The sequence below is a fragment of the Ceratotherium simum genome, chromosome 13 (genome assembly GCF_057802395.1).
Source record: "Ceratotherium simum simum isolate JZ-2026a chromosome 13, ASM5780239v1, whole genome shotgun sequence".
In the NCBI taxonomy this organism is placed as follows: Eukaryota; Metazoa; Chordata; class Mammalia; order Perissodactyla; family Rhinocerotidae; genus Ceratotherium; species Ceratotherium simum.
In genome coordinates, this window is record NC_141912.1 from 28,710,694 (window position 1) to 28,854,872 (window position 144,179).

The 144,179-nt window shown below is 35.9% G+C and overlaps 6 protein-coding genes, 1 long non-coding RNA gene and 1 pseudogene across 7 annotated transcripts in view; 4 read left to right on the forward strand and 4 right to left on the reverse strand.

The window, feature by feature from the left end:
• The first annotated feature begins 15,751 nt into the window (after positions 1 to 15,751).
• Positions 15,752 to 80,475, forward strand: LOC147915624 (uncharacterized). Its single transcript, XR_015554048.1, has 3 exons — positions 15,752 to 15,938; positions 19,054 to 19,167; positions 79,032 to 80,475. It is a non-coding gene; the product is annotated as an uncharacterized LOC147915624 (long non-coding RNA).
• On the forward strand, positions 21,042 to 24,682 carry LOC101408350 (olfactory receptor 2J3-like). The gene is made up of 2 exons (XM_087438210.1): positions 21,042 to 21,102; positions 23,437 to 24,682. The coding sequence occupies exons 1-2, from the start codon at positions 21,042 to 21,044 to the stop codon at positions 24,309 to 24,311; spliced, it is 936 nt and encodes a 311-aa protein (XP_087294336.1). The 3' UTR covers positions 24,312 to 24,682.
• Positions 36,349 to 37,301, reverse strand: LOC101387598 (olfactory receptor 2B11-like). Its single transcript, XM_014796310.2, is given in 2 exon segments — positions 36,349 to 36,878; positions 36,881 to 37,301. Coding segments are annotated over 2 exon segments (936 nt in total). The 5' UTR covers positions 37,287 to 37,301.
• LOC101387343 (olfactory receptor 2B11-like) lies at positions 59,012 to 59,950 on the reverse strand. The gene has a single exon (XM_087438208.1). It carries the CDS (start codon positions 59,948 to 59,950, stop codon positions 59,012 to 59,014), a length of 939 nt encoding a protein of 312 aa, XP_087294334.1.
• Positions 77,199 to 78,133, forward strand: LOC101387097 (olfactory receptor 2J3-like; annotated as a pseudogene).
• Positions 80,476 to 85,451: 4,976 nt separating the features above from the next.
• LOC101408953 (olfactory receptor 2J3) lies at positions 85,452 to 94,162 on the forward strand. Its single transcript, XM_004441797.3, has 2 exons — positions 85,452 to 86,516; positions 94,069 to 94,162. The coding sequence occupies exons 1-2, from the start codon at positions 85,602 to 85,604 to the stop codon at positions 94,099 to 94,101; spliced, it is 948 nt and encodes a 315-aa protein (XP_004441854.2). The 5' UTR covers positions 85,452 to 85,601; the 3' UTR covers positions 94,102 to 94,162.
• A 33,984-nt stretch (positions 94,163 to 128,146) lies between these two features.
• Positions 128,147 to 129,182, reverse strand: LOC101408088 (olfactory receptor 2B11-like). The gene has a single exon (XM_004441735.2). The coding sequence runs from the start codon at positions 129,083 to 129,085 to the stop codon at positions 128,147 to 128,149; it is 939 nt and encodes a 312-aa protein (XP_004441792.2). The 5' UTR covers positions 129,086 to 129,182.
• Positions 129,183 to 139,116: 9,934 nt separating this feature from the next.
• The window catches only part of LOC101407830 (olfactory receptor 2B11-like), a 9,516-nt gene continuing 4,453 nt past the window's right edge, over positions 139,117 to 144,179 (reverse strand). The window contains exon 2 of the mRNA XM_087438209.1: positions 139,117 to 139,357. Within this exon, the coding sequence (XP_087294335.1) occupies positions 139,316 to 139,357 (42 nt within the window). The 3' untranslated portion in view covers positions 139,117 to 139,315. The remainder of the gene's footprint in view (positions 139,358 to 144,179) is intronic.

The following is a 144,179-nucleotide window of genomic DNA, read 5'->3' on the forward strand; positions in this document are numbered from 1 at the left end:
TTTCCTATTTGGATGCTGTTTATTTCTTTTTCTTGCCTGATTGCAAGAAGCAATTGTTTGAGTTCCCATTTGATTTTTTGGACCCATAATTGTTCAAGAGTGTGTTGTTTAGTTTCCACATGCTTGTAAGTTTTCCAGTTTTCTTTGTGTTTTAAATATCTAGTTTCATACTATTGTGGTCATAAAAAATACTTGGTATGAATTCATTCTTCTTACTTATGCTAAGGCTTGCGCTGTGAATTATCATAAGTCAGTCCTGGAGAATATTATGTGTACACTTGAGAAGAATGAGCATTCTGCTGCTATTGGATGGAATGTTCTGTATGTTTGTTAGATCCATTTAGTTTAAGGTATAGTTCATTGTTTCCTTATTGATTTTCTGTTTGGATGATTGATTCATTGTTGAAAGTGGATTATTAAAGTCCCCTGCTCTTATTGTGAGCCAACCCTTGGAGTCTAGAGGTTAAGATTTTTTCCTCTCACCACTGCAGCCTAGGTTCATTTCCTGGTCAGGGAACCACACCACCCATCTCTCTGTTGTCATATTGTGGTGGCTGTGTGTTGCTGTGATGCTGAACACTATGCCACTGCTATTTCAAATACCAGCATGGTCACCCATAGTGGACAGGTTTCAGCAGAGCTTCCAGACTAAGACACATTAGGAAGAAAGACAAGGCCATCCACTTCCAAAAATATTGGCCATGAAAATTATATGAATAGCAGCAGAGTATTGTCTAACATAGTGTCAGAACGTGAAAGGATGGTGCAAAAAGACCAGGCAACATTTTGCTCTACTGTATAGAGGGTGACTAGGAGTCAGAATTGACTCTATGGCACTCACAACAAACTCATTATATTGTTGTCTTTTTCTTCCTTTTTATCTGTTAGTAATTGCCTAATATATTTAAATCCTCCAATATTGAGTGCGTATATATATTTAGAATTGTTAAATCAGCTTTCTACTCCTTTCTCCCTCTTATCTCCTTCTGGGACTTCAATAATGTGTAGATAGTTTCTTTAAATGGTCTTTCATAACACACATAGGATTTCTTCTCTCTTTTTCATTCTTTTTTCTTTTTGCTCTTCTGACTGTATGACTTTAAATGACATGTCTTCTAATTCATTAATTTTTTAACCTGCTTGGTTGAGCCTGCTGTTGCAGCTCTCTACTGAAATCTTCAGGGCAGTCGTTGTTCTTCTCTAGGATTTCTGCTTATTTTTCCATGGTTTCTATTTCTTTTTAAAAATTTAGTTTTTTTCATTCAATGTTTTCTTAATTTTATTTAGTTGTGTACCTGTGTTTTCTTGTAGTTCACTGAATTTCTTTACAAGGATATTTGAATTCTCGTCAAACAATTCATAGATCTACATTTCTTTAGTGTATGTATTGGAATTTTATTAGTTCCCTCTGGTGGCGTCATGTTTCCTTTATTATTCATGATATTTGTGGTATTGCATTGTGGTCTGCTCATTTATGGATGTAGGCAGCTCTTCCAGTCTTTCAAACTCGCTTTGGCAGGCAAAGCCCTTCACCAGTTGTCTTGTCCAGAGATTCTGGATGGGGAATTTGGTGGTGTCTGTGAACAGGTTTGCTGCTGGAGTGTTTGAGTGGCCTGGTGATGGGGTGGATCAAAAGCCTGGGAGACCAGTCAACCTGGCACTGGGCTCCTCTAGTACACTGGGTTAACAGGTGCCACCTGGTCCCTGGGTTTCTGGGCTTTTACTGGAAGCCTGAGACCACAGGAACTGCCCAGGGCCACTGAGCTAGGCAGTGCTGGCATGTGCCAAGAGCATGGGTTTACTTGAGACTACTGGGAGCTTGGAGACTCAGGAGCTGCCTAGAGCCATGGGTTCTGGCCAGTACTGGGGTGAACCAGGAGCCTGGATTCATAGGATCTGCCTGGGAGCCTGATACCATGGGAGTAGGTCAGTGCTGAGTTGGGCTGGAGCCTGGGTTCCGGGAGCTCCTTGGGAACCTGAGGCCACTGGAGCTGCCTGGAGTTGCAGAAGCCCAGAGGACTGGAGTGAATTGGAGGCCTATGTTCATAGGAGACATTTAGGACCCCAGAGCTGAGGAAACTGCCTGGAGCTGTGAGAGCCTCCTGCGTCCACTTAGCTGCCTGGGGCTGCTGGAGCTGACAGGAACTTAAGTGGGCCAGAGTTTGCAAGGGCTCTCTGAGAACCTGGAGCTGTCACCAACTAGTTTTATTATCAAGTATCCCTGAATAATTCTTCCCAGAAAAAATTATTGCTATTGTGGTTCACCAGATGGTGATCTTTAAAGTTCAAACATTTCTTGTACAGGCATACCTCAGAGATATTGTGGATTCAGTTCTAGACCACTGCAATAAAACAGATATCACAATAAAGTGAGTCATATGAGTTTTTTGGTTTCTCAGTGCTTACAAAAGTTATGTTTATACTATAACATGGTCTATTCAGTGTGCAATAGCATTATATCTAAAAAAACAATTACATACCTTAATTAAAAAACTTTATTGCTAAGTAATGCTAATCATCATCTGAACTGTCAGAAAGTCATCATCTTTTTGCTGGTGGAGGGTCTTGCCTAGCTGTTGATGGCTGCTGACTGGTCAGGGTGGTGGATGTTGAATGTTGGAGTGGCTGTGGGAATTTCTTAGACTAAGACAGCAATAAAGTTTGCCTCATTGATTGACTGTTCCTTTCACAAAGAATTTCTCTGTAGCATACAATGCTGTTTGATAGCATTTTGCCCACAGTAGAGCATCTTTCAAAATTGGGGTCAATCCTCTCAAACTTGGCCGCTGCTTTATCAACTAAGTTTATGTAATATTTTAAATTCTTTTGTGTCATTTCAACAAACTTCACAGCCTCTCACCAGGAGTAGATTCTATCTCAAGAAACTACTTTCATTGCTCATCCATAGTTAGTAGCTCCTCATCCCTCAGTTTTTTCAAGATATGTTAGCAATTCAGTCACATCTTTGGGCAACACTTTTAATTCTAGTTCTCTTGCTATTTCCACCATATCTGTAGTTACTTCCTCCATTGAAGCCTTGAATCCCTCAGAATCACTCATGAAGGTTGGAATCAACTTCTTCCAAGTGTCTGTTAATGTTGTTATTTTGACCTCTTCCCATGAATCATAAATGTTCTTCATGGTGCCTAGAATGGTGAATACTTTCCAGAAGGTTTTCCATTTACTTTGCCCAGATCCATCAGAGGAATCACTGTTTATGGCAGCTATAGTTTTACCAAAATATATCTTAAATAATAAGACTTAAAAGTGGAACTTACTCCTTGATCCGTCAGCTACAGAATGAAAGTTGTGTTAGCAGGCATGAAAACAATATTGATCTCTTTGTACATCTCCACCAGACCTTTGGGGTGACTAGGTGCATTATCAAAAAACGGTAATACTTTGAAAGGAATCTTTTTATCTGAGCAGTAGGTCTCAACAGTGGGCTTAAAATATTCAGTAAACCATGTTGTAGACAGATGTGCTGTCATCTAGGTTTTGTTGTTCCATTTCTAGGGCACAGGCAGAGTAGATTTAGCATGATTCTTAAGGGCCCTAGTGTTTTTGGAATGGGAAATGAACATTGTTTTCAACTTAAACTCACCAGCTGCCCTAGCCCCAAAAGACAGTCAGCCTGTCCTTTGAAACTTTGAAGCCAGAAAGCCAGGCATTGACTCATCTCTAGATATGAAAAGTCCTAGATGACATCTTCTTCCACTAGAAGGTTGTTTTGTCTAAATTGAAAATCTGTTCTTCAGTGTAGCCATATTCATTAATTATCTTAGCTAGATCTTCTGATAACTTGCTGCAGCTTCTTCATTAACCCTTGCTGTTTCACCTTGCACTTATTTTTAGGTTGTTAATTTTTTAAATTATTTACTGAGGTCATAGTAATTTATAACACTGTGAAATTTCAGTTGTACATCATTATTTGTCAGTCACCTTATATATGTGCCCCTTTATGACCACCCCTCAATCCCCTTCCCCTCTGGTAACCACTAATCTGCTCTTTTTGTCCATATGTTTGTTTAGCTTCCACATATATGTGAAATCATATGGTGTTTGTCTGGCTTATTTCGCTTAACATAATACCCTCAAGGTCCACCTATGTTTTTGCAAATGGGATGATTTAGTCTTTTTTATGACTGAGTAGTATTCCATTGTATGTATATACCACATCTTCTTTATCTATTCATCAGTTGCTGGGCACTTGGGTTGCTTCCACATCTTGGCTATGGTGAATAACGCTGCAATGAACATAAGTGTGCATCGGTCTCTTTGAATTGTTGATTTTAAGTCCTTTGGGTACATGCCCAGTAGTGGGTTAGGTGAGTCATATGGTATTTCTATTTTTAATTTTTTAAGAAATCTCCATACTCTTTTCCAAAGTGGTTGCACTAGTTTGCATTCCCACCAGAAAATGCAAATGTTGTCCTTTTCTGGCTTTGGGATCAGGATGATGTTGGCTTTATAGAATGAGGTAGGAAGTGTTCTGTCTTCTTCAATCTTTTGGAAGAGTATGAGAAGGATAGGTATTAAATCTTCTTTGAATGTTTGGTAGAATTCTCCAGAGGAACCATGTGGTCATGGGCTTTTATTTTTTGGGAGATTTTTGATTACTGTTTCAACCTCTATTTGTGATTAGTCTCTTCAGGTTTTCTAATTCTTGATTCAGTTTTGAGAGGTTGTATGAGTCTAAGAATTTATCCATTTCTTTTAGATTGTCCAATTTGTTGGTGTATCGTTTTTCATAATATTCTCTTATAATCCTTTGTATTTCTGTGGTATCCATTGTAATTTCTCCTCTTTCATTGCTAGTTTTATTTATTTGAACCTTCTCTCTTTTATTTTAGTGAGTCTGGCTAAGGGTTTGTCAATTTTGTTTATCTTGTCAAAGAACCAGAGCTTAGTTTCATTGATCCTTTCTATTGCTTTTTTTGTTTGTTTGTTTCTATTTCATTTATTTCTGCTCTAATTTTTATTATTTCCCTCCTTTTGCTGACTTTGGGCTTTGTTTGTTCTTCTTTTTCTAGTTCTGTTAGGTGTAGTTAAGATTACTTGTTTGAGATTTTTCTTGTTTGTTAAGGTGGGCCTGTATTGCAATGAATTTCCCTCTTACGCCCACTTTTGTTGCATCCCATATGAGTGGGTATGGTGTATTTTAATTTTCATTTGTCTCAAAATATTTTTTGATTTCTCCTTTAAATTCCTTTATTGATCTATTGGTTATTCAGTAGCATGTTGTTTAGTCTCCACATATTTGTCACTTTCCCAGCTTTTTTCTTGTAGTTGATTTCTAGTTTCATAGCATTATGATCAGAAAAGATGCTTGATATGACTTCAGTCTTAAATTTATTGAGGCTTACCTTGTGTCCCAACATATGGTATATCCATTTGCATTTGAGAAGAATGTGTATTCTTCTTTTTTGGGGTGGAGTATTCTATATTTGTCTATTAAGTCAATCTGGTCTAGGTTTTCTAGTAATTCCACTATTTCCTTGTTGACTTTCTGTCCGGATGATCTATTCATTGATGTAAGTCGGGTGTTGAGGTCCCCCTTCTACTATTGTGTCGCTGTTAATTTCTCCTTTCATGTCTATTAATAGTTGTTTTACGTACTTTGGTGCTCCTGTGTTAGGTACATATATACTTATAAGCATAATGTCCTCTTGGCAGAGTGTTCCTTTTATCATTATATACTGCCCCACTTTGTCTCTCATTGCCTTTTTTATCTTGAAGTCTACTTTGTCTGATATAAATATGGCTACATATGCTTTCTTTTTTTTTGCCATTAGGTTGGAGTATCATCTTCCATCCCTTCAATCTGAGTATGTATTTGTCTTTAGAGCTGAGATGTGTTTCCTGGAGGCAGCATACTGTTGGGTCTTGTTTTTTAATCTGCCCAGCCACTCTGCGTCTTTTGATTAGAGAATTCAATCCATTTACATTTAGAGTGAGTATTAATATATGAAGGCTTAATACTGCCATTTTATCACTTGTTTTCAGGATATTCTATATTTCTCTTGTTTCTCATCCAGTGTATTTCTGACTGCCAATTCACTTTGTTGATTCTCTATGATGGTTTTCTCGTTATTTATCATTTGTATCTCAGTTTGTATTTTTTGTTTAGTAGTTACTGTGAGGTTTTTATAAAAGATCTCATAGATGAGATAGTCCATTTTCTGATAGCCTATTATCTCCTTAGTCTAAGCAGGTTCCATCCCTTTCCTCTTTCTTGTCTAAGTTATTGCTGTCACAACTTATTCTATTTTGTGTTGTGAGTTTGTGATTAAAATAAACTGTTTATAGTTATTTTTGATGCTTTCCTTCCTTTTTTCTTTAATGTTATATTTAAGTGTTTGCTAATTTGTTCTGATAGAGAGCTGCAATTTTCTGATTTTGTCTATTTATCTCCTTGTTTAAGACTTTGTAAACCCTTTCTTTTTTTTCCAGTATGAGGGCCTTCTTGATCATTTCTTGCAGCTGGGGTCTTGTGGTGATGAACTTCCTCAGCTTTTGTTTATCTGGGAAAGCTTTTATTTCTCCATCGTGTGTGGAGGATAGTTTTGCTGGATAGAGTATTCTTGGCTGAAAGTTTTTGTCTTTCAGAATTTTGAATATATCAATGCACTCTCTCCTAGCCTGTAAGCTTTTTGCTGAGAAATCTTCTGACAGCCTTATAGGGGTTTCTTTGTAGTTTATTCTCTTCTGCCGTGCTGCCCTTAACATTTTTTCTTTGTCATTGGCTTTTGCCAATTTTACTAATATATGCCCTGGAGAAGGTCTTTTTACATTGTTGTAATTAGGAGTTCTATTAGCTTCATTTACACATAATTTCTTCTCCTTCCCCAAGTTTGAGAAGTTCTCAGCTATTATTTCTTTGACCAAGCTCTCTGCTCCTTTCTCCCATTTGCCTTGATAGCAGGGTCAAGGCAGGAAAATCTAGTGTTTTCAGTAAACGCAAATTTTTTACAAGTGCAGGTCATGCAATCTCCAGAACTAGAGTCCCTTATTGAGCAATGGGTAATTTAGAGTTCCTGAAAGTAGGCTTGGGAGACAACCAACTCAGGAATACCATACTTCTTGTAATGGATAAGGATCTCATTACATTCCCCATTAAGGCCTTGTTGATCTGACAGTCCTAGAACTATCCTTATCATACTAAATCTGGCAGTATATATAGTGTGTAGATTAAAAAATGGTTCTCAAAATAGACACCTACTCCTTCTCAAGCTTTGTCTTAATAGACACCCTCACTTCCTTGTTTCTCAATGTATTGATGAAGATATAGACACAGAGTAACAGTTATATAGAATAAAGTAAGGTATTAGCCTTGCTTTTGGCAATAAAAGTTTGTTTGCTGGATATATACCTAATCTGCTATATTGCTGTCTATATATCTATCTTTCTGTCTATCTACATTATCTATCTATCTTGTGGTAGCATAGGAGATACACATGATGGGTAAATATAAATGTGGAAGGGTTTCTTTCCTTCTGCAGTTGACTTAGTGAAAGATCAAATCACCACATGTAATGTACCTATAGGAAATAATGGCTAGAATGAGGAGCACAAGGATAATAAGGGTTGTGAAGACAAAAGCCTTAGGGGCCATAGTATCTGCACAGTAGTGCAGTGTGTGGATCTAAGGTACCAATATGAGAGCATTGCCAAATATATGGATATAGGATACTAGTTAGTGCAGAATTTTGCAGACTGTGGCATATATGTCATATGTCTTAACAGCCAGAAGGATACATTTCACTGTTCTCACTGTCTGGAAAAAATTGCTGGATGGCAAACTTAGATGGTTATGGTCTTATCTGTGCCCCAGATATGATTATGTAACACTGGCAGGATGGAGCCTTTGGTGAAATGCACATGTAGTAATGAAAAGGTGACTGCCTGACACAACATTGGCATGAGGAGCTGAAAATCTAGAGGTGAAAGCAAGAAAATATTCATGTTTCCTAGGATAGTGAACAGGTAAAATATGAGGAAAATGGTAAGGAGAATTAGCTCTAGACTGTGGATGGTAAGAGAAATCTACCAGGATATAGCTTTCTACAGATCTGGTATTGTTCCTTTTCATTTCTTGTAGCCTTGCTTTACCTCATGAGAGGAAGATGAGTGTCTGTGAATAAGATGCAATTGACAACTCCAAAATGGAATGACCCTAGGAGGGAGTGGACATTTGACTAGAAGTTTCGGTAAAGAGACATTAAACAATTATGAGATCTGAGATGCACAATATTTTTGGGAGTTGATTTTTTTGTGTTGACTATGAGTAATTACTAACATTTTCGGTCTTCTTTTCATTTGGTCAGGTTTACAAAATGCATTTTCCAAATGTGAATATGTACAAGAGGAAGAAAACTCAATATTCTTCTTTTCTTTTTGTGATTGAGGAGATTCAAATTTTTCATTTTTCCACTCCTATGTAACCCAAAAGATGTCTCCCTACAGGCCATTGGCATTATGATTTTTATCTCTGGATCAGAGAAAGCCAAGATCACCTTACTGATCATTTTTAAATAAGTAATTATTTTAAACTTGGCCTTACTGGATCTAGACCATATGTGAACTCAATGAGTTTACAAAGGACCAGGCAACACTTTAGAAGGCAGATGATGGGATTATTTTGATATACCCCTCTAATTCCATCGATTCTTTTTAACATTATATGTAACATTTATCCTGATAAGATGAGAAAAAACAGCTTCTCTTGGCATCTTAGTAACCCTAAATCCTATTCTGCCCCAACCTCACTGGTTTCATCATATGTGTTTTGTCACTGGTGTGTGTTCTCACTCTTGGAGTGTGTAGTTTTTCTGACAAATTATGAAGGTATAAGGAATGGGAACAGAAGGAAATCACATCCATCAATAAATAAATATCAATGCCTAGAACTCAACTCCAACTGAAGCTCCATCCATGACGTTTTAATAGTTTATAATCTATTCTCATTCACATTCTTCTCAAGTAAAACACTCAATTTACCAGAAGTATACGGAGATGAATTAATGTCATTTGTCCCTTGTGATCCCTCATACATGACTTGTGCCTTAAGGTCTATGGTAATCTTACAATTAAAAATGGCTTGCGTTGGTTTCATATCTTTGAGAGTATGGACTGTGAAAATTACCAAAAGTTAGACTCCATATTTATTCCATAAAGCACTTTGAAAGTCAGATACTTTCAGTGTTTTTCACCTCTCATGTGTGTTGGGGAAAAAGAAAAAAAAGCTGAGAGCTGTTGCTTTAGAAATATTTTGCTGTAATTAAACCATTTTATGCCATCCATGTTTTCCCAACAACAAGTTCCTAATATTGCGCATAAAAAGTTTAACATTTGCTAGCACCCAATAGATTGGCAGAGGCTAAAAATTCCCTTACAAATCGAGTGACCACAACATGAAGAATATTAGAGCCTGGCTATAGCCCAGATTGTCAGATATTTCCCAGATTTTGATAACAAGGTGACTTCTGCTAGAACCGTGCCATTGGTTTAAGTTCTTCTCCAACAAAATAAACTACAATTATATAACTCTTTAATAATATTAATATATAAATATTTATTATTTAATAATATTTATTATATATTAAGGTGAACTGGAAAGATACATGCCATGCTCATGATAAGTGGCTGTCTCTGGGTGTAGTGTCAGGTCAGAGAGTTGTGGATAAAGGGCCATGAACTTTTTTTTTTTTTTATAATTCTTTCCTTGTTTATTGCAGAAACATTGGTTTATAACGTTGCAAAAATTTCAGGTGTACATCATTGTACTTCTATTTCTGCATGGACTACATCATGTTCACCACCAAAATACTAATTACAACCCATCACCACACACATGTACCGAATTATCCCTTTCACCCTCCTCCCTCCCCCCTTCCCCTCTGGTAACCACCAATCCAATCTCTGTCCCTATGTGTTTGTTTATTGTTGTTATTATCTACTACTTAATGAAGGAAATCATACGGTATTTGGCCTTCTCCCTCTGACTTATTTCACTTTGCATTATACCCTCAATGTCCATCCATGTTGTCACAAATGGCTGGATTTCGTCGTTTCTTATGGCTGAGTAGTATTCCATTGTGTATATATACCACAGCTTCTTTATCCATTCGTCCCTTGATGGGCACTTAGGTTGCTTCCAAGTCTTAGCTATCGTGAATAAGGCTGCAATGAACACAGGGGTGCATGTACCTTTGCAAATTGGTGTTTTCAAGTTCTTTGGATAAATACCCAACAGTGGAATAGCTGGATCATATGGTAGTTCTATCGTTGATTTTTTGAGGAATCTCCATACTGTTTTCCATAGTGGCTGGACCAGTTTGCACTCCCACCAGCAGTGTATGAGAGTTCCCTTCTCTCCACATCCTCTCCAACACATGTTGTTTCCTGTCTTGTTAATTATAGCCATTCTGACGGGCGTCAGGTGATATCTCATTGTAGTTTTGATTTGCATTTCCCTGATAGTTAGTGATTTTGAACATCTTTTCATGTGTCTGTTGGCCATCTGTATATCTTCTTTGGAGAAATGTCTGTTCAGGTCTTTTGCCCATTTTTTAATTGGGTTGGTAGTTTTTTTGTTGTTGAGATGCATGAGTTCTTTATATATTTTGGAGATTAATCCCTTATCAGATGTATGGTTTGCGAATATCTTCTCCCAATTGTTAGGTTGTCTTTTCGTTTTGTTGATGGTTTCCTTTGCTGTGCAGAAGCTTTTTAGTTTGATGTAGTCCCATTTGTTTATTTTTTCTATTGTTTCTCTTGCCCGGTCAGATGTGGTGTTTGAAAAGATGTTGCTAAGACCGATGTGGAAGAGTGTACTGCCTATGTTTTCTTCTAGAACTTTCACAGTTTCAGGTCTTACATTCAAGTCTTTAATCCATTTGGAGTTAATTTTTGTGTATGGTGTAAGGTAAGGATCTACTTTCATTTTTTTGCATATGGCTATCCAGTTTTCCCAACACCATTTGTTGAAGAGACTTTCTTTTCCCCATTGTATGTTCTTGGCTCCTTTGTCAAAGATTAGCTGTCCATAGATGTGTGGGTTTATTTCTGGGCTTTCGATTCTATTCCATTGATCTGTGTGTCTGTTTTTGTGCCAGTACCATGCTGTTTTGGTTACTATAGCTTTGTAGTATATTTTGAAATCAGGGAGTGTGATACCTCCAGCTTTGTTCTTTTTTCTCAGGATTCCTTTAGCTATTCGGGGTCTTTTGTTGTTCCATATGAATTTTAGGATTCTTTGTTCTATTTCTGTGAAAAATGTTGTTGGAACTTTGATAGGGATTGCATTGAATCTATAGATGGCTTTAGGAAGTATGGACATCTTAACTATGTTAATTCTTCCAATCCAAGAGCATGGAATATCTTTCCATTTCTTTGTGTCTTCTTCAATTTCTTTCAGCAATGTTTTATAGTTTTCGGTGTACAGATCTTTCACCTCTTTGGTTAAGTTTATTCCTAGGTATTTTATTCTTTTTGTTGCAATTGTAAATGGGATGGTATTCTTAATTTCTCTTTCTGCTACTTCGTTGTTAGTGTACAGAAATGCAACTGATTTTTGTATGTTGATTTTGTATCCTGCAACTTTACCATATTCGTTTATTACTTCTAAAAGTTTTCTGGTGGATTCTTTAGGGTTTTCTATATATAAAATCATGTCATCTGCAAATAGTGACAGTTTCACTTCTTCCTTTCCAATTTGGATCCCTTTTATTTCTTTCTCTTGCCTGATTGCTCTGGCTAGGACTTCCAGTACTATGTTAAATAGGAGTGGTGACAGTGGGCATCCTTGTCTGGTTCCTGTTCTTAGAGGGATAGCTTTCAGTTTTTCACCATTGAGGATGATATTAGCTGTGGGTTTGTCATATATGGTCTTTATTATGTTGAGGTACTTTCCTTCTATACCCATTTTATTCAGAGTTTTTATCATAAATGGATGCTGTATCTTGTCAAATGCTTTCTCTGCATCTATTGAGATGATCATGTGATTTTTGCTCTTCATTTTATTAATGTGGTGTATTACGTTGATTGATTTGCGAATGTTAAACCATCCCTGCATCCCTGGAATAAATCCCACTTGATCATGGTGTATAATCTTTTTAACGTATTGTTGTATGCGATTTGCTAGTATTTTGTTGAGGATTTTCGCATCAATGTTCATCAGTGATATTGGCCTGTAATTTTCTTTTTTTGTGTTGTCCTTGTCTGGTTTTGGTATCAGGGTAATGTCAGCTTCGTAGAATGAGTTAGGGAGCTTCCCCCCCTCCTCAATGTTTTGGAAGAGTTTGAGAAGGATAGGTATTAAGTCTTCTTTGAATGTTTGGTAGAATTCACCAGGGAAGCCGTCTGGTCCTGGACTTTTATTTTTGGGGAGGTTTGTGATTACTGTTTCGATCTCCTTACTGGTGATTGGTCTATTCAAATTCTCTACTTCTTCTTGATCCAGTTTTGGAAGGTTGTATGATTCTAAGAATTTATCCATTTCTTCCAGATTGTCGAATTGGTTGGCATATAGTTTTTCATAGTATTCTCTTATAATCTTTTGTATTTCTAAGGTGTCTGTTGTAACCTCTCCTCTTTCATTTCTAATTTTACTTATTTGTGCCTTCTCTCTTTTTTTCTTGGTGAGTCTAGCTAAAGGTTTGTCAATTTTGTTGATCTTTTCAAAGAACCAGCTCTTGGTTTTATTAATTTTTTCTATTGTTTTTTTGGTCTCTATTTCATTTATTTCTGCTCTGATTTTTATTATTTCTCTTCTTCTACTGATTTTGGGCTTTGTTTGTTCTTCTTTTTCCAGTTCCTTTAGGTGCATTTTTAGATTGTTTATTTGAGATTTTTCTTGTTTGTTGAGATAGGCCTGTATCGCTATAAACTTCCCTCTTAGAACCGCTTTTGCTGTATCCCATAAATTCTGGCATGTCGTATTTTCATTTTCATTTGTCTCCAGGTATTTTTTGATTTCTTCTTTGATTTCTTCGTTAACCCAGTCGTTGTTCAGTAGCATTTTGTTTAATCTCCATGTATTTGTGGCTTTTCTGATTTTCTTCCTATAGTTGATTTCTAGTTTCATACCTTTGTGGTCAGAAAAGATGCTTGGTATTATTTCAATCTTCTTAAATTTATGGAGACTTGTTTTGTGGCCTAATATGTGATCAATCCTGGAGAATGTTCCATGTGCATTTGAAAAGAACGTGTATTCTTCGGTTTTTGGATGGAATGCTCTGTATATATCTACTAGGTCCATCTGTTCTAAGGTGTTGTTTAAGGCCAATGTTTCCTTATTGATCTTCTGTTTGGATGATCTATCCGTTGGTGTAAGTGGAGTGTTAAAGTCCCCTACTATTATTGTGTTACTGTCTATTTCAGTTTTTATGTCTGTTAATAATTGCTTTATATATTTAGGTGCACCTACATTGGAGTGCGTAGATATTTACAAGTGTTATCTCCTCTTGTTGGATTGTTCCCTTGATCATTATGTAATGCCCTTCTTTGTCTCTTTTTACAGTTTTTGTTTTAAAGTCTATTTTGTCTGATATGAGTACTGCTACCCCAGCTTTCTTTTCATTGCCATTTGCGTGGAGTATCTTTTTCCATCCCTTCACTTTCAGTTTGTGAGTGTCTTTAGGTCTGAAGTGTGTCTCTTGTATGCAGCATATATATGGGTCTTGTTTTTATCCAGTCAGCCACCCTATGCCTTTTAATTGGAGCATTTAGTCCATTGACGTTTAAAGTAGCTATTGATAGGTATGTACTTACTGCCATTTTTAACTTTTTTTTTTCCTCAGTGTTTTAGTAGTCCTTCTCTGTTCCTTACTTCTTCTATACAGAATTGATGGTCACTTTACTTTGACCTCTGTCTGAAAGCTGTACTCTTTAACTACCCTCCTCCCTCCTTTTATGTTTTTGATATCATATCTAACCTCTTTTTTGTGCATTTGTATCCATTACGTTCTAATCGTGGAAATAGATAATTTTTCCTATTTGTGGTCTTCTCTTTTCCCCTTAATTCAGTCCCTTTAACATTTCTTGTAACACTGGTTTCTTGGTGACAAACTCCTTTAATTTTTGCTTATCTGGGAAATTTTTGATCTCTCCTTCCATTTTGAATGATAACCTTGTTGTGTAGAGTATTCTTGGCTGTAAGTTTTTTCCTTTTAGCACTTTAAATACATTGTGCCACTCTCTTCTAGCCTGTAAGGTTTCTGCTGAGAAGTCAGCTGATAGCCTTATGGGGTTTCCTTTGTATGTAACTTGACTTTCTCTTGCGGCTTTTAGGATTCTCTCTTTATCTTTAATTCTGGACATTTTGATTATGATGTGTCTTGGTGTGGGCCTCTTTGGGTTTATCTTGTTTGGGGCTCTCTGTGCCTCCTGTACCTGGATGTCTGTTTCCTTCCTTAGGTTAGGGAAGTTTTCATCTATTATTTCTTGAAATAGATTCTCTGCCCCCTTGTCTCGCTCTTCTCCTTCCGGGACACCTATAACACGGATGTTAGTGCGCTTGATGTTGTCCCAGAGGTCCCTTAGACTGTCCTCACTCTTTTTAATTCTTTTCTCTTTTACCTGTTCAGCTTGGGTAATTTCTTCTAGTCTTTCTTCCAGCTCACTGATCCGTTCTTCTGTATCCTCTACTCTGCTTTTGAGTCCCTCTAATGAGTTTTTCATTTCCAGTATTGTATTCTTCATTTCTGATTGGTTCTTTTTTATATCTTCCATTTCTTTGTTGACATTCTCACTGAGTTCATCTATTCTTCTCCCCAGATCAGTGAGCATCCTTAACACTCTTAGTTTGAACTCTCTGTCAGGTAGGTTGCTCATTTCTGTTTCACTTAGTTCCTTTTCTGGGGTTTTGTCCTGTTCCCTTACTTGGAATGTATTCTTTTGCCTCCTCATTTTGCCTCTTTCCCTGTGCTTGTGTCTATGTATTAGGTAGGTCAGCTACGTCTCCTGCTCTTGGATAGGTGACCTTATGTAAGTGATGGCTTAGGAGGCTTCCAGTGTGCTTCCCTCAGTTCTCAATGTTCCAGGGGTGGCCCCTATGTGGGCTACGTGTGTCCTTCTATTGTGGCCTGTTAGCTCTCCCTATAGGTGCCCAGAGAGGCTGAGTTATGCTCCTGGCCAGCTGTTGTAATGCTCAGCTGCTTGTAGTTGTTGTGGGCCCTTCAGTCTCTTTATGAGGTGTGGGGAGACCCAGCACAGTTGGCTGCAAGTTCTAATACCACATTTGTGTTGCAGTATTTCTTTTAAGTGAGTAGGCCCCCAGTGTGGCAGGTTGTTAGGCTCAGGGCCTTAGAATTGCTGTAAACCTCTAGCCTATTAGGTCTCTTGTCAGCTCTCAGAGGATTGCAGCTGGGTGGGGCTGCCCTCAGGCACAGGAGCACCCAATTGTTTCAGGCTTTGGAAGGTGGGGCAAACCTCCTATGTGGGTCTTTGAGAAGCACAAGTCTTCTGCAGCTGACAAGCCCTGCTGCCCACAGGTCCACACACACAGTCAACACAGTCCTGCCCGTGTGGCGCCCGACCTCCCCAAGCGGAGCCAGTCTCTCCACGGCGGGAGCCCCACACACTCCGCCACCACCCCACACTCTCCACCCGCTCCTTATGCACACCCTGCTCCGCTCAAGTCAGCTCAGTTGCCAGGCTGCAGAGAATCCAGTCATCAATCTATGCAGGCCCACACGTTGCCTGAGGGCTTGTTGTTGGGTGGGGCCAGTCTCTAGGGTGGGCTGCCTGCCCTGGCTGAGCTGGATTAAATTGGTGCTCTAGCGGGTGGAGCAGACCCTGGGCTAGCAGGTCTCAGGGAAAACTCCAATGGCGTCTGTGTCAGCATGCTCACACCAGGCCACAACAATGGCCGCCGCCAATGTTCCAGTCCCTGGAGAGGTCTCACCCCTCACCGAGATGCACTCAGGGCCTATTAGGTGAGTCTCTTGTCACCGAAGCACTGTGCACCTTTCTTTCTGGTGATTTTAGGATGCTTTCTGGAACGGGTGAGTTTGTGCGCGGGCCCTTTAAGAGCCAGTTTTAGTTTCTTTGTGAACCGGGTTTTCTGGGGGTGCTACCCAATGCTTTAGTAGCAGGCAAAGTCAGATATTATGCCGCTGGTCTCGATTGTGCTGGGTCCACAAAATGCCCACAGCAAGGGCGCTCCCGGCTCAGGGCCCCGCTCCTCCAGGGAGGCTGCGTACCTGTGAGCTGCTCCCTGCGGCCGTGCCGCTGGCGGCTTGTGAAGGCGGCGTTTTTCCTCTCTGGAAGGGAGTCTCTGCCTCTTCCACCTCAGTTAGGATTGTCCGTTGTTGCAGGAGTTCCTCTCATCCAGTTTTCAGTTCTGTCTCAGGGGTAATTTTCCACGAGTAGTTGTAAATTGGCTGTGTCCACGGGAGGAGGTGAGTTCAGAGTCTGCCTACGCCGCCATCTTGACTGCGCCCTCAGGGCCATGAACTTTATCTGTGATTGTTTATGTGCTAAAAATTGCTGGAAATAAATATGAAAAAAGTAATAGTTGATGATTCTTGAGTTGTGGGAACATTGGTGTTTTATTTTTAATATTTTTAATATCTAAAATAAGGAATAATGAAGAACTAAAGTAGAATTGTTTGTTAAAATATCAGTTCAAATTAAAATTCACTCTGATGGTAATAGCAGCTAAAATGTACTTAATAATTATATGCTAAGCACTGTGGAAAATGTTTATATACTTTTCCTATTGAGTCCTCACAACAATCAAGACCACTGAAATATAAAGACTATTTTTTGGTATTTTCTTAAACAGAAAGGAGAATACCTGATTACTCTCTAAAAATTATAATTTTTAATGTAATCTTATTATAATATAATATGATTTCCATACTAAGATTTTATTTGCTGCAGATGGAATATATTAGCTAGAAACAATGTAACAATTTAAAAGTGTACATTCATTTATAAACTCTTGACATAAATTTTTCTTTTTAAACAAGTCTGCTATTGGATATAGACTTGCAATCACAGCTAATGTCAATTGTTTATATAGTATGGCAAAGCTATTGACAAGATTCCAAGAAAATTTATTTATGAAAATATTTTGGAAATATTAAGGAGTTTTGTTCAGTTTTCTGAGTTTTGGTAATTACCCTCTAACTAACAGTTTGAATTGTCTTCAAAGATAATTTCAATCCTTTTGAAGAGCTAAACTTGACCTTGAATTTTAGAGATGTCAGGCAGATGCAACTCAAATTAATAAGGCAAAGATAGTTTAATCTTTATGTATTCCATTTTAAAAAATGTTTCTTGCTTCCTTTCCTCCCCAAATTCGACTACCTCTGACAAGTTACCCCTCAGATTTGGCCTTTAGCATGATGAGGAATTGGGGAAGAAATTTCAGGTAATTCAGGACAACTCATTCCCTATAAGCATAGCTTAATGCATTTTTATCAGACATGGTTGGTCTATAGATTCATTGTTATCCTAGCACAACAGTGTGGTATCATGTTAAAAATATTCTTCAGAAACTGTTCTAATTAGGACAACTCCTTGAAGGGCAATGATTGCCACTTTGGGATTTACTCTCCCAGTGGCCCCAGTTAAGGGAAGCAAGTCACATGATTCTTTTGTTTCCATAAAGTTTCCATTTGCTCTAGGAAAAGGAGTCCATCCCATACACTGAATGTGCTAATGAGTTCCTCCTTCCAGTTAAAACCAAATCTTTTCAGTAGACGCAGGATTCTCTCTTCTGTAGCAATGATAATCATAGTAATTTTCAGATTCTGCTCCTAATTTGATGCAGTAGATTAGAATATGTGGTAGGCAGCCATTTATGTTGGTGATTTCAAGGAGATGAAAACCGAGATCAGATCGATCCACACATAATGAGAGTATAGATTGAGAAGACAAATACTACAGGAAATGTGGACAGACACAAGAAGGACAAAAATGAAAGGAGTTGTCTGATTTCTACTTAAGCACTAGGTAAGAGTTTAAAAGAACTAATGTAGGAAAAAATACATGGATATGAGGAGAAGGAAAAGAGACTCATGTTCACCACTTTTTCATCCATAACGCTTTATTTCAAAAAAAGAGAGGGGCTATTTCATTCCATAGCCCATAAAAGCAACTTTTGATAAGGCCTTTATTTTTCTCTCTTCCAATAAATAGAAAATGAAACGATCAAGTTCTTACCTTTTCTCTAATTATGTGTTTTATTTTTTATTTTTGTATCTTATCTCATTCCCTTTATAACTTTTATAAGAATGCTGAAGGACGAGTCATGCAACAGAGGAAGATATCTCACAGCTGCAACTTTAATTTTGTTAATGTACTAAGTTATTCAGGCAGGCATCTAAGGAAGAATAAAATTATATCTGCATCAGAAGAAGCAACAACAACATTTGGATTCATATTTCTTAGGAGGTATTATCTCCCATTCTAGGGAAATAAAAAAAAATATCTTAGGTTTTCTTCATCATCCCTCAAATGGCTATGACCTCTAAGTGAAACAATCTTTATAATTTACTATTTGACCATCGCCAATTTTTGATTCAGCCACATTGAACTTTTTCACCATCCAGTGGGCTGAAACCACACCTTCTTTGACCAGCTCTGTACCTCAGCCATGGGGAGAAAACCTTCCTTCAAGTTTGTCCTTTCTTGGGTACTGTCCCTCAATCCAAGATATGCTGTAGAGTTCTTTTTACATCTTTATAGTCACTGTCCTTCCATAGTTTACTAATTCTTTATATTAAACTTCTGTTTAAATACAAACATTTTTCTTTTTAAGTAACATACTGTTTGATTACCCTGGATGGTTTCTTAGCTGTAGAAAGTAGTCTAGATTAGTGTAACAACTAGTCAATTATTAAGAGTTAAAAGGCCTGAGTCAGTCTTTCAGTCTTGTGGTCAAACTAACTGTTTCTAACTTTCATGCTGAAATTCAATCAAATAGCTACTTCTAACATCTTTTTTGAGAGTTGCACTTATAGAATGTGAGTGTTTAGGAGACCCGAATAGAAGTAACCACAGGGGGCTGTGCTGTGATTTCTTTCTCTTTTTTTGCCATAGCTTACCAGGAAGTATGAAAGAAAGAATTGGCTGTGGAAGGAGGGAAGCAGAAGTCATGTGGCAAAGTTGAACTGAAGCAAAGCATTCACACAGAGAAGGAGGGATATTTAAATGGTGGGTTACTATGCCGTGTCACAGTATCTATATCACAAAAGATAGTATTAATCGTTCCTTTGAAAGATTGGAAACCTACAAGAGAAAAAGAATCATCTAGGAGTTATAACTGTTTGTGAAATATACTTAAATTTTTTTAACAAAAAAGAAACATAAGTTTCACTAGGCACAATATATTAAATGATACCTGTTTAATGGTTTCAATAAATATTCAGAATTCTTCTAAGTTGGATATTAAAAAGATGTATAGAAATTATAAATTATGGTCAGGATTTAAATACTGTCTCAGTTATTGTGCTAGAGAAAAAGAAATAATGTGGAACTATTCTTCAGGCTCTGTTGTTCAAATGAAATCGTACCATTTACGACAGCATGGAAGAAGCTTGAGGGCATTATGCTAAGTGAAATAAGTCAGACAGAGAAAGACAAAAACCATGTAATTTCACACATATTTGGAATATACAAACAAACATATAGAGAAGGAGAATAGATTGACGGTTATCAGAGGGAAGGGGTGGGGGAAAGCAAAAGGGGTAAACGGTCATATATGTATGCTTACGGGTGGAAACTAGGCTTTTGGTGATGAACATGATACAGCCTAAACAGAAGCCAAAATATAATGATGCATGCCTGAAATTACACAGTTATAAACTAGTGTCACCTCAATAACACAATTATAAAAAATTAAAAAACCCAAAATTTATTTTACATTTACATTTTGTAACTTTTTATTCTGGCAAAATTTAAAATTGACATTAAAATTGCAAAAGTGGTACAAAGAACTACCATCAATTCTTTAAGCAGATTCAGCTATAGTTTACATTATGGATGCAAAGATTTAATCTATCATCCCTCTCTCTTTCTCTCTCTCTCTCTATTTATGTATGTATGTATCTGTCTATCAATCTACCTGTCATCTATATATCATCGCTTTTTCTGGACCATTTGAAAGTATGTTGTAGATATGTCCCTTTACTCCTAATTATTTCAGTGTTTCTTTCCTAAGACTTTATTTTACATAACCACTGCATGGTTAACAAAATCAGAAAATCCAATATGGATACAATATTATTATCTAATCAATATTCCATTCATATTCCTCCACTTGTCTCCATAGTGTTATTGGTTGTTTTTTTCCCCAGTCCACGATTTCATGTCTCCTTGTTCTCCTTCAATCATGTCTCTTTGTTCTCTTTATTTGTATTCATTGAATTTGATGTTTTTGAGAGTACAGGCCAGGTATTTTGTCCAATTTGTCTCAATTTGAGTTTGTCTCATGTGTCTTCATTATTAGAATCAAGCTGTGCATTTTTGGCAGGAATATCACTAATGTGACAGTGTCCTGTTCAGAGCTTTATATCAGTAGGTACGTGATGTTGGTTTGTCTCAACATTGGTGATGTTAACATTGATTACTTGCCTAAGGTGATGTCCACCAGGTTTTTCTACTGTAAAGTTTACTATTTTTCATTTTGTCTTTAACAAGTAATTTGTGGGGAGCTATTTCAGACTATGTAAATATCCTGTTTCTCATCATATTTTCATTCAATAGTTTTTAGCATCCATTTATGTTTTTCTAACTCCACCATTGCTTCTATTTTTATTAATTAGGATCCTACCAATAGAAATAATTTTCTCTTCTCCACTATTTATTTACTTATTCTTTTTTATATGTCTGTATGAGCTTGTGGATTCTTATTTCTTACTATCATTAGTATCATAGTTTCTCTTAAAGCCCAAATTGTCCTAGACTTGAATAGTGGTAGGCCCTTCAAATAGGCTTCTGTTTCTTTTTCGTGTGTTCCTATGATTCTTGAAGAATTTTCTCACTTTTTTTGAGTGTATGCTATTCTTTCCTCAGGTAACAGGAAATGAATGACTATGGAAAAAATCAGTGCAAGTTCTGAGCCATACTTTGTTCTACTGGGTTTTTCTTTTTTTTTTTTATATAAATTTTTTGTTTATTGCAGTAACATTGGTTTATAACATTGTAAAAATTTCAGGTGTACATCATTGTACTTCAATTTCTGCATGGACTACATCATGTTCACCACCAAAATACCAATTACAACCCATCACCACACATGTACTGAATTATCCCTTTCACCCTCCTCCCTCCCCCCTTCCCCTCTGGTAACCACCAATCCAATCTCTGTCCCTATGTGTTTCTTAATTGTTGTTATTATCTACTACTTAATGAAGGAAATCATACGGTATTTGACCTTCTCCCTCTGACTTATTTCACTTTGCATTATACCCTCAATGTCCATCCATGTTGTCACAAATGCCTGGATTTCATCGTTTCTTATGGCTGAGTAGTATTCCATTGTGTATATATACCACAGCTTCTTTATCCATTCGTCCCTTGATGGGCACTTAGGTTGCTTCCAAGTCTTGGCTATTGTGAATAACGCTGCAATGAACACAGGGGTGCATGTACCTTTGCAAATTGGTGTTTTCAAGTTCTTTGGATAAATACCCAACAGTGGAATAGCTGGATCATATGGTAGTTCTATCGTTGATTTTGTGAGGAATCTCCATACTGTTTTCCATAGTGGCTGGACCAGTTTGCACTCCCACCAGCAGTGTATGAGAGTTCCCTTCTCTCCACATCCTCTCCAACACATATTGTTTCCTGTCTTGTTAATTATAGCCATTCTGACGGGCGTGAAGTGATATCTCATTGTAGTTTTGATTTGCATTTCCCTGATAGTTAGTGATTTTGAACATCTTTTCATGTGTCTGTTGGCCATCTGTATATCTTCTTTGGAGAAATGTCTGTTCAGGTCTTTTGCCCATTTTTTAATTGGGTTGGTAGTTTTGTTGTTGTTGAGATGCATGAGTTCTTTATATATTTTGGAGATTAAACCCTTATCAGATGTATGGTTTGCAAATATCTTCTCCCAATTGTTAGGTTGTTTTTTCGTTTTGTTGATGGTTTCCTTTGCTGTGCAGAAGCTTTTTAGTTTGATGTAGTCCCATTTGTTTATTTTTTCTATTGTTTCTCTTGCCCGGTCAGACGTGGTGTTTGAAAAGATGTTGCTAAGACCGATGTCGAAGAGCGTACTGCCTATGTTTTCTTCTAGAAGTTTCATAGTTTCAGGTCCTACATTCAAGTCTTTAATCCATTTGGAGTTAATTTTTGTGCATGGTGTAAGGTAAGGGTCTACTTTCATTTTTTTGCATGTGGCTGTCCAGTTTTCCCAACACCATTTGTTGAAGAGACTTTCTTTTCCCCATTGTATGTTCTTGGCTCCTTTGTCAAAGATTAGCTGTCCATAGATGTGTGGGTTTATTTCTGGGCTTTCGATTCTATTCCATTGATCTGTGTGTCTGTTTTTGTGCCAGTACCATGCTGTTTTGGTTACTATAGCTTTGTAGTATATTTTGAAATCAGGGAGTGTGATACCTCCAGCTTTGTTCTTTTTTCTCAGGATTCCTTTAGCTATTCGGGGTCTTCTGTTGTTCCATATAAATTTTAGGATTCTTTGTTCTATTTCTGTGAAAAATGTTGTTGGAACTTTGATAGGGATTGCATTGAATCTATAGATGGCTTTAGGAAGTATGGACATCTTAACTATGTTAATTCTTCCAATCCAAGAGCACGGAATATCTTTCCATTTCTTTGTGTCTTCTTCAATTTCTTTCAGCAATGTTTTATAGTTTTCGGTGTACAGATCTTTCACCTCTTTGGTTAAGTTTATTCCTAGGTATTTTATTCTTTTTGTTGCAATTGTAAATGGGATGGTATTCTTAATTTCTCTTTCTGCTACTTCGTTGTTAGTGTACAGAAATGCAACTGATTTTTGTATGTTGATTTTGTATCCTGCAACTTTACCATATTCGTTTATTACTTCTAAAAGTTTTCTGGTGGATTCTTTAGGGTTTTCTATATATAAAATCATGTCATCTGCATATAGTGACAGTTTCACTTCTTCCTTTCCAATTTGGATCCCTTTTATTTCTTTCTCTTGCCTGATTGCTCTGGCTAGGACTTCCAAAACTATGTTAAATAGGAGTGGTGAGAGTGGGCATCCTTGTCTGGTTCCTGTTCTTAGAGGGATAGCTTTCAGTTTTTCACCATTGAGGATGATATTAGCTGTGGGTTTCTGATATATGGTCTTTATTATGTTGAGGTACTTTCCTTCTATACCCATTTTATTCAGAGTTTTTATCATAAATGGATGCTGTATCTTGTCAAATGCTTTCTCTGCATCTATTGAGATGATCATGTGATTTTTGTTCTTCATTTTATTACTGGGTTTTTCTACTTGGCCCCGTTTGGAAGTAGTTCTTTTTGTGATTATCTTGATGTTCTACTTGATGACATTGATAGGCAACCTGTTCATCATTATCTTGTCATACCTGGACTCTCATCTCCACACTCCCATGTACTTCTTTCTCTCCAACCTCTCTCTTCTGGATCTCTGCTACACCAACAGCTCCATCCCTCAGTTGCTGGTAAAACCTCTAAACCTCTGGGGTCCAGAGAAAACCATCTCTTATGCCGGCTGCATGATTCAACTTTACTTTGTCCTCGCACTAGGAACTACAGAGTGTGTGCTACTAGTGGTAATGTCCTATGACCGTTATGCAGCTGTATGCAGACCCTTGCATTACACTGTACTCATACACCCTCGTTTTTGCCATCTGCTGGCTGTGGCATCTTGGGTAAGTGGCTTTACCAACTCAGCCCTTCATTTTTCTTTTACCTTCTGGGTACCCCTGTGTGGACATCACCAAGTGGACCACTTCTTATGTGAAGTTCCAGCATTACTACGACTGTCATGTATTGATACCCATGCTAATGAGCTGACTCTCATGGTCACGAGCTCTATTTTTGTTCTCATACCTCTCATCCTCATTCTCAGCTCCTATGGTGCCATTGCCCGGGCTGTGATGAGGATGCAGTCAACAGCTGGTCTTCAGATAGTCTTTGGGACGTATGGAGCCCATCTTATGGTTGTATCCCTCTTTTTCATTCCAGTGATGTGCATATATCTCCAGCCATCATCGGGAAATTCTCAAGATCAAGGCAAGTTCATTGCCCTCTTTTACACTGTTGTCACCCCTAGCCTCAACCCTCTAATATACACCCTCAGAAACAAAGATGTAAGAGGGGCAGTAAAAAGACTGATGGCATGAAAGTAAGCCCATATACTTGTAACATTAACAGTAGAATGGAGCATCTCTTCACCAATTGCTCATCCATCCCTCCATTCATCAACCAGTCTTCATTCACTCTATCAGCACTTTTTAAGCATGTAGTCTCACAAGGTCACAGAGTTCTTGGCAACAGATATGAAGTAAACACAGTTTGTCTAAATATCAATCCCTCTCTAATGGAGAAAACAGCCATGTAAAATTTAGATCAAACATCAATATTAATTTTTTTTCAGTGGCATAAAGCTAATAAGACAAAGGTATCCTTTTCTTCATTGAAAAATCATGGAATTTGTTGTAAATATTGATAAAGGCGCAAGTCTAATTCCTATGGATAGGTATTCTTAATTTAAAAAAACCTAGAATAGATCATATAATTCATGGCTTTTAAGGCAGAATTCATCATAAAGTTTGATGAATTTTTTGTTTAGTTATAGACATAGTGAAGTACCTTAAATCTCTTCTGTAACAGTTATTTTTTTTTGAATTGTAGTTAATAGTGAGAGAAGTTTTTGTCTGTATTCTTTAATATGACATTATCAATAGTAAAAAAAATAAGTTTTATGAGTTGTATCGAGAAAGACTCTGAAGTATTGCAGCAGAAGTCAGCATCTCATATTTGTCTTTTCTTCAAGGCAGTTAGAAGCGTATGGGAGGTGGAAATAACTTGCAAACTGTGATATAGATCTTGTAATCTAATCGACATCATAAGCTAGGTGCAGTTAGGTAAAGTAAGTGCTTGAAGCACCTGCATAACCTGAGGACTAATAAAGATCATCTGAGGCAGACAGAGTACTGGGCTCTGAAAATGACTTGATAAATCCAATGAGTGTTTAAAAGAATTACTTGAAAATATATTGGAAAAATTTTATGATAAAGGCTGTATGGAAATATTAGGATTTTTTTCTTATTAAGCTTGATTTAATTTGAATATTTGAAGTTAGTAAGTACATTGTGAAAATCAACTTATATATTTTCCAAATCAAGAAATGTATTTTTTATACAAGCAATAGTTTTGTTACCCATATATTAGCATCCACCTCCATTGGAAATAAGTGTACTATGTATATAAGCCTTTAAACTGGCAGACATATTCAGCTCAAGTGGAATAATGAATAAAGGACAATTCAATATAAAGTACACCTTGGCAACACTTGAGTTTTGTGTGGTAACCCAAATGTCAGTTGTGGATTTTGAGGCCTTTAATGTTTAGATATGACTGATTCACAGCCTATTTCCTGAATTATTAAAATGAAAAACACATCTCAAAACTTCCCCTCAATTTCCAGTGTGGCTTACAATTACATTGATTTTGCGGACTTTGTCTTCTCCTTTGTGTGTCTGTGATTCTTCCTTTATCTACAACTAGATATAAACAATAATATGAGGTATAGTCACTTGTCCTTAACCTACTGTCCAAGAAATGAAGAATCAAAAATCACGTATATAAAAGAAATTTTAGTATACAATTGGGAGTACATATAGTGACCCATCAGAGAGAAAAAAAGAATATAAAACCTTAAAACACATAGCTTAGTTCTTTGAACCATCTTGCACTATGGAAATCATATTGTTTCGGACACCTCATGTAGTATCCTGGTCTCTCACTATGTAACTTTTTAAAAAAGTTTTTGAATGTCCCATTCTTTTCTTCTTGCAAAACATATAAATTCCCTTTTATATGTGTAGACTATTTTTTTTGGAATGATATAATTATGGCATATATGATATCAATTCCTAGCCACATTATCTTGATTTTCTATTTATTTTGTAATCTAAAAAAAAGATCAGTTAACAAAATTCCTCTGATGATTAACACTAGTATTTTGTTTTTATTGTTTCGTACTTTTCAAACCGCTTGTATGAACCTTATGCAATTTGATCACAGGCAGGATGATAGGTATAAGTTTTTTCTCACTTTGTAAATATGGGTATTGCAGTGAATATGTGTGACTTGCCTAAGCTTAAATAACTTGTAAGGAGTGATGTCAACATCATGGCTGAGTGAGTTACTCCCTTTGTCTATCACCTCTAAGTTACAACCAGTAGGACATCTTAGACCAGAAAAGGATCCTCTGCATAGCACACCAGAATGCCTGAGAGATCCATGCATCTACACATGTGAAGGTGGGAGGACTGGACGTTGTGGGGGCTTTGGAATCAGGGGAAAAGAAGTGGCAGCTCGCAAGCCTGGAGGATCCAGGAGCTGTGACTTCACCTGCAATCAGAGGCTTCAGAAATGGCAATAACTTCTATGAACAGAGGCCCAGGAACCAAGACAGCCCATGCTAGGGGAGAAGAAGTGGCAGCTCGCAAGCCTGGAGGATCCAGGAGCTGTGACTTCACCTGCAATCAGAGGCTTCAGAAATGGCAATAACTTCTATGAACAGAGGCCCAGGAACCAAGTCAGCCCATGCTCCTGGTGGCTACAGGAACTGCTGTGGTATGTATTACCCAGCTGCCCTAGTGGCAGCACCTCTGACCTCAGCCTTCCTAGAACCAAGGCAGCCTATGCTCCTGGAGGCTACAGGGACTGCTGTGGTGCGTTACCCAGCTGCCTCCCTGCCCTGGTGGCAACACCTCTGACATGAACCTTCCTAGCAGTGAGGGTGCATTCAAGATGCTAGTACCTCTGGCAGCAGCAGTGTTGCCTCTGACTTGTGGTTCAAAGAATTATGCCAGCTTCTGAGAGCAGAGGCTCCAGGAACTGCAGTAGTGCTTGTGACTCAGCCCCTCCACCTCTCCTAGAAGTGGTGGGTCACTCCATGTCCTGAGGCTCCAGGAACTGCTGTGGCACTCAAAATCAGAGGCTCTAGGAACTGTGGCAGTGCTCGCACCCCAGGTACCCCTCCTCCTGTGGCAGTGGTGGTGGCACCTGTGAACTCATCCCCTCTGGCAGTGGTGATGACACCTACAAACCCAGCACCCAGGCAATGGTGGTGCCGGCACCCCCAAAAACGTGGGAGCAGCAGCATCGTGGTTTTGATTTCCATTTTCCCAATGATTAGTGATGCTGAGTATCTTTTCATGTACCTGTTGGCCATTTGCATGTCTTCTGTGGAAAAATGTCTATTCCAGTCCTTGGCCCATTTTTAAATTGGATTATTTGTTTTTTTGCTATTGAGTTGTATGAGTTCCTTATATATTTTGGATATTAACTCCTCATTGGACATATGGTTTGCAAATATTTTCTCCCATTCCATATGCTTATTTTGTTGATTGTTTCTTTTGCTGTGCAGAAGCATTTTAGTTTGATGGAGTCCCATTGTTTATTTGTGCTTTTTTTGACTGTGCTTTTGGTGTTATATCCAAAAAATTATCACAAAAGCCAGCGTCAAGGGGCTTACCCTTTATGTTTTCTCCTATGAGTTTTGTCGTTTTGGGTCTTAAACTTAAGTCTTGAATCTATTTTGCATTGGTTTTTGTGTATGGTATAAGGTAGAGATCCAATTTCATTTTTCTGCATGTGGTTATCTTGTTTTCCCAACAACATTTATTAAAGAGACTATCCTTTCCTTGTTGAGTATTCTTGGCTCCCTTGGCAAATATTAGTTGGTCATGTATGTGAGGGGTTATTTCTGGGCTCTCTATTCTGTTTCACTGGTCTATGCATCTATTTTTATGTCAGTACAATACTGTTTTAATTACTATAGCATTGTAATATAGTTAGATATCAGAGAGTGTTATTCCTCTAGCTTTGTTGTTCTTTACCCAGATTGCTTTGGCTATTTGGGGTCTTTCATTGTTCCATATAAAATTTAGGATTGGCTTTTTTCTTTCTGTGAAAGATGCCATTGTAATTTTTATAGGCATTGCATTAAAACCATAGATGTCTTTGGATGGTAGAGCATTTTAACAATATTCTTCCAATCCATAAACATGGATATCTTTCCATTTGTTTGTGTTGTCATTAATTTCTTTCATCAAAGTCTTGCAGTTTTCATTGTACAGATTTTTCACTTCCTTGATTGATAGTATCCCTGAGTAGTTTATTGCTTTTGATGCTGTTCTAAATGAGGCAGTTTTCTTAATTTTTTTCAATTGTTTTATTGTTAGTATATGGAAACACAACCAATTTCTGTATATTGACTTTGTATCCTGCAACATCACTGAATTTGTTGATTAGTTTAAACAGGTTTTTTGTTGAGTCAAGAATTTTTTTATATATAAGGTTACATGATCTACCAACAATGACAACTGTACTTCTTTCTTTTTGATTTGATGCCTTTATTTCTTTGTCTTGCCTAATTGTTCTAGATAAGATTTTCAGTACTATGTCAAATAAGTGTAGTGAGAGTGAGCATCTTTGTTTTGTTCCTGATCTTAGAGAAAAAGCTTTTAATCTTTCATAGTTGAGTATGATGTTGGCTGTGGGTTTGTCTTATGGCCTTTCTTATGTTGAGGTATGTTCTTTCTATACCAACTTGTTGAGAGTTTATCATGAAAGGATGTTGTATTTTATCAAATGCATTTTATGCACCTATTGAGATGATATCATATATTTTTTATGTTTCATCCAATTGTGTGATGCATCCCATTTGTTGACTTACATATGTTAAACAATCCTGGCATCCCAGGAATAAATCCCCCTTGGTCATGGTGTAGAATCTTTTAAATGTATTTGAATTTGGTTTGCTAATATTTTGTTGAGAATATTTGCATCTATAATTTTCTTTTCTTGTAGTGTCCCTCCCTGATACTTGTAGTATCAGGATAATGCTGGATTCATAAAATGAGTTTGGAAGTGTACCCTCCTCTTCAAATTTTGAAGAGTTTGAATAGGATTGGCATTAATTCTTCTTGCTACATTTTGTAGAATTCACCAGTGAAACAATCTAGTCCTGAGTTTTTCTGTGTTGGGAGATTTTTGACTGCAGATTCCTTCTCCTTACTCATTATTGGTAAGTCTGTTTAGATTTTCTATTTTTTCCTGATTCAGTCTTGGTAGGTTGTATATTATAGGAATTTATCCCTTTCTTTGAGGTTATCCAATTTGCTGGTGTATAATTTTTCATAGTAGTCCCTTATGATTCTGTGTAATTTGTAGTATCAGTTGTAATGTCTCCTCTTATATTTCTGATTTTATTTATTTAAGTCTTCTTTCTCTTATTCTTAGTGTAGTTAAAGAATTGTCAATTATGTTTATCTTTTCAAACACCAACATTTAGTTTCACTGATCTTTTCTATTATTTTCCTGTTCTCCATTTCATTTATTTCCACTCTGATCTTTGTTATTTCTTTTATTCTGCTAACTTTGGGCTCAGTTTTTTCTTCTTTTTCTAGTTCCATGACATGTAAAGTTAGATTTTTTATTTGAGGGTGCTCTATTTTCTTAACATGTGCACTGATCACTCTAAACTTTTCTCTCAAATCTGCTTCTACAGCATCCTATAAGTCTTGGTACATTGTGTCCATTTTCGTTTGTTTGGAGATATTACAGATTTAGAGTTTTCTACATCTGAATGTGTGTTTAATTTTATCAGTGTTTTGTACACTTTCGATTTCATGTCACTCTTTAGCATCTTTTCTTTTTAGCTTGAAGAACTCTTTTCAGTATTTCTTGCAAGGGAGGTCTAGTGGTAAATAATTCCCTAAGCTCTTGTTATCTGGGAAAGTCTTTATTTCTTCATATCTGAAGGGTAGCTTTACCAGTTACAGTATTCATTTTTGACAGTTTTTTCTTTTAACACCCTAACTATGTCATTCTACTCTTTCCTTGCCTTTAGGATTTCTGCTAAGAACTCTGCTGCTAGCCTAATGGGAATGCCTTTATAGGTTACAACCCTTTTGCTCTGGCTGCTTTTAAGAGTCTCTCTCTATCTTTGACTTTTTAAAGTTTCATTATAATATGTCCTGGAGAAAGTATTTTTGCATTGAGATAATAGAGTGATCTATTAGTTTTGTGAACTTGGATGTCCAAGGCTCATCCCAGGTTTGAAAAGTTTTCAGCTATTATTTCTTTAAATAAACTTTCTGCCTCTACCTCTCTCTCCTCTTTCTGGAATACTGATTATTCTAATGTTTGTTGTTTTGAATAAATCCCATAGATCATGTAGTCTTTCTTTACTCATTTCATTCTTTTTCCTTTGTTCTCCTCTTACTCAGTTATTTCTAAGTTCCTGTCTTCTACCTTGCTTAGTTTGTCTTCCATTTCATCTACTCTGATGTAGCTGCTCTCTATTGCAATTTTTTTTCATTCATTCAATTCTTTACGTCCAGAATTTTTGTTTGATTCTTTTTTATGCTTTCTATCTCTTTATTAAATTTCTTATTTTTGTTCCTGTATTTTTCTCCTGATTTTGTTGAATTGTCTTTCTGCGCTTTCTTGTAGCTTGTTGTGTTTCCTCAAGATGATAATTTTGAATTCTTTATCAGATAGACCACTAAGTTTCATGTCATTGAGCTTGGTTATTAGATGATTATTATTGTCTTTTGGTGATGACATGATTTCTTCATTCTTTATGTTCCTAGTAGTTTTACAGTGCTACTTTTGCATTTGAAGCAGCAGACATCGTCTCAAATCTTTACTAGTTTCCTTCAGAAGGGGTGTACTGTTTGTTAGTCTTGTTACATTTGGGATTTATCTCCACCTTTGTATGTATACACTGGCTTCACACTTCTTGCTACATTTTGTAGCAAAATTCTTAAGCTTTATTTTTATTGTGCTAACATTGGTTTATAACATTATATAAATTTCAGGTACACATCATTATACTTCTATTTCTGCATAGATTACATCATGTTCACCACCCAAATACTACTTACAACCCATCACCACACACGTGCCGAATTATCCCTTTCGCCCTCCTCCCTCCCCCTTTAACACAATGTTATAAACCAATGTTACTGCAATAAACAAAAAATTAAAAAAAAAATAAACAAAATAAAATGTTTGCCCAATGTAAGGATATTGGGATAATAGTAAGAAATTTCAGAAACATCTTTTAAAGTAATTTCCTTGCCAAAGTGTTTTAATATCCCTCCCTTCACCGTCCACTTGGCCCTTCCTTCCTCCTCATTACCCATTACAGAACACACACTACGTATACATAGAGAACCTTAAATCTGAGACTAGGTAAAAACACCATTAAGTACTATTATTTCACTGTGGAGACTTCATTGTAAACTCTAAGAGTTAGAAGTGTCTGTGGAAAGTACAGTTCTCCAACCTTCAACTTCCCAGAATTAATTCTTGTTAAAATATTTACCATATAATATACTAATATATTTTATGCTTAAATCTTTTATTCTAAGATATAACATCATGTTAAGTTGTTGGATTTATGTAATGTCCCCCAAAACAGGAATATTACAAAATTTTAAAGAATTTTTGTCCTTTTAGTCAAATCCTTTTTGATAAAAACTTATTTATTCAGTGTTTTTGGCAAATAAAATATTTCTTCTTGTAGAAAATTAATAAAACCTTATTTACGTCTTCCTGGAATTTAATTCAAGTTTTTCTAGAGTCCTTTTACACCTCTCTTCCAAAAGCTACTTTTCTTGATATTAATATCCTGGGTAAAATCAATGCCTCCTGCCTAGTCCTCTAGACTTAAAAACATCACCATTATCTTTGGCTCATCTTTTTCCCAGGCAAACCACATTCAATAAATTTCCAAGCCAACTTTCTACTTCAATCTCTCACACTCTTTTCTTTTTTTATGTTTTTATTACTCCTACACTTGTCAAGGACCTTGTTATCTATCGTACAGAAGTTGAGTAACATTAATTAGTCAAGTTTTTAGTGTTTTCCTATTACAAATCATTTTTCACTTTGCTAAATGTATTCGTATGAAATAAAGGTCTTTTATCATTCATGAGCTTAAAATCCCATCATGTCTCTTCACCAATGGAAATATACATTCTTTAATCCTTCGTTCTGGTCCTTGGTTCTGGATTAATGTATATCCCCCTTTCAATATTACATACTGTCCAATGAAATCTTCAGCTTGAAATGTATTAAATTATTCATCATTTAGATACATAATCTTAAATGTTCACCATTTTTGCAAATGGCTTGTTGTAAGGTGGGAAAAAGCATGCATTTTGGTAATTGAAAGGCTTTCAAATTCCAGTTCTGACAAAAACTGTTTTCATTCAAGAATTAATGAATACAAGTTTATTATCATCTATGGAGAATACCTACCTTGACGAGTTATTGAAGATTAAATAAGATTTAAAATACAAAGTGACTAACACATTCACTAACTCATGGCAGCTTTTGAATAGTTGTGAGTTCGCCTTAAACATATCCTTAATTATGGTGTTCCCTCAGCCAGTGGTTTATTCTATAAACTACTAAATAAACTCATTTTTGCCACTTCCTACTAGGAAATATCTTTAGTTCTTCCTTTTTTTTTTTTTTTGGTATTTAGTTAATCTTCCTCTTCTGTTCCAGAAGCTGATTTCCTTTTTTTCACCTTTAGAGGTATACTTAATCTAAAAAAGTTGGACTTATTTAATGCATACATTTTGATCAGTTTGGATACATGCATATACCCATGATATCATCACCACAAAGAGGATAATAAACATACTCATCACCTCCAAAAGACTTCTTGTAGTCCTTGGTTTTTTTTTTTATTTTTTGTCTTTTTTTTTGGTAATAAGAACACTTAGCATGAGTTTGTGCATTTAAAAATTTGTTAAAAGGGCAGAAGCACATTCTTGAAGGTGCATTTTAGCATTTATTGCATTCTACATTATAATTTATGTTAAGGAAAACCTTAGAGACATAAAAAATTGGAGGTAGCATTATTGAATGCAAAAATAAATACGCAGAAGAGTGAAAATGCAAAAGAGTTTAGGAAATGGAAGTATTATAGTACATATTGTGATTGGCCGGGAAGGTGATGGTGGTTTTAGGGGAGGTGTGCAATGTGGTGGTTAAAAGGGAAGAGTAATGTGACATAGACTTACAGACTATTTAATGCAATGGATTTAATTCCCTTCTACATGGAATAAAGTGAAACCTTAGTAGTTATTTAGATCAGCTCCCTATCTCTTCATGTTAAATAATTAAACTCTATATACACAAGACACTGAGACCTCAAGATCAGTAGTAAAAATTGATGCAACAGAGAGGGTTAAAAAATGTTTTTTGTGTTATGCCAATCTTAACAAACACAGAGATATTGAGACTTTAGTTTTATGTGGAATAAATTCTTAAGTGATTAATTGAATTCTCACTATACATTTAAGTTTCATTTTGTGTTTATATGTATTATATACATATTTTTACTCAGGTAAAAATTTGAGCAGATAGTCAATATATACTGTTGTTTTGATAACAACTTGAAAATAAAGTACAATGATTACTTCTTTTACCACATTTGGACAGTAGTATTGTTTTTCTATTTAGTGTCCTTTCTTTAAAAAAGATCTGACATATTCTCCCCACTCCACTCTATCTAACCCTTCTCCACCCCACCTTCACACCCCAGTGACCTCTGGGACTCCCCGAAGTCATTGGAATTCTGAGCATCATAGTTTCAATGGACATTGGATTTATAGTAATAATAAGGCATTTGTTGAACCAGACTCTTGGTTTGCATTTATTTTAATCATCTTCCTTAGAGCAAGGTGTACTTCTTGTCTTGAAGGTATTATGCTATGCAGATCCTAGGACATCTCTAGTGTGGAGAAAATCATTGTTAAACCTTCTTGATTTCTCCCTGAAAGACTTTCCCAAACGCATGCTTGTATTTCTAGTATTTTTGGAACTGGATGTTAAAATGTCTTGCTGTCTTCCATTTGTTCTTCAGAGAAATCCTACTTGCTTGGGAAAATAAGAAAACTTTTTGATCACCTTCCTTGTAAAGGCAATTTTTTTTTTATTGAGGTAACATTGGTTTATAACATTACAGATATTTCAAGTGTACATCATTGTATTTCGACTTTTGTGTAGATTATATCGTGTTCACCATCAAAAGTCTAGTTGCCATTCATCAACATACAAATGCACCCATTTACTCCTTTCGCCCTCCCCCATGTCCCTTCCCCTTTGGTAACCACTACTCTGTTCTCTGTATCTCTGTGTTTGTTTATTTGTTTATCTTCTACATATGTTTGAAATCATATGGTATTTGTCTTTTATTCTGTCTGACTGAAAAGTCAATGTTAAGACTGCTCGTGCTTTACATGAAGGGTAGAGCACACTCTAATTTTCAAATATATGTGCTTCCCTTCAACAGAGCTTCTCAATGGTTACCTAAAGTATCCTTCATGCTTGAAAGTACTGAACATATATGACCTGGAAATATGAAACAGTCTAGAACAAACAAAATAATTCATTGGCTTTTCCCCACCACTACTCTCAATATTCTTTATCCTGAAATTTTTATGTATTTCCTTTAAGAAGTCCTGATATTTCACATAGTCTGGGAGACACTCACAATTCTGAAATGAGCCATCTTTACAGGTCTAGAGGTAGAAGATAATTAAAGAAAGGAGTCTGAACAGCCCTAAACCGTCCCAATAGCTAAGCTTTTGACAAAATCTTGCTGAGTTTTGCACGTACAGCTAAAATTATTTTATTCCTCAGTATGTAAGTCTGAGTTAGAAAAAGGATATCTTAACTAATAAAAATGATCAGAGATATTATTTAACAATGACAGAATTTTTATTTGCATGGCTGTGTGTGTGTATGCTAAAATTTAAAAACATCTTTTGCCATCAGCCAGCAATCAGCCAATTTTTAAAGTTACTTAGAAGTTTTCTAAACTTAATATACCAAAGTCAATTTGTCTCAAGAACTGGATCAAGCACCAGATGATCTATTCCTTTTCAAAAAGTGGATTAGGGTTGCAGTTGATTCTTGTTCGGGATAACATTTGATTTTATATCCAATAATTTGCTTAGATCTTGATCATACCAGAAGACATGCCAGAAAAGCCCAAGTGACCTTTAGTTTTTCTCACAAGTGTTCTTTTAATCACTACACATCATCATGTTGAATTCGCACCATATTAGTTTACACCAAATAACTAAGATCCATTAATTTGATCTCAAAAATTGTAACTAAGTTTATGACAGTGTTTTAAGTTGGAAGTAAGTCCTAGAACTTAGCTTAGCACTTACAACTTTTATTGATACAGATTCTGAGCATCATTTGCATCCAAAATTTACATCAACAAAAGGATACTTATATATTGTTTTTGAATAATCAAGTCGCTTTCCATTCCAGAAATACAAAGTTATTTTTTTCTGATATTGACCCTTGTACAGTTTCAAAAGGTATTCCTGGCTATTTCACTTAACGCATGAAAAAGTTTCCAGGTTGTGGTTCATTATCAATATCACTACCTGTTCTCTCACTGATTCAGAGGACTCATGCTTATGGTATTTAAAAGGAACACTAAGAAACATATTGATATGTTTTTGTCCCTATATTTTATTCATTTTAATATTTAATGATAAATTCTTTAATTAAAAATACAGGACACCGCACGCTTGTTTGTTAAATAAGAGTAACAGTGTGATTTTTAAGAAGCAATAGTCTCTGTATAAATTGAGATTGATAGACTTATGAGACTTATGGTTGTTCTAAAGCATAGAGTGCCTCCCACTGGATATTCAGTATAGCCATGCTGCCCACTTAGAGATGGACCAATCTTGCAGGAGTGATGCAGTGTTTCTAAGGTGACAGTGTGATAGGAATGGTGACAAGAACACTGATGGATGGTTGCCATGTTATATTATGATGATTAGCTTGAACTCATGAGTTTATTTTATAATTAATATTATTACTTTTTTATTCGACTTAATGCTGTTACTATTTCAGTATGTACCAACCAGTATAGAATTATTTTAAATATATTTTTCACAAACAGAGTGCCCTTCCTGGCGCATATTAGCCAAGTACCATTCTTGCCTAACACCATTATAAAGAATATGAGAAACACGACATATTTTGCAAGAAGAACATCTAACATGAGATTTGGGAAATAGGAAACAAGAATGAGTTATTAGAGACACCTACTCTCATTGTTAAAAAATTTCATTTGATGTCGACCAACTATCACTTGGAAGTGAAAATGCTTCTCGTCAGGTTGCCTAATGCCCCCTTTACATCCTTATTCCTCAGGGTGTAGATGAAAGGGTTGAGTGTAGGAGTCACCACTCCATAGAAGAGAGCCATGAAATTTGGCTGGTCCCTTGAGATGGAGGAGGGGGGCTGAAGGTACATGCTAATGCCTGGACCATAAAATAAGAAAATGACAATGAGATGGGAGGAACATGTCCCAAAGGCTTTTTTCCTTCTCTCAAAAGATTTAATTTTAAACACAGCATGCCCAATACAAGCATAGGAAGCAAGAATTAAGCACAGAGGAACAGCTAACATAAAAGTACATACCACAGAGAGTATGAGCTCGTTAGCACCATTTTCACCACAGGCAGTCTTTATTAGAACAGGAATCTCACACACAAAATGATCCAGTTTATTGAGACCACACAGTGGTAACTGTAATGTAACAGTGGCCTCTGAGACAGCATAGGTCATTCGGCTCAGCCACACAGTGGACACCAATATGGTACAGATGTGCTGATCATGATGAAGGTGTAGTGTAGAGGCTTGCAGATGGCCACGTAACAATCAAAAGACATAATAGCCAAAAGCAGACATTCTGTGCCCCCCATTATGTGGAAGAAATAAAGTTGAACTGCATACCCCGTATAGCTGATTGTCTTCTTAGCACTTCCCAGGTTAAACAGAATCTGAGGGACAATGCTTGTGGTATAGCACATGTCCAAAAAGGAGAGGTTGGTGAGGAAGAAATACATGGAGCTGTGGAGACGGGGGTCTAACTTGGACACCAGAATGATGGCTATGTTTCCCACCATGGCCATGGGGTATGTTATAAGAAGAATCACGAAGAGAGGAAGCTCTAGCCAAGGACGGTCAGCAAAGCCCAGTAGAATAAACTCGTTAGGATGGCTTTTGTTATTTAGTGCCATTATCTTCAATTTGTTTCACCTATAGTAGGAAGTGACAGGAAAGGTATAAAGGCTTATGAGAAATGATAAAACATAATTTATGCATCGTCCATCCATTCAGAGAAGATAAATTCCAGTATTTGTGGGAGAAATGATAAAAAGGATCTGACACCAGGTGACTTAATTTCCCTTTATGACACTACAAAATAAAGGAAATTACCTTAAATAAGTAACCTAACCATTCCTAAAGTGAATTTTCTCCTCTGTATAGTCAGGATGGCAACAAGTATTTCCTGGGGTTATGGTGAGGATTAAATGACAAGTAGAAATGACTTTGTTTTGGAAACTCCAAAGCAATGGTTTACAAGGTGTGACTTGCATAAAAATCATCTGAGGAGGCTGTTAAAGTGCAGTTTATTGGTGCCTGTCTCCAGGTGTCTGATAGAGTAGATGTGTCCTGGGGTCCAGGAATCAGATGGCTGGTGTTCAGAAACACTGCTGCAAGGCATTACTGAAATATTAAGATGAGTAAAACTATTGAGTAGCCATAGCAGAAGAAGGAGGAGAAACCCTGGAGCTATAAGAATCATCAAGACAGCCTTGTACAGATCCAATTATATTTAGCTGAATTATTATATCATCTCCATGGGGAGTAAGATGGCTGGTTTTAGACAAATCCATCTTGGTAATTTGGAATGATCAAGAAATTTAAACATTTTTGCGTCAGTTTCCTAAACTATAAACAAGAGATTTGATGTGTTCTCATACTTAAGGATTTGGTTTTGGATGTGTTTTTTCTTGCATAACTATTTCTTTCAAACTGGGCACTTAATCTTTTATGTTAAATTTTAATTTATCTATATTGCAGGGCTATTCCTTTATAGAATGGGTGAATCACGCTGTTTTTATATAAAAGGTTGGACAGTTATCATCAATTCACTTTACTGTGTGTAGCTACAAATACATCTTTTAACTCCAGAGAACTGGTATCAGGAGAAAAGTTGATATTCCAATTTCGGATCAGTGATTTCTTCATACCCACAAGTTATTTTGCATATGCAGAACGCACACACACACACCCCTATGGATATATAGGCTATGAGACACGTTGTAACAACAAATCAACTAGCTGTGTAAAGCAAAGCATATTTTGGGAAACTTTAATTAGGTAATGAGGTTTTTTTTTGTTTATATTTTTCTTTTACTTTAGTGGTGAAGCGTATTTCATGAAATCTATAATCATCCATAAGATGCAGGATATTCATATGGGAAGTTAAGATAGCGCATCCCAGTGACAAAATTCTGTCTTACCTCGTCAGTCAATTAGCAGTTAAAAGGTCACAGACTAATTTTGTTGGGTTGCAAAGCATAGTTTCCACATTCTATTTTTCATTAAATCCTCAAAGCCATCCTGTAAGTGTCACATACAACTACTTGGGGGTAAGATGTGAATGTTGCCCTTTGATTACACATTATCCTTAGGTCATTAGCATACAATACAATAATAAAATAGTAATAATTCGAACTAATCCTTGATGAGTACTGTGTGCCAAACACTACACTAAGAATTCATATTCATTAATCATTTTGTATGCATCCCCAGACCATATGAGAAAGGAAACTTTAGTTTCCGTATTTCAAGATATTGTCAATCATTCATTCCTGTTGTCTCCTAATAACTAGGGCAATTCTAAAGATCAAAAATCAATCAATTCCTTAAACAAGGTAGTGAGATGATGAAACTATAGTCAGAGTTTAGAGATTTCTATACTGTGGGGATGTTTCCCTACAGTTTCCTGAATGAGTGCGTCCCCTACATGTTGTTTGACCTTGATAATATTGAAAATGTTATATGAACACATTGAATTTACGAAGATATCTTGGCATAAGTTTTTATCACGCGAAAACTCTCCATTTTAGATGAGACATGAAATAAAAACAGATGAATTACTCTAATTGTTAAAATAAATATCCCCCAAATTGCAATCTTCCCACATTATTAAATTATTGACTCATAAGATATGTGTTGTCTATACATGTAACGTCAGTATACTCATTTTTAGATTTTTCTACTATGCACTATTTTTCAGTGTTTTTAAAGAGTAATTTTAAATTCGATTTTCCATGATTTTTTCCAAAATTAATTCTGTCTTAACTCTAATGACAGTGTCAGTCAAGCATTTTTTTCTGCAAATTTATTAAACTGTGTAAATGTATTATTCATGATTTTTTGCATACTATTCCCTTTACTAAGGGTAATTTTGTTTATGAATGGTTATCACCCCAGAGATTCCTTCATTTCTCTGTTCAGTTCCCTAGACACACCACTGCAAGTGTGCATAATCAATGTGGTTTACAGTGAAAGTATATTTAAGTTCTATAATTCTATCCTTAGATCTCTCAGTGTTTTCCATGTCATTCTCATGATATTTCATTATATCTATCTCTTTGATCCCACAACTTTTTGATCTTTTATTTCCAGTCATTTTTCATCACTCTTTCTATTTATCCATGTGTCTATTTATCCGCAAATGTTTAAAGTCACTTTAATAAAATGGCAGACTCTATTGCTTTTCTTTTCTTTTCTCCTTTGTGAGGAAGATTAGCCCTGAGCTAACATCCATTGCCAATCCTCCTCTTTTTGCTGAGGAAGATCGGTTCTGGGCTAACATCCATGCCCATCTTCCTCTACTTTATATGTGGGATGCCTGCTACAGCACGGCTTGATTAGCCATGTGTGGGTCTGTGCCTGAGATCCGAAATTGGGAACCTGGGGCCGCTGAAGCAGAGCCCATGAACATAACCACTAGGCCACAGGGCCAGCCCCCAGACTCTGTTTCTTTTGACATCTCTTTTGTATCTCCACTCATATTTTCATTCTAGTGTATCTTATTTATATATCAATTTCATCACACAAAGTATGTTATTTAAGTTTACAGTGTTCTTTAGCTTTATACATAGGAATAGATTATACAAAAATAAAGGTTATTTTTATCTGACATCAAAATATCTGGATGAGACATGTGGACAAATTGTCTATCAAATTTTGACCCTGTATTAAAAACTTTACGTGATTGAAGGAAGGCTCCATACTTCATTCAGATATTTTAGGGTCTTTTTACTTACCTTATGTTGATAAATATCATTCAATAAAAGGAATTATGAAGGAATACACTTGAAGTTTTCAAACAGTCCGTGAAAGATGGAGAAACTTTAGTACACAGATGAGTATATAAGAATTGTCTTCAGAAATGTGAGTTTTTCATTTGATACAACACTGCCGAAAAAGAGAAAACATGAGTTAGGAATACAATAGTAGATAATATCAAGAATGCTTTGTGGGTGTGCTATTTGTATTATATTTCTGAGACTCTTGGGCATTGTTTCAAACAAGCCATTTATGCTTATCCCAGATGAGTTAGCAGAGCAAGTTCCTTGGGACAGAGTTCTCTATGGACGTATTTCTTACTGCAATTAGTTACCTACTGACATGAGGTTGGTAGCCAGTCTCTTCTGCTGTTAGATTTGTTTTAAAATAAACTCATTTGAGTTTCCAACACACTGGACACTAATCTTAAATAGGATACAATTAGAGTAAAGCTAGTTTGAACAAATGATTCTGAGGAATTTAAACATGAGTTCTTTGAATATCTTATTTTGTTCATTTGTGGACTATCTCACATAAGATTTAATTATTTCTGGTAATGCAATAAAAGAGCACAAAATGGATTGGAAAGAGAAGAAAAAACAATAAGTGATCTTTCCAATGAGAAGGAGTCAAGTGATATTTGAAACAAAATTTCCAAAATATTTAATGATTTTATACCAAAAGGTCTAAATGGTAGCCTCTCTCTCTTTCTCCCCTCCTCTCTCTCTAACACACACACATAGGCTACATAATATTAGTCATATGTGTAGACATTAATATTTGAAAAATTACACACATAATCCATGAATACGTTATTTTGAAAAATGAATTGAAATATACCAAATAGTAGGTAGAAATGTACAGGTTTCACTTTGACAACCTCCTCTCATGATTCATAATCCCTCTCCTTTCCCTACAGTAACCATTACATCATACAGGCATGTATCTTTCCACATTATATATGTGCTAGATATTTTCCACTCCCTTTCCTCTGCCCCAGATCCAATCTCTATCCCACTATGTATCTTTCTACTCTGTGCTGAATTTCGAGAGACTGAACCAAGAGGATTCCTTGATCTGGCTTCTGGTTGGGTTCAGCCAGTTGGGAATCATCAGTTGAAAAATAATATTAAGTATATTCCTTTGTCCTTAACCTACTATCCAAGAAATGAAAAACCAAGAATCATGTATAAAAAAGAACTTTCTGTAAATAATTGGGACCACATATAGTAAACCATCACAGAGCCAAAACACTTTAGAGAACTTAGAAAAAATAGCTCAGTTCTTTGAACTATCTTGCGTTATGGAAATCTTATTGTTTGGGACACCTTATGTAGCATCCTGTTCTTTCAACCATCTAGATTTTTTTGAAACTTTTTAATTTCCTTTTCTTTTTCTCCCTTTCATGTTTTCAAAACTTGTAAGTTCTATTTTATATGTATAGACATTTTTTCCTTTGGAACGCTATAATTATAGCACAGATGATGCTCAATCCTGGGTATATCAGCATGGTATTCTATTTAATTTGTAATCTGAAAAGAGATAATTTACCAAAAATGCCCCAAAAGATTAACACAGATGTTATTGTTTTTATTGTTTTGTACTTCTTAAACCACTTACATGAACACTGTGCAATTTTATTACAGGCAGGATTATGGGTATTAATTTTTCTCACTTTGTGGATGAGGAAACTACAGGGAAGAAGATACGTGACTTGCCTAACTTAACTTTATTAGACAAAATCAGGCTAATGGCAATAAATTTTTAGCTCTGAGGTCCCTTCTTATGGTCAACGACTCTCAAGGTAAGCTAGAAGCTCTGAGATTCTCCCATTGCCAACCCTAAACCTCAAACCACCATTTGGTGAACTGGCACAACACACTCTCCTGAACAACTAACAATGAAGCCAGGCTTTTCCCAGCTAAGAATGGATACTAAATGCCCTGAAGCACTAGCTTCTTCTTTACTCCAGTAAATTTCACCTCCTTGTTCAGACAGATGTCTCCCAAACTCTGTCCTCATCATCTTAGACTTAGTCCCGTGCAGCATATTTCCTATACACACACTCAATTATCTCTTTTTCTTGTGTCTCAGCAGTTCAGGATTATCAGCACAAATATGTCATCCAGGTAATCACAGAGACTAGCTCTGGCTTGCAGCCCATGTGCACTCATTCTCTGTTCTTCTATTAGCCTCAGATTCACATCTTCTATGTCTATTTTACAAATGTGGGGCTAGAAGGTCACCGGTTACCATATGTTCTGACAACATCAAGTGATTTCAAACATCATAAATTTTCAAATTCAAATCCACCATATTTCAAGTATAATTCAACAACAAGAAAAAACTTAGAGAAAAGAAAAATAGTACAAAGACTTACCATAGACCTTGACAAGATTTCACAAATGTTAACATTTTACCATAGTTGCTTTATCATTCTGTCTGTAATAATATAATATTAACATGCATTTTAAATGTTTATGAATTATAACAGAGTATAATGCACATGTACCCCTAAAGCACTCCCAGGAGTATATCCTAAAGAAAAAGATCTAATCCAGGATCACAAACTAGTTTTTTATGTCATGTCTCTTAGTCTCCATTAATCTGGAACCATTCCTCAGTCTTTCTTTGTCTTTCACTAGCTTAGTCATTTATTTTGTTTAATATCATTCAATTTAAGTTGGCCTGGTGTTTATGCATGACTAGATTCAATTTATTCGTTTTTGGCATGAATACCACAGAAGTGATATTGCGTCCTTCTCAGTGCATCATATTAGAAAGTATATGGTATTTATTTATTCAATTTCTGGTGATATCTTGATCACTTGGTTAAGGTGGTGTTCACCAGGCTTCTCTACTATAAGGTTATTTTGTTTCCTTTGGTAATTTATAAGTATTTTGTGGAGAGATATGTTAAGATTAGGTAGAATTCTGTTTTCATTTAATCTTCACTTACTAGTTTTGGTATCAATCATCCTTTATTAATTCTTCCTAGGAACAGTTATTACTATGACGGTTGCCAAATGGTGATTTTCAAAGTTCCATCGTTCTTTGTACATTTATCATGTAGTGTGATAGGCTGAATTATGCCTATGTCAAGGAGTCCACATCCTAATCCCTGGGACCTGTGATTGTGTATTACCTTGCATGGCAGAAGGACCTTAATAGATGTCAATAAGAGATGGGGGGAGATTATCCTGCATTATCTAGGTGGGCCAATGTAATCCCAAAGGTCTTTACAAGAGGGAAGCAGGAGGCCAGAGAAGGGAGGAGATACTATGCAGCTGACTTTAAAAATGGAGGAAAAGTCCATGAGCCAAGGAATGTTGGTGGCCTCTAGAAGCTGGAAAAGGTGAAGAAACAAATTCTCTTCTAAAGCCTGCAGAAGGAACTCATTCCTATTGATCCCCTATAGTCTTCTGATATAGAACTATAAGATTATAAATTTGTGTTGTTTAAAGCCAATAAGTTTGCAGTAATTTGTTATGGCAGCAATGGGAAACTAACAGAATTAGCATTCTAATGGAAAGAATTCCTTTACTTTTTGCCCTGTATATGTACGTATGTATACATATGTATGTAAGTATGTATGTACCATCTATCATCTATCTATCATCTACCTATCTATTTTAATTTGAATTTATGGATTCCCATTTTATCTATTATTTTGATGCAGAAACTGTCACTATTTGGCCTGTAACGACCAACTCCAGTTGGCTTATACATCCTTTTGCTAGGTCCCCATACTCCTTAGAACATTTCCTTAATTTCTGGCAGATCAAGATGATTTTGACTAATCTTATATCTTCCCATGGGACAGAGGGACAAATTCGCTTATTGTAGGTCATATGAGCGCACTCATGAACAGAGAAATGGGGTTCCCACAACTCACCATTAATGCATGGGGTAGACAAAACCAAGAGACGGCAATATTATTTTCAAATACTTGATCAGTTAGAACATTGCATTCCTTTACTCTTCCAAGAAATAGAGATTTTTGTATTGTGCTTGAGAATGGGACAACATTGAAGAGCTGTTACTAAGTATGGGTTTGGGGAGCTATTTATGGCAGTATTGTATATTCTTGAAATTTGGAGACTTTTCAAATTAACTTGATTCTTTATGAGCTTTTAGATTTGAAATTCAGGTTAGCACGTTAGTGACTAAAAGAATTCGACTTTTTCATGCCTGCACTGGGGATCTAACAAGAGTCAAAACAGGGATGTGTTGCTGAGGGGAGGAATCTTGGATTTTTTTTGAAGATTAGGCCTAGTGGGCCTCAGAAAGATATGTTTACGTTAAGAGTGCATTGACTATTGATGTGGGCATCTAAGTTTTAAACTGCCAAGCATCTGCAACGGTGATCCTTGAATTGTACATGAGTGAAAAGACATTCATCCTCTCAGACTTTGGGGTTGCTGGATAGGACCTAGGAGGGACAGAGTCCCTGTAGTCTATCTCCTGTATCAAGAGCAGCCTTATACATTTGTATCTTATGTGTTCTAAGATGTGACAATTTTTGAGAAGCACTGTCTATCCTCCCCCACTGCTACCCTACTGATGGTCTTTCCTTGTTGCCAGGGGCTGATTTAGGTTCCAAGTAGAACACTCCTAGAGTTCTTTGCAGTTTGTTGTGAAATAGGAGGATCCTGGCAATCTGAGACAGATCTGGTGCTATGGAGAACCCTCTTACTGCTTAGAAGTTCTACTTTATACAAATACTAGAGAAGCTGAGTGAGTCCATGTCAGTGTTGCCCAGAGACATGAGACTCATACCAGATCAACAGGCTTAACCTAAGAGGTGGTGGTAAGTGAAGCTATATTTGGAGTTTTTAATCATTAAAAGCTGCATTTGTGTGTGTGTGTTTGAGGAAGACTGGCCCTGGGCTAACATCTGTTGCCAATATTACTCTTTTTGCTTGAGGAAGACTGGTTCTGAGCTAACATCTGTGTTGGTCTTTCCTCTACTTTGCTTATGAGTTGCCACCACAGCACGGCTTGATGAGTAAAGTAGGTCTGCACCCAGGATCCGAACCTGCTAACCCATTACACGTTCAGGCTGGCCCCCAAAGCCATGTTTTTTGGTTCATTCATCTGTTGATGGACACTTAGGTTGTTTCCATATCTTGGCTAATGTGTATAATGCTGCAATGAGCATGGGAGTGCATATATCTCCTTGATATCCTATTTTCATTTCTTTTGAATATATACCCAGAAGTGGGATTGCTGAGTCATATGGTAGTTCAATTTTTCCTTCTTTAAGGAAGTTCCATACTGTTTTCCATACTGGCTGCACCAATTTACATTCCCCCCAACAGTACGAAGGGTTTCCATTTCTCCTCATCCTCGCCAACACTTGTTATCTCTTGTCTTTTTGATAATAGCTATTCTCAAGGGAGTGAGGTGATATGTCATTGTGGTTTTGATTTCTATTTTCCCAATGATAAGTGATGTTGAGTATCTTTTCCTGTACCTGTTGGTCATTTGCATGTCTTCTGTGGAAAATGTCATTCTGGTTCTTTGCTCATTTTTTCTTTTTTTTTTTTTGTGAGGAGGATCAGCCTTGAGCTAACATCCATGCCAATCCTCCTCTTTTTGGTGAGGAAGACGCCCTGAGCTAACATCCATGCCAATGTCCCTCCACTTTATGTGGGACTCCGCCACAGCATGGCCTGACAAGCAATGCATCGGTGCTCGCCCGGATCCGAACCCTGGGCCGCCAGCAGTGGAGCGTGCGCACTTAACCGCTACGCCACGGGGCGGGCCCTCTTTGCCCATTTTTAAATTGGATTATTTGTTTTTTTGCTATTGAGTGGTATGAGTTCTTTACATATTTTGGATATTAACTCCTTATCAGATATTTAGTTTGTAAATATTTTCTCCCATTCCATGTTTATTTTGTTGATTGTTTCTTTAGCTGTGCAGAATAGTTTTAGTTTGATGGAGTCTCACTTTTTATTTGTGCTTTTTTTGACCATGCTTTTGGTGTTATATCCAAAAAATTATCATGAAAACCTATGTCAAGGGTCTTATCCTTTATGTTTTCTTCTAGGATTTTTGTGGTTTCAAGTCTTTAAAACTTAAGTCTTTAATGGGAATGTTAATCCACTTGATGTGGTCTCATAGGTTCCTTAAGCTATATCACTTTTTAAAATTCTCTTTTCTTTTTAGTGCTCTATTTGGATTAGTTACATTGTTCAAAACTAGCTGAACAGCTCCTCCACAACAAAGGATAAAAGGGCCACATGAAGATACTCTCAATTGTGGGTAGCCATACTGGGTGGGGGCTTTGGTGAGACTGCATCTCTCCCTCTCTTACCCGTCTTGATGTGGCCCAGTAGTTTTCAGGCCCTTTTCAGAGGTAGTTATTCTATATATAGCTGTAGATTTGGTGTGTCCATGGGTGAAGGTGAGTTCAGGGTCATCCTATGCCACCATCTTTAACCACTCCAAAGTCACGCATTTTGCCTGTCAGAAAATACAGTTTGAAAGTGATGTTCAAAACTTTCCATGGTATAGATAAAGTAACTATTAACATAATGAGAAGGCAACCTATGGAATGGAAGAAAATATTTACAAAGCATATATCTGATAAGGAGTTAATCTCCAAAACATATGAGGAACTCATTTAACACAATAGTAAAAAGCCAAAGAACCCAATTAATAAATGGGCAAAGGACCTGAACAGATATTTTTCCAAAGAAGACATACATATAGTTAACAGATATATAAAAAGGTGCTTAACATCTCTAACCCTCAGTGAAATGCAAATCAAAACCACAAAGAGACATCACCTCACACCTTTTAGAATGGCTAATACCAGGATCTAGGGGATTGAAGGATGGGAAATGCTGGTCATAGGGTACAAGCCTTCAGTTATAAGATGAAGAAGTTCTTGGGATCTAGTGTACAGCATGGTGACTATAGTTAATAATAATATGCTGCGTTCTTGAAATTTGCTAAGAGAGTAGACCTTAAGCATCATCACCAAACACGCACACAAGGGTGAGGTGATAGATATGTTAATTAATTATTTGGTAAACATTTCACAAAGTATGCCATGTCATATCATCACATTGTACACTTCAAATATATACAATTTATTTGTTAATTACATTTCAATGAAGCTGAAAAATATGTAAAAAACAATGAATCCTCTATTTTAACTTTCTGTTTAATAGTAGCAAAGTATAATTTGATTATTTAAGAAGTTATATAAAATGTTAGCCAGAAGGAGAGTAGAAAAGAAAGTACAATCTTTAAAATTTGATATTCATAGTCAGTGCAAAACTAAAGGTGTAGGATGAATCCTGAGTTCTCATCACAAGGAGAATTTTTTTTCTTTTTTCTTATATTCTTTCTTTTCTTTTTATTGTTCTATATGAGATGATGGATATTAGCTGAACCTATGTAGTAATCATTTCACAATATATAGAAATAAACAATCATGCTGTATACCTTAAGCTTATACAGTGATGCATGCCAATTATTTCTTAATAAAACTAGAAAAAAATCTATGTATTTTATACCATTATGGCCATTTTGGTGTAGGATCATATAAAAAAATCAGTCTAGAAACTATTATCCTTAATAACCAAACTATTGACTTCATCTATTCCTGGAATCAAAAATGCAAGTTTGGGCAAAAAATTTACTAAAAAGAATCACTAGCACATTTGATTTTCACATCCTTTTGCCAAATATTACTTTAACAACAATGACAATTTAGTAGCAACAGCATGTTAAAAGCATAGCTAAATATATCTAATATATTCAAAGGAGTTTCTTAGACAATAGGACAACTCTTATCAATTTTTTTTGAATATTTTTTGAATGCATCACATTTTTCTCCCGTGGTTATAAAGTTTTTGTTTCAAATGAAATATTTGGAAACTACTTTGTATACTGTCAATTATTTAAAAATTTAATGACTTCTTCTGATACATCTCTCAAATAGTTGGGACACTACCTGGCCACTCTACAGAAATCATTATTTTTTCAATTTATTTTTTATTGACATGTAATATTGTGTAATTGTAAGGTATAAAACATGTTGACTTGATACATTTATAAATTGCAATATGATTACCACCATAGTGATAGCTAACACCTCTATCACCCAGCATAATTCTCTCTCTTTTTTTTTTTTTTTGTAGTGGGAACAAGTAAGATCTAGTACTTTAGCAACTTTGAAGTTTATAGTATTGTATTTATAATCTCTATGCTGTGCATTAGATCTCCAGGAGTTATTTCCTACTAGTTGTTTGTAACCTTAAACAGCATCTCCCCAGTTCCTTCACTGCCTAGCCCCTGGTAACCACCTTTCTACTCTCTGTTTTCATGAGTTCAGCTTTTTTAGATTACACATATAAGGGAGATCATACAGTATTTATCCCTCTTTGTCTGACTTAGCGTCAGACAAAGTGCAAAGTGCATTCATGTTGTTGCAAATGGCAAGATTTTCTTCTTTATCATGACTGAATATTCCATTGTATGTATATATACTATGTCTTCTTTGTCCACTTATCCATTGGTGGATCTTAGATTGTTACCATACCTTGGCTATTGTGAATAACACAGCAATAAGCATGGGAGTGCAGATGTCACTTCGATATCCTACTTTCATTTATTTTGGATGTATATGCAGAAGTGGAATTGCTGGATCATATGGTAGTTCTATTTTTAATTTTTTGAGGAGACTTCATACTGTTTTCCATAATATCTGAACTAATTTGCATTCTCACCAACAGGGTACAAGGGTTCTCTTTTCTCCACTTCTCAGAAACACAGGTTATCTCCTGTGTTCTTGATGATACCCATTCTAACAGGTGTAAGGTGATATCTCATTGTGGTTCTATTTGCATTTCCCTGATGATTAATGATGTCAAGCAACTTTTCATATCATGTTGGCTATTTGGATGTGTTCTTTGGAAAAATGTCTATTCAGTTCCTCTGCTCATTTTTAAGTTGGATTGTTTTTGTGGTGATTTTTGCTATTGAGCTGTACAAGTTATTTATATTTTGGATATTAACCCTTTATTAGGTATGTTATTTTCAAGTATTTTCTCCCATTCCATAGGTTACCTTTACAGTTTGTTGATTGTTTCTTTTCGGTGCAGAAGCTTTTTAGTTTGATGTAGTCCTGCTTGTTGATTTAGATTTCTTTTGTTTTTTTTTTGGTGTAATTTCCAAAAAACCTTTGACAAGACCAATGTCAAGGAGCTTCTCCCTATGCTTTCTTCTAGGAGTTTTATGGTACAGATTTATGTTTAAATATTTTATCCATTTTGAGTTAATTTTGGTGAATGTGTAACATAGGAGTCCAATTTCATTTCTCTGCATGTGGTTATCCAGTTTTCTCAACAACATTTATTAAAGAGACTATCCTTTCATTGTTAAGTATTCTTGGCTCCCTTGGCAAATATTAGTTGGTCATTATATGTGGGGGGTTATTTCTGGGGTCTGTGTTCTGTTTCATTGGTCTATGTGTCTATTTTTATGCCAGTACCACATTGTTTTAATTACTATAACATTGTAGTATAGTTATAAATCAGAAAGTGTTATGCCTCTAGCTTTGTTCTTCTTTATCAGCATTTCTTTGGCTATTTGGGGTCTTTCATAGTTCCATATAATACTTAGGATTTTTTTCTTATTTCTGTGAAAAATGCCATTGCAATTTTTACAGGCATTGCATTCAAACTGTATATGTCTTTGGATAGTTGAGCATTTTAACAATATTCTTCCAATCCATAAACATGGATATCTTTCCATTTATTTGTGTTGTCTTTAATTTTTTTCATCAAAGTCTTGCAGTTTTCATTGTACAGATTTTTCACTTCCTCGGTTAATAGTATTCCTGAGTATTTTATTGCTTTTGATGCTATTCTGAATGGGACAGTTTTCTTGATTTTTTTCAATTGTTTTATTCTTAGTATATGGAAACACAACCAATTTCTGTATATTGACTTTATACCCTGCAACATCACTAAATTTGTTGATTAGTTCAAACAGATTTTTTGTTGAGTCCTTAGAATTTTTTTATATATAAGATTATATCGTCTATGAATAATGACAATTGTACTTCTTCCTTTTTGATTTGTATGCATTTATTTCTTTCTCTTGCCTAATTGTTCCAGATAAGACTTTCAGTACTATGTCAAATAAGGATGGTGAGGGTGAGCATCTTTGTTTTGTTCCTGATCTTAGAGGAAAAGCTTTCAATCTTTCATAGGTGAGTATGATGTTGGCTGTGGGTTTGTCTTATATGGTCTTTATTATGTTGAGGTATGTTCTTTCTATACCAACTTGTTGAGGATTTACCATGAAAGGAAATTGTATTTTACAAATGCATTTTAAGCATCTGTTGAGATGGTGTCATGTGATTTATGTTTCATCCAATTGTATGGTGCATCACATTTATTGACTTGCAATGTTCAACCGTCCTAGCATCCCAGGCATGAATCCCCTTGGTCACGGTGTATAATCATTCTAATGTATTTTTGAATTTGGTTTGCTGATATTTTGTTGAGACGATTTGCATCTATATTCATCAAGGATATTGGCCTGCAATTTTCTTTTCTTGTAGTGTCTGCCTGGCTTTGGTATCAGGGTAAAGCTGGACTTGTAGAATGAGTTTTGAAGTATACCCTCATCTTCAATTGTTTGAAAGAGTTTGTATAGGATTGGCATTAATTTTTCTTGCTATGTTTTGTAGAATTCACCAATGAAACCATCTAGTCCTGACATTTTCTGTGTTGGGAGGTTTTTGATTATAAATTCATTATCCTTACTCATTATTGGTAAGTCTGTTTAGATTTTCTATTTCTTCCTGATTCAGTCTTGGTAGGTTGTATATTTATAGGAATGTATCCATTTCTTTCAGGTTATCCAATGTGCTGGTGTATATTGTTCATAGTAGTCTCTTATGATCCTATGTAGTTTGTAGTATTAGTTGTAATGTCTCCGCTTATATTTCTGGTTTTATTTATTTGAGTCTTCTCTCTTTTTCTCTTAGTGTAGTTAAAGAATTGTCAATTTTGTTTTTCTTTTCAAAAAACCAACATTTAATTTCACTGATCTTTTCTGTTATTTTCCTGGTCCCCATTTCATTTATTTCCACTCTGATCTTTGTTATTTCTTTACTTCTGCTAACTTTGGGCTCAGTTTTTTCTGCTTTTTCTAGTTCCTTGACATGTAAAGTTAGGTTTTTTATTCGAGGGTGCTCTATTTTCTTAATATATGCACTGATCACTCTAAACTTTTCTCTCAAATCTGCTTCTACAGCATCCTATAAGTTTTGGCATATTGTATCCATTTTCATTTGTCTGGAGATTTTACAGATTTAGAGTTTTCTACATCTGAGTGTGTGTTTACTTTTATCAGTGTTTTGTACACTTTCATATGATTTCATGTCACTGTTTAGCATCTTTTCATTTTAGCTTGAAGAACTCTTTTCAGCATTTCTTGCAAGGGAGGTCTAGTGGTGAACAACTCCCTAAGCTTTTGCTATCTGGGAAAGTCTTTATTTCTTCATATCTGAAGGGTAACTTTACCAGTTACAGTATTCATTTTTGACAATTTTTTTCTTTCAACATCTTGACTATGTCATTCTACTCTTTCCTGGCCTGTAGGATTTCTGCTAAGAAATCTGCTGCTAGCCTAATGGGAATTCCTTTACAGGACACAATCTTTTTTCTCTGGCTGCTTTTAAGAGTCTCTCTTTATCTTTGACTTTTTACAGTTTCATTATAATATGTCTTGGAGAAAGTATTTTTGCATTGAGATAATAGAGTGATCTATTAGTTTTGTGAACTTGGATGTCCAAGTCTCATCCCAGGTGTGAAAAGTTTTCAGCTATTATTTCTTTAAATAAACTTTCTGCCTCTGCCTCTCTCTCCTCTTTCTGGAATACTAATTATTCTAATTTTTGTTGTTTTGAATAAATCCCATAGATCATGTAGCCTTTCTTTACTCATTTCATTCCTTTTCCTTTCTTCTCCTCTTATTCAGTTAGTTCTAAGTTCTTGTCTTGTAGCTTTCTTAGTTTGTCTTCTGTTTCCTCTACTCTGATGTAGATGTTCTTTATTGCATTTTTCATTCCATTCATTGTATTCTTTAGCTCCAGAATTTTTGTTTGATTCTTTTTTATGCTTTCTATCTCTTTGTTAAATTTCTTATTTTGTTCTTGTATTTTTCTCCTGATTTTTTTTGAATTGTCTTTCTGTCTTTTCTTATAGCTTGTTGATTTTCCTCAAAATGGTAATTTGAATTCTTTATCAGCTAGATCACTAAATTTCATGCCATTGATCTGTTATTGGATGATTATTATTGTCTTTTAGTGATGACATGATTTCTTCATTCTTTATGTTCCTGGTAGTTTTGCATTGCTACTTTTGCATTTGAAGCAGCAGATATCTTTTCAAATCTTTGCTAGTTTCCTTCAGATTGGGTATACTTTTTGTTAGTCTCTCTACATTTGGGATTTCTCTCCACCTTTCTATGTATACACCTGTTTAGTGCTTCTTGCTACATTTTGTAGCAGAATTCTTAACCTTTTATGTCTTCTCTGGTTCTTCCAATTCACCAGGCTGGCTGCTGGGAACCTCTCTTTTGATTTCCAGAAGGTCACACTATAGCTCAAGTTTGAGGCTTCTCCTTTGTCCACAGATCCTTGTCTGGTGTTCTGATAGCACTCTGTTTACCATACCTGCTCTCACTGTTGTAGTTGGGAGCATACAAGGGATCAGCTTCAGAGGTGTGGGAGGTGCAAGTTTAGCACTTGGGGCATTGGGTGAGCCTGCAGATCTGGTGGAGAGTTCCTAAGGTGAAGGTCTCCCAGAAGCTCATGGATGGATTTCTAGCCAAAGACCTGAACGCAGACAAGAGTAACTACACTCTTTTAATTCCCTTTGTTATTCTTATCTGTCTCTTCCCAGATATCCTCTTTCCTCCCAGTCATGGAGGTCCTAACTCCTATTCTGGGTAATGTGGTAGAGAAACAGGCTTCTCCAGCAGCATCCCACACAACTGGGGTAACTTGGCGCTTAATCACTGCTCCTCTCCTTTTCTCCGAAGGGAGACGTCACTGCTGGGTAGATCAGGCCTGAGCTCTGTCAACTTAGGAGATGTATAGTGTCTTACCCTTTGCATTGCGTTCAAACTCATATATATATATTGCTCCACTGGCATGCTGCATTTTCCCCTCAGGAAGGCTGGGCTTCAACAAAGTCTCTCTCATCCATGGATATCTGCCCAGTTCTTTACTCTCCAAGTTTTCCTGCCCTCTGCTGAAGGTATTGAGACAGGTTCCCTGGCTCCACTGATTCCACAGCCCATATTGAGGTCTATCTGCCTATCTCTGGATTCACAGGTGGGTGAGATGACTCCTGAATGCACTGGCATATACTGTTGGATCCTACAACTCCAACTTTTGAGCCACTTTTGTTCTTAGATGGATGCCTAATTAGTTTTTGAAGAAGGGAGAAAAAGAGAAGAGACGTCGTACATTGCCATGATGCTGAAATCACTCCAAATCACTAATTTTTAAATATAATCCAGGGCTGGCTCCGTGGCTTGGCGGTTAAGTGTGCGCGCTCTGATGCTGGCGGCCCGGGTTCGGATCCCGGGAGCGCCCCGAGGCACCACTTCTCCGTCCAGCGTGAGGCCGAGTCCCGCGTACAGCAACTAGAAGGATGTGAACCTATGACATACAACTGTCTACTGGGGCTTTGGGGGGAAAAAACTGAATAAATAAAAATCTTTAAATATAATCCTTACTATAGTATATAATGTTCATACCAATAATTCTTATTGTGCAAATAGAATGTATTAGATAGAAAATATTAAGAATGTTAATACATTCATTAATTTATAAACAAACAGCACAAGAACTGTATACTAACAGAGGTAGTGATGTATGTAGGTGAGCAGTCAAGATTAATTATTACTAGCCCTATTAATGGGACATTTCAGATGTGCCCTTTCTCCTAAGACTCACTTAGTAAACAGATTCAGTCATTAGTTGGCACTATCTCATTCAAAAGACTTTTCTATAGAATCTAGAGAAAGATGCCTAGATGATTTGCTGCACTTAAGAATTTCCAATCTGAAATAATGAATCCCCTTGCAGTAGAAGCCAAGCTCTCATGATGTGGTTAACTAAACTGTTTGCTCGATTGGAGGATACTGGGATAATAGCAAGAAATTTCAGAAGCATATTTCAAGGTAGATTCCCTGCCAAAGCATTTTAATATACCTTCCTTCACTGCCCACTTGGACCTTCATTCCTCCTCATAATCCCATTACAGACCACATATTACATATACATAGAGAACCTTAAATCTGAGACTATAGGTGTTTTTCATAAGTACTGTTATTTCACTGTGGAGACCCCTGCTTAGGGAAGAGAATTATAAACCCTAAGAGTTAGAAGTGTATGCAGAAACTACAGTTCTCCAACCTTCAATTTCCCAGCATTAATTCTTGTTAAAATATTTATCATATAATATACTAATATATTTTATGCTTAAAATTTTTCTTCTGAGGTATCACAATATTATAAGTTGTTGGATTTAATGTGTCCCAAAAAAGTAAATATTAGAAAAATTTTAAGATCTTTTGTCCTCTTAGTCAAATCCTTTTTGATAGAAACCTATTAAATCAGACTTTTCTACAAATAAAGTTTTTCTTCTTATAACTAATAAAACTTTATTTATGTCTTCCTGGAATTTGACTCAAGTTTTTCTAGAGTCCTTTTACACTTCTCTTCCAAAAGCTACTTTTCTTGATATTAATATCCTTGACAAAATCAATGCCTCCTGCCTAGTTCTCTAGACTTAAAACATCACTATTATCCTTGGCTCATCTCTTTCCCAGACAAACCACATTCAATAAATTTCCAAGCCAACTTTCTAGTTCAATCTCTCACATTCTTTCCTTTTTTTATGTTTTTATTACTCCTATACTTGTCAAGGACCTTATTATCTATTGCATAGAAGTTGAGTAACCTTAACTAGTCAAGTTTCCAGTGTTTTCCTATTACAAATCATTTTTCACTTTGCTAAATGCAGTCTTATTAAATAAAGGTCTTTCATCATTCAAGGACATAAAATCCCGTGTAATCTCTTCACCTATAGAAATACACATTGTTTAATATTATCCTTCATTTCCGGTCCCTAGTTCTGGCTCAATGCATATCCTCCTTTCAATACCCACTACCCAATGAAATCTTCAGCTTGAAACATATTAAATTATTCATCAATTAGAAACGTAATCTGAAATGTTCATCATTTTTGCAAACAGCTTCTTATAAGGTGGGAAAAAAGCATGCATTTTGGTAATTGAAAGTCTTTCAAATTCCAATTCTGACAAAAACTATTTTCATTCAAGAATTAATGAACACAAGTTTGTTATTATCTATGGAGAACACTACCTTGAAGAGTTATTGAAGATTAAATAAGATTTAAAATACAAAGTGTCTAACACATTCACTAACTCATTGCACCTTTTAAATAGTTGAGTTCTCCTTAAACATGTCCTTAATTATAGTGTTCTCTCAGCCAGTGGTTTATTCCTATAAACTACTAAATAAACTCATTTTTTCCACTTGCTACTAGAAAATATCTTTAATTCTTTCTTTTTTTTTGGTATTTAGTTAATCTTCCTCTTCTGTTCCAGCAGCTCATTTCCTTTTTTTCATCTTTAGAGGTATACTTAATCTAGAAAAAGTTGAACTTATTTAATGCATACATTTTGATCAGTTTGGACATACGCATATACCCATGATATTATCACCACAAACAAGATAATAAACATACCCATCACCTCCAAAAGACTTCTTGTACTCCTTGGATTTTTTGTTGTTGTTATTTTGGTTTTTTTGGTGATGATAACACTCACCATGAATATGTGCATTTAAAAATTTGTTAAAAAGGCAGAAGTGCATTCCTGAGGGTGCATTTTAGCACTGATTGCTTTCTACATTGTAAGTTATTTTAAGGAAAACCTTAGAGATGTAAAAAATTGGAGGAGGCATTATTGGATACAAAAATAAATACACAGAAAAGTGAAAATGCAGAAGAGTTTAGGAAATGGATGTATTACAGCACATATTGTGGTTGGCCCGGAAGGTGATGGTGGTTTTAGGGGAGGTGAACAACATGGTGGTTAAAAAGTAAGAGTAATGTGACATAGACATACAGACCCTTTAATGCAATGGATTTAATTTTCTTCTACATGAAATAAAGTGAAAACTTAGTAGTTATTTAGATCAATTCCCTACCTCTCCATGTTAAATAATTAAACTCTGTATACACAAGACACTGAGACCTCAAGATCAATAGTTAAAAATTGACGCACCGGGAAGAGTGAAAAAATGTTGTTTGTATTATGTCAATCTTAACAAACATAGAGAGATTCACCCTTTAGCTTTATGTGAAATAAATTCTCAAGTGATTAATTGAATTCTCACTATACATTTAAGTTTCATTTTGTGTTTATGTGTATTATGTATATATTTTTGCTCAGGTAAAAATTTGAGCAGATAGTCAATATATACTGTTGTTTTGATAACAACATGAAAATAATGTACAATGATTAATTCTTTTATCACATTTGGACAGTAGTATTCTGTTTTTCTATTTAGCGTCCTTTCTTCAAACAAGATCTGACATACTTTCCCTACTCTACTCTATCTAATCCTTCTCCACCCTACCCTCACACCCCAGTGACCTTTGAGACCCCTCTAAGTCACTGGAATTCTGAGCATCATAGTTGAATGGACACTGGATTTATAGTAATCATAAGGCATTTGTTGAACTAGACTCTTGGTTTGCATTTATTTTAATCATCTCCCTTAGAGCAGGATGCACTTCTTGCCTTGAAGGTATTATGCTATACAGATCCGAGGACATCTCTATTGTGGAGAAAATCATTGTTAAACCTTCTTGATTTTTCCCTTAAAGGCTTTCCCAAATGCATGTTTTCATTTTTAGTATTTTTAGCATTAGGGGTCAAAATGTTTTGCTGTCTTCCATTTCTTCTTCAGGAACGTCCTGCTTGCTTGGGAAAATAAAACTTTTTGATCACATTCTTTGTAAAGGCAATTTTTTCCATTTTTTTTAAATTGAAGTTGTGTTGGTTTATAACATTATATAAATTTCAGGTGTACATCTTTATATTTCGACTTTTGTATAGACTACATCATGTTCACCATCAACAGTCTAGTTGCCGTCCATTACCATATGAATGTGCCCATTTACTCCTTTTGCCCTCCCCCACACCACTTCCCTTCTGGTAACCACTACCCTGTTCCCTGTATGTGTGTGTTTGTTTCTTTGTTTATCTTCTATATATGAGTGAAATCATATGGTATTTGTCTTTCTCCATCTGACTGAAAAGGCAATGTTAATATTGCTCATGCTTTACATCAAGGATAGAGCACACTCTAAGCTTCAAATATAGTGTGTGTTTCCCTTTAATAGAGCTTCTTAATGGTTAACTAAGGTATCCTTCACGCTGGAATGTACTGAACATATATGACCTGGAAATATGATGTAGTCTAGTAGAAATAAAACAATTCAGTGGTTTTTCCCCACCACTACTCTCTAAACTTTTATGTATTTCCTTTAAGAAATTAAGATATTTCACATAGTCTGGGAGACACTCACTGTTCTGAAATGAGCCATCTTTATAGGTCTAGAGGTAGCAGATAATTAAAGAAAGGAGTCTGAACAGCCCTAAACAGTCCCAATAGCTAAGCTTTTGACACAAATCTTGCTGGGTTTTGTCCCCAAAGGTAAAAATTATTTTATTCTTCCGTATGTAAGACTAAGTTAGACAAAGGATATCTTAATTAATAAAAATGATCAGAGATATTATTTAACGACAGAATTTTTATTTGCACGGCTGCGTGTGTGTGTGCTAAAATTTAAAAACATCTTTTGCCGTCAGCCAGCAATCAGCCAATTTTTAAAGTTACTTAGAAGTTTTCTAAACTTATACCAAAGTACACTTGTTTGGTAAACAAGAGTTACAATGTGTTTTTTTAAGAAACAATAGCCTTTGTATAAATTGACGTTGATAAACTTACATGACTGATGGTTGTTCTAAAGCATAGAGTGCCTCTCACTGAGTATTCAGTGTAGCCATGCTGCCCACTTAGACATAGACCAATCTTGCAGAGAGTGATGGAATGTTTCTAAGACGACACTGTGATAGGAATGGTGATAAGAACGCTGATAAGTGGTTGCCATGCTATATTATGATGATTAGCTTGAACTCATGAGTTTATCTGTTAATTCATATTATTACTTTATTTTAATGTACCTACTTAACACTGTTAGTATTTCAGTATGTACCAACTGGTATAGAATTATTTTAAGTACATTTTTCACAAATAGAGTTCCCTTACTGATGCATGTTAGCCAAGTATCATCCTTGCATAACACCATTATAAGGAATATCAGACACACGACGTATTTTGCAAAAAGAACATCTAACATGGTATTTGGGAAATAGGAAACAAGAATGAGTTTTATAAAAGCCCCTATAAACCTACTCTAATTGTTAAATAATTTCATTTGATGTCTACTGACTATCACTTGAAAGTGAAAATGCTCTTCACCAGGTTGCCTAATGCCCCTTTTACATCCTTATTCCGCAGGGTGTACATGAAAGGGTTGAGTGTAGGAGTCACCACTCCGTAGAAGAGAGCCATGAACTTGGGCTGGTCCCTGGAGATGGAGGAGGGGGGCTGAAGGTACATGCTAATGGCTGGACCATAAAATAAGAAAACGACAATGAGATGGGAGGAACATGTCCTAAAGGCCTTTTTCCTTCCCTCAGTAGATTTAATTTTAAATACAGCATGCCCAATACAAGCATAGGAAGCAAGAATTAAGCACAGAGGAACAGCTAACATAAAAATACAAACCACAGAGAGTGTGAGCTCATTAGCACCCTTTTCACCACAGGCAGCCTTTATTAGAACAGGAATCTCACACACCAGATGATCCAATTTATTGAGACCACACAGTGGTAACTGTAATGTAACAGTGGCCTCCGAGACAGCGTACATCATTCCACTCAGCCACACAGTGGACACCAATATGGTACAGACGCGCTGATTCATGATGAAGGTGTAGTGTAGAGGCTTGCAGATGGCCACATAGCGATCAAAAGACATAATGGCCAAAAGCAGACATTCTGTGCCCCCCATTATGTGGAAGAAATAAAGTTGAACCGCACACCCCATATAGCTGATTGTCTTCTTAGCACTTCCCAGGTTAAACAGAATCTGAGGGACAATACTTGTGGTATAGCACATGTCCAAAAAGGAGAGGTTGGTGAGGAAGAAATACATGGGGCTGTGGAGATGGGGGTCTAACTTGGACACCAGAATGATGGCTATGTTTCCCATCATGGCCATGGGGTATGTTATAAGAAGAATCACGAAGAGAGGAAGCTCTAGCCAAGGACGGTCAGCAAAGCCCAGTAGAATAAACTCGTTGGGATGGCTTCTGTTATTTAGTGCCATTATCATGAATTTGTTTCACCTATAGTAGGGAAGTTGAAGGAAAGGTAGAAAGAGTTATGAGAAATGACAGAAGATAATTATGCTTTGTCCATTGATTCAGAGAAGATGGGTTCCAGTAACTTGTGGGGGAAATGATAACAAGGATCTGATACCAGGTGACTTAATTTCCATTTATATGACACTACAAGATGAAGGCAATTACCTTAAACAAGTAACCTAAACATTCTGAAACTGAATTCCTCCTCTGTATAATCAGGATGACAATAAGTATTTCCTTGTGTTATGGTGAGGATTAAATGACAAGTAGAAATGACTTTGTTTTGGAAACTCCAAAGCAATCATTTACAAGGTGTGACTTGCATAAAAATCAGCTGAAGAGGCTGTTAAAGTGCAGTTTATTGGTGCCTGTCTCCAGGTGTCTGATAGCGTAGACGTGGCATGGGGCCCAGGAATTAGATGGTTGGTTTTCAGAAACAATACTGCAATGCATTACTGAGATGTTAAGAATAAAACTATTGAGTAGCCATAGCAGAAGAAGGAGGAGGAGAAACCCTGGAGCTACAAGAATCATCAAGATAGCCTCATCTAGATCCAACTATATTTAGTTGAATTATTATATCATCTCCATGGGGAGTAAGAAGGCTGGTTTTAGACAAATGCATCTTAGTAATTTGGAATTGATCAAGAAATTTAAACACTTTCACATCAGTTTCCTAAAGTATAAACTAGGAGATTTGAATTTTTCCCCTACTCAAGAATTTTTTTTTTCATGTATTTTTTCTCGCTTGACTATTTCGTTCAAACTGGGCATTTGATTTTTTATGTTAAATTTCAATTTATTTATCTTGTAGGGGTATTCCTTTATTGAATGGGTGTATCATGCTGTTTTTTGTGTTTTTTTTTTGTGAGGAAGATCAGCCCTGAGCTAACATCCATGCCAATACCTCCTCTTTTTGCTGAGGAAGAGTGGCCCTCGGCTAACATCTGTGCCCATCTTCTTCCACTTTATATGGGACACCGCCACAGCATGGCTTGACAAGCGGTGCCTCTCTGTGCGCCCAGGATCGGAACCGGGCCGCCAGCAGCGGAGTGCGTGGGCTTAACCATTACACTGTGGGGCCGGCCCCTATCATGCTGTTTTTATACAAGAGTTTGGACAGTTTTCAATGATTTACATGATTGTATGTATCTGCAAATACATCTTTTAACTCCAGAGAATTGGTATCAGGAGAAAAGTCGATATTCCAATTCAGGATCAGAGACTTATTCATATCCACAAATTATTTTACATATTCCAACCATATATATATATATATATATATATATATATATATATATATATATATATATATACATATAACATATGAGACACACTGTAACAACAAAATCAACTAGCTTGTAAAGCATATTGTGAGAAAGATTAATTAGGTAAGGAGGGTTTTTGTTTATATTTTTCTTTTACTTTAGTGGTGAAGTGTGTTTCATGAAAGCTATAATCTTCCGTAAGATGAGATATATTCACTTGGGAATTTCAGATATTGTATCCCAGTGACAAAATTCTGTCTTACCTGGTCAATCAATTAGCAGTTAAAGGGTAACAGATTAATTTCGTTGGGTTACAAAGCATAGTTTCCACATTCTATTTTTCATTAAATCCTCAAAGCCATCCTGTAAGGTGTCACATAAAACTACTCCGGGGTAAGATGTGAATGTTACCCTTTGATTACACACCATCCTTAGGTCGGAAGTGTGCAACGATAATAAAATAATAATAATTCCAACTAATCCTTAATGAGTCCTATGTGCCAAACACTACAGTAAGAATTCATGCCCATTAATCATTTTGTACCCACATCCAGACGCTATGAGAATGAAAATTTTAGTTTCCAAATTTTAGGACATTGTTAATCATTCATTCCTATTGTGTTCTAATAACTAGGGAAATTTTAAAGATCAAAAATCAATCAATTCCTTAAACAAGGTAGTGACATAATGAGCCTATAATTTCAGAGTTTAGAGATATCAAAGAAAGTATCTGGGATATTTCCCTACAGTTTCCTAAATGAATGTGTCCCCTACAAGTTATTTGACTTTGATAGTATCGAAAATGTTATATGAGCACATTGAATTTAGGAAGATATGTTGGCATAAGTTTTTTTCAGATGAAAATTCTTCATTTTAGATGAGACATGAAATAAAAACAGTATGAATTAATTTTATTGTTAAAATAAATATCCTAAAAATTGCAATCCTCCCACATTATTAAATAATTGACCCATAAGATATGTGTTGTCTACCTGTAACATCAGTATACTCACTTTTCACATTTTTCTACTATGAACTATTTTTCAGTGTTTTTAAAGAGTAATTTTAAATTTGATTCTCCATGAATTTCTCCATAATTAATTCTAAGTCTAATGACAGTGTTCAGTCAAGCATTTTTTCCTGCAAATTGATTAAATTGTATGTGTATTATGCGTGATTTTGTGCATATTATTCACCTTACTAAAGGTAATTTTGTTTATGAATGGTGATCATCCCAGAGATGCCTTCATTTCTCTGTTCATTTCCCTAGACACACTATTGCAGGTGTGCACAATCAACGTGATTTACAGTGAAAGTGTATTTAAGATCTATAATTCTATCCTTAGATCTCTAAATCTTTTCCATGTCATTCTCATGATATTTCATTACTTCCAGCTCTTTGATCCACAACTTTTGGGTCTTTTACTTCTGGTGATTTTTCAACACTGTTTCTATTTATCCACAAATGTTTAAAGTCACTTTAATAAGACGCTAGACTCTATTTTTTTTGATATCTCTCTTGTATCTCCACTCATATTTTCATTCTAGTGTATCTTATTTATATATCAATTTCATCACACAAAGTATTTTGTTTAAATTTACAGTGCTCTTTAGCTTTATATATACAAATAGATCATAGAAAAAATAAAGGTTATTTTTGTCTGACATCAAAATATCTGAATGAGACGTGTGGACAAGTTGTCTATCAAATTTTGACCATGTATTAAAAACCTTCAGAAGATTGAAGGAAGGGGCTGGCCCCCTGGCTTGGTGGTTGGGTGCGTGCGCTCCGCTGCTGGCGGCCCGGGTTTGGATTCTGGGCGCGCACCGACGCACCACTTCTCCGGCCATGCTGAGGCCGCGTCTCACATGCAGCAGCTGGAAGGATGTGCAACTATGACATACAACTGTCTACTGGGGCTTTGGGGGAAAAATAAATAAAATTATAAAAAAAAAATGATTGAAGGAAGGTTTCATATTTCACTCAGGTATTTTTCATCTGTCAGATATAGTGTTTACTGAAATTTAAATGCTTTTAAGTTTGGTTTAAATAAAACACAGAGAGATTGATTACAAAAAGAGAAATCTAGTTGCTTTCTATAGCCACTGAACTAGCTATTTCCAAAGTGTAGAAAAGGCCCCCCAAAATGAAAGGCTTTCTGCTTTTTCAATGTATGTTAGGAACTATGACATACATGCATTACAACTTCCCCTAGGGATGTGTGGTCTTTAAAACAAGAGTCTTTTTACTCACCTTATTTTGATAAATATTATTCAATAAAAAGGAATTATGAAGGAATACACTTGAAGTTTTCCAAATTTCAGTGAAAGACAGAGAAACTGTAGTACATAGATGAGTGTATAAGAAATTGTCTTCAGAAATGTGAATTTTTCTTTTGATACAATGCTGCCAAAAAGAGAAAACATGGGTTAGGAATACAATAGTAGATAATATCAAGAATGCTTTGTGGGTGTGCTATTTGTATTATATTCCTGAAACTCTTGGGCATTGTTTCAAACAGGCCATTTATGCTTATCCTGATGAGTTAGCAGAGCAAGTTCCTTGGGACAGAGTTCTCTATGGACATGCTTCTTACTGCAATTAGTTACCTACTGACTTGAGGTTGGTAGCTAGTCTTTTCTGGTGTTAGATTGTTTCGAAATAAACTCATTTGAGTTTCCAACACACTGGACACTAATTTTAAATAGGATACAGTTAGAATAAAGCTCATTTGGACAAATGATTCCGGGGAATTTAAATGTGAGTTCCTTGAATATCTTATTTTGTTCATTTGTGGAATATCTCACATAAGATTTAATTATTTCTGGTCATGCAATAAAAGAGCACAAAATGGATTGGAAAGAGAAGAAAAAACTAAGTGGTCTTTCCAAAGAGAAGGAGTCAAGTGATATTTGAAACAAAATTTTCAAAATATTTAATGATTCTATAACAAAAGAACTAAAGGCAGCTTCTCTCTCTCTTTCTGTCTACCTCTCTCTCTCCCTAACAGACACACATAGCCCACATAATATTAGTCAGATATGTACACAAACATTATTATTTTAAAGATTACACACATAATGCGTGAATATGTTATTTTGAAAAACAAATTCAAACATACAAATAGTAGGTACAAATGTATTGGTTTCCTCTCATGGTTCATAATCCCTCTCCTTTCCCTAACAGTAACCACTACTATCGTATGCGTGTGAATCTTTTCATATTATACATGTGCTAGATATTTTCCATACTTTCTCCTCTGCCCCAGATCCAATTTCCTTTTTTTTTTGTGAGGAAGATCGGCCCCGAGCTAACATCTGCCAATCCTCCTCTTTTTTTTTTTGGCTGAGCAATACTGGCTGTGGGCTAACATCCATGCCCATATTCCTCCACTTTATATGGGATGCCGCCACAGCATGGCCTGCCAAGCCGTGCGTCGGTGCGCGCCGGGGATCTGAACCCGCAAACTCCTGGCCACCGCAGCGGAGTGCACGCACTTAACCACTTGAGCCACCCGGCCAGCCCCCCACCACCCCCCCCGCCCCCAGATCCAATTTCTATCCCACTATCTATCTTTCTACTCTGCGCTGTATCTCCAGAGGCTGAATCAAGAGAATTCCTTGATCTGTCTTCTGGTTGAGTTCAGCCAGTTGGGAATCACCAGTTGAAAAATAACAGGGAGTATAGTCTTTTGTCTCTAACCTACTATCCAAGAAATGAAAAACAAATAATCATGTATATAAAATAGCTTTCAGTAAATAATTGGGACCACATATAGTGAACTATCAGAGAACAAAAAAATTTTTAAGAACTTAAAAAATGTAGCTTAGTTCTTCTAACCATCTTGCACTATGGGAGTCTTATTATTTGGGACACCTTATGTAGCATCCTGTTCTTTCAATCATCTAAATTTTTAAAATATTTTATTATTGCCTTTTCTTTTTCTCCTTTTTGTGCTTTCAAAACTTACAAGTTCTCTTTTATATATATAGCCTTTTTTTCCTTTGGAATGCTATAATTATAGCACATATGATGCTAAATCCTAGCTACATCTGCATTGTATTCTATTTAATTTGTAATCTAAAAAGAGATCATTTAACAAATATTCCCCATTAGATTAACAAGGATGTTATTGTTTTTGTTGTTTTATACTTTACAAACCACTTACATGAAAACTGTGCAATTTTACTACAGGCAGGATTATAGTCATAAATTTTTTCTCACTTTGTAGATGAGGAGGCTGCAGGGAAGAAGATATGTGACTTGTCTAATTTAAACAACTTGTATTTGACAAAATCAGGGTAATGGCAATAGATGTTTAGCTCTGAAGTCCCTTCTTATGGTCAACAACACACAAGATAAGCTAGAAACTCTGAAATTCTCCCACTGCCACCCCTAAACCTCAAACCAACATTTTGTGAACTGACATAGCACATATGAATTTGGGCCACAGGCAACTTGCCTAAATTAAGCCAGCCTTTTCCCAGCTAAGAATGGAGGCTAAATGCACTGAAGCACTAGTTTCTTCTTTACCTCACTAAATTTCTGCTCCTCGTTCAGACAGGTGTCTCCTAATCTTTGTCTACTTCGTTTTATAGTTAGTCATGTGCAGCATATTCCCTACATACAAGCTCAATTATCTCTTCCTCTTGTGTCTCAGCAGTACAGGTTTATGGGCACAAATATGTCATCCAGGTAAGCACAGATACTGGCTCTGGCTTCCAGCCAGGTACACTCATTCTCTATTCTTCTATTGGCCTCAGGTTCACATCTTCTATGCCTATTTTCCAAATGTGAGGCTGGAAGTTTACTGGTTATTGTCATTATTGCCATTGTTATGACAACATCAAGTGATTTCAAACATAATAAATTTTCAATGCAAATCCACCATATTCCATGTATAATTCAACAATAAAAAAACTTATAGAAAAGAAACATAGTACAAAGACTTACCAAAGATCTTTACCAGATTTCGCAAATGTTAACATTTTACCATTTTTGCCTTATCATTCTCTATCTATAATAATATAATATTAATATGCATTTAAAATTTTTTTCTGAAATATTACAGAGTATAATGCACACTTACTCCTACGTGTTCCCATGGATATATCCTAAACAAAAGATCTAATCCAGAATCACAAATTGGAATTAGGTGTTACGTCTCTTAGTGTCCTTTAATCTGGAACCATTTCTCAGTCTTTGTCTTTAATGAGATTGACATTGTTGAAGAGTACAGGCCATTTATTATGTATAATAGTCTTTCAATTTAAATTTTCCTGGCGTTTATGCTTAATTAACTCATTAGTTTTTGACAGTAATTCCACATAAGTGATATTGTGTCCTCCTGAGTGCATCTTATTAGAAGGTACATAGCATTTATTATTCCATATGATGATATTAACGTTGAACACTTGGTTATCATGTTGTCTGCCAGGCTTCTCTGCTATAAAGTTACTATGTTTCTCTCAGTAGTTCATAAGTACTTTGTGTGTAGAATGTTGAAATTAGGTAGAATTCTGTTTTTCATTTAACTTCACCCACTAGTTTTATTTACTTCTACTTTTTATTTTTTTCCACAGCTTTATTGAGATATATTGATATGTAACATATATAACTTGAAGGTGTAGAATGTAATGATTTATACATGTATATATTGCAAAATGATTACCATAATAAGGTTAACACATACATCCCCTCACATTACAAGTTTTTTTTTTTTTTTTGTGGTAAGAATTTTTAAGTTTCACGCACTTAGCAACTTTCACGTATATAATACACTGTTGTTAATTATAGTCATCATGTGTAAATCAGATCTCTAGAATTTATTCTACTTATAGCTGGGATTTTGTACCTTCTGACCAACATCTCCTCATTTCTCTCAATCCTAGCCCCTGGTAACCTCCATTCTATTTGTTATTTCTGTGAGCTTGGCTTTTTTGATTCTGTATAAAAGTGAGAACATACAGTATATATCTTTGTCTGACATTTTACTTAGCATATCCATCCATGTTGCCACAAAAGGCAAGATACATATATATATATATATATGTATATACATATATATATATATATATATATACACACACACCTCATATTCTTTATCCATTCATCTGTAGGTGGACACTTAGGTTGTTTCTGTACCTTGACTACTGTGAATAATGCTGCAATGAACATGGGATGCATGTATCTCTTTGATATCCTGTTTTCATTTCCTTCTGATATATGTCAACTGATATATTTACCAGATGCCAGTGTATATATACTAGGACAGCAACATCTCCCTCCTGTTGACGTCCGCATATCCTCTCTAGAAAGTGAGTAAGGGGAGCTTGTGAGGGTGCTTGACATTTTTCTAGAGAAAATTTAAAAGCTGAAGTTTTGACTCCCAATGTTATTGATCCAAGTAGGCTCACCTCCTGGTGAGTTAAATAAGACTCTACCCACGTGGAAGTTGTCTCACAAAGGAAAGTGTATTTGCAGCAAATAGGAGGCCATGAGGAATCATTTCCAAAGTCATGGTGTCCCTGAACAAAGGGAAGCAGGAACTTTTATTTCAGTTGGGGAATGAATATTCAAAAGAGAGAGACAGGTATTCACTTGCACATGCTCAGTTGGAGAGCATCCTTTCACATAATGAGGACTAAGCTCTTCCTGGAGAGATCTTTGCATTAAAAATAAGGCAAAGTTCATGGGCATAGCTCTTGTGGTGAGGCTTGGTCAGTTTCATCCTGGATGGCTGGTGGTTACATCTCCCTTGAGTTTCTTGCTTGGTCAGTTTCAGGATGGCTAGTGGTTACATCTCCTTAACATACAAAAGGAAGAGAAATAGCTAGGAAAACAGTTAATTGCTTCCAAACCCACCTTTGAGTTTCTCGAGGCACCTAGTCGGTGACACCAACCCCCAATATTTTGGACTGGCAAACTCAAAGGGGCTGGGTTGCCCCAATCACAGCTTCCTCTCCCCTATTTCCCCCAGCCTCAAATCTTTTTTTATTTTTTTTCCCCCAAAGCCCCAGTAGATAGTTGTATGTCATAGATGCACATCCTTCTAGTTGCTGTACGTGGGACGCTGCCTCAGCATGGCCGGAGAAGCGGTGCATCGGTGCGCGCCTGGATCCGAACCCGGGCCTCCAGCAACGGAGTGCGCGCACTTAACCGCTAAGCCACGGGTCCGGTCCCCCCAGCCTCAAATCTTGATGTTGGCTCCTCCATCTCACTTGCCTTGTGCTTCACATCATGAAAATTTTATCATGAGGCAAATTGATATTTTTCAACATGGGGGGGGTGCCCTGCCACCCTCCTCTGCTGCACAGAAATCACACCATGTGCCCTATCCTACACCTCCTGCCCTGAGCCCAGACCCCTCCTATAGCTATTTGTCCCTTTCCCCGATTCAAAAAGGCAGTTATATTTATTATGCATAAATAGATATATTATAAAAAAGATTTATTCATAAGATTTATTCATATTCATTAAATATTTAAATTCATAAGGTTACAACTACATAGAATATAATTTTCATCAATAGAAGTACTGCTAAATAAAAAATGATGTGTCCATACAGTGAAATAATATGCAGCAATAAGTAAAACTATACATGGTCATGGAAGGAGCAACAGATATATTGAGGAACTAGCTGGATGATTTGGTAGTTCTATTTTTAATTTTTGAGGAATTTCCATACTGTTTTCCACAGTGGCTGCACCTATTTACTTTCCCACCAACAGTACAGAACATCATTGCCAACACTTGTTACTGATTGTCATTTTTTTTTTTTTTTTTTTTTTGCTGAGGAAGATTTGCCCTAAGCTAATATCTGTTGCCAATCTTCCTCTTTTTTGGCTTAAGGAAGATTAGCCCTGAGCTAACATTTCTGCCAATCTTCCTCTATTTTGTAAATGGGTCACCTCCACAGCATGGCTGATGAGTGGTATACGTCCACGCCTGGGATCCAAACCCACGAACTCAGGCCACTGAAGCAGAGAGCCCTGAACTCAACCACTACACCATGGGGCTGGCCCCTCTCTTGACTTTTTAATAATAGCCATTCTAACAGGTGTGAGGTGATATCTCATTGTGGTTTTGATTTGCATTTCCCTGATGATTATTGATGTAGATCATCTTTTCAAGTACCTGGTGGCTATTTGTATGTCTTCTTTAGAAAAGTGTCTTTTTAAGTCTGATGCCCATTTTTAAATCAGATTTTTTTTTTTGCAGTTGAGTTGCATGAGTTCTTTATGTATTTTGGATATTAACCCTTTATTGGATATATGATTTGCAGACGTTTTCTCACAGTGGGTAGGTTGTCTTTTCATTTTGTTGATAGTTTTTTTTCCTTTGCTGTGCAGAAGCTTTTTAGTTTTAGTCCCATTTGTTTATTTTTTCTTTTGTTTCCTTTGCCTGAGGACACATATCTAAAAAGTAAAGAGTGTACTGCCTATATTTTCTTCTAGGAGATTTATTGTTTCAGATCTTACATTCAAGTCTTTAATCTGTTTTGAGGTAATTTTTGTGTATGACATAAGATAGTGGTCTACTTTGACTCTTTTGCATGTGGCTGTCCAGTTTTCCCAGCACTATTTATTGAAGACACTTTCCTTTCTGTATTGTATGTTCTTGGCTCCTTTATCAAAAATTAGCTTTCCATGAATGTGTGAGTTTATTTCCAGGCTCTCAATTTTGTTCCATTGATCTGTGTGTCTGTTTTTCTGCCAGTACCACGCCATTTTGATTACTGTAGCTTTGTAGTATACTTTCAAATCAGAGAGTATCATACCTCCGGCTTTGTTCTTTTTATTCTCAGGATTTTTTTGACACTTTAGGGTCTTTTGTTGTTCCATATAAGTTTTAGGATTCTGTGTTCTATTTCCACGAAAAACATTGTTGGAGTTGAAAGAGATTGCATTAAATCTGTAGGTTGCTTTAGGTAAAATGGATATTTTAACTATATTAATTCTTCCAATCCATGAGCATGGAATATCTTTCCATTTCTTTGCATCTTCTTTGATTTCTTTGAACAATGTCTTATACTTTTCAGTGTACAGGCCTTTCACCTGCTTGGTTAAATTTATTCCTAGGTATTTTATTCTCTTTGTTGCAATTGTAAATGGGATTGTATTCTTGATTTCTATTTCTGCTAGTTTGTTGTTAGTGTATAGAAAAGCATTTTTTTATGTTGAATTTGTACCCTGAAACTTTACTGTATTAGTTTATTATTTTTGATAGTTTTTTGGTAGATTCTTTAGAGTTTTCTTTATATAAAATCATGTCATCCACAAATAGGGACTGTTTGTGTCTTCCTTTCCAATTTGTTAGCTGTTTGTTTCTTTTTCTTGCCCAGTTGCTCTAGCTAGGACTTCCAGTACAATGTTGAATAAGAGTGGTGAGAGTGCTCATCCTTGTCTTGTTCCTGTTCTTGGAGAGATAGCTTTCATATTTTCAACTTAGAGAATTATGTTACATAACTATATACTAACAAAGATGGTGATATATACAGATGAGTAGTCAAGATTAATTATTTATAGCCCTATTAATGTGATCTTTCAGGTATGCCCTTTCCCCTAAGACTCACTTAGTAAATTCAGTTAGATTCAGTCATTAATTTGTACTATCTCCTTCAAGATAATTTCCTATGAAATGTAGAGAAAAATGCCTAGGTAATTTTCTGCACTTAAGAAATTTGCAATCTGAGATAATGAATCCCCTGAGAGTAGAAAGAGCTCAGCTCTGCATGATATGGTTAACTACGTTGTTTGCTCAGTGGGAATATATTGGGATAATAACAAGAAATTTCATAAGCATATTGTAAAGTACTTAAAAATACGCCAAAGCATTTCAACACCCCTCCCTGTATTGCCCACTTGGCCCTTCACTCCTCCTCCTCATTATCCCAATACAGATAACTTATTACATATACATAAAGAACGTTACATCTCAGACTTATTGGTGTTCTTCATAAGTACTATTATTTCACTCTAGAGAGCTCTTCTGGGGGAAGAGAATTACAAAATCTAAGAGTTAGAAGTATCTGCAGAAACTACTGTTGTCCAACCTCCCATTTCCTAGTTTTAATTCTTAAAATATTTATCATATATTATACTAATATATTGTATGCTTAAACATTTTATCCTATGATATCATGCTATTATGTTAAATTAGATTTCTTTGATGTCTCCAAGAAAGAAATTTTACAAAATTAAAAACAATTATCATTTTAGTAAATTTCTCTTTCATAATACCTATTTATTCTGACTTTTTGCAGTTGAAGTCCATTTCTTCTCGTAGATAATTTAAAAAACATTTATTTAATCTTTCTTGGACTTCAACTCTAGTTTTTCTAGAGTCCCTTTAAAGTTCTATTCCAAAAGCTACCTTTCTTGATAATAACCCCTTGACAAAATCAACACATCTTGCCCAGTCCTCCAGAATTAAAACTTTGGCTCGTCTCTTTCCCAGCGAACCACATTCAATAAATTTCCAAGTCAGTCTCCTACATCAATGTTTCACACTGTTTTCTTCTTTATATTTTATTGCTCTTATCCTAGCCAAGTACCTCATTATCTGTTGCATAGATTGTTGCCATAACCTTAACTAGTCAAGTGCAGTATGGTGGAGTCTTTGGAGGAGAGAGTAACTGTGCTTGTTAGTTACAGGGTGCATAAAAGAGAAAAAATGATAAGTTTTCTCATGTTGGATTTGTAGATATTATCTATTCAAAAAAGGGATGAGCAGTTTAAGTGTATTATTTGGAAATATGTAATACCTAAAAGAACAGCGAAAATATTTCAAAGTGAGTGATTATTCATAAAAGATATCAGGGATGGAGGAAAATTGAATAGTTGACTGTTTCACATGTGATTCGTGAAGTTTTTATACAATATTTATATTATATAATATATAATTTTATATTCATATATATTACATATAATGTTTACATATCATTATATGTACCTATAATTATATAATATTTATTATGTAATGTTTATATATATTATTATATAGTGTTTATATAACATTATATATAATGGATATGTGTATATAAAACTACATAAAACATTTATTATTAAAATATTTAATTTTAATTTAAATTAAAAACGATGACAAAAGGGCAAAATATGTCCCAATTTTGGTTTAATTTTTCCAATAATATTTTCCAATATTTTTCTGCAATCCATCTCAGAAACCAACTGAAAGAAGAAAAATATTTTAAGATTATGTTGGGTAATCTTAATGTAAAATACATAAGAAAATGTTTTAGGCTTTTCTATCCTTATAGAAGCAGAATATTACATCCTTTTCTCTTGAAAATCAAAGGAGACTTTACTGGTTCACATTAATGGAACATGGATTTGCATGGCAGTGGTTTATCTCTCACATGTATTTGCAAATTGGGTGGTTGAGCTTCAAAAGCACATCTGGGTGACAAAAAGCTCCTACTCTGGAGCCAGAATATCTGGTTCACATCCTGCCTCCACCACTAACTAACATTGTGGCAATGGAAGAGTGAGCAGCTTAAGTTCTCTGTGCCCCAATTTCCTCATCTGTAGAGGCTGGATAGTAACACTATCTTACCTTATAGGGTTGTGGTGGAGATTATAGGGTCAATATATGTGAAGTGTTTGAAATAATGCCCAACTCATATTAAGTACATTAGAAGTGTTTGCTATTGTTATTAGGGAAGGTGTGTCAGAACAAGTTAAAGTCAGAAGCCAGTATATAAAACCAAATGGACCCAAACAAAGAGCTCAGATGTGAAAGACGAATGAGATGAATTTGGCTCATTTTAAAACCAAAGCACTATTGAAGTTCGGTGTGGAAATCAGAAATGCATAAGCTTAAGACTTTCTCTTTTTTTTTTTTTATATTTTTGTTTATTGTAGTAACATTGGTTTATAACATTGTATAAATTTCAGGTGTACATCATTATACTTCTATTTCTGCATAGATTACATCATGTTCACCACCCAAATACTAATTACAACCCATCACCACGCACATGTGCCGAATTATCCCTTTCACCCTCCTCCCTCCCCCTTCCCCTCTGGTAACCACCAATCCAATCTCTGTCTCTATGTGTTTGTTTATTGTTGTTATTATCTACTACTTAATGAAGGAAATCATATGGTATTTGACCTTCTCCCTTTGACTTATTTCACTTTGCGTAATACCCTCAATGTCCATCCATGTTGTCACCAATGGCTGGATTTCATCGTTTCTTATGACTGAGTAGTATTCCATTGTGTATATATACCACATCTTCTTTATCCATTCGTCCCTTGATGGGCACTTAGGTTGCTTCCAAGTCTTGGCTATTGTGAATAACGCTGCAATGAACACAGGGGTACATGTATCTTTACGCATTGGTGTTTTCAAGTTCTTTGGATAAATACCCAGCAGTAGAATAGCTGGATCATATGGTAGTTCTATCCTTGATTTTTTGAGGAATCTCCATACTGTTTTCCATAGTGGCTGCACCAGTTTAAGGAAATGCAAATCAAAACTACAATGATCTATCACCTCACACCCGTCAGAATGGCTATAATTAACAAGACTTTCTAATGAATGTCTGTGGCTCCTGCTAGACTCAGATGAGCTGACATGCAATACAAAAAACAGGCTGCATCATCAGCAATGTGATTAGGGATTAGGAAACAAAAATTCCACCCTGACAAGGAGATTTTAATGAGAAGTAAAGGGGAGATGTTAATGGAAGATTTTTTTTAAATAATAAACAAAATTGGTAGAGATCATCTAAATGTTCAGTATAAAAGCTTTAAGTGACATTTGGATTATTTTCTAAATTTACACAGGCATAAACTTAGAATGGAATGTAAAAGACAATCAAGAAGGCATAAATGGTGTAGGTAGGCTCTCAAAGAGCACCATGTTAATAAGGAAAAGTTTAGTTTTAATGTGTTCCAGTTTTTCTCTGTCCTGGCTCTGAAATCTCCTCTACTTCTAGCCAGTTGTCTTGTAAATTTGGGCCTCAGCCCCACCGGGAAATGTGGGAAAAAAACCAGGTGATTCAGTAAGACCTATTCTTTTTACTGTCAATAGAACTCAAAGCAACTTTTTCCACGTTGGTTGGTGATAAATTCGTTGTCATTTCAGTACAATCTCATGCTGAAGGCATTTCTGTGAACAGTTTTATCTTGTGAACATTACACCATTGTAACCAGGACAGCTCCTTGAAGGGTATTAATTGCAACTTTGGAATTTATCCTCCTAATGGCCCCAGTCAAGGAAAGAAAATCACATTATTCATTTTGTTTCCACTAAGGCCCCATTTGCTCTGAGATAAGCGGTCCATCCGCTGATACCTTAAATGTCCTAAAGAGCTCCCGCATTCTGCTAAATGCAAATCCTTTGGACAAACTCAGGCTCTCTCTTCTGTTTCAATGATAATCACAGTTGTTTTCAGACTCTGCTTTCTATAGTTAGATTTTGTACATTCGCAAAGTTGGTAGAGGAGGGCAATTAAGTTGATGTTCTCAGGTCGCATGACAGCCAGAGAGCCCCATAACAGTTTACACATGATGAGGGCATAGACCAGGAAGAGAACAACAGGGAACGTGGATAAACACAAGGTCAGTATTGAAAGAAGTTGATGGAGCACTGCTTAAGAACCAGGTTTAGTATAAGAGTGAATATGACAACAATTAGAAAATGTTAGTAATAATGGGGGTGAAAAGGGAGTGCTAAGCCATCCATCTTTTCCATAATGTTTGCCTTAAAGGAATAGAGAAAATATTTTATTCCACAGTTCATAAAAGCTACCTTTGCTAGAGTCTTCATCTCCCTCTTTTCCTCTAGGAAGAAAACTAACCATAAATCTCCAAACTTTTCTCTTCATGAGTTCTGTATTTTTTTTGCTCTCTTTTCTCCTATCCCTTTTTACTTTTAGAAGAACATTGAAAGACAGGTCACACAACAGTGAAAGAAATATCACATAACTGCTGCTCTCTTTTAATTACTGTAGTGAGGAATTCAGGCAGCTTAATAAGTGAGGAAAATTATGTCTGCATCGGAAAACGTACCCATAGCATTTGAGTTCAAATATCTTGTGGTGATGTTTGAGGTATTTGACAAGTCAAATACTTCTTATTCTAGGGAAATTTTTAAAAATCCCACAGAATTTTTCCATCATGCCTCAAAAGGTTAATGATTATTTACATTACCAATAATACTAAGTGATGTATAGATATCTTTGCACCTGTCTGAATCAGTCTTAGCCACATTAGATGTTCCTAGCTCTCCAGCTATAACTCAACCAGTTAGACATCTCTTGTATCTTTGTTAAGAGTAGATTAAGCCTGGCCTGGTGGCATAGCGGTTAAGTTCGCGCGCTCCACATCCGCTGCCCGGGGCTTGCAGCTTCTGATCGGGGACGCAGACGGACGCACTGCTTGTCAAGCCACGCTGTGGCGGCGTCCCATATAAAGTAGAGGCAGATGGGTATGGATGTTAGCCCAGGGCCAGTCTTCCTCAGCAAAAAGAGGAGGGTTGGCAACGGATGTTAGCTTAGGGCTAATCTTCCTCACACACAAAAAAGAAAAGAGTCTAGATTACAATTTTTGAGCCAAAGTCCTTCAAAAGACTGCAGGAAGATCTGTTTTGGTTGAATTTGTCTTTTGCCATATTCTATCTGAGTGCGAGAGGAGCAGAAGTGGCAAGGTTATTTAGGAATATTTAAATGGTGGGTTACTATGTCTTACAGCAATAACTATATAATAAAAGTGTTTGTCTTTCCTATGAAAGATTGATAGTGCACAAGAGAAAATAAGCAACCGAAAATCAAACTATTATTACACAATTGAATTTCTTAACTTTATTTTTTACAAAAGAACAACCACAACATGAACTTGTCATTGGATTGTATGCAATATTCACATACTTCGTCTATTAAAATTTACTGACATTTCTATTCAGAAGCTTCATTCCAAATAATAGAATACCTAAGACATATGAAGTAATTATAAATATGACTCAATTTAAATAATGTCTTAACTTTTGTTCCAAAGTAGATGACATTTTGTGGAAACTATCTTTAAGCTCAGGTCTCACAGCCCAGTGATATACACACTTTCAATTCCGAGTACCACAAGTAGAGTTCCTCTCCTCTTTCCTGCTCCAAACACCATCCATTTTTCTCTTACTCCCTATCAACTGTTATCTTTGAGTCTGTAATTTTTTTGTCTTTCAACGTTAGTTGTATTCTCATTTATGTTTGGAAGTATTCTATCACTGAATAACCCAATCTATTTCACTTCTCAATTAATCAAGACTGAGACCTTCAGCTTAGCTCATATTGTGAATATTCATAAATTGGTGTGTGTGTGCGAGCACATGTGTCTTTGTTTATACTTCCCTTTGCATGTTCTTCTTTGACTGGAAATAAGCTGGTAGCATAAATAAACAAATAAGAATATATTATTGTTTTTATAATCATATTCAATTGAAGTTTATTTTTTCACCCAATATTAACATTTAAAGTTACTATTGAATTGCTTTTCATCTCATGGTAAACTCTCATCTATATGTTAGATTATTAAGGCTGCCCATGTTTCTTTCTCTTTAACCACAAAAGTGGAAATGGCCTGAAAATACAGAAAAGGGAGTAAATTTAAAGTTTTTTTGAAAAAACAGACAACGTTTTTCATGAAAATAATCTTGGCTATAGAATGTCTTTAGTCTTCGTTATCCCAATGCTAACTTCAGGATATGGAAAGAACTCATTCACTTGAGAAGTACTGATTGTGTCTACAACAGGACAAGGTATTTGAATGAAACATAAAAATAAAGCTCTAAAAATTCTATTGTCATATTGGCAGTACTTGGAAGTGGCATAGATTTTTTTCCCAATTTGTTTGCAAGGCTTTGACAATGAGTGGGCAGCCTTTGAGTTTATGTGATTCTTTCTTCAGGTACAGGAAAAAATGAATGATGAAGGCAAAAGATGCAAGTTCTGAAGGCTACTTTGTACTACTGGGTTTTTCTAATTGGCCTCATTTGGAAGTAGTTCTCTTTGTGGTTATCTTGATGTTCTACTTGATGACATTGATAGGCAACCTGTTCATCATTATCTTGTCATACCTGGACTCCCATCTCTACACTCCCATGTACTTCTTCCTCTCAAACGTCTCTTTTCTGGATCTCTGCTACACCACCAGCTTCATCCCTCAGTTGCTGGTCAACCTCTGGGGCCCAGAGAAAACCATTTCTTACGCCAGTTGTGTGATTGAATTTTACTTAGTCCTTGCACTGGGTATTGCTGAGTGTGTGCAATTGGTGGTGATGTCCTATGACTGTTATAGCTGTCTGTAGACCCTTGCATTACACTGTCCTCATGCACCCTTGTTTCTGCCATCTGCTGGCTGTGGCGTCTTGGCAAGTGAGTTTACCACCTCAGCATTTCATTCCTACTTTACATTATGGGTACGCCTGTGTGGGCATTGCCAAATGAATCACTTCTTCTGTGAAGTTCCAGCACTATTGCCACTGTCTTTCATTGATACCTGTGTTAATGAGGTGACCATCGTGGCCATGAGCTCCATTTTTGTGATCATATCACTTATTCTTAATCTCAGCTCCTACAGTCCTGTTGACAGGCTATGCTGAGGATGCAATCAACATCTGGACTTCAGAAAGCCTTTGGGACAAGTGGAGCTCATCTTGTGGTTGTATCCCTCTTTTTCATTCCAATCATGTGCATATATCTGCAGCCACCATTGGGAAATTCTCAAGATCAAAGCAAGTTCATTGCCCTCCTTTATATTGTTGTCATCTGTAGCCTCCACCCTCTAATCTACACCCTCAGAAACAAAGATGTAAGAAAGGAAGTAAAGAGACTAATTGTGTGGGAGAGGGAGATGTGACAGAGAGATTACCTGTCCTGAAATTTTTGTTCAGAGAGTCTTATCCATCTTGGAGGGTCATTTTTCTTCTCCTTTGAGACTTATTTCTGGTCTACAACCCACCAAGCATAGAAGAAGAGTTCTTTTCATTGGTTAATTCTGAAATTTTATGTAGACATAACCTTTTTGATTTGTATCGCTTTAATCTTTAATAATTCCATATTTAGTGTCCATAGAAATTAGGGACTGAGTTTTAAAATTAATATGCTAATTTGTGGACTGAGCATTAATATTTATAGAAAGAGAGGGGCAATTTAGCAAAGACTTAGACTAACGGAGGTTTTGGTCATTGACGGGCATTGAATTTAGCCAAATGGTAAAAAGATATATGACACTTCTTTGGCTGAAACACACTTTTTCTGAGATACTAAATTATATGAGTGTTTTATCCTGTGGGTCTAAGTATAAAAAGCATTTTTCTATGTTGAATTTGTACCCTGAAACTTTACTGTATTATTTTATTATTTTTGATAGTTTTTTAGTAGATTTTGTCATATGCCGTGACAGGCAGGAGGATATGTTTTACTATTCCCAGTGTCAGGAAAAAATATTGCTGGATGGCAAACCTAGGTAGGTTATGGTCTTATCTGTTCCCCAGATAAGATTATACAACATTGGAGGGATGGAGCCTGTGGTGAAACACACTGTAGTAATGAAAAGGTAACTCCCTGAAATGACATTAGTATGAGGAGCTGAAAATCTAGAGGTGAAAGCAAGAAAATATTGATGTTTCCCAGGAAAGTGAGCAGGTAAGAAGTGAGGAAAATCATAAGGAGAATTAGCTCTAGACCAGGGGTAGTAAGCAATATCTACCAGGATACAGCTTTCTAAATATCTGATATGTTTTCATTCCTTGTAGCCTTGCTTTACCTCTTGGGAGGACGACGAGTGTCTGTGAAGTGGGCATAATCAACAACTCCAAAATGGAATGACCCTAGGAGAGAAGTGAACAATTGACTAGAAGTTTCATCAAAGAGACATTAAACCATTATGAGATCTTAGATGCACAACATTTTTTAGGGTGGTGATTGTTTTAATGTCTACTATGAATAATTACTAACATTATGTGTCTTCATTTTCTCGGGCGTTCAAAATGTATTTTCAAAATCTCAATATGTACAAGGGGAAGAAAACTCAACATTCCCCATCTTTCCTTTTTGTATTTGGAGGAGATTCAAATCTTTCATTTTTCCACTCATATATAACTAAAGATGTCTCCTACAAGCCATTGGCATTCTGACTCTCTAGATCATGGAAAACCAAGATCACTTTAACAATTAATTTAAATTAATAATTAATTATTGTAAACTTGACCTTACAGGATCTAGTTCATATCTGAACCCAAAGCTTACAAGTGACCAGGCAATACCCTAGAATGCAGATGACAGGATTATTTTTGTTATACCCTTCTAATTCCACCTATTCTTTTAAAAAATTATGATTAACATTTACCCTGACCAGAATGAACAGCTTCTTCCAGCATCTCAGTAACCCTAAGCCCTATTCTACCACCTCAGTGGCTTTATCATATTTTACATCACTGATATGTGTTCTCACCCTTGGAGTGTGTAGATTTTCTGACAGCTGATGAAGATGAAAGGAATGGGAAAAGAAGGAAATAATACCCAGCAATAACTAAATACCAGTGCTTAGAACTCAACTCCAACTGAAGCTCCATCCATGATGTTTTAATAGTTTATAATCTACTCAAATTCACATTCTTCTCAAATAAAACACTCATTTACCAGAAGCCTGCAGAGATGAATTAATATCATTCATCCTTTGTGAACACTTATACATGAGTTATGCCTTATGGTCTATGATAATCTTACAATTAAAACGGTTTGCATTGTTTTCGCATCTTCGAGGGTGAGTATGGACTGTGAAAATTACCAAAAGTCAGAATCCATATTTCTTCCATAAAGTCCTTTGAAAGTCACATACTTTTCATTGTGTTTCATCTCCCATGTGGGTTGGGGGAAAAGAAAAAATCTGAGAGCTGTTGCTTTAGAAATACTTTGCTGTAATAAATCATATTATGCCTTCCATGTTTTCCCAACAACTGTTCACATAATTGCGCACAAAAATTTTAACATTTGCTAGCATCCAGTAGATTGACAGAGGCTAAAAATTCTCTTACATATCTAGTGACCACAGCATTAATATTGGAGCCTGGCTATAGCCCAGGTTGTTAGACATTCCCCAGATTTTGATAACTAAGTGAATTCTGCTAGAATCGTAGCATTGGTTAGATTCTTCCCCAATAAAATTAAAAAATTGAAACTATTAATATATAACTCTTTAATCAGATTAATATTTAAATTTAAATATTTATTATTTAGTAATATTTAATATATATAAAGTGAACTGGAATGATACCTGCTAAGCTCATGAGAATGGTTGTCTCTGGGGTGAGTGTCAGATCAGAGAGTGGTAGTTAAAGGGGACACGGACTTTGTGATATTTTATGTGCTAAAAATTGCTGGAAGTAAATCTGACAAAAGAAATAGTTGATGATTCTGAGTTGTGGGAACATAGGTGTTTTAATATTTTTAGTTTCAATAAAGAATAACAAAGAATTAAAGTAGAATTTCTTGTTAAAATATCAGTTCAAATTAAAATTCACTTTAATGGTAATGGCAGCTAATATGTATTAAATAATTATATACTAAGCACTGTGGAAAATGTTTATAGACTTTTCTTATTGAGTCCTTACAACAATCAAGACCACTGAGACATAAAGACTATTTTCTGGTACTTCTCTTAAAGAGAAAGGGAGATATCAATTGCTCTCTAAAAATTACAATTTTTATGATGTAATCTTATGATCTGATATGATTTCCATACTAAGATTTTATTTGCTAAAAATGGAATATATTAGCTATAAATAATGTAACAATTTAAAAATGTTCATTAATATATAAACTCATGATGTACCTTTTTTTTTTTTTACAACAAGTCAATTATTGGATGTAGACTAACAATCATAGCTAATTTCATTTGTTTATATATTATGGCAAAACTCTTGACAAGATGCCCAGGGAAATTATTAATGAAAATGTTTTGGAATTATTAAATAGTTTTTTTGAGTTTTCTGAGTTTTGGTAGTTACCTTCTAAGTAATAGTTTGAATGGTCTTCAAAGATTATTTTCAATCCTTTTGCAGGGCTAAACTTGGCTTTAAATTTTAGAGATGTCAGGCAGACACAATTAACTCAAGTCAATAGGCAAAGATATACAGTTTAGTCTTTATGTATTCCATTTCAAAAAACGTTTCTTGCTTCCTTTCTCCCCCCAATTAGACTACCTCTGACAAGTTATCCCTCAGATTTGGCCCATAGCATGAGGAGGAATTGGGGAAGAAATTTCAGGTAATCCAGGACAACCCATTCCCTTTTCTACAAATACAGTTTAAGATGTTTTTATCACTCATGTGTGGTCTATAGATTCATTGTTACCCTAGTACAACAGTGCTGTATTTTTCAAGTATGTTTAAGGTATGCTTCAGACTTTCTGACTAGGAAAACTCCTTGAAGGGCAATAATTGCCACTTTGGGATTTACTCTCCCCATGGTCCCAGTCAAGGGAAGCAAGTCACATTATTCTTTTGTTTCCATAAAGTCTCCATTTGCTCTAGGAAAAGGAGTCCATCCCCTGATACACTGAATGCTCTAATGAGTTCCTCCTTCCAGCTAAAACCAAATCTTTTTGGTAGACGCAGGACTCTCTCTTCCGTAGCGATGATGATCGCAGTAATTTTCAGACTCTGCTTTCCTAACTTGATGTAGTAAATTAGAATATATGGTGTAGGCAGCCATTTATTTGATGATTTCAAGGAGATGACAACCAGAGATCAGATGAGTCCACACATAACGAGAGTATAGATCAGGAAGACAAATACTACAGCGAATGTGGACAGACACAGGAAGGACAGAAGGGAAAGGAGTTGCCTGAGTTCTACCTATACACTAGGTACGAGCATAAAAGGACTAACGTGAGAAGAATATAAGCTGGCCAGTGATTTGAGAATAGGGAAAGGAGACTCATTTCATCACTTTTTCCTCCATAATGCCTTATTTTAAAAAAGAGAGGAGATATTTCGTTCCATAGCCCATAAAAGCAACCTTCGATAAGGCCTTTATTTCCCTCTCTTCCAATAAAAAGAAAATGAAACAATAAAGTTACTACATTTCTCTACTTACATCTGGTATATTTATTGTCCCTTATGTCATATCACTTTTTAACTTCTATAAGAATGTTGAAGGACGGATCATGTAACAGAGGAAGATGTCTCAGAGCTGCCACTTTGTTTTAGTTAATGTACTAAGTGATTCAGGCAACTGTATAAGGAAGAAAATTATAGCTTCATCAGAAGAAGCAATGACAACGTTTGGATTCATATTTCTCAGGAGGTGTTATCTCTCATTCTAGGGAAATAAAAGAAAAAATCTCGGGATGTTTTCATCATCCCTCAAATGGCTATCACCTCTAAGTGAGAGAATCTTTATGATTTACCATTTGACCATTGCTGATTTTTGATTCAGCCATAGTGAACTTCTTCACCATCCAGTGGGCTGCAACCACACCTTCTTTTATAAGGTCTGAACCTCAGCCTTGGGGAGAAAACCTTTCAACCTTGTCCTCTCTTAGATATTGTCCCTCAGTCCAAGATATCCTGTAGAATTCCCTTTACATTTTTATAGTTACTCTCCTTCCATAGTTAAACAATTCTTTATATTAAACTTCTGTTTAATTACAACAAATTTTTCTTTTTAAACAATGTACTATCTGATGATCCTGGATGGTTTCTCAGCTGAAGAAAGTAGTCTAGATTAGTGTAACAGCTAGTTAATGATTAAGAATTATAAGGCCTGAAACAGTCCTCCAGCCTTGTGGCCAAACTAACTGTTTCTAACTTTCCTGCTGAAACTCAACCAATTAACCACTTCTAACATCTTTTTCAAGAGCTGCACTTATAGAACGTGAGCCATTAGGAGACACCAACAGAGGTAACCAAAGGTGGCTGTGCTGTGATTTCTTCTTTTTTTTTCCCATAGTTTGTGAGGAAGTGTGAGAGAAAGAATGGGCTGTGGAAGGAGGGAAGCAGAAGTGATGTGGTAAAGCTGAACGAGGCAAAGCATTCATAGAGAGAAGGTGGGACATGTAAATGGTGGGTTACTATGCCTTGTCACAATAGGTATATCACAAAAGGTAGTATTAATCTTTCCTCCGAATGATTGAAAACCTACAAGAGAAAAAGTCTTTTTCTCTTCCTAAGACTTATATCTATTCATGAAATGTACTTAATTTTTTTAATGAGAAAGAAATATAAGATTCAATAGGCAGTATATTATATGAAAAACAGTCATTTAATGGTTTCAATAAATATTCAGAACTTGTCTAAGTTGGTGAATAAAAATATATGTAGAAATTAAAAATTATGCTTAGGACTTAAATACTAGCTCAGTTATTGTTCTAGAGCAAAAGAAATAATGTAGAAAACTTCTTTAGCCCCTGTGGTTCAGGCTTCTCAGCCCTGTCATGTACATATGCACAGTTTCAACTTTAAGCATCACAGTTAGATTACTCTACGTTTTCTTCCATCCTCACTTTCTTCCTTCCTTCTTTGCTCTCTCAGTGAATTTATACCTTCCTTTTCCTAAAAATTTTTGTTTTCAAATTTAGTTATATTCACATTTCCCTTAGGAAGCATTCCATCCCTGTTCTCTTCAGTCTTTTTCACAGATCTATTCATCTGAACTAAGATTTTCAGCTTTGTTCATAGTATAAATATTCATGAGTTAATATGTATATATCTGTGTCTTTTTTTTTAGTATCTCTATTTGTATCTTATTTTTCAGTTTAGAAATAAGCTGTGAGTGTAATTAAATGAATTAGAAGATAAAGTTTTTTCTATAAGAATATTTAACTGAAGCTTGGTATTTTTCGCCATATATAAACATTTTGAAATCACTAATAAATTTGATATTGTTCATCATGTCTTTTCATTTATATGTAACATTATTGAGATTGCAGATATTCTATTTTCTATAATCACATGAATGGAAATACCTTGAAAATGCTGAAAATAAAACTAAAGTTATTTGTTAAAAAATAAAAGATGATTTGTTCCAGGGAAATTTTCTTCTGTAGCTGTTAGGAATTTTTCAAGTTACTATTTACCCAGATGTCACTTTGGGATGAATGAGAACTCGACAATTAAGAGTTTATTTTTTCTATAACAGGCAAATATCTGGATGAAATATAAAGATGATAAAAAATTTATTTTATATTTAATTTTTATTCTGGTATAATTTAAAATTTATAGAAAATTTGCAAGAGTGGTAGAAAGAACTACCATTAACACTTTAACCAGATTCATCAATAGTTTACTTTGTGCCTGAAAAGATTTATTCTTTTTTCTATCTATCTATCTAATCATCTATCAATCATCTCTTTTTCTGGACCAATTGAGAGTAGGTTGGAGACGTGTCTCTTTACCCCTAAATGTTTCCGTGTTTATTTTCTAAGAACAGGGACTTTATTTTACATAATCACTGTATAGTTCACAAAGTCAGAATATTTAGTGGATACAATATTATTATCTAATCCATAGTTCATATTCATATTTCTCCAAATGTCTCAATAATGTTATTAATAGCTATTGTTTTCCTGGTCCAGGATCACTCACTCAGATATCATGTCTGTCTGATCTCCTTTAATCTGGACCAGTTCCTTAGCTTTTATTTGTCTTTGTTGAATTTGATATTTTTAAAGAGTACAGGCCAGGTATATTGGCCAACTTGTCTCAATTCGAGTTTGCCTCATGTATCTTCATTATTAGAATGAGGCTGTGCGTTTTTGGCAGGAATATCACTTAAGTGATATTATATCTTGTTCAGAGCATCGTATCAGTGAGCATATCATGTTGGTTTGTCTCAACATTGGTGATATTAACATTGATTACTAAGCTACAGTGCTGCCCACCAGGTTTTTATTTTTTAAAGTTTACTATGTTTCATTTTGTAGTGAATAAGTAATTTGTGGGGAGATATTTCAGACTGTAAATATCCTGTTTCAGATCATATTTTCATTCACTAGTTTTCAGCATCTATTTATGTTTTTTTAACTCCACAATTGCTTCTATTTTTTTAAATTAAGTTCCTTCTAAGAGAAATAACTTTTTCTTCTCCACTATTTCTTTCTTTATTCTTTTTTTATGTGTCAGTCTGAGCTTGTAGAGTCTTATTTCTTTCAATTCATTAGTATCATAGTTTCTCTTAATACCCAAATTGTCCTAGACTTGAATAGTGGTAGGCCCTTCAAACTGGTTCCTGTTTCTTTTTGATGTGTCCCTGTGATTCTTGGAGCATATCCTAACATTTTTTGAGTGTAGGTGATTCTTTCTTCAGGTAAAAAGAGATGCAAGATGATGGAAAAAGTCAATGCAAGTTCTGAAGGCTACTTTGTACTACTGGGTTTTTCTAATTGGCCTCATTTGGAAGTAGTTCTCTTTGTGGTTATCTTGATGTTCTACTTGATGACATTGATAGGTAACTTGTTCATCATTATCTTGTCATACCTGGACTCCCATCTCCACACTCCCATGTACTTCTTCCTCTCAAACCTCTCTTTTCTGGATCTCTGCTACACCACCAGCTCCATCCCCCAGTTGCTGGTCAACCTCTGGGGTCCAGAGAAAACCATCTCTTATGCCGGTTGCATGATTCAACTTTACTTTTCCCTTGCACTGGGAACCACAGAGTGTGTGCTACTGGTGGTGATGTCCTATGACCGTTATGCAGCTGTGTGTAGACCCTTGCATTACACTGTCCTCATGCATGCTCGTTTCTGCCATCTGCTGGCTGTGGTATCTTGGATAAGTGGCTTTACCACCTCGGCACTTCATTCCTCCTTTACCTTCTGGGCACCACTGTGTGAACATCGCCAAGTGGACCACTTCTTCTGCGAAGTTCCAGCATTACTGCAACTGTCGTGTGTTGATACCCATGCTAATGAACTGACTCTCATGGTCATGAGCTACATTTTTGTTCTCATACCTCTCATCCTTATTCTCAGCTCCTATGGTGCCATTGCCCAGGCTGTGCTGAGGATGCAGTCAACAGCTGGACTTCAGAAAGTCTTTGGGACATGTGGAGCTCATCTTATGGTTGTATCCCTCTTTTTCTTTCCAGCCATGTGTGTATATCTCCAGCCACCATCAGGAAATTCTCAAGATCAAGACAAGTTCATTGCCCTCTTTTATACTGTTGTTACACCTAGTCTCAACCCTCTAATCTACACTCTCAGAAACAAAGATGTAAGAGGAGCAGTAAAGAGACTAATGAGATGGGGGTGAACCTATGTTCTTATGACATTAACAAAATGGAGCACCTCTTCACCAATGGTTCACCCATTCATCCATTCATAAACCATTCTTTCATTTCTTAATCTATGAGCACTTTTTCAGCATGTACTCTCACAAGGTCACAGAGTTCTTGGTAACAGATATGAAGTAAACAAGTCTGTCCCAATACCAATCATTCTCTAATGGAGAAAACAGCCCTGTAAAATTAAGATCAAAAATCAATATTAAATTTTTTTCAGCGGAACGAAGCTAATTTGGTGAGGAAGATCAGCCCTGAGCTAACATCTGCCAATCCTGCTCTTTTTGCTGAGGAAGACTGGCGCTGGGCTAACATCCACACCCATCTTCCTCCACTTTATATGGGACCCTGCCACACCGTGGCCTGCCAAGCGGTGCGTCGGTGCGTGCCTGGGATCCGAACAGGTGAACCCCAGTCTGCCGCACTGGAGGGCACGCACTTGATGGCTTGCGCCACGGGCCCGCCCCGCCTTTTTTTTTTTTTTTTACAAATTAAGGCGTGATCTTTTTCTCCACCACTGAGAAATATTCACCCTGAGCTAACATCTGTTGTCAATCTTCCTCTTTCTTTTTCCCCTCCCTGAAGCCCCAGTACACACTTGTATATTCTAGTTGCAAGTCCTTTTAGTTCTTCTATGTGAGCCACCACCACAATGGCTACTGACAGATGAGTGGTGTGATTCTGTGTCTGGGAACCGAACCCAAGCCATAGAAGCAGAGTGCGTGGAACTTTAACCACTAGACCATCAGGGCTGGTTCTTAATTTCTTGCTTTTAAGGCAGAATTCATCATAAATTCTTTTTCATTCTTTGGTTTAGTTAAAGACATAGTGAAATACCTTAAGTCTTTTCTCTAACAGTTGTTATATTTTGAATAGTAGTTAATATTGAGAAAAATACTCGTCTGTATTCTGTAATATTCTATTATCAATAGTCAGAAAATAAGTTTTATGAATCATGGCAAGAAAGGCTCTGAAGTAATGCAGCAAAAGTCAGCATCTTATACTTCTCTTTTTTCAAGGCAGTGAGAAGTGTATAGGAGGTGGAAATAACTTGTGAACTGTGATATAGAGCTTGTAAAGTAATGGACATTATAGGCTATGTGTAGTTAGGTAAAATAAAGTGCTTGGAGCACCTGCATCACTTAAGGAGCAATAAAGAATATCTGAGGCAGATAGATAGAATACTGGGCTCTGAAAATGTACTGATGAATCTGATGAGTGTTTGAAAGAATTATGTGAAAATATATTTGGAAAAATTTTGTGATAAAAGCTATTGGACTTAAACTTTTATTTTTTTTAAGAAAAAAGAAGCTATTGGAAAAAGTTAGGTTTTTTTATTTTTTAAGCTTGATTTAATTTGAATATTTGAGGTTAATGTGTACTTTACAAAAGTCAATTTATATGTTTTGAAAATCAAGAAATGTATTTTTTATAAAAGTAATAGTTTTGTTACGTATATTGTTGCCAACCATCTCCATATGAAATAAGTCTATGTCTATAACACTTTCAACTGGTAGTTATATTCAGCTAGAATGAAATAATGGATAAAGGACTTCCCTTAGTAAAATATAAAATAAAATCTTGGCAACACTTCAGTTTTGCATGATAACCAAAATGTCAGTCGTAGTTTTCGAGGCCTTTAAAGTTTACACGTGATTGGGGCCGACCCAGTGGCGCAAGCAGTTAAGTGCACGCAGTCTGCTGCTGCAGGCTGGGGTTCGCCCATTCGCATCCTGGATGCGCACCAACGCACTGCTTGGCAAGCCATGCTGTGGGAGCTTCCCATATAAAGTGGAGGAAGATGGGACGGATGTTAGCCCAGGGCCAGTCTTCCTCGGCAAAAAAAAAGAGGAGGATTGGCAGATGTTAGCACAGGGCTGATCTCACAAAAAAAAAAAAAAAAAGTTTACATGTGATTGATTCAAACCTTATTATCTAAATTAAAGTGAAAAACACATCCACAAAATTCCCTTCAATTTCTTGTGTGGCTTGCAATTACATCAGTTCTGCTGACTTTGTCGTCTTCTTTGTGTGTCTGTGATTCTTCTTTTATCTGCAACTAGGCATAAACAATAATATAAGGTGTATTCACTTGCCCTTAACCTAGTGTTCTAGAAATGAAGAACCAAGAATCAAGTATATAGAGAACTTTTAGTAAATAATTGGGACCACATGTAGTCAAGTATAACAGACCAAAAACCTTATAAAAACTTAAAAAACATAGCTTAGTTCTTTGAACCATCTTGTATTATGGAAATCTTATTTTTTGGGGAGAGCTTATGTGGTATCCTTGTCTCTCACTATCTAACTTTTAAAAAAAATTAGTTTCCCATTCTCTTTTCTTATTGCAAATCATATAAATATCCTTCTACATGTGTAGACTGTTTTCTTTTGGAACGCTATAATTCTAGCATGTACGATGTTAATTCCTAACCACAATAGCATGATGTTCTATATAATTTTTAACCTAGAACAAAAATCAGTTACCAAAAATTCCTCCAATGATTAACACAGGTATTGTTCTTTTTATTGTTTTGTACTTTTTTTTTTCGTGAAGAAGATTCACCCTAAGCTAACATCTGTGCCAGTCTTCCTCTATTTTGTATGTGGGTCATCACCACAGCATGGACACTGGAGAGTAGTGTAGGTCTGCAGCTGTGAACCGAACCTGGGCCACTGAAGTGGAGCATGCCGAACTTAACCACTAGGCCACGGGAAGGCCCCTATACTTTTTAAACCATACATGAAATTTACACAATTTGATCACAGGCAGGATGATAGGTATAATTTTTTCTCACTTTGTAAATAAGGAAACTACAGTGAAGAAGATTTGTGACCTGCCTAAGCTTAAACAACTTGTAAGGAGTGACATCAACATCATGGTAGACTGAGCTACTCTCTTTGTCTCTCCCCTCTAAGCTACAACCACTAGGACATTCTTAGACCAACAAAGGATCCTCTGCACAGCACACCAGAATGCCTGAGAGATCTATACACCTACACTGGTGAAGGTGAGTGGACCGGATCTTGTGGAGAAGGTAGAACCAGGGGAGAGGTGGCAACAGCTCCCAAGACCAGAGGTTCAAGGAACTGTGACTTCATCTGCAATCAGGCTATAGAATTGGCAATAACTTCCATGAACAGAAGCCCCAGGAACCAAGGCAGCCTGTGCTCCTGGAGGCTACAGGAACTGCTGCAGAACATGTAACCCAGCTGCATCCCACTCCCCCAGCAGCAACATCTTCCACCTCCACCCTCCCAGCAAAGGGGGCTTCATTCAAGATGCTGGTACCCACAGCAGCAGCAGCAGTGCCTGTGACCTGCAGTTCCAAATTATGCTGGCGTTGAAACCAGAGGTTCAAAAGACCATAGCAGCACTTGCAACTCAGCCCTTCCACCTCCTCCAGCAGTTTTGTGTGGTGCCCATGTTCTGAGGCTCCAGGAACTGCTGTGGCACTCAAAATCAGAGGCTCCAGGAAGTGTGGTGGTGCTCACATCCCAGATGTCCCTCCTCCTGTGGCAACAGCTGAGGCACCTGTGAACACAACCCACCCAGCAGTGGCAGTGATACCTGCAAACCCAGCACCCAGGCAGTGGTGGTACTAGCACTCCCAGAAAAACATGGGAGCAGCAGCACAGGATGCACATGCAGCAGCCACACCTGATGCTGCAGAAAACCTGATCACAGTGACAATAAACCCAGGCTACCCTAGCTTCAGTGGTGCCTGTGCTCCAGCCACTCCACCCATGGCAGTGGTGCCTGCAGACCCAACAAAACTGGATTTGTCAGAGGTGCCCATGACCCTGGCTTCTGCTTCCCCCATCACTGCTCTTGCTGCAGTGTGGGAACCTGCTACTCAGGTGACCCTGGAAGCAGCAGATGTGCCAACCAGCCCAGTGACCCTGGTAGTGATGCCCACAACTGCAGTGACATCATAAGCAGCAAGACATCAGCAACCTAAGAGGAACAATCAGCACATCAAAGGCACTGACTACACCTCTGGCAAAGGCAGTGGTGGTTGGAAAGTGCAGGTTAATAAATACAATCAGAAGTAGCTCAGAATCAAGATAAACAAAGCCTTACCTAAATAAGAAGTGTTTGCTGCTACAAATGCACTAGCAGAGGAACAACTCATCAAAGACCATGAAAACTATAGTAACATGGTATCACAAAAAGAAAGCAACAATTCTCCAGAAACCAAATTTGAAATCACAGAAGATTACAATCTAACTGACAGAGAATCCAAAATAGCTGCCATGAAGAAACTCAGTGAGCTACAAGGCAACTCAGAAAGACAGTTCAATGAGCTCAGGAATAAAATTAATGACAGAAGGAGTACTTCACCAAAGAGATTGAAATTCTAAAAAAAGAACCAAACACAAATTCTGGAGCTGAAGAACTCAATAAATTAGATGAAGAATAAAGTAGAAAGTGTTGGAAATAGAAAAGGCTGTACGGAAAAGAGAATTAGTGAGCTCTAAGATAGAAATCTAAAAATGATTCAGGTTAAAGAGAAGAGAGAACTAAGATTTTTAAAAAACTAATAAATTCTATGAGAAATATCTGACTGAATAAGGGAAAGCAACATAAAGATAATGGGTATCCCAGAAGGAGAAGATAAGGAGAAGAGAGAAGAGAGCTTATTTAAAGAAATAGTAGCTGAGAACTTACCAAACCTTTGGTAAGAACTGGATATACAAGTACTTTAAGCTAATAGAACGTGGAATTATCTCAACACAAAAAGACCTTATCTAAGTCACATTATATTAAAACTGTCAAACGTCAATGACAAAGAAAGAATATTAAGGCTGGCAAGAGGGGAAAAAAACACAATAACCTACCAAGGAACTCCCATTTGGCTATCAGCAGATTTCTCAGAAGAAACTCTACAGGCTAGGTGAGAGTGTAATGATGTATTTAAAATACTGAAAGATAACTGTCAGCCAAGGATACTCTATCCAATAAAGTTAACTTCCAAATATGAAGGAGAAATAAAGTCTTTCCCAGGAAAACAAAAGCTGAGGGAGTTCATTGGTAATAACCGTGCCTTACAAAAAAATCTTGAAAAGAGCTCTCCTATCTGAAATGAAAGACAAAGTTATAAAAAGCTTTAAGCAAGGTGATAAAAAGAGACACACGGAATCAGAAAATTGCAACTATATATCATAATAGGTGAGTAAACATTTAATTATAACATAAGGTTAAAGGGAAGGAAAACATTAAAAATAAGCCTACCACTTCAACTTGGTAACAAATTCACAATACACAAAGGGTGTAATTTTTTCATCGTGACAACAAAAATACAGAGGATGAGGAAAATGATGGAACCACATATGCAAGTAAAGATAAGATGCTGAGAGCAGAAAAAGGGCTATCTTTTCTATGAGACCTTTTATGCAGACCTCATGGCAACCACAAAACAAAAATTCAGAATACAGTCATGAAACATAAACAAAGAGGAAACTTAGAAACACACCACAGAAAACCACCAAACTGAAATGGCAGACAGAATCACAAGGAAAAAGAAACATTGGAAACATAAAACAACCAGAAAACAAAAGATAAAATGGCAGTATTAAGTCCTCAAATAGCAAAAATTACCCTAATGTAAATGGATTTAATTCGCCAATCAAAAGACACAGAGTGGCTGAATGGATTAAAAGACAATACCCAACAATATGCTGCCTCCAGGAGACTCATCTCAGCTCTAAAGACAAACACAGGCTCAAAGTGGAGGGATGGAAGATGATACTCCAAGTAAATGGCAACCAAAAGAAAGGGGGCATAGTGATATTTACATTAGATAAAATGTACTTCAAACAAAAAGTATAACAAGAGACAAAGATGGACATGATGTAATGATAAAGAGGACAATCCATCAAGAAGGAAAAACATTTATTAATATATATGCACCTAACATATGAGCACCAAAGTATATAAAGCAACTATTAACAGACCTAAAGGGAGAAATTGACAGCAACACAATAGTAGTAGGGGACTTTAATACCCCACTTACCAAAATAGATAGATCATACAGACAGAAAGTCAACAAGAAAGCATTGGCCTTAAATGACACATTAGACCAGATGGACTTAATAGATACATATAGAACATTCCATCAAAGACAGTGGAATATATCTTCTTCTCAAGTGCGCCTGGTACATTCTCAAAGATAGACTGTATGTTGGAAAACAAAACAAGTCTCAATAAATTTAAAGGAGACAGAAATCATATCAAGCATCCATTCTGACTACAGTGGTATGTTGCTAGAAATCAACTACAAAAAGAAAGCTGGAAAAGTGAAAAATAAGTGAATATTAAACCACACACTACTGAACAACTGTTGTATCAGTGAAGAAATCAAAGGAGAAATTTAAAAATACCTGGAGACAAATGAAAATGAAAACACAACATATGGAAACCTATGGGATGCAGCAAAAATGGTAGTAAGAGGGAAGTGTATAGTAATACAGGCAGACTTGAAGAAACAAAAAAATCTCAAATAAACAATCTAACTCTATACCAAAAAGAACCAGAAAAAGGAGAACAAACAAAGCCCAAAGTCAGGAAAAGAAAGGAAACAATAAAAAATTGAGCAGAAATAAATGAAATGGTGACTAAAAAATCAATAGAAAGGTCAGTGAAACTAAGAGCTGTTTGTTTGCATAGATAAACAAAATTGACAAACATTTAGCTAGTCTCACTAAGAAAAAAAAAAGAGAAGCCTCAAATAAACACAATCAGAAATGAAAGAGGAGAAATTACAATGGACACCACAGAAATACAAAGGACTATAAGAGGGTATTATGAAGAGCTATATGCCAACAAATTGGACACCCTAGAAGATATGGCTAAATTGTTAGAATTATACAAATTTCCCAAACTGAATGAAGATGAAATAGAGAATATGAATAGACAAATGACTAGTAAAGAGATTGAACCAGCAATCCAAAACCTCCCAAAAAACAAATGTCTAGGACCAGGAGTCTTCTCTGGTAAATTCTACCAAACATTCCTAGAAATTTTAATACCTATTCTTCTCAAGCTCTTCCAAAATATTGAAGATGAAGAGAAGTTTCCTAATTCATTTTACAAGGCCAACATTGCCCTGATACCTGTCTTGACATGAGTGCAGCCATGTCTGGCCATTGCATTAACCTACAGCCACCAGCACACAAAGAAATGTAAAACCGCTTTCTGTGTGATGGGAACTGGCCTTTTTCCCAGGAACTGGCCTTTCTCCCATGGAGATAGTTGCAATATGTAAGAATTTCAAGGTCTTTTGGGCATCACAGCCTGGAGCAGACTGGCCATCTGTGCCGGGCTGGAACGATAACCAGGGAAAACAATGCACATACACAACTGCCAGGCTGGGATGATAGCCATGGGTCTCAATGCACGTATGCCACTGATAACCATTTGTGCATAGGAATACTGAAGGCTTGCTCTGTAAACTCTGTAACTGCTTATATAAACTGCTGGAAACCAAGGCCTGGTGAGTGTTCCACCTGTGGAAGGGACACCTTGCCCAGGACGTGTGATTCCTGCCCAGCCGTGTCAATTGAAGGGACTCTCCTGGCAGTGGTGCGTGGATGTTGTGAGTAACCGTTCTGATGTGTTCTTTTTTTTGGTCAACCTGGTGTTTCTCTTTCCAGTTGATTTGTGTCATTTCCCTTCAGTCTATGTGGATGTTTTCCCTTTCCAGTTGAGCTGATGTTTTTCCCTCTTAATATTTGACCTATTCGGATCTGTTTGCAGACTATCGCCTTTACTATCCTCTATATAACAAAATATACCTTCAGTCCATTTTTTTGGAGTGGAAAGTTTCTTTTACATCTCCGATAGAATCCCCGAACCTCTCATAACATAATTGGTGCTGTGAGCAGGATTTTATTAAGGAGATGGCTTTCCTGTTCAAACAAAAGGTAACTGAAGCCAAGATGGAAGAGATTCCAGGGTTGGAGGACCCTCCCTTTGACATTCTGGCTGGGGAGTGGGCTTGTAGGTCAGGATTATGTGAATCTTGGGATGTTCATCTGCGAGATATGGATCATTGGATGTGACAAAAGCTTTGCAGATAGTGGGGAAAAAAATAGAGATGATTTTTCTTTTCTGGCATGGTGAGGTTGGTGTTTGTTGACTGCTTATTGTGGGGCTATAGAAGATAGGAATAAAATACAAAGGGAGAAGGTGTTCTTGGAAAGAAAAAAAGAAGTTTCAGATTTACAGTCCTGGCTGATGTCACCCAAAATAGGAATTCTTTCCTTGCCGTGAGCCTGGTATTCTAGTTTTATTTGGCCCCTCTTATGTGACAAATAAAGAGCCTGAATATGTATCCAATAATAAATTGGCGAGCCAGCCAGGAGGCTCTTGGCCCAGGGCTCGGCGGCCCTGGGCCAGGTGGGATGTCCTGCGAAACAGTCCAGCAGCTGCCTAGGCGATTTGCCCTAGGGACTGCTCCCAGTGCTTTCCATCTGACTCGGCACCGCTGACCCTGGGCACATTTTCTTATGACAGGGAAACAGGCTCTAAAATTATTTGTTTGTTTGTTTGTCTGTTTGTTTTTGCTTACACTGAGAACTCCCTTCCTCTCCATCTGGGGTCCTGTCTCCTTAAGAGGCAGGGCTATCCCTACTGGAGTGGGAATAGTTGTAGGACTTTTACCCGGAATCTGTTAGATGCGTCTATCTGTTCTGTTTGGGATCCCATTTGACTGTCTGTTCTGTATGTGTGTAATTTTGAAGGGGGGGAATTCCATCTGTCCCCAAGAAAAGACCTCTGGGCCACCTCTTGGCTAAATGGGCTATATTCAGGTAGGAGCCCATGTCCAAGAAGAAGATAGTTTTTTCTTGTTAACACCACATGACCACAATATTCCATAGATTCCAGAGAGAAAGTGGCCAAAATGGGGCAATTTCAGTTTACCAAAACTGGTGTATTTGCTTATGCAATTGGAAAAAGCCAGCTAAAATGTTAAACAACCAACGGGAAGCCTTTTTAAATCTTTTGAGGTTTCTAAATAAAATCAAGAATACTGTACTGCCTCCTTAAAAGACAGTAATTAAACATGCCAACAGCCGAAGCTGAATCTGCTGCTTCTCTCCCCTCTCTCGCTGAGCTTCCCGCTTCAACTCCCCCGGAATTCCTGATCTAAAATTCAGCAAGTGAAAATAAGTAAACTTTTGAAGTAATTTAAATTGTAATGGCCATTCTGGAGAACCTCTGTTTCAGATGAGTTCATCTTAAGTGTCACCCTTAAAAGAGAGGGTTCAAAACCTCTCACGATGAAATGCAATCTTTAATTAATACACAGAAACTTCTAAAAGACAAAGTTATTTCAAAAACAGCTTCCAAAATCTTTTTGGTACCTTGAAGCTTTAGAGTTTTGCTAAATTAAGTTGATAAAAATTTATTGAGTCTCTGGGTCATTTCCACATAAGATAAAACATTAAAAATTGTTTACTAAGCATAGATTTGTCTGCCTTTGGTTTCTTATCTCAGAGAAACTAAAAGATGCTTGGATTTATTGATAAATATGTTCTGTGCATGTTGAGGAATTTTCTATGAGAAAGTACACATTTCTGGAAAGTCTGTATACAAGAAAAACAAAATGTATGTTGTCCATAAAAAAGGTATAGAGAATAGAGATATTTTTGTTTTTTTATTGTTTATTAAACAATTTATTATTGTTTTTATTATTTATTATTTTTTTGTTTATTAATTTGTCCTAAAGCACTAAAAAAAGAAAAGAAGGCATGAGACAAATTCTAAATGCAAAAAGTAAGTGACAGAAGGTTTGTCGAAGTAAAACCCTGAGGAGTTTTGTACATGGTCAAGTTGGCTAGGTAAGCTGATGGAAAATTAGGATTTGGCTTTCTCTCTTATAAAGGTAATTTTCTTGAACTTTTGGTCTGCTCTTTATATAGAGATTAAAAGGTGTTCTTTTGAGTAAGTCTATATAAAAAACAAAACATCTATGTTTTGTTAAAATAATTTCCTGTGTTCAAAAGGATTGAAGGTTTTTGTTTTTTGACTGTTTTAACTCTCTGTTTGCCTTTGACTGTTTCTGTTGTCAACTTGATTAGATGAATAACTAGGTATTGTTTCATATATAACCAAGTGTTTTAAAATCTTTTGGTATTTTTGATAAACTTCTGCCAAAATTAAAGTCTTTTTTTAACTTAAAAAAATTATAAAAAGACATATAATTATGATGCCAAAACACAATTGTTGTATTTCATGTCGATGCTCACAGTTCTTTAATTTCTACAGAACAAAAATAAAATTCTCATGTTGATCAGCTGGTGCAAAATTGTGCAGCACACAACCCAGGCTTAGCACAAAGTGTCCACGAAAATAGTGGACACTTGGGAGAAAAATCTTCATACAGGTGGGCACAACAAAGGGGAAGCCTTGTCACCCATGATGATATTGCCACTGCAGCACAACAATGTCAATTATGCCAACAGTTAAATAAATGGGGAGTTCCACACCCCCACCAAGGTCATATTCAAAAGGGATTATTTCCCGCCCATACCCGACAAATAGATTTTATTGGACCATTGCCAAATTCTTGTCGCTATGTTTATCCTTGCACTGCTGTTGATACATATTCTGGTTATTTATTAGCTATGCCGGCTAAAGAAGCCACCCAACAGAGCGCGGTAAAATTCTATGAAACACCAAAGCAGATTCTGAGTGACAACGGTTCCCACTTTACAGGTAAGTTAATTCAAATTTATACAAAAGAAAATCATAGAGAATGGATTTATCATATACCTTATTACTCCCAAGCTGCAGGCCTCATAGAACAAATCCATGGATTGCTTAAACAACAATTGAGGAAACTGGGTCATGGCTCATTAAAGGGGTGGCACAACCACCTAAGTACTGCTCTAAATATGTTAAATAACAGGCCATTGGGCCCTAATGAGACTCCCCTGTCAAGGTTATTACCAGCAAAGATTACAGAAGTGGCAGCCACTACTCACGAGCTTATGACCTTAACCTATTGGCCATTGACTCAATCTGCTAAACTGCCTTTTTGTGCCACGGCCGAAGCGGCTGGATTGGACTTATCCACTGTTTATTCTATTCAATTGCCCCCTAAGAAGCAATCTATAGTCCCTACTGGGATAGGAGTACAATTTCCCAAAAACACTTTTGGTTTGTTAAAAAGGATGCTCTGGACTAGCCGTAAAAGGTATTGATGTACTAGGAGGAGCCATTGATCCAAATTACCAAGGAAAAATAAAATTTATATTATATAATGGTAGTGACACAATGCTAACTATACAGTCTGGGAAACAAATGGGATGATTATTGGTACTTCTCTTCCTAACACTGTGTGTCACAAGGACAACCTCCAACTGAATTAACTAAAAGGGGCATACAAGGATTTGGGTATACAGATGGATGGAAACCTGGAGCAAAGGTGTGGGTGACACACCCACCCAATGTGGCTCCCCATGCCACAGAAGTAGTGGCCCAAGGGCCCACTGCAACACTCATAGTCATGTATCCAGGAAGTGAACAATTATATCATGTTCCTAAAAATTCTGTTTCTTTACATGAATAGATATTCCTGCTATGCTCGCTATGCTATGCTGCAACTCCATGTCTGCTGCAGACCTACACACCAACTAATGTCTCCGTAGGGCAACCTTTGACCCTGCACTACTAGACCAACTGCTCTACACCAGTGGGACTTGTAACCTGGACTATGAATGGCTGAGAAATTTGATCTCAAAAACATCAAACAACTTCTCCCTGTAGGATAATTTCTCTATTGCCCTGCCTTCTGCTACCCTCTGTGATGGGGGCTGGTCTGGAGTTCTACAAGCTAATTTGTTAGGCCTAGGCGTTACCTTATCTAATGTTACCTTTGATGCTGTACATGATTTGCAAAATCAAGTTAATAATATTTCATATTCTAAGGAGTTGTTTGATTGGTTACCTTGGGGTTTAGGTCCTTTATTGCGAGAGTTTTATAATTATTGAGGTCATTGGATTTGGGGTTCTTGGATGTGCCTTGTGTACTTATGTACAAAGTTCATTGTCTGTGCATATGGTTAATGGAGACGGTCATGGCCAAAAATGTCTTGACATGAGTGCAGCCATGTTTGGCCGTTCCATTAACCTACAGCCACCAGCACACAAAGAAATATAAAGCTGCTTTCTGTGTGATGGGAACTGACCTTTTTCCCAGGAACTGGCCTTTCTCCCACAGAGATAGTTGCAATTTGTAAGATTTTCAAGGTCCTTTGGGCATCACGGCTTGGGGCAGACTGGCCATCTGTGCCGGGCTGGGATGATAACCAGGGAAAACAATGCACATACACAACTGCTGGGCTGGGACAATAGCCAGGAGGCTCAATGCACATATGCCACTGATAACCATTTGTGCATGGGAACACTGAATGCTTGCTCTGTAATCTCTATAACTGCTTATATAAACTGCTGGAAACCAAGGCCTGGTGAGAGTTCCACCTGTGGAAGGGACACCTTGCCCAGGACGTGTGATTCCTGCCCAGCCGTGTCAATTGAAGGGACTCTCCTGGCAGTGGTGCGTGGATGTTGTGAGTAACCGATCTGATGTGTTCTCTTTTTGGTCAACCTGGTGTTTCTCTTTCCAGTTGATTTGTGTCATTTCCCTTCAGTCAGTGTGGATGTTTTCCAGTCGAGCTGATGTTTTTCCCTCTTAATATTTGACCTATTTGGATCTGTTTGCAGACTATTGCCTTTACTATCCTCTATATAATAAAACATACCTTCAGTCCATTTGTTTGGAGTGGAAGGTTTCTTTTATGTCTTTGATTGAATCCCCGAACGTCTCATAACAATACCAAACTAGACAAGAATAACAGAAAAAACAAAAATTACAGACCAGTAGTGCTAATGAACATAGAGGTAAATTTCCTCAACAAAATATTAGGAAATTGAATATAGTAATACACCAAAGGGATCATAAATACAATCAAATCTTATTTATTTCAAGGATACAAGGATCATTCAACATCCATAAATCAATCAATGTGATACACCACAATAACAAAATGAAGAATAAAAATCACATATTCATCTCAATAGATTCAGAGAAAACATTTGACAGGATTCAGCATCCATTTATGATAGAAACTCTGAATAAAATGGATATAGAAGGAAAGTACCTCAACATAATAAAGGCCATATATGACAAACCCACGGCTATCATCCTACTAATGGTGAAAAACTGAAAATTATCCTTCAAAGAACAGAAAGAAGACAAGAAAGCCCATTCTCACCATTCTTATTCACTATAATATTGGAAGTCCTAGCCATAGCAATTAGGCAAGAAAAAGAAATAAAAAGTTAACAAATTGGAAAGGAAGAAGTAAAACTGTCACTATTTGTAGATGACATGTTTTCTACACAGAAAACCCTGAAGACTACACCAAAAAACTGTTAGAAATAATTAACAAATACAGTAAAGTTGCAGAGTACAAGTCAATGTACAAAATTAATTTGCTTTTCTATACACTAACAACAAACTAGCAAAAAGAGAAATCAAGAATACAGTCTCATTCACTATCACAACAAAAAAATAAAATATCTCAGAATAAATTTAACAAAGAAGGTGAAAGAACCTATTCACTGAAACCTATAAGACATTGTTGAAAGAAATTGAACAAGACACAAAGAAAAGGAACGTTATTCCATGGTCATGGATTGGAAGAATTAACATAGTTAAAATGTCCATATTACATAAAGCAATTGATGTATTCAATGCAATCCTGATTAGAATCTCAATAACATTTTTCATGAAACTATAAAACAAAGAATCCTAAAATTTATGTAGAAGAACAAAAAACTTCAAATAGCAAAAGCAATCCTGAGAAAAAAGAACACAGCCGGAGGTATCACACTCCCTGATTTCAAAATATACTACAAACGTATAGTATTCAAGACAGCATGGTACTGGTAGAAAAATAAACACAAAGATCAATGGAACAGAATTAAGTGCCCAGAAATGAAACCACACATTTAAGTACAGTTAATTTTTGACAAAGGAGCCAAGAACGTACGATGGAGAAAGAAATGTCTCTTCAATAAATGGTGTTGGGAAGACTAGACAGTCACATGCAAAAGAATAAAAGTAGACCACTATCTTTCATCATACACAAAAATTACCACAAAATGGATTAAGACTTGAATGTAAGATGTGAAATCATAAAACCACTAGAGGAAAACATAGACAGTACGCACTTTGACATTGATCTTGGCGATACCGTTTCGGGTATGTGTCCTCAGGCAAAGGAAACAAAAGAAAAAATAAACAAATGAGACTACATCAAACAAAAAAGCTTTTGTGTGGCTAGGAAATCACAAACAAAATGAAAAGACAACCCACCAATTGGTGGAAGATATTTACAAATCATATATCTGATAAGGGGTTACTATCCAAGATATACAAAGAGCTCACACAACTCAAGAACAAAAAACAAACAACCCAATCAAAAAAGGGGAGAGGATCTGAAGAGACATTTTTCCAAAGGAGAAATACAGATGGCTAATACGCACTTGAAAAGATGTTCAACATCACTAATTACTAATGAAGTTGAAATCAAAACCACAATGAAATATCTCATGTCTGTCAGAAAGGTTATTATTAAAACAACAAGAAATAGAAAGTGTTGGAGAGGATGTGGAGGAAAAGGAACCTGCTTTTCCTGTACCTGTACACTGCTGGTGGGAATGTAAATTTGCAGCCTCTATGGAAAATAGTATGTAGATTCCTCAAAAATTTTTAAATAGAACTACCATATGATACAGCTATTCCACTTCCAGGTACTTATCCAAAGAACATAAAATCACTAATTCAAAATGATATACACCCCTATGTTCATTGCAGCATTATTCACAATGACCAAGACTTGGAAGTAACAAAAGTGTCCATCAACAGATGACTGGATAAAGAATATGTGGTATATATATATATATATATATATATATATATATATATATATATATATATATATATACAATGCAATACCACTCAGCCATAAAAAGGTGAAATCTTGCCATTTATGACAACATAGATGGAACTTGAATGTATTGTGGTAAGTGAAATAGATGGATAAAGGCAAATACCTTATGATTTCTCTTATATGTGGAAAATAAACAAACAAATGAACACGTACATATGCAAAGGAGGTGAGGGGTGAAAGTGGTAAAGAGGCACATGAATATGGTGACAGGTGGCAACTAGATTTTGTTGGTGAACACGATGTTCTCCGTACGGAAGTTAAAATATAATGATGTACACCTGAAATTTGTATAATGTTATAAACCAATGTTACCTCAAAAAAAAGCAAAAAAGAAAAAATACAAAAATCCCACCAAAAAACCAATTTGTATATGAAAGTCAGTGTAATGACAATAGATTTTTAGCTGTGCATTCCCTTCTTATGGTCACCACCACCCAGGGTAAGATACATACTCCGAAATCTTCCCATAGCCAACCCTAAACCTTAAACCAACATTTGGTGAATTGACATTTACAGACCACACATGAATTTGGGACACAGGCAAGTTTCCTGAAGAACTAACCATGAAGCCAACCTTTTCCCACCTGAGAATGGAGGCAAAATGCATCGAAGCACCAGCTGCTTCTTCATCCCGGTAAATTTCTCCTCATTCAGACAGATGTCTCTCAATCTTTGTCCACTTCATCTTATACTCAGTCCTGTGCAGCATATTCCCTATACACAAGCTCAGTTATCTCCTCCTATTGTGTCTCAGCAGCACAGGATTATGGGCACAAATATGTCATCCAAGTAATCGTAGAAACTCTCTCTGACTTCCAGCCCAGATACACATATTCTCTATTCTTCTGTTGGCCTCAGATTCACATCTTCTATCTCAATTTTGCAAATATGGTGGTAGAAGGTACTGGTTATCATATATTATGACAACATCAAGTAACTTCAAAGATAATAACTTTTCAAATTCAAATCCACCATATTCCAATTATAATTCAACAACAACGGAAAAAGAAAAGAAAAATAGTACAAAGACTTACCATAGACCTTGACCAGATTTCACAAATGCTAATATTTTGTCATGGTTTCTTTCCTTCTCTCTCTATAATAATATAATATTACTATGCATAATTAAATATTTTTTTCTGAAATATTGCAAAGTAAGATGCACATCTATCACTAAGTGATCCTGTGGATATATCCTAAAGAAAGATCTAATCCAGGATGACAAATTGGATTTAGATGTCATGTCTCTTAGTTTCTGTTAATCTGGAACCATTTCTCAGTTTTTGTCTTTAATGAGCTTAACATTTTTCAAGTACAAGCCATTTATGATGTATAATTACTTTTTTAATTTAGGATTGCCTGGTGTTTATGCTTAATTAGATTATTCACTTTTGACAGTAATGCCACAGAAGTGATATTGCGTCCTCCATAGTGCATCTTATTAGAAGATACATGTATTTATTTATTCCATTCTGGTGATAGAAACTTTGAACACTTGGTTAACATGGTATCTGTTAGGCTTCTCTTGACTATAACGTTACTATGTTTCCCTTGGTAGTTCATAAGTACTTGGTGGGGAGAATGTCTGAAATTACATATAACTTTGTTTTTCATTTAAATTTCTTCCACTAGTTTTATTTATTTATATTTTTAATTTTTCCCCAGGTTTATTGAGATATTATTGATATGTAACACATATAAGTTTAAAGTGTACAATTCAGTCACATCTTCAGGATCTGCTTCTAATTCTATTTCTCTTGCTATTTACACCAAACCTGCAGTTACTTCATCTACTGAAGTCTTGAACCCTTCAAAGTCATCCATCAGGGTTAGAATCAACTTTTTCCAAACTCCTAATAATGTTGATATTTTGACCTCTTCCCTCGAATTTGAATGTTCTTAATATCATCTAAAATGGTGAATCCTTGGGGCCGGCCCGGCCGTGTAGTGGTTAAGCGCGCCCACTGGGCTGCTGGCGGCCTGGGTTCAGATCCCCGGTGCACACCAACGCACTGCTTGTCAAGCCATGCTGTGGCGGCATCCCACATAAAGTAGAGGAAGATGGGCACGGATGTTAGCCCAGAGCCAGTCTTCCTCAGCAAAAAGGGGAGGATTGGCAGATGTTAGCTGAAGGCTGGTCTTCCTCACACACACACAAAAAAAATGGTGAATATTTTCCAGGTTTTCACTTTACTTTACCCAGATCCCTCAGAGGAATCACTTCATATGGCAGCTATATACTTATGACATGTATTTCTTAAATAAAAAGTCTTGAAATTTGAAATTACTCCTTGATCTATGGGCTGCAGAATGAATGTTGTGTTAGCAGGCTTGAACAATATCAATCTCATTGTACATCTCCATCAGAGCTCTTGGGTAACCAGATGCATCGTCAATGAACAGACATATCTTGAAAATAATCTTTTTTTCTGAGCAGTAGGTCTCAATGGTGGGCTTAAAATATTCAGTAAACCATGTTGTAAACAGATGTGCTGTCACCCAGGCTTTGTTGTTCTATATCTAGAGCAGAGGCAGAGTAGATTTAGCATAATTCTTAAGGGCCCTAGGGTTTTTGGTTTGGTAAATGAGATTTGGTTTCAACTTAAAGTCGCCAGCTGCACTAGCCCCTAACAAGAGAGGCAGCCTATCCTTTGAAGCTTTGAAGACAGGCATTGACTTCTCTCTAGCTATGAAAGTCCTAGATGACACCTTCTTCCAACAGAAGGCTGTCTCATTTACATTGAAAATTTGTTGTTTAGTATAGCCACCTTCGTTGGTTATCTTAGCATCATCTTCTGGATAAATTGCTACAGCTTCTTCATCAGCACTTGCTGTTTCACCTTTACTGTTATGTTATATAGATGGCTTCTTTCCTTAAACCTCATGTACCAGCCTCTGCTAACTTCACACTTTTCCTGTGTAGCTTCCTCGCCTCTCTCAGCCTTCAAAGAATTGAAGAGAGTTATGGCCTTGCTCTGGAACAACCTTTGGCTTAAGGGCATGGTGTATCTGGTATCTTCTATCCAGACCACTATAACTTTCTCCATATCAACAGTGAGGCTGTTTTGCTTTCTTATCGTTAGTGTATTCACTGGAGTAGCACTATGAATTTCCTTCCAGAACTTTTTCTTCACATTCATCTCTTCACTAATTGTTTTGCACCAGAGGCCTAGCTTTTGGCCTATCTCTGCTTTTGACATGCCTTCCTCACTAAGCCTAATAATTTTTAGCTTTTGATTTAAAGTGAGAGACATGTGACTCTTCCTTTCACTTGAACACTGAGACCCATTATAGGTTATTGATTGCCTAATTTCAATATTCTTGTGTCTCAGGGAATGGGGAAGCCCAAGAAGAGAGAGAGAAACAGGGGAATGGTCAGGTGGTGGAGTAGTCAGAACATCCACATTTATCAATTAAGTTTGCCATCTTATATGGGTGTGGTTTGTGACTCCCCAAAACAATTACAATAGCAACATCAAAGATCACTGACCACAGATCACCATACCAAATATAATAATAATGAAAACTTAGAAATATTGTGAAAATTACCAACATTTGATGCAGAGACATGAAGAGAGCTAATGATTTTGCAAAATTGCACTGATAGAGTTGATTGATGTAGAGTTGCCACAAACATTCAATTTGTAAAAAACTCAATATCTGCAAAGCAGTGTAAAGCGAAATGCGATGTAACAACGTATGCCAGTGCATATGTTAGTTGGTTTACTAGGTGAATATTGCCTCCTCCTTCTGTTATCTCAAAATGTCCACATACTAATCCTTGGGTTCTGTGATTATATGTGGTCTTACATGGCATAAGAACTTTTACCGATGTAAATAAATTAAGGATATTGAACTGGGGTGGTTAACCTGACTTATCCAAATGGGCCAATAGAATCACAAGGGTTCTCATAAATGAGAGGGAGGAGGTCAGAGAGGAGACAAGATACTATGCTGCTGACTTTAAAGATGGAGGAAAGGAATGTAGGTGGTTTCTAGAAGCTGGAAAAGGCAAGAAAATAGATTATCTCCTAATTCCTGCAGAACACATCCTATGGATTCATTTGAATCTTTTTATCTCTAGAACTCTAAGATAATAAACTTGTGTTGCTTTAAGTCACTAGTTTGAGGTAATATTTTATAGCAGCAATGGGAAACTAACACAGTTGGCATTCTACTGAAATGAATAGCTTTCGTTTTTAATACATATATATAATCTATCATTTTAATAAGATAACCTTGACTAATCTCAGGCTTTCCTTTGGGATAGAAGGATAGAAGGACTAATTTGCATATCTTAGGTCACATGAGCACCCCTGTAAACAGAGAAGTGGGGTTCCCTAATGAGCAGCTCACCAGACAAAAGAGAGATGGCAATATTGTTGACAAATATTTGATTAGTTAGGACATTACCTTCCTTTACTCCTTTAGGAAATAGAGAGTTTTTGTACTGTACTAGAGAGTGGAACAACATTGAATAACAGTGACTGAGTATGGCTTTGGGGAGCCATTTATGACAGGACTGAAAGTTCAAATTCTTGAAATTTTAAGACTCTTCAAATTACATGTATTCTTTTTTTTATTCACTTTTTATTTTATTTATTTTAATTTTTTGTTTATTGCAGTAACATTTGTTTATAACATTGTATAAATTTCAGGTGTACATCATTATACTTCTATTTCTGCATGGGTTGTAATTAGTATTTGGGTGGTGAACATGATGTAATCTATACTTGTATTCTTCATGAGGTTTTACAATTGAAATTCAGGCTGACTAGTTAGTGACAATGAGAATTCAACTCTCCATGCCTACACTTGTGATCTAACTGAAAATGAAACAGGAATGTGTGGGTAAGGGAAGGAATCTTCGATTGTTTTTGAAGATGAGGCTAGTGGGTCTCTGAAATATTACATTAAGAAAACATTGACTATTAACGTGGGTTTGCAAGTTCTTAACTGCCAAGCTTCTTAAACAGTGATCCTTGAATTGTATATGTATGAAAAGACATTCATCTTTTCAGAATTTAAGGTTCCTGGGTAGGGCCTAGGAGGGACAGAGTCCCTGTAATCAGTGTCCTCTGGCGAAGAGGAGATTTGTACATTTCCACCCTATATGTGCTACGACATGAAGACATTTGGGAAGCATTGCCTATTGTCCGCCACTGCCACCCTACTGATGATCTCTTCTGGTTGTCACGTGCTGATGTATGTTCTCAGCAGAACACTCCTACTGTTCTTTGTAGTTTATTGTGTGGACTAGGAGGGTGCTGGCAATCTGAGGCAGATCTGGTGCTATGGAGGACCCGTTTACTGTTACGAAGTTCAACTGTATACAAGTCGTAGAAAAGCTGTGTGAGTCTATGTCAATGTTGCCAGGAGACATGAGACTAACATCAGATTAATAAAGCTTAACCTAAAACATCTGACAAGCACATCTATATTTGGATTTTTCTGTCTTTTTTTAACATGTGAAAGGATTCCCTACCATCTAGTTAATTAACACATTCATCACCTCACATATTTATCTTTCTTTTGTGAGATCAAGTTCCACTCTCAGCAAATTTTAATTATACAATAAATGTTATCAACTATAGACACCAGTTATACATCAGATCCTCAGACATTATTCATCTTATAGCAGAAAATTTGTACCCTTTTACCCACCTCTCCTCATATTCCCAAGTTCTCAGACCCGTCAACCACTTTTCTACTCTCCGTTTCTATGATTTTGATCTTTTTTTTTTTTTACATTCCATATATAAGTGATACCTGCAATTTTTTTCTTTCTCTGTCATACTTATTTCACTTAGCTTAACGCCCTCAAGATCCATCCATGTTGTCACAAACAGCAGTTTTCTTCCTTCTCATGGCTGAATAATATTCCATTTTATATATATATCGCATTTTTTGATTCATTCATCTGTTGATGGGCACTTAGGTTGTTTCCATATCTTGGCTAATGTGTGTAATGCTGCCATGAACACGTGAGTGTAGATATCTCCTTGGTATCTTGTTTTTATTTCCTTTGGATATACACCCAGAAGTGGGAAAGCTAGATCATATGGTAGTTCTATTTTTCCTTCTTTGAGGAACCTCCATACTGTTTCCCATAGTGGTTGTACCAGTTTATATTCCTACCAACAGAACACAAGTGTTTCCTTTTCTCCATATCCCTGCCAACACTTTATATCTCTTACCTTTTTGATAATAGCCATTCTAACAGGTGTGAGGTGATATGTTATTATGGTTTTGATTTCCATTTTTCCTGTTGATTGGTGATGTTGAGTATATTTTCATGTACATGTTGGCCATTTGCATGTTTTCTGTAGAAAAATGTCTATTCCAGTGCTTTGTCCATTTTCAAATTGGATTATTTGGGTATTTTTTGCTATTGAGTTGTATGAGTTCTTTACATATTTTGGATATTAACTCCTTATCAGATATTTGGTTTGCAAATATCTTCTTCCATTCCATATGTTCATTTTGTTGATTGTTTCTTTTGCTGTGCAGAAGCCTTTTAGTTTGATGTAGTCCCATTGTTTATTTGTGCTTTTTTTTGACTGTGCTTTTGGTGTTATATTCAAAAAGTTATTGCCAAAACCAATGTCAAAGGGCTTACCCTTTATGTTTTCTTCTAGGAGTTTTATGGTTTCAGGTCTTAAATTTTTTTTTTTTTTTTGTGAGGAAGATTGGACCTGAGCTGACATCTGCCAATCCTCCTCTTTTAGCTGAGGAAGACTGGCCGTGGGCTAACATCCATGCCCATCTTCCTCCACTTTATATGGGATGCCGCGACAGCATGGCCTGCCAAGCAGTGTGCCTGTGTACGCCCGGGATCCGAACCGGCAAACCCCGGGCCACTGCAGTGGAGCATGCGCACCTAATTGCTTGCGCCACCAGGCAGGCGCCTCAGGTCTTAAATTTAAATCTTTAATCCATTTTGAGTTGATTTTTGTGTATGGTATTAGGTACAAATCCAATTTCTTTCCTTTGAATGGGGCTGCCCAGTTTTCCCAACACCACTTAATGAAGAGATTATACTTTGCTCATTGTATAGTTTTTCCTCCTTTGTTGTAATACCGACCATATATATATGGGTTTATTTATGGGCTCTCTATTCTTTTCCATTGATTTATGTGTCTGTTTTTATGCCATTAGCATACTGTCTCAATTACTATAGTTTTGTAATATAGTTTGAAATCAGGAATTGTGATGCCTCTAGCTTTGTTCTTCTTTCTCAGGATTGCTTTGGCTATTTCAGGGGTTATGTCATTCCATACAAATTTTAGGATTGTTTTTTCTATTTCTATGAAAAATGACATTAGAATTTTGATAGGAATTACATTGAACCTGCAGAATGCTATGAGTATTAGGGACATTTTAACAATATTGGTTGTTCTAATCCATGAGCATAGACTATTTTCCCACTTATTTGTGTCTTGTTCAATGTTTTTCATCAAAATAATTTCTTATAGTTTTCAGTGTGCAGATTTTTCATCTCCTTGGTAAAATTTGTTCCTAAATGTTTTATTCATTATGATGAAATTGTAAATAGGTTTGTTTTATTAATTTCTCTTTCTGATAGTTCATTGTTAGATTTTTTTAATAGTGAAAAGCCCTCTTTACGCAAATAAAGAAAAAAGAGTTTACCATAAGAATTTCTGCTCTAGTTGAAAAAAAATGAAAGTGTTTGATAAACTAGACTGATCTAAAAAAGAATATAAAGACCTAAGTTATCTTTAATGGAGTTCAGACTTGAGACCAAGGTATCAGGTGCTCTAAGTCTAAAGGAAATTTGAGTTTATAATAGACCCTTAGGAAAAGAATGGAGAGAAAGGAAATCATAATGTTCAAATGAGATAAGTTAATGGCTAGCTTTGGAGTAAGGAATCAGTCACTAAAAGATATGTTTAAGCACTTTCAATTCCATGAAGCTGTTGCCAATATAACCATAAAAATATGTCAGAAGAATAAAAATAAAACTAACGATACCGATAAAATATGGTTATGAGGAGCATTTCTGTCTTCAGGAATGCCTAAACTGCTTGCAAAATAAACTCAAAGATGGGATCACAAATTGAGAAAACTTGGTGAATAATATATGTGAATTTATGATGAAGTAGTAAATGATAAGAAAATTCAGACCCAATCTCTGATTGAACAATTGGTAAATCTTTCCTACTGTATTTGGAGAAGATAGAATGGATGACAGGGACTTTAAATCGGAGAGAATGAAGAAATCGGAAAATGAGTGCCACCCAATAATCAGTCAAAAGAGATTTTGAAGAAATTCATATATGCTTCTTTAAAGACTCTTGGCATAGAAAAACCAAAATAGAATGATATTATTTGGAGAGCATGAAATCATTGAAGCCTTTAAAAGTCATATTAAGAATATTCAGCATGAGTCAATCATTTTGCCAGTCAGAAAATGCATTTTAAAAATGAGTTCCAAAACCTTCAGCAGAAAGTTAAAGCAATTTCTAAATTGTGTTGAGAAAATAGAATAAAGTATCACAGATCATTTGTATTAGTAGAAACGTGTGTTTGCAACAACATGGGTGATCCTTGTTGGCATTGTGCTAAGTGAAATAAGTCCGACAGAGAAAGACGAATACTGTATGATATCACTTATATGTGGAATCCCAAAAAACCAAACTCTTAGAAACAGAGAACTGATTGGTGATTGTGAGAGATAGAGGGTGGGGGATGGGGGAAAGAGATGAAGGTGGTCAGAAGGTACAAACTTTCATTTATAAGATAAATAAATTCTGGGAATGTAATGTACAGCATGGTTAGTATAGTTAACAATACTGTATTGTGTATTTGATAGCTACTAAGAGAGAAGATCTTAGAAGTTTTCACCACAAGGAAAAAGTTTATAACTATGTGAGATAATGGATGTGTTAACTAAACTTATTGGAGAAATCATTTTGCAATATGCAGATCTCTCTTGCCTTACGATGGAGTTACATCCTGATAAACCCATTGTAAGTTGAAAATATTGTAAAAATTCATTTAATACACCAAACCTACTGCACATCATAACTTAGTCTAGCCTACCTTAATTCTGTTCAGAACACTTATGTTAGTCTCCAGTTGGGCTAAGTCATCCAGCAAGAAGCCTTTTTTATAATAAAGTGTTTAATGTCTCATGTAATTTATTGAATACTGCACTGAAAGTGAAAATCAGAATGGTTTTATGGATACTGAATTGTTGTAAGTGTGTCAGTTGTTTATTCTCATGATTGTGTGGGTGACTGGGAGCTTCCTAGCATCAGGGGAGAGTATCATTAGCCTGGGAAAAGATCAAAATTTAAAATTTGAAGTACAGTTTCTACTGAACGCATATCGCTTTCAAACTACTGTAAAGTCAAAATATCATAAGTTGAGAGTAACATCAGCAACATGGAGGAGTGAGTTGTTCCCTTTGTCTCTCCCCTCTAAGTTACAACTAAGTGGACATTCATTAACCAGCAGAGAATTCCCTGCACAGCACAATAGGAAGTTTGAGAGATCCATGCCACTGTGCATCTGAAAGTGGGTGAACTAGATCCCTTGGAGGCAGTGTAACTAGATGAACACACTCTTCCCCCTCCTTGGTGGCAGTGAGCCAGCTCACAGATCATCACACAGCAGCCAGCTCAAGTGTAAGAGGAGGCAGAGGGATCCCAGCTCACATGAATGTTTTCGGAGTTGTAGCCCAGCCTGCAGGAGCGTCCACAGTGCAGCAATGGCCCTGCCTGTGAGGACGCTCTGAACTGAGTGGTGGTGGCTCAGCATCCACAAAGATGCCCACCTGCTAAGCATAGAGCAGGTAAGAAGGTGCCCCACCCACTCAGAAGGTGCCCTTCCTGTGGAGTACATCACCAAGCGGAACCCACCAAGTAGTGGCTCAGCCCCTGTGTAGGTGCCTTTCTTGCCTAGTGCAGCAGCTCAGTATGACCTTGTCAAGTGTTGCAGCACTGCCCTTGCAAGAGCCACCCATCGGCTAAGCACAGAGGCCTTGCCTATGTTGTATAACCCACCTGCCCAGCGCAGAGTCCCTGCCCACATGAACACAATCTGCAAAGTGGCTGCAGCCTGCCTTCACAAACACAGAGAAGCCTTACCAATACAACTTTCAAGAGATGGGGCAAGATCAGAAAATACAGCTCCTGCTCCGCCTTAGCAGTGGCAGGTGCAATCTATGACCTGATACTACCACAATGCGCTGGCAAAGGATAAATTCATCAAAGAAAATGAAGAACTACAGTAACACTTCAGAGCAAAAGTAAAATGAAAAGTCTCCGGAAATCAATACTGAAGTCACAGAAATTTGCAATCTAAATGACAGAGAATTCAAAAGAGTTATCATAAAGTATCTCAATGAGTTACAAGAAAACTCAGAAATACAGTTCAATGAGCTTAGGAATAAAATTATTGGGCAGAAGAGATACTTCACCAAAGAGATTGAAATCCTAAAAAAAACAAACAAACAGAAGTTCTGGATATGAAGAACACAATTAATGAGATAAAAAATAATCTAGAAACCATAAAAAAATACAGCGGATGTTTTGGAGGATAACATTAGCGAATAAGAGGATAGAAATATAGAAATGCAACAGGTAGAGGAGGACAGAGTACTAAGATTTTTAAAAAAATGAAGAAATTCTTCGAGAAATATCCAACTCAATTAGGAAAAGCAGTATTAGGATTATAGGTATCCCAGAGGGAGAAGTGAGGGAGAAAGGAGCAGAGAGCTTGTTCAAAGAAATAATAGCTAAGAACATCCCAATCTGGGGAAAGAACTGGACATACACGTACATGAATCCAATAGAACTCCTAATTACATCAATGCAAAAATATCTTCTCCAAGGCATATAATATTAAAACTGGCAAAAGTCAATGATGAAGAAAAAATATTAAAGGCATTGAGGAGCAAGAAATCAATCTACAAAGGAACCCCTATCAGGTTTTCAGTGGATTTCTCAGCAGAAACTTTACAGGCTAGGAGAGGATGGAATAATATATTGAAAATACTGAAAGACAAAATCTTCTAGCCAAGAATACTCTACCCAGTGAAATTATCCTTCTGGTATGATAGAGAAATAAAAACTTTCCCAGATAGACAAAAGCTGAGGGATTTCACCACCACTACACTTCCCTTACAAGAAATGATGGAGGAAACCCTCTTACCTGTAACAAAAAGGAAAAGGTTTGCAAAACTTTGAGTAAGGAGATAAACAGACAAACAAAATCAGAAAATTGCAGCTATCAGAACAGGTTAGCAAACACTTAATTATAACATAAAAGATAAAGGGAAAGAAAGTATCAAAAATAATTATAAACACTTCGATTTAGTCACAAATTCACAACACACAAAAAATAATTTTTGACAGCAATAACTCAGTAGGGGAAGAAAAAATGGGTGGAATCTGCTTAGGCTAATGGAGATAAGTGGCTATCAGAAAATGGATTATCTCGTCTATGAGATCTTTTATACAAACCTCATGGTAACTACAAAACAAAAAATCAGACCAGAGCCACAAATCATAAATAAAGAGAAAACCATCATAGAAAACCACCAAACTGAAATGGCAGTCAGAAATACAAGAGAAAAGAAAAAATGGAAATATAGAACTGGAATACAAGAGATAAAATGGCAATATTAAGCCCTCATATATCAATAATCGCTCTAAAGATCAGTGGATTGAATTCTCCAATCAAAAGACAGAGTGGCTGGGTGTATTAAAAAACAAGACCCAACAATATCCTGCCTCCAGGAAACACATCTCAGCTCTAAAGATATGCATAGGCTCAAAGTGAAGGCATGGAAGATGATACTCCAAGCAAATGGCAAGCAAAAGAAAGCAGGTGTTGCCATACTTATATCAGACAAAGCAGACTTCAAGATAAAAAATCAATGAGAGACAAAAAAGGGCAGTATATAATGATAAAAGGGACATTCCACCAAAAGGAAATAACACTTATGAATATATATATGCACCTAACACAGAAACACCAAAGTATATAAAGCAACTACTAACAGAACTAAAGGGAGAAATTTACAACAACACAATAATAGTAGGTTGTTTCAACACCCCACTTACATCATGAATAGATCATGCAGATAGAAAGTCAACAAAGAAAGAGTGGCCTTAAATAAAATACTAGACCAGATGGACTTAATAGACATATATAGATCATTCCATCCCCAAAGAGTAGAATACACATTCTTCTCAAGTGCACATGGAACATTCTCAAAGATAGACCATATGCTGGGAAACAAGACAAGCCTCAAGAAATTTAAGAAGATTGAAATCATATCAAGCATCTTTCCTACCACAGTGCTATGAAACTAGAAATCAACTACAAGAAAAAATCTGTGAAAGGCAGAAATATGTGGAGATTAAACACATTACTACTGAACAACCATTGGAACAATGAAGAAATCAAAGGAGAAAGCAAAAAATACCTGGAGACAAGTGAAAATGAAAACACAACATACCAGCTCTTATGGGATGCAACAAAAGCAGTGCTAAGAGGGAAATTTAGAGCAATACATGCCTACCTCAACAAAAAAGAAAAATCTCAAGCAAATAATCTAAAATTACACCTAACAGAACTGGAAAAAGAAGAACAAATAAAGCTCAAAGTCAGCAGAAGGAGGGAAATAATAAAAATTAGAGCAGAAATAAAAAACATAGAGTCTGAAAAAAAATATAAAGGATCAAGGAAACTAAGGGCTGGTTCTTTGAGAAGATAAAAATAAATTGACAAACCCTTAGCCAGATTCACTAAGAAAAGAAGAGAGAAGGCACAAATAAATAAAATTAAAAATGAAAGAGGAGAAATTACAATGGATACTACAGAAATACAAAAGATAATAATAGAATACTATGAAAAACTATATGCCAACAAATTTGGTAACCTGGAAGAAATGGATAAATTTCTAGACTCGTATAACCTCCCAAAACTGAATCAAGGAGAAATAGAGAATCTGAATAGAAAAATCACAAGTAAAGAGATAGAAAGTGTAACCCAAAACCTCCCCCAAAACAAAAGTACAGGACTAGATGGCTTCTCTGGGGAATTCTACTAAACATTCAATGATTTAATTTCTATCCTTCTGAAACTATTTCAAAAAATTGTAGAAGACAGAGAGCTTCCTAACTCATTTTATGAGGCCAACACTACCCTGATACCAAAACCAGACAAGGACAACACAAAGAAGGAAAATTACAGGCCAATATCGCTGATGAACATAGATGCAAAAATCCTCAACAAAATATTGGGAAACTGAATACAGCAATACATTAAAAGGATCATAAACCATGACCAAATAGGATTTATACCAGGAATACAGGAATGGTTTAACATCACAAATCAATCAATGAGATACACCACATTAACAAAATGAGGAATAAAAAATCACATGATCATCTCAATAGATGCAGAGAAAGCATCTGAAAAGATCCAACATCCATTTAAGATAAAAATCCTCGATAAAATGGGCATAGGAGGAAAGTATCTCAACATAATAAAGGCCACTTATGACAAATCAACAGCCAACATCATACTTAACAATGAAAAACTGAAACTCATCCCTCTGAGAGCAGGAACAAGACAAGGGTGCCTGCTCTCACCATTCCTATTCAACATAGTACTGGAGGTTTTGGTCAGAGCAATTAAGCAAGAAAAAGACATAAATGGTACCCAAATTGGAAAGGAAGATGGAAAACTCTCACTGTTTGTGGATGACATGATTTTATATATAGAAAACCCTAAAGAATCCACCAGAAAACTATTAGAAATAATCAACTACAGAAAATTTGCAGTGTTCAAAATCAATGTACAAAAATCAGGTGCATATCTGTATGCTAATAATGAACTAGCAGAAAGAGAAGTCAAGAACACAATCCCGTATACAACTACAACAAAAAGAATAAAATTTCTAGGAATAAACTTAACCAAGGAGGTGAATGATCTATGCACTGAAAACTGTAAGACACTATTGAAAGAAAACAAAGAAAAAGAAATGGAAAGATATTCTATGCTCATGGATTGGAAGAATAAACATAGTTAAAATGCCCCTATTACATAAAGCAATCTACAGATTCAATGCAATCCCAATCAGAATCCCAATGACATTCTTCATGGAAATAGAACAAAGAATCCTAAAATTCATAAGGAACAAGAAAAGAACTCGAATAGCCAAAGCAATTCTGAGAAAAAAGAACAAAGCTGGAGACATCACTATCCCTGACTTCAAAATATACTACAGAGGAATAGTAATCAAAATGGCAGGTACTGGCATGAAAACAGACACACAGATTAATGGCATACAATTGAAATCCCAGAAAGAAAACCATACATCTATAGACAGCTAATTTCGGCAAAGAAACCAAGAACACACAATGGAGAAAGGAAAGTCTCTTCAATAAATGGTGCTAGGAAAACAGGACAGCTACTTGCAAAAGAATGACAGTAGACCATCTTCTTTCACTGTACACAAAAATTAACTCAAAATGGATCAAAGACCTGAAGGTGAGACCCGAAACTGTAAAACTCCTTGAAGAAAATATAGACAGTACACTATTCGTCATTGGTCATAAAGGGATCTTTTTGAATTCCATGTCTACTCAGAGAAGGGAAACATAAGAAAAAATAAACAAGTGGGACTTCATCAGATTAAAGAGCTTCTACAAGGCAAAGGAAAACAAGATCAAAATGAATAGGCAACCCACCAGCTGGGAAAAAATATTTGCAAACCATATGTCCAAGCAGGCATTAATCTCCATAATGTATAAAGAACACACAAAACTGAACAACAAAAAAACAAACAACCCAATCAAAAAATGGGCAGACAAAATGAACAGAGACTTCTCCAAGCAAGATATACAGATGGCCAATAGGCACATGAAAAGATGTTCAACATCACTAACCATCAAGGAAATGCAAATCAAAACCACACTAAGATATCATCTTACATCCATTAGAACGGCTATAATCACCAAGACAAAAAACACAACAAATACTGGAGAGGCTGTGGAGAAACAGGAACCCTAATTCACTGCTGGTGGGAAGGCAAACTGGTGCAACCTCTAAGGAAAACAGTATGGAGATTCCTCAAAAAATTAAAAATAGAAATACCTTATGATCCAGCTATCCCACTACTGAGTATCTACCCAACAAACCTGAAATCAACAATCCAAAGAGGCTTATGCACCCCTATGTTCATTTCATCATTATTCTCTATAGCCAAGACACGGAAGAAACTCAAGTGTCCCTTGACTGATGAGTGGATAAAGAAGATGTGATATATATATACAATGGAATACTAGTCAGCCATAAAAAAGACAAAATCATCCCATTTGCAACAACATGGATAGACCTGGAGGGTATTATGCTAAGTGAAATAATCCAGAAGGTGAAAGACAAACACCACACCATTTCACTCATAAGTGGAAGAGAAACCAACACACAGACAGAGAGAACTGTTTTGGGGTTACCAGGGAAAAGGAAGGTGGGGGGTGGGCACAAAGGGTGAAGGGATGCATTTATATGACAAACAATAGTGTACAACAAAAATTTCACAATAAAAAAAATTAAAAAAAAAGAAATGCAACTGATTTTTTAAGACGATTTGGTACTCTGCAACTTTACTATATTTGTTTACTATTTCTAATAGTTTTTTGGCAGATTCTTTAGGTTTTTCTATATATATAATCATGTCATTTGCAAATAGTGACGTTTTTACTTCTTCCTTTCTAATTTGGATACATTTTATTTCTTTTTCTTGCCTAAGCTCTCTGACTAGCACTTCCAATACTATGTTGAATAAGAGTGGTGAGAGTGGGCATCCTCGTAACTGTTCTTAGCGAGATAGCTTTCAGTTTTTCACCATTGAGTATGAGGTTAACTATGGGTTTGTCATATATGGCTGTTATTATGTTGAGGTAATTTCCTTCTACAGTCATTTTATTGAGTGTTTTTATCAAAAATGATTACTGAATCTTGAAAAATGCATTTTCTGCATCTAGGGAGATGATCATGTGATTTTTAATCTTCATTTTGTTAATGTGGTATATTGCATTGATTGATTTGTGAGTGTTGAACTATCCTTGCATCCCTGGAACAAATCTGATTTGATTATGGTGTATTATCCTTTTTATATACTGTTGTATTCGATTTGTTAATTTTTTTTGAGGATTTTTGCATCTATGTTCATCAGCTATATTGGACTCTAATTTTCCTTTTTTGTGTTTTCCTTGTCTGGTTTTTGTATCAGGCTAATGTTAGCCGCATAAAATGAGTTAAGAAGAGTCCCTTCCTCTTTAACTTTTTGGAAGAGCTTGAGAAGGATAGATATTAAACATTCTCATAATGTTTGGTAGAATTCACCAGAGGGGATGACTGATACTGGACTTTTGTTTTGGGGAGGTTTTTGATTACTCTTGCAATCTCTTTACTAGTGATTGGTCTATTCAGATTCTCTGTTTCTTCTTGATTCAGTTTTTGGGAGGTTGTATGATTCAAAAATTTTATCTATTTCTTATAGGTTATCCAGTTTGTTGGTGTATAGCTTTTCATAATATTCTCTTATAATCCTTTGTATTTCAGTGGTATCTGTTGTAATTTCTCCTTTCATTTCTGATTTTATTTATTTGAGCCTTCTTTTTTTTTTTTCTTGGTGAGTCTAGCTAAGAGTTTGTCAATTTTTTTAATCTTTTCAAAGAACCAGCCCTTAGTTTCATTGATGCTTTTTATTCTCTTTTAAGGGTCTATTTCATTTATTTCTGCTCTAATCTTTATTATTTCCTTTCTTCTACTGACTTTGGGCTTTGTTTGTTCTTCTTTTTCTAGTTATTTTATGTGTAGTGTTTGTTTGTTTATTTAAGATTTTTCTTGTTTCTTGAAGTAGGCTTGTATTGCTATAAACTTCCCTCTTAGTACATCTTTTGCTGCATCCCATAGTTTTGGTATGTTGTGTTTTCATTTGTCTCTAGGTATTTTTTTACTTCTCCTTTGATTTTTTCATTGATTCAATATTTGTTCAATGGCATGTTGTTTAGTCTCCACATATTTGTGACTTTTCCAGCTTTCTTCTTGTAGTTGATTTCTAGTTTCATATCATTGTCGTTGGAATAGATGTTTGATATGATTTCAATCTTAAATTCATTGAGGCTTGTTTTGTTTTTCTAATATGTGATCTATCTTGAAAATATTCCATGTGAACGTGAGCGGAATGTGTAGTCTGCTATTTTTGGATGGAATGTTCTCTACATATTTATAAAATTCATCTAGTCCAGTGTTTTATTTAAGGCCAGCATTTTCTTGCTGACTCTCCAGATGATCTATATGTTGATATAAGTAAAGTAAAGTCCTGTTGATGTAAAATTCCCTCCTATTATTTTGTCGCTGTCAATTTCTTACTTTAGGTCTGTTAATAGTTAATCAATATACTTTGATGCTCTTATGTTAGGTGCATATGTATTAATAAATGTTATGTCTTCTTGTTAGATTCTCCTCTTTATCATTATATAAAGTCCATCTTTGTCTCTTGCTATCTTTTTTGCCTTGAAGTCTATTTTGTCTGTTGTAAGTATGGCTACAACGAGTTTCTTTGGGTTTTCATTTGCTGGAAGTATCATCTTCCATCCCTTCACTTTGAGACTATGTTTGTCTTTAGAGGTGTAATGGAGCTCCTGGTGGCAGCATATTGTTGGCTCTTGTTTTGTAATCCATCCAGCTACTCTGTGTCTTGATTGGTAGATTCAATCCATTTACATTTAGGCTGGTTATTGATATATGAGGACTTAATACTGCCATTTTATCTTTTGTTTTCTGGTTGCTCTATATTTCCATTGTTTCTTTGTCCTTGTGATTCTCTCTGCCATTTCAGTTTGGTGGATTTCTGTGAAGTCTTTCTCAGTTTCCCCTTTTTTTATGTTTTGGTACTCTGTCTGAATTTTTGTTTTGTGGTTACCATGAAGTTTGTATAAAAGATTTCATAGATGAGATAGTTCTTTTTCTGCTAATAGCATCTTATCTCCATTTGCCTAAGCAGGTTTTGTCCTTTTCCTCTGCCCCTTGTATGTTTTTGTTGTCACAAATGATCCTTTTTTGTATTTTGAGTTTGTTAGCAAATTGAAATGTAGTTATTTTCAATGCTTTCTTTCCCTTCAACCTTTATGTTCTAATTATTTACTAAACTATTCTGATATAAAGTTGTAATTTTTTGATTTTGTATGTCTATTTATCACCTTGCTTAAATCTTTATCTTTGCCTTTTTGTTTCAGGTAGGAGAGCTCTTTTCAAGATTTCTTATAAGGCAGATCTAGTGGTGATGAACTCCTCATCTTTTGTTTGTCTGGGAAAGCCTTTTTCTCCCTTATATTTGAAAGATAATTTTGCTTGATAGAGTATTCTTGGATGACAGGTTTTATATTTCCATATTTTGAATATATGATTCCACTGTCTCTTGGCCTCTAGAGTTTCTGCTGAGAAATCTTCTGATAGTCTAAGGGGTGTTCATTTGTAGATTATTGTTTTTTGTTTATTTGTTTTTCCTCTCTGGTTGCCATTAATATTCTTTCTTTGTCATTGACTCTTGATAGTTTTAATATAATGTGCCTTGGAGAATGTCTTTATGTGTTGAGATAATTAGGTGTTCTATTGGCTTCCTGTACTTTTATATACAGTCCCTTCCCCAGATTTGGGAAGTTCTCAGCTATTATTTCTTTAAATAAGCTCTCTTCTCCCTTCTCTTTCTCTTCTCCTTCTGGGATACCCATTATCTTTATGTTGCTCTTCCTAATTCAGTCACATATTTCTCATAGAATTTCTCTATTTTTAAAAAATCTTATTTCTCTCTCTTCTACCTAAATCATGTCTAAATTTCTATCTTTGAGCTCATTAATTCTCTCTTCCATGTGGTCTGCTTTGTTTCCAGTGCTTCCTACTTTATTCTTCATGTCATTTATTAAGTTCTTCAGTTCCAGCATTTGTTTGGTTCTTTTTTAGTGTTGCAATCTCCTTGGTGAAGTACTCCTTCTGTTCATTAACTTTATTCCTGAGCTCATTGAACTGTCTCTCTGAGTTTTCTCACAGCTCATTGTGTTTCTTCATGACAGCTATTTTGAATTCTCTATCAGATTGCAATCTTTCATGACTTCAAGTTTGGTTTATGGAGAATTGTCATCTTTTTGTGATACCATGTTACTGTAATTTTTTGTGGTGCTTGATGAGTTGTTCCTCTTCCAGTGCATTTGTGGTAGCAAACACATTTCTTATTTGGGTAAGGCTTGGTTTACTTTGATTCCGACCTCTGTCTGATTGTATTTGAGAATCTGCACTTTCCACCATCCACTGCCTCTGCCAGAGGTAACGTCAGTGCCCTCCTTGTGCTGCTTTTGCCTCTGAGGTTGCTAGTGCCTTGCTCATTATGGTGTCACTGCAGTTGTGAGCATTGCCACCAGGGTCACTGGGCTGGTGAGCACCTCTGCTGCTTCTGGGGTCATCTGGGTCACAGGTTTCCCCACTGTAGTGGGGGGAGCGAGTGAGGATAGAGTAAGACTTGGGGTCATGGGCACCTCCATCCAGGTTTATTGGTTCTGCAGGTGCTGCTGCTTTGGGTAAGGGGGCAGGAGTTGTGGGTGCCACTGCAGCTGGAGTAGGCCAGGGTCACAGGCTTCACTGTTGCTATTACTGTGCTCTCTGTGGCTTTGGGTGCAGCTTCCCCCAGGGGGCTGGTGCTGTACACATTGTCTATGCTGCTGTTCTCAGGGGTTTTTTGGGGGTGCTGGCACTGTTGGTGACACCACTGCCAGGTGGGCCAGGATTGTGGTTGCCACTGGCACTGCCATGGGCAGAGGGGTACCTGGGTCATGAGTGCCTATGTACTTCCTGGAGCCTCGTATTATGGGCACTGTCACTGCTACTGGGGAGGGTCGGGTTGGAAGCACTGCTATCATTCCTGGAGTCTTCTTTTGCAGGTGGTGCTGCAGTTCTTGACATTCTGTTCTCAGGTGCTGCAGCAGCTCCTGGAGCCTCTGGTCTTGGAAGCCACTGCTGCTGCTCCCCTGATTCCACCACCTCCACGAGGTCTGGCTAACCCACCTTCAGATGTAATGTATGGATCTCTGAGGTGTTTTCGTGCACTGTGCAGAGGATCCTTTGTTGGTTTATGGATGTCCTACTGGTTGTAATTTAGAGGGGTGAGAAAAAGGGAGTAACTCCTTCCACCATGATGCTGATGTCACCCTTGTGGCAGAATTCTTAAGCTTTTTTGTCTTCTCTGGTTCTGCTAACTCAGCAAGCTGGCTGCTGGAAACCTCTTTTGGTTTCCAGAAGGTGGCACTATAACTTAAATATGAAGTTTCTCCCTTGCCCACATATCCTTCTCTGGTTTTTTGATAGCACTTTGTTTATTGTTCCTGCTTTCACTTCCATATACGTTAGTGCACAAGGAACCAGCTAAAGAGTTGTGGGACGTGTGGGTTTAGCATTTGGGGCATTTTGGTTGCCCGCAGACCTGGTGGAGAGGTCCTCAGGTAAAGTTCTCCCAGAGGCTCGTAGGCAGACTTCCTGCTGATCTTCTGAGCTCAGCCAACAGGAACCATGCCCCTGTAATTCCCTTTGTTATTCTTATCTGCTTCTTTCCACATATCCTCCGTCACTCCAGATGTGAGGTTTCTTTGCCTCAGGAGAAGAATAGGTTTCTCTAGCAGTGTCCTGCACAACTGGGGTAGTGGGCACTAATCACCACTCTTCTTTTCCCCTATGGTCCAGATCACCATTGGATCGTTCAGCCCCTTGCTGTGTCACCTTGAGGGATGAGAAATGCTGGCAAAGCTTTTCTTAATCCTCTACACTGTGTTCAAACTCATATATCTATATTTTTTTGCTCCAATGGAGTGCTGGATTCTCCCCTTGGGAAGGCTGGGCTTCAATATAGTCTCTCTCATCATTGGGTATCTTCCCAGTTCTGCCTTCTCCAAGTTTTTTCCTGATTGCTGCTGAAGGTGTTGAAAGAAATTTGCTGGCTCTGCTGGTTTCACAGCTGATATTGAGGTCTCTCTTTCTATTTCTGGATGCAGAGGTGAGTAGGAATCCTCCTAGATCCCTTGGCATATAGTATTGGATCCCACAACTCCCACAGAGGTACTTTTGTTTGGGGATGGATACCTAATTAGTTGTTAAAAATGAGAGACAAAAAGAAGGGATGTCTTATGCTGTAACGATGCTGACATCACTAAAAATCACTAATTTTTAAATATAATTCTTATTGTAGTATACAATGTTCATACTACTAGTTGTTCTTATGCAAATGAAATATATTAGATAGAAAATAATTAACATTAACATATTCACTAATTTACAAATAACACAAGAATTATATCCTAACAGAGATATTGATGAACATAGACAAGCAGTCAAAATTCATTATTAATAGCCATTTTAATGTGACTTTTCAGATATGCCCTTTCTACTAAGAGCTCACTTAGTAAACTCAGATTCAGTCATTAGTTTGTACTAAACCTTTCACGGGAATTTTCTATGGAATGCAGAGAAAGATGCCTAGATGATTTGCTGCACCTAAGAATTTGCAATCTGAGGTAATGAATCCTCTTAGAGTAGAAGGAGATGAGGTCTCCGCGGTGTGATAACTCTACAATTTGCTCAATGGGAGGATATTGGGATCATAGTAAAAAAGTTTCAGAAGAAAATTTTAAAGTAGTTTCCCTGGCAAAGTATTTGAATACTCTCTCTCCTCACTGTCCACTTGGCCCTTCACTCCTCCTCACTACCCCAATACAGATTACACACTCTACCTAGATATATAACCTTAAATCTAAGACTTACAGATGTTATTTTCATAAGTAGTAGTATTTCATTGTGGAGAGTTCTGCCAAAGGAAGAGAATTACAAACCCTAAAAGGTAGAATTTTCTGTAGAAACTACTGTTGTCAAACCTCCAACATCCCAGCATTAATTCTTGTTAAAATATTTATCATAGAACATGCTAATATATTGTATGCTTCCACCTTTTATCTTAAGATATCATAATATCATGTTAAGTTATTAGATCCTTTAATGTCTCCAGAAAAAGAAATATTACAAAATAAAACAATATATGTTTTTCATCATCTTCTTTCATAAAACCTATTTATTCTGGTTCTTTTTTGTTTTTGGCAATTGGAATCCATTTCATCTTGTGATGATTAATAAAATCTTTATTTACATCTTTCTTAGAATTTGACTGTAGTTTTTCTAGGGACCTTTTGAACTTCCACTCCAAAGCTATTATTCTTGGTATTAATCTCCTTGATATAATCAATACCTCTTGTCCAGTCCTCTAGACTCAAAATATCACCATTGCCTTTGGCTCATCTCTTTCCCAGAGGACCCACATTCAATATATTTGCAACTCAACCTCCTGCTTCAATGTCTCACACTTTTCTCATCTTTTATATTTTTACTATCTTATCCTAGTCAAGGACCTTGTTATCTGTTGCATAGATTGTTGTAGTAAACTTAAGGTTCCAATGTTCCTATTATAAAACCATTTTTCACTTTGCTAAATGCATTCTTATTAAATAGAGATCTTACATCATTCAAGGACTTAAAAATCCCATAATGTCTCTTCACCTGTAGAAATACACATTCTTTAATATTATCCTTGGCTCTGGTCCTTGGTTTTGATTCAATATATATTCCCTTTCAGCCTCACGTAATGCTCCATGAAATCTTCAGCTCGAAACACATTAAATTATTTATCATTTCAGTGCATAGTCTTAAATATCCATCATCTTTACAAATATCTTTTTATTAGGCAGAAAAAAGCGTGGATTTTTGGAAATTGAGAGGCTTTCAAATTCCAGTTCTGATATAAACTACTGACACTCAAGAATTAAGGAACACAAGCTTATTATCTAACTGTTGTGGGGACTACCTACTTTGAAGAGTTATTGAAGATTAAATAAGATTTAAAATGCAAACTGTCTAACACATTCAGTAACTCCTGGTAGCTTTTCAATGTTTGTGAGGTCTTCTTAAACATCTCCTTGATTATGGTGTTCTCTCAGCCAGTGATATATTCTTGTAATTCCTATACATCTTTAATTCTTCCTTTTTAGTATTTAATTAGTCTTCATCTTCTGTTCCAGAATCTTATTTTCTTAAGCTGTAAAGGTATAGTTAAAATAAAAAAAGTTACACTTATTTAATGAATACATTTTGATGAGTTTAGACATATGCATATACCTATGGTATTATCACCACATACAAGATTATAAACATATCTATCACTGTCAAAATATTTCTTGTTCCCCTGCCTTTCCAAAATGCTTTATGTATTTATTTTTTTGCAGCAAGAACACAGCATGAATCATGTGCACTTAAAAACTTGTTAAGAGGGCAGAAGACATTTTTAAAGTTGTGTTTTAGCACTTATTGAATCTGCATTTAATTTATTTTAATTAAGATGTTAGAGAGGTAGAAAATTGAGGGAAGCAGTATTGGATGCAAAAATAAACAAATACACAGAAGAGAGAAAATGCAAAAGAGCTTAGGAAATGAAAGTATTACAGTACATATTTTGGTTGTCTTGGGAGGTGAAGGTAATTTTGGGGAAAGTGTGCAATGTGGTGGTTGAAAAGGAAGAATAATGGGTCATAGATTTAGAGACCCTTTAATGCAATGGATTTAATTTTCTTCTGTGTGAAATAAACTGAAACCTTAGTAGTTATCTTAAGTTAGTTCCCTAACTCTCTATGTTAAATAATTAAACTCTGTATATATAAGACACTGAGACCTCCAGATCAATAGTTAAAAATTGACACACTCAGAAAGGATTAAAAAAATTTTTGTATTTTTCCAATATTAACAAACATAGATGTGTTCAGGCTTTAGGTTTATGTAAAATAAATTCTTGAATGATTAATTGCATTCTCACTACACATTTAAGTTTCATTTTGTGCTTACAGGTATTATATACATATTTTCTCTCAGGTGAAAATCTGAGCATATAGTCAAAATAACTGTTGTTTTGAGAGCAACATGAAAATAAAGTACAATGATGACTTCTTCTATCAGACTTACACAGTAGTTTTGTATTTTTCTACCTAGTGTCCATTCTTCAAAAGAGATCTGACATACTTTCTCTATTTCATCATAACTAACAATTTTCCACCCACCCTTATGTCCAAGTGGCTTCTGGGACTGCTCCTAGTCATTGGAATTCTGAGTATCACATTGGATTTATGGTAGTCATAAGGAATTTGTTGAACCAGAATCTCAATTTGCATTTATTTTAATCATTTTCCTTAGAGCAGGATGCACTTCTTGCCTTGAAGGTATTATTCTAAGAAGATCTGAAGACATCTCTAGTGTGGAAAAAATCATTGTTAAACCTTCTTGATTTCCCCCTTAAGACTTTCCCAAATGCATGTCTGCAATTTAGTCTCATTAGAAGTATGGCTTAAAGGTTTTTCTGTCTTCCATTTGTTCTTTAGGGAAGGCCTGCTTGCTTGGGAAGATAAAAGTTTTTGGTCCACTTCCTTGAGAAGGCAATATTAAGATTGCTCATGCTTTACATCAAGGATGGAACACACTTTAAGCTGCAAATATAATGGTTAACTCTCAATGGTTAACTAAAGTATCTTTCATGCTGGAATATACTGAACATATATGACCTGGAAATGTGAAATAGTCTAGTACAAATAAAACATTTCTATTGCAGATGTTAGCTCAGAGCCCGTCTTCCTCAGCAAAAAGAGGAGAATTAGCATGGATGTTAGCTCAGGGCTGATCTTCCTCAAAAAAAAAACCAAAAAACAAAAATCATTTCTATTGCTTTTTCTCACCACTAGCTCAATATTCTTTATCCTGGTATTTTTACATATTTCCTTTAGGAAGTCCTGATATTTCACAGAGTCTGAAAGACACTCACAATTCCGAAATGAGTCATCTTTATGGGTCTAGAAAGTAGCAGATAATTTAAGAAAGCATTCTGAACAGCCCTAAACAGTCTCTATAGCTAAGATTTTGACACAAGTCTTGCTTGGTTTTGCCCCCAGATTAAAAATTACCATATTTCTCTGCATGTAACACTAAGGCAAGGGATACCGTAACTAATAAAAATGATCAGAGATATTATTTAACATCACAGAACATTTATTTTCGTGGATGTGTGTGTGTGTGTATGTGTAAAAATTAAAAATGTTTTTTGGAAATCAGTCAGTAATAAGCCAAATTTTAAAGGTGCTTAGAATTTTTCAAAACTAAGTATATAAATTCCATTTATCTCAAGAACTGGACCAAGCACCAGGTGATTTCTTGTCTTTCAAATAGTGGATCTGGGTTGCAGTTGATTCTTATTTGAGATAACATGTGATTTTGCATCCAGTAATTTTCTCAGGTCTTGATTGTACCAGAAGACATGTCAGAAAAGTCCAAATTACCTCTTGTTTTTCTTACAAATGTACATTTCTTTACTACACAACATCACGTTGAATTCTCATATATTAATTTACATGAAATAACTATAGAATCTATTAATTTTCTCTCAAAAATTGTAACTAATTTTATGGCAGTTTTTAAGTTGGGTGTGAGTCCTAGAACTAAGTTTAGTACTTTCCACTTTTAATGATGCAGATTCTGAGCATCATTTGCATCCAAAGTCTACATCAACAAAAAGATACTCATTTTGTTTCTTGAAGTAATCAAGTTGCTTTCCATTCACAGAAATCCAAATTATTTCTTTCTCATCCTGATTTTTCCATATTTACAAAAGGCATTCTTGGCTGTTCCACTTATGTGCAGAAATATTTCCAGGTTGTGGTTCATTATTAATATCGTTTCCCTTTTCTCTCACTCAGTCAGAAGACTCATGCTTATGATATTGAAAAACAATGTTAAGAAATTTATCAATATGTTTTGTCCCTATTTTTATTCATTTTAATATTCAATGATAAATTCTTTGATTAAATATATGAAAACACTGTACTCTGTTAAACAAGAGTAACAATGTGTTTTTAAGAGGCAATAGTGTCTACATAAATTGAGGTTGATGAACTTATAAGACTAATAGTTGTTCTATAGTGTAGAGTGCCTCACAAAGATGTGTGTGTAGTCATGCTGCCCAGTTACACATGGGACAATCTTGCAGAATAATGAAATGTTTCTCACTGTGATAGAAAGTCCACTGATGAATGGTTGCCATGCTATTTTATGATGACTAGCTTTAACTAATGAGTTTATATTATAATTTATATTATTACATTTTTTTGCTACTTAGAGTTAATATTTCAGTATGTACAAAGCAGAATAAAACTATTTTTAATACATTTTCACAAACACAGTGCCCTTACTGGTGTATATAGACAAGTATCATTCATGCCTAACACCATTACACAGAATATCAGAAATATGAAATATCAAAATATGTGCATATTTTGTAAGAAGAATATCTGACATGAGATTTGGGGAAATAGGAAACAAGAATGAGTTATTAGAAAAACCCTTATAAACCTACTTTAATTGTTAAATAATTTCATTTGACATCTACCAACTATCACTTGGAAGTGAAAATGCTCCTCGCCAGGTTGCCTAATGCCCCTTTTACATCCTTATTCCTCAAGGTGTAGATGAAAGGGTTGAGTGTAGGAGTCACTACTCCATAGAAGAGAGCCATGAACTTGGGCTGGTCCCTTGAGATGGAGGAAGGGGGCTGAAGGTACATGCTAATGCCTGGACCATAAAATAAGAAAACAACAATGAGATGGGAGGAACATGTCCCAAAGGCCTTTTTCCTTCCCTCAGTAGATTTAATTTTAAATACAGCATGCCCAATACAAGCATAGGAAGCAAGAATTAAGCACAGAGGAACAGCTAACATAAAAATACAAACCACAGAGAGTGTGAGCTCATTAGCACCCTTTTCACCACAGGCAGTCTTTATCAGAACAGGAATCTCACACAACAAGTGATCCAGTTTATTGAGACCACACAGTGGTAACTGTAATGTAACAGTGGCCTCTGAGACAGCGTAGGTCATTCCACTCAGCCACACAGTGGACACTAATAGGATACAGATGTGGTGATTCATGATGAGGTTGTAGTGTAAAGGCTTACAGATGGCCACATAGCGATCAAAAGACATAATGGCCAAAAGCAGACATTCTGTGCCCCCCATTGTGTGGAAGAAATAAAGCTGAACCGCACACCCCATATAGCTGATTGTCTTCTTAGCACTTCGCAGGTTAAACAGCATCTGAGGAACAATGCTTGTGGTATAGCATATGTCCAAAAAGGAGAGGTTGGTGAGGAAGAAATACATGGGGCTCTGCAGACTGGGGTCTAACTTGGACACCAGAATGATGGCTATGTTTCCCATCATGGCCATGGGGTACATTATAAGAAGAATAATGAATAGAGGAAGCTCTAGCCAAGGACGGTCAGCAAAGCCCAGTAGAATAAACTCTTCAGGATGGCTCTTGTTAATTAGTGTCATAATCTTCAATTGTTTCACCTATAGTAGGAAGTAGCAAGATGGTAGAAAGAGTTGTGAGAAATGACAAAACATAGATGTGACATTGGCCATATATTCATAGAAGATGGATTACAGTAACTTGTGGGGAAAATAATAAAAAGGATCTGACACCAGGTGACTTAATTTCCCTTTATGACACTACAAAATAAAGGCAATTACCTTAAACAAGTAACTTAGCCATTCTGAAACTAATTTCCTCTTCTGTGTAATAAGGATGACAATAACTATCTCCTTGGCCTATGGTGAGTATTAAATGAAAAGTGGAAGCATTTGTGTTTTGGAAACCCCAAAGCCATGATTTTCAAACTTTGGCTTGCTTGCATAAAAATAATTTGAGGAGGTTGTTAAAATGCAGTTTGTTGGTTCCTGTCTCCACATGTCTGATAGTGTAGATGTGGCATGGGGCCCAGGAATCAGACGGTTTATTTTCAGAAACACTGCTGCAAGGCATTACTGAAATATTAAGAAGAGTAACAGTATTGAGGTAGCCATAGTAGAAGAAGGAGGATGAAACCTGGAGCTATAAGAATCATCAAGATAGCCTTGCCCAGATACAACTAGTTAGTTGAATAATTTTGTCATCTTCATGGCGAGGAAGAAGGTAGATTTTAAGCAAATACATTTTAGTAATTTGGAATCGAACAAGAAATTTATACTCTTTTCACATGAGTTTACAGAAGTATAAACTGAGAGAGTTGAGCTATGACATATGTTTTCCCACGCTAAAGAATTTGTTTTTGGATGTATTTTTTCTTGCATAACTACTTTGTTCAAACTGAGCATTTAATTTTTCTTGTTAAATTCTAATTTATGTCTCTTGTAGGGATTTTCTTTTCTTGAGTGGCCTTATTCAGTTTCTACATAAGAGTTTGGAGTTATTAGTCATCCAGTTAATTGTATGTAGCTACAAATACATCATTTAACTCCAGAGAACTGGTGTCAGGAGAAAGAAAATCAATATTCCAATTCAGGAGCAGAGACTTCTTCATATCCGCAAATTATTTTACACATTCAATACGTATTCCTTTTTTTTTTTTTGTTATCTAGAAGGCACGTTGTAACAACAAAATCAAATACTATTTTTGGCTGTGTAATGTAGTATTTTGACAAAGATTAATTAGGTAGTGAGGTCTTTTGTTTATACTTTTCCTTTAGAGGTGCAGTGTGTTTCACAAAATCTAATCTTCTATAAGATGAAGGATATTCAGATGGAAAGTTAAGATAGCGCATTCCAGGGAAAAAATTCTGAGTTACCCTGCCGGTGTATTAGAGGTTTAAGGGTAACAAGGTTACATTTATAGGGTTATAAAGTACAGTTTTCAAATTCTCTGTTTCATTAAATCCTCAAAGCCATCCTGTGAGGTGGCACACAAAACTACTTAGGGCTAAGATGTGAATGCTGCCCTTTGATTACACACTATCCTAATTTAGAAGTATGCAATATAATAATAAAATGATACTAATAATTCCAACTAATCCAATAAAGAATATTGAGCTAGTGCTGAGAAAAAGCAATAGAAATGATTTTTGTTTTTTTTTTTTGAGGAAGATCAGCCCTGAGCTAACATCCATGCTAATCCTCCTCTTTTTGCTGAGGAAGACTGGCTCTGAGCTACCATCTGCAATAGAAATGTTTTATTTGTACTAGACTATTTCACATTTCCAGGTCATATATGTTCAGTATATTCCAGCATGAAAGATACTTTAGTTAACAATTGAGAGTTAACCATGTTATTCTCATGATATTTTATTACTTTTAGCTGTTGGATTCCATGACTTTTGGATCTTCTACTTCCATTGATTTTTCATCACTATTTAACTACATAGGAATCTATTTATCCACAAATATTTAAAGTCACTCTAATAAAGTGCCAGACTTTATTTCTTTTGACATCTCCTTTCTATCTTCACTCACATTTTCATTCTAGTTTATTTTATTCATATATCATTTTCATCATACACAGTATTTTATTTACATTTACAGTGCTTTTTAGTTCTATATATAGTAAAATATTATAAAAGAAATAAAAGTTTTTTCTTTTAATATTACACCAAAAACCTGGATGAAATATGTGGACAAATCAACCACCAAATGTTGATCATATATTTAAAAAGTTAACCTGATTGAATGAAGTCTTCTCACTTCATTCAGGTATTTAACACCTGTCAAATAAAGCATTTATTGAAATTTAAAATGCTTTTAAGGTTGGTTTAAGTGAGAGATAGAGTGATCTATCTAGTTGCTTTCTATAGCCACTGAACTAGGTATTTCTAAAGTTTAGAAAAGGCTCCCAGAAATGAAATGTTCTCTGCTTTTCCTGTGTATATTAGATACTATGATGTACACACATTCCTACCTTCCTTAAGAATGCATGATCTTTAAAACAAGTGTCTTTCTACTCACCTTGTTTTGATAAATATCATTCAATAAAAAGGAATTTTAAAGGAATAAATGAGTTTCCAGACTTTCAAAAGACAGAGAAATTGTAGTACACATATGAGTATTTAAGAATTATCTTCAGAAATGTATTTTTCATGTGATAACAACGCTGCTAAAAAGAAAAAAGCATGGGTTAGGAAGACAGTAACAGATAATATCAAGAATGCTTTGTAGATGTACTATTTGTATTACATTCCTGAGACTCTTGGGCGTTGTTTTCAAACAGGCCATTGTGCTTATCCCAGATGAGTTAGCAGAGCTAGTTACTTGGGACAGTGTTCTCTATGGAAATGTTTCATTACAATTAATTATCTACTGACTTGAGGTTGGTAGCAAGTCTCTTCTGTTATTAGATTTGTTTTAAAACAAACTCATTTGATTTCCCAACACTGGACACTACTTTTAAATAGGGTACAATTAGAGTAAAGCTAGTTTGAATAAATGCTTCTGGGGAATTTAAATGTGAGTTCCTTTAATGTCTTTCTTTGTTCGTTTGTAGAATATCTTACGCAAGATTTAATTATTTCTGGTCATACAATAAAGGGACACAAAATTAGCCGAAAAGAGAGGAAAAAAACAATAACTGGTCTTTCCAATGAAAAGGAATTTAAAATAAAAATTTCAAAATATTTAATAATTTTAGAATAGAAAGACTATATGGCAGTCTCTCTTTCTCTCTCTTGCATACACAGACATCCACCACATAATATTAGTCAGATATGTAATAAACATTAAGATTTAAAAAAAACTCACACATAATCCATGAGTAAATCATTTTGAAAAACAAATTCAAATGCACCAAATAGCAGGTACAAATGGAAAGGTTGCCCTTTGACAACCTCCTTCCACGGTCCATAATCCTACTCTTTTCCCTAAAGGTAATCACTAGCATCATATGGATGTGTGTTGTTCCACATTACACATATGATGGATATTTTTCACTCCCTGTTCTTCACCCCAGATCCACTCTTTAGTCCAAACCCTGTGCTGTACCTTGAGAGACTGAATCAAGAGGATTCCTTGATATCTGGCTTCTGGTTGGGTTCAGCCAGTGGCAGTCACCAGCTGAAGATTAGATAATGAGAGAACAGCTAGTTTGGGGTATTTTCCCCTAGCTCCCTCTCAGCTGGAACACATGAGGCTGCCTGTGGTGCTCAACCAAAGGTCACAGCTCCTGGAGGTAGCCGTGTACATACAGATTCTCTCTCTCCCTTTCAGGTTTCCAGTACCTCTTTTCCCCTTTGCTACTTCAGGCTTTGGTTCATAACAGGCTCCCTACTGTTGCTAGTTCCAAGGTGGTATATATATAATACACATATCGAAATCCTTTGTTGGTGTTCCCTAAGTCCTTCCCACACCTTTGTAAATCCTTCTTCTGTTAAACTTCTCTCATTTTCTTAGTTGAAGCGTGCCACATATTTTCTGTCAGGACCTTAGGCAGAGAAATTGACAAATCAATTTTTTCTTTTTTTAAACACATCTCTACCTGATATACTTTTGCTGCATTCCATAACTTTTGGTATGTTTGTTTCTGTTTTCATCCTTCTCAAATTACTTGCTAATTTTCCATATTATTTCTTCTGACTCGTTTATTATTTAAGAATGCAATGTTTAATTTTCTCATTTTGTGTGTTTCACAATTTTTTTTTTGTTATTGATTTCTAATTTCACTTCATTGTGGTTAGAGGACATGCTTGATATGATTTAAATCATTTTAAATTTACTGTGACTTGTTTTATGGCCTACCTTATGGTCTATCCTGCAGAATGTTCTGTGGGCCCTGAGAAATATGTGTATTCTGCTGTTGCTAGGTGGAGTGTTCTATAGTTGACTGTTAGGTCAAGTTTGTTTATAATGTAGTCCAAATCTTCCATTTCCTTGCTGATCTTCTGCCTAGTTATTCTGTCCATTATTGAAAGTTGGGTATTGAAGTTCAACTATTATTGTAAAATTATCTATTTCTCCAATCAGTTCTGTTATTTTTTACTTCATATATTTTAGTGATTTTTTGCTAGGTGCATATATATTTATAATTGTTATATCTTTTTGAACGATTGACCAATTTTATCATTATAAATTTTTCTTACTTGTCTGTAGTAACAATTATTGTCTTTATGTCTACATTGTTTTATGTCACTATAGCCCTTAGTGCTCTCTCTTGGTTACTGTTTAAATGGAATATCTTTCAGTTCAACCTATTTGGGTGTTTAAAGTTAAGCTCTTGTACGCAGCATATAGTTGGATCATGTTTTTTATCTAGTCTGTCAATCTCTTCCTTTTTGTAAGTGAATGGATGACTACAGAAGTTTTACGTTTACAGAAAAGTTGAGCAGAAAGTACAGAGAGTTCCCATATATTCCTTTTCCCTCTAAATATGGTTTCTTCTATGATTTACATCTTGCATTAGTGTCCTATGTTTGTTATAATTGACAGACCAACATTGATGCATTATTTTCAGCTAAAATCTGTAGTTTACATTAGGGTTAACGCTGTGTTATACATTCTATGGGCTTTGACAAATGTATTATGACATAGAACCTCCACTACAATGTCATATAGAACAGTTTCACTGTCTTAAAAATCCTCATTGCGCCACCTATTCATTGCTCCTTCCATCCCCTTGAGTCCCTCACAACTACTGATTTTTCACTGTCTCCATAGTTTTGCCTTTTTCAGACTATCTTATAGTTGGAGTAATATATAATATAGCCTTTTTAGATTTGCTTATTTCACTTAGTAGAATGTATTTAAAGTTTGATGGCTTGGTTTGATGGTTCATTTCTTCTTTAGCTGAATAATATTCCTTTGTATGGATGTATCACAGTTTGTTTATCCATTCACTTATTGAAGTATACCTTGGTAGCTTCAAAGTTTTGGAAATTATATACTATACTATACTAAAATACTATAAACACTTGTGTGCAGGTTTTTTTGAGGATATAGCTTTCAAGTCATTTGGGTCAATACCAAGAAGCATGATTGCTGGATTGTATGGTAAGAATGTGCTTAGTTTTGTAAGAAACTGTCAAATTGTCTTTCAGAGTATATAATTTAGTATTCCCACAGGCAGAGAATGTTGCTCACACATCCTTGGCAACATTTGGTTTTGTTAGTGTTTTGAGTTTTAGACATTTTAGTAGGTATGTAGTGATATCTAATTCTTGTTTTAATTTGCAATTCTCTTATGACATATGATATTGAACAACTTCTAACACGCTTATTTGCTATCTGTATTCCTTCTTTGTTGAGGCATCTGTTCAAATCTTTTGACCATTTAAAAATTAAATTGTTTCTGTTTTTATTGTTGAGTTTGAGTTCTTTTCATATTTTGGCTATGAGATATCTCATATAAGATACGAAGAGTCCTTTATGAGATATATATTACACAAATATTTTATCCGAGTTTGTGGCTTGCCTTTTCATTCTCTCTCTCTCTTTCTCTTTTTAATATGAAAAACTCAACTCTATTATAAAATTTTCTGAGTAGTCCCTGAAGTAATTTTCTTGTCCTGGTGAAAAAGAAAAAGCCCTTAGTTCACCTAACTGAGGAATAGGGCATTCCAAATTTCGGTATGTTAGATTCATCACTGAAAGCTATTTTGCTCTCTTTTTTATTGAGATATAATTGACATATAACTTTATATTAGTTTCATATACACAACATAATGATTTTATATTTGTATATATTTGAAATGATCACCACAATAAGTCTTTTTATTCTCTTGAATGTCTTTTGAAAAACAAAAGTTTTAAATTTTAATGAAGTCCAACTTATCAATTGTTTCTTTCATAGATTGAGTTTTCATGTTGTATATAAAAAGTCATTGCTAAACCTAAGGTTTCTTAGATTTTTTTCTCTCATGTTATCTTTTGAGTTTTATGGTTTTGTATTTTACATTTAGGTCTATGATCTACTTTGAGTTAATTTTTTGAAAGGTGTAAAGTCTGTATCTAGATTCATTTTTCTTTTTGATATATGTATGTCCAATTGTTCCAGCACCATTTGTTGAAAAAACTATCTTTTCTCCATCACAGTGTCTTTGCTCCTTTGTCAAAGGTCATTTGAGTATACTTGTGTGGATCTATTTCTGAGCTCTACATTCTGTTCCGTTGACCTATTTGTCTATTTTTTTTTTTTTTTTTTGCCAATACCATTCTCTCTTGACTACTGTATCTTGAACTTGGTTGTGCCAGTCTTCTGATTTTTTCCCACTTTTTCAGTATTCTGTTGGCTACTCTTGGTCTTTCGACTCTTCATATAAAGCTTAAAATCAGTTTGTTGATATTCACAAAATAACTTACCAGGATTTTGATGGGATTGTGTTAAATCTATAGATTGAGTTGGGAAGAACTGACGTCTTGACAATATTGAGTCTTCCTATTTGTGTTATATAGAATATCTCTCCACTTATTTAGATCTTCTTTCACTACTTTTACATGAGTTGTGTAGTTTTCCTCATATAGACCTGGTACATATTTTGTTAGATTTACACCCATTTTATTTTTTGAGTTCTAATATAATAGCATTGTGGTATTAATATCAAATTTCAATTGATCATTGCTAGTATACAGGAAAGAAACTGACTTTTGTACATTAGTTTTGTGTCCTGAGCCTCTTCTATAATTTGCTCATTAGTTCCAGGCATTCTTTTTGTTGATTCTTGGGGGGTTTTCTACGTGGGTAATGATGTCATCTATGAACAAAAACAGTTTTATTTCTTTTTCCCAATCTGTATACCTTTTGTTTCCTTTTCTTGTCTTATTCCATTAGCTAGGACTTCAAGTACGATATTGAATAAGAGTGGTGAGAGGCAACATCCTTGCCTTGTTACTAATCTTGGGAAAACATCTAGTTTCCTACCATTGAGTGTGATATTAGCTGTAATTGTTTTTGTAGATGTTTTTTATTAAGTTTAGCAAGTTCCTCTCTATTTCTAGTTTCCTGGGCATTTCTATCATGAATGAATGTTTTGTCAAAAATGTTTTTTGCATCTATTGATATGATCAAATAATATTTCTTCCTTAACCTGTTGGAATGATGGATTACATAATTGATTTTTGAGTGTAGAACCTGCCTTGCATACCCGGAATAAATTCCACTTTTTATTGTTTATAATTGTTTTTTATGCATTGTTGGATTTGTTTTGGCAATATTTTGTTAAGGATTTTTGCATCTATGTTCCTAAGAGCTATTTGTTTGTAGTTTTTTTGTTGTTATTGTGATGTCTTTGTCTAGTTTTGCTGTTAGGGTAATTATGGCCTCATGGAATGAGTTAGAAGGTGTTCTCTCTGCTTTTATTTTCTGGACAAGATTGTAGAGAATTGGTATAATTTCTTCCTTAAATTTTTGACAGAATTCACCACTGAATCCATCTGGACCTGTTGCTTTCTGTTTTGGAACGTTGTTAACTATTGATTCAGGTTATCTTTTTCTTCTTGTGTGAGTTTTGGTGGTTGTATTTTTCAAGGAATTAATCCATTTAATCTAGATTATCAAATTTGTGGGCACTGGGCCAGCCCCCTGGCTTAATGGTTAAGTGCATGCGCTCCGCTACTGGCGGCCCAGGTTCAGATCCTGGGCCCTCACCTATGCCCTGCTTCTCCTTCCATGCTGAGGCCGAGTCCCACATACAGCAACTAGAAGGATGTGCAGCTATGACATACAACAATCTACTGGGGCTTTGGGGGAAAAAAGGAGGAGGATTGGCAATAGATGTTAGCTCAGAGCCGGTCTTCCTCAGCAAAAAGAGGAGGACTAGCATGGATGTTAGCTCAGGGCTGATCTTCCTCACAAAAAATAAATAAATAAAAATAAAAAAAGAAGTTGTTTTGAAAAAAAAATTTGTGGGCACAGAGTTCTTCATAATTTTCCTTTGTCCTTTCAGTTTTCATGGGATCAGTAGTGACAGCCCATCCTTCTTTTCTGATGTTAGTAATTTGTGTCTTCTCCTTTTTTTCTTAATTACCTTTCTAGAAGTCTATCAATTTTATCTATCTTTTCAAAGAACTAGTCTTTGATTTTGATTATTTTCTCTATTGTTTTTCTGTTTTCAGTTTCATTGATTTCTGCTTTAATTTTTATTATTTCTGTTCTTCTGCATACTTTATATTTAGTTCACTCTTCTTTTTCTAGTTTCCTAAGGTGGAAACTGCAATTATTATTTTTAGATCTTTCTTTTTCTCTCATATATGCATTCAATGCTGTAAATTTATTAGTACGCACTGCGATGCTGTACCCCACAAAATTTGATAAGTTGTTTTACATTTTAATTTAGTTTAAAATATTTTAAATTTTTTCTTGAGATTTCTTTTTTGACCAATGTATTATTTAGAAGTATGTTTAATCTCTAAGTATTCAGGGATTTTCCACATATCTATTATTGATTTCTACTTTAATTCCATCATGATCAGAGAGCATACTTTGTGTGATTTCTATTCCTTTTTATTTGTTATGGTGTGTTTCATGGTCCTTAATGTGATCTGTCCAGGTGAATGTTCCATGTGAGCTTGAGAAGAATGTGTATTCTGTTGTTGTTGAAGTATTCTACAAATATCAGTTAGATTCAGTTGATTGATTGTGCTGTTCAGTTCAACTATGTTCTTACAAATTTTCTGCCTACTGGATCTGTCAGTTACTGATCGAGTTGTGTTGTAGTCTCCATCTATGATAGTGATTCCATCTATTTCTCCTTGCAGTTCTATCAGGTTTTTTCCTCACATATTTTGACACTCTGTTAGGGGCATACATATTAAGGATTGTTGTATCTTATTGGAGAATTGACTCTTTTGTCATTATTTCATGCCCCTATTTATCTCTGATAATTTCCCTTGCTCTGAAGTCACTTTGTCTGAAATTATAGTTATTCTAGCTATCTTTTGATTAGTTTTAGCATGGTATATTTTTCCATCCCTTTATCTTTAATTTTTTTAGTGGTTGCTCTAGAATTTACAATATGTATTTAAAATCAATCTGTGTTTACTTTCAAATAACACTAGACCACTTCATGGGTAGCACACATATCTTATGGCAGTGTATTCCCAATTCCTCCTTCCTATCTCGTAACATTTTTATCATTTATTTTACTTGTCCAAAAGCTATCATCACTGAACACATTGTTGCTTTAATTATTTTGAACAAAGTATTATCTGTTATATCAATTAAGAATATGAAGAACAAAAGATTTTTATTTTACTTTCATTTATTCCTTTTCTAACACTCTTCCTTTCTTACTATAGATATGAATTTTTGACCTATATCATTTTCCTTCTCTCTGAAGAACTTTTAACATTTCTTGCAAGGTAGGTCTATTGGCAACAAATTCTCTCAATTTTTGTTTGTCTGAGAAAGTTTACTTCTCCTTCACATTTGAAGGATAATTTCACAGAATACCAATTTCTACCTTGGTGTTTTTTTCTTTTAACACATTAACTATTTCACTCCACTCTCTCTTGCTCATGTGGTTTCTGAGGAGAAGTTGGATGTAATTCTTATCTTAGCTTTATATAGGTAAGGTTTTTTTGTTTTTCCCTCTAGCTTCTTTCAAGATTTTGACTTTTTCCTTGTTTTTCTGCAACTTGTTATATGTCTAGGGGTAGGCTTTTTGGTTTTATCCTATCTAGTGTTCTTTGAGCTTCCTGGATCTGTAGTCTCCTATCTGTCATTAATTTAGAAAACATCTCAGTCATTATTACTTAAAATATTTATTCTGTTATTTTCTCTCTTTCTTCTCCTGCTGGCACTCCCACTGTGCTTATATTTTTGTAATTTTCTTATATTTCTTGAATATTCTTTTCTGTTTTTTTTTTTTTTTCCATTTTTTTCTTTGCTTTTCATCTTGGGAAGTTTTTGTTGACATATCTTCACCGATTCTTTACTTGGCCATTTCAAATCTAGTGATGAGCCCTTAAAAATCTTTCTTCATTTCTTTTAAAGTGTTTTTGATTTCTAACATTTGCTTTTGATTCTTTCTTAGAATTTCTATCTCTGCTTACACTTCACATCTTTCATGTTGTCCAATTCCATTTTTTCCATTAGAGTCCTTAGCATATTCATCATAGTTATTTTAAATTCCTGATCTTATAATTCTAAAATCTGTCATGTCTTAGTCTGGGTCTGATGCTTTCTTTGTTTCTTCAAACTGTATTTTTTTGTCTTTAGTATGTGTTATAATTTTTTGTTGAAAGCTTGACATGGTTTACTGGGTAAAGGGAATCTGGTACTAATTCCATGATGGGTTTCTGCTCCTGGGCTTCTGCTTCGGTCAGCTGAGATCCTCTGTATTTACCTGTCTCACATTTTTGAGGCAGCAGTTTTCACTGTGACCTCATTCTCTAATGTACCTTGGAAGAGTTGATTTTCAATTTGTTCAGTTTTTCTTGTTGTGATGATGGGAACGACTACTTCTAAACTTTTTACTTGTCCTACCAGAAATTGAAATTCCAATCTTTGCCTTTTGATTGATGTGTTTAATCCATTGACATATAATTTAATTAATTGTTGATTACTTAGGATTTACATTTGTCATTTTAGTATTCATTTTCTATATGTCTTTTGGCTTTTTTGTTAATATAGGAGGAAAAGAGTTAAAAACAAATAATCCATTTATATTATCTATAATATTTACATATACATTTACATACCTATTTCTTCCTCTGGATTCAAACTACTGTGTAGCATCATTTCATATTATCCTGAAGGACTCTTTTTAGTATTTCTTGTAGACAGGTATGCTAATGATGAATTCTGTTAATTTTTGTTTACGTGGAAGTATAATTCTTCTTCAGTTTGAAAGGATAGTTTTTCTGGATGTAGACTTCTTGGTTGACATTTTTTTCTCTCAGCACATGAATATTCATCCCACTGCATTCTGACTTCCACAGTTTCTGATAAAAAATTTGTTTTAAGTTTTAGTGAGGATCTCTTTTATGTGAGGAATCACTTCTCTCTTATTGCATACAAGATCCTCTCTTTGTCTTTAGCTTCAACAGTTTGTGGTGAATCTTTTGAGTTGATGTTACTTGGAGTTTGTTGCACTTTTTAATGTGTAGATTAATATATTTTTATTACACTTGGGATGTTTTCAGAGATTATTTCTTCAAATTTTTTTTATGACACTTTGTCTTTCTACCTTCCTTCTGGAGCAACCATTATGTGTATGTTGGCATGCTTGGTAATATTCCACATTTCTTTAGCCTGTATTTATTTTCACTTATTCTTTTTTCTTTGTGTTATTCAGACCAGATAGTATCTATTGTCTGATCTTTAAGTTTGTTGATTCTTTCTTCTGCCTGTTCAAATGTGCTGTTGAGCTCCCATATTGAAATTTTTTCTCAAATTTTGTAATTTTCAACTCCAGAACTTAGATTTTTTTTAAAAAAAATAATGTCTATCTGATTATTGATGTTCTCTATTTAGTGAGACATAGTTCTCATGCTTTCTTTTAGTTCTTCAGACATGATTTTCTTTAGTTATTTGAATATGTTTTAAAAATAGCTGGTTAAAGTCTTGGTCTAGTAAGTCCAAGGTCTGGACTTCCTCAGAGACAGTTTCTGTTGATTTCTCCTCCCTCCCCCTGTATGGCCCATATTTTCTTGTTTCTTTGCCTGTCTCATAATTTTATGTTGAAAACTAGATATTTTAAATATTACAAATGGCAACTCTGGAAATTATATTCTCCCCACCTCACCAGGGTTTGTTGTTGTTGCTGCTTGTTGTCATAGTTGTTGTTTGTTTGTTTGCTTAGTGACTTCTCTGAACTAATTCTAATTATGCATTTTTTGTGGTTTGTGACCACTGAAGTTCTTATTCATGTATCTTAGTGGACAGCTAATAATTAGAGATTTCCTTAAAAGCCCAGACTAATAAATCTTCAGTCTTTTTTCCAGATCTCTATGTGCATAGTGAGGCATGACTTCAACACTTTGTCAGGAAGATTACATCTCTGCCTGAGTCTTCACTTACTTATTGCACAGATCTTCAAACTCCGCCAGAGATGAAAGTTTAGGTTCTTCTCAGATCTTTTCTGAGCATTCACAGAACTCTGATATGCACACATCCCTCTGCATGTGTGTGATCCTTTCAATTCCTGGGCATTTGTCAAAGATTTTCAAAGCCCCATACAGACATCTCATTCTTTAGATTTTTCTTTTAAGCTTTTTAATTAATTTATAGTTTATCCCAACTGTTATCCATTGCCTCAGTCAGAAAGGAAGTTAATGTAGTCACTTGTAATTACTTTAACAAATATCCGTTAGGGAAAATGTTTTTTGCCCTCGTCAAGCTGTAAGTAAAATCAAATACAGACAGTTTTGTAAATGTAGTCTTCAAGGAACCCCTGTCAGGTTAAATAATGACATAAATACATAAATTTATGAATATGTATTCATAAAAGTTATATAAAATCTTTCACTATGTAGTCAATTTTCTTTACTTTCTCTTCTTTTGTATTCTTTTGATATTTAGAAAGATATTTTTAAGGTTGTTTTTATACCAGTTTCTTTTTATATGCAATATCTATTGGTTTTGTAGGGTAAGCACTATTGAAATTAGTTAATAATCTCTTCTTCCTTCCATTTTCCCAGCATCCATTTCAAAATTATAGGCAATTTATATAAAACATTTGATAATTCTAAGTATTGTTATCTTCCTCCAGAGAGGATTCACTTTTGCTTTTGGCATGTAGTTATAGTAGAAACAAATCACCTTAATTCTGAATGGGATGGTTGGAGCTGGCTCATATATTGTTTGTAGGAGTGTAAAATGATACAACCACTGCTTGGTGGTTTCTTAAAAATTTAACCATACACCCACTTCATACCCTATTCATTCAATAACTAAGTATTTGCTCAAAAGAAATGAAAATATTTGCTAAAATGAGGACTTGTACCTAAGCACTCACAGCAATTTTATTCAAAATAGCCCCAAACCTGGAAACCATACAAATATTTGTCAATAAATGTGATGGATACACTATAGTGTGTACATATAATGGAACACTACTAGTAATGAAAAAGAACAAATCATTGACATAAGCACCATTTTGGGTGAATCTCAAAATATATTTGCTGAATGAAAAGAAACAGAATTAAGAGAATACATACTCTATGATTCCATTTATTGGAAATTCAAGAAAATGAAAACTAATGCACAGTGATATAAAGTAGATTAGTTGTTGCCTGAGTCTGAGGTTGGAGTGAATGATGGGCTGTCAAGAGGTACAAAGAGTTTTGGGGAAGTGGTGAAAATGTTCTCTATCTTAATAGTGGTGTTGGTTTCGCTGGTATATATATTTTACACACAAGTGTAAAAATATCGAATTGTCCACTTTAAATGGATATAGTGTATTCTGCATAATCTCAATAAAGCTGATTATACAATCTGGGTTTCAGTCTTTTTTATGGCTTGTCTATTCAGTTTATGCTTACTCTTAGACTGCAGCCCTTCAGTCATTCTAGCTGAAAGTCTTGGATGTTTACAAGGGCCATGCTTTCCAATATTTGCCTCTCCAGTACTTTGAGATAATGAAAGTCATTTTTCTTAGACTACTAGATACCACTTTCTGTTCTAATACATGGCTGATGCAAAAAACATGGCAAATATCTTGATAAGTGGTGAAACATCAGGTTCAGTTCTCTGTGTCTCACTTCTACTTGGAATTTTAACTCCTTAATCTGGCTTCCTTGGTCACCCTTAATTCCAATTTTTGTTTCCTTAGGCTCGTGTGGTTACCCCAAATCCTTTTCATCTTCTTTGTCTCCTAAATCTCAGTTTTTGCCTAGCTTCTTAATCCCTTTGTCATGCACTTTTTAAGAACTGGCAAATATCTTGAAGGGACATGTGATTTAAAAAGTTCGTCTCTCCTCAGTGTTTCTCCCTTCTTTCTGGAATTTTGGCCTCTCAAGTCCTGGCTACCTTGGTGTCTGTAACTCCTTTTAAAGTGTTTTACAAAATATACAGATTTTCTAGTTGTTCTCTTTTATGTACTTTATCTAAGTTTTCTAAATATTCTTAGTGGGAGGGATGGTCTGGTATAAGTTAATATATCATTCACACTGTGTCTTTGGATATACTTAAGATATCTTCTTCATCTTTAGAATTCAAGAAGTTCAAAAGGATATGTCCAGGGTATACTACTTTTCCTCTGTTAACTATGATTTAGCATGGTAGGTCATTTTAATCTGTGGACCCAAGTAACTATTGTAACTCAGGAATTTTTTCCTATTATTTGCTTAATTTTTACTCCTCCATTTGTTATTTTAATTCAATTATCACTCCTATTGTTCACACTTGGCTTTATGTGTCTATTCTCCAAATGTTATATTTTACCACATAGTTTCTCATAGTTTTCCTGTTTTTCCTTTTGCTTTGTTTTAAGGTATTTCTTATATTTGCTTACCCACACTGATAATTCAGTAATCAACAGTAACTATTTAGTTCTCAGTTTCTTTGTGCAGTCATGAACAGCATAACATTTCAGTCAATGACAAACTGCATATACAATAGTGGTTCCCTAAGATTTAGTATCATATAGCCTAGGTGTGTAGTAGGCTATACTACCTAAGTTTGTGTAAGCATACTCTATGATGTTCACACAATGATGAAGTTGCTTAATGACA

Coding starts and splice junctions, on each gene's coding strand:
- LOC101408350 (XM_087438210.1), top strand. CDS start 21,042: ATGACTATGGAAAAAATCAGTGCAAGTTCTGAGCCATACTTTGTTCTA. Junction 21,103..23,436: donor TGTTCTACTGGGTTTTTCTT/TTTTTTTTTTAT, acceptor TGGGTTTTTCTA/CTTGGCCCCGTTTGGAAGTA.
- LOC101387343 (XM_087438208.1), bottom strand. CDS start 59,950: ATGGCACTAAATAACAGAAGCCATCCCAACGAGTTTATTCTACTGGGC.
- LOC101408953 (XM_004441797.3), top strand. CDS start 85,602: ATGATGGAAAAAGTCAATGCAAGTTCTGAAGGCTACTTTGTACTACTG. Junction 86,517..94,068: donor GAGGAGCAGTAAAGAGACTA/ATGAGATGGGGG, acceptor TGAGTGTTCCAC/CTGTGGAAGGGACACCTTGC.
- LOC101408088 (XM_004441735.2), bottom strand. CDS start 129,085: ATGACACTAATTAACAAGAGCCATCCTGAAGAGTTTATTCTACTGGGC.